The sequence below is a fragment of the Dromiciops gliroides genome, chromosome 2 (assembly GCF_019393635.1).
Source record: "Dromiciops gliroides isolate mDroGli1 chromosome 2, mDroGli1.pri, whole genome shotgun sequence".
Lineage (NCBI taxonomy): Eukaryota > Metazoa > Chordata > Mammalia > Microbiotheria > Microbiotheriidae > Dromiciops > Dromiciops gliroides.
The window spans coordinates 269200420-269344598 of NC_057862.1; the positions used below are offsets into that span (position 1 = coordinate 269200420).

At 37.9% G+C, this 144179-nt stretch overlaps 1 protein-coding gene across 2 annotated transcripts; it reads left to right on the forward strand.

Annotated features, from left to right (window-relative positions):
* Positions 1 to 2787: 2787 nt before the first annotated feature.
* On the forward strand, positions 2788 to 94635 carry BRMS1L (BRMS1 like transcriptional repressor). 2 transcript variants are annotated; one of them, XM_043989085.1, is made up of 10 exons: positions 2788 to 3140; positions 18225 to 18315; positions 50235 to 50362; positions 55595 to 55674; positions 67024 to 67120; positions 74586 to 74669; positions 87499 to 87563; positions 88620 to 88659; positions 91339 to 91486; positions 92979 to 94635. In XM_043989085.1, exons 1-10 carry the CDS (start codon positions 2999 to 3001, stop codon positions 93094 to 93096), a joined length of 993 nt encoding a protein of 330 aa, XP_043845020.1. In that variant the 5' UTR covers positions 2788 to 2998; the 3' UTR covers positions 93097 to 94635. The 2 variants fall into 2 exon arrangements, with proteins under 2 accessions (XP_043845020.1, XP_043845022.1); XM_043989087.1 differs by having other exon boundaries at positions 91360 to 91486.
* The last annotated feature ends 49544 nt before the right edge of the window (positions 94636 to 144179 follow it).

Consider the following 144179-nt stretch of genomic DNA (forward strand, 5'->3'; position numbering starts at 1 on the left):
CCCCAACCCTTCCAACATTTATTATCTTTGCCAATAGATAAACTGCATTATCCATTTATAACTTTGAGTGTAACCTCAGATTTGCTTTAGTTTGTATTTCTTTATTAGTAGTTTGGACCATTTCCCTCCCCCATATGGTTGGTGAAAGCTTGAATCTTTTGAAAATTGTCAATATTCTTTGACCATTTATCTATTGGAAATAGTTCTTGTTTAGATCAGTCTTTTTTTGGGGGGGCGGGGCAATGAGTGTTAAGTGACTTGCCCAAGGTCACACAGCTAGTAAGTATCAAGTGTCTGAGGCTGGATTTGAACTCAGGTACTCCTGAGTCCAGGGCTGGTGCTTTATCCACTGTGCCACCTAGCTGCCTCCTAGATCTGTCTATATATCTTGCTATGAGACCTTTCTCAGAGAAACTGTCTGCAAAGATTTTCTTTTTATATAATGAAAATTATCCATTTTATCTTCTGTAATCGTCTCTATTCCTTGTAATGATCTCTTTTGATCATGAACTTTCCCTATGTTTCTTTTTTTTTTCTTTCTTTTTTTTTTAGTGAGGCAATTGGGGTTAAGTGACTTGCCCAGGGTCACACAGCTAGTAAATGTTAAGTGTCTGAGGCTGGATTTGAACTCAGGTACTCCTGACTCCAGGGCCAGTGCTCTATCCACTGCACCATCTAGCTGCCCCCCCATGTTTCTTAAAGGTACATTTTTCCTTGATCCTACAATATATTTAAGATATTACCTTTTATATCTGTCATATTCCATTTGGAACTTATCTTGGTTATATGGAATGAGATGTAAGTCTATATATAATTTCTTCCACACTACATTCCAAATTTCTGAGCAGTTTTTGTCAAATAGTTCTTAACCTATTAGTTGTGGTTTTAGGATTTATCAAACACTAGGCTACTATGTTCATTCGTTTCCTGGATGTTATATACCAAATCTGTTCTACTAAATGACCTCTCTATTGTTTAATCAGTATCAATTTCCCCTAAGCTTAACTTAAAAAAAAATTTAATTATTTTATTCTGAACATAAACAACAAAGATAATTTTCATATACATAGCAGAACACAAAAAATTATATATGACATTGTGAATCTATTTCATGCCACGTGCTTTAAAAAATGTTCACACATATTTCCACAAATTATTTTTTAAATTGTCGTGTTTGTCTGTTGATACTTCTGAACTTCCTTGTGTTCTGTTCATTTAAAAATGTTTCCATGCCCCTTTTTTTGTCATTGCTCTTGCTAGCCACCCTTCCGTCCCTTCACCAATTCCCTCAATTTAAAAAACCAAGAGAACAATAACAACAATAACAACCCTTGTAATAAATAACAGTTAAGCAAAACAAATCTATACAGTGGCCATGTCAAAAAACTCACATCTGTTTCTGTACCTTGAGTCTTCTTTGTCAAGAAGTGAATATCATGTTTCATCCTATGTCCGTATTGATGAGTTCTTAAGTTTTTCAAAATTATTTTTCTTTACAATGTTATTCTCCTTATATAAATTATTCTCTTGGTTCATCACTCTTTATCATCTTGTTCATGCCAGTATTCTCTAAAATTCCCTTTCCTCATTTTATAAGGTGCAATAATATTAATTATTAACTTAATATTGCCTTGGTCTACCACAGTTTGTTTAGATATTCCCCAATTGATGAGCACCCCACCGCTTAAATTCTAGTTCTTTTTCTTTTTTAGATTCCTCTTCAGGAGCAGAAATTTTGTTTTGCTTGTGACTATTCTCTTCCCAGCATCTCGATAATCTCAGGCTTAACCTCCCTCCTCACTCTCCCCTCTTGTCTCTTTGGCCTAGAGAACAGAATTAAATTTTTTTTTTTTTTAAAAGAGGCAATGGGGGTTAAGTGACTTGCCCAGGGTCACACAACCATAAGTGTCAAGTGTCTGAGGGCAGATTTGAACTCAGGTCCTCCTGATTCCAGGTCCCGTGCTCTATCCACTGCGCCACCTAGCTGCCCCCAGAATTAAAGTTTTTAATACAGTTATTTACATAATTCTATGCATTGTATAGCACTGAGAGTGTGACTCATATAAAGTAAAATAGAAAGTATAATACGAGTTTACTACCTATAGTGGAATGAGAAAAGGGCACTGGGTTGAAACTGATAGCCATTACTTAGATCATTTAGTACAAGTCTTTCCTTTTACAGATGAAGGAACTGAGGCCAAGGAAATTGTCATTTGTTCTGGGCTACACAGAGGTTAAATACTGGTTCAAGGACAGAACAAAGTGGCAGAGGCACTCTCAAGCTCATATCCTGACTCCAAAACCAATACTTTTCCACTATGCCTCATTGATAGTGAGTTTGGGTTGTAGTCCTTGCTCTGCTACTAAATTGCTGTGTGATCTTTGTCAAATTACTTAATTTCTCTGGGTCTTCATTTTTCTTGTCTCTATATAAATTAGGGGTTGGACTGCATGAGTTTCTAAGGTCTCTTCTTGTTCTAACAATCAGTAAATTTATTACTAATAATGATGTTCTGAACCAAGGTGGAAGTAACAATTCTCTATTTCTGCTAGACTTAAATTCTCAGGCAACTGATTTGGTGGGAAAATGGAAATGGCTCTTCTGTGAGTGCAATATGAGTTTCCGTCTATGAGTGTATGTGATTGGTGCTTTATTGGGACTTGAATTCCAGTTATGCCAAGTAAGGAGAGCAGAGGCTATAAAATCTAGTCAACTTGGGTTTCCTTCCCAGAGACTACAACTCCCGATAGGCAACGGGTCTTCGAACCTTCAACGTGCCACCAAGCCCCGCCTCCCAGGCTTCATGGAAGGGGTTCTCCAATGGCAGGGCTTCCATCACGGAGCCGGCGGATTAGGCTGTGAGTTTCACACTGGGAGAAGACAATTCTGGGATAAATCGGGGTCGCTTCGGGCTAGGTTACGGACATAGCCGCTCCGGCTCACGGAAGGGGCTGTGGCCTTCGAGGAAGAGGAATAAGCGCCGGGGGCGACTGGAAAATGCCTGTCCATTCCCGTGGGGACAAGAAAGAGACGAATCATCACGATGAAATGGAGGTGGATTACGCCGAGAACGAGGGAAGCACCTCGGAGGACGAGGACACCGAGAGCTCGTCGGTCTCCGAGGATGGGGACAGCTCAGGTAGGTGGTCAGGTCGCCTGTCGCTGGGCCGGGCCTCTCCGCCCAAGCCTCGGGTCGGGGCTCCGCTCGCCCCGGAAAGTGGGGGAAGAGAGAAGGGAAGGGGCGGAGACTCCATCCCAGGCCTGTGCCCGGGATCCCGCGCTTCGTGTCCCAGCGTCCCTCCGCCCTCTGTGGAGTCGAGAAGGGGAGGAGGCGGCGGCGGAAGCAGAAGCTGCAGCTTCCCTCCGCCTACCCCCGGTCTCGGGTCCCCACAGTTCCCGGGCCTGGAGCTGTCTTGGGGACGGGGCGGAGGCTAGCGGCCTTCCCGCTGTGAGGGACGCCTTTACATTCTCAGCTGCCTCTGGCCCCAGGCCAGAAGATCGCTCCTCCCCACCAGGGCCTCGTTGTGTTTGCCCGCCCCTGCCTGCGGTTCTTCTGGCCGGGCCATCCCTCCTTGGGTGGTTGTTCCCCACCCCCATCCCCTCAGGGTTGGGAACACACTTTCCTTAGTCCTGGCCTTTCTTTCTCACCTCTACCTCCAAATCAACTTGCCCACCGGCTAACGTTTATTGAGTTATTCCTTAGAAATGCTACCTATATATATATATGTGTATATATATATATGTGTGTATATATATATATATAATATATATATATATTATATATATATATATACACATATATATACACACCCATATACTTTTAATGCCATAAAAGACAAATTTTCCTACACCGTGTAACCTTTCCTCCCTATAGCCACATTAAGGGCACTTGATCTCAAAGAGGCCATTTACATTTGTATATTGGCTGATAGGGGAATTCTAAAACTAAGTCTTTGCTAACTCTTTTTCTACCTTTGGTAATTTCATCAAGTATTAGCAATATAAATCAGGTTTGAAACTTGATGCAGAAAATTAAGGCTCTAATTAGGCATCTCCCTACAGTGATAGAGGACCAGATTCACTTATTATTTTTTTCTTGGATAGGAGCAGAAGATGAAAGAGACACAGATGAGATAATATTTATTAAAAAGCACTTAGAACAGTGCCTGTATATCTATAATCTATCTGCTTATTCCTTTCCTATACACACACGTCTGTAATATCTATTCTTCTGTTCTCCCTTTCAGAAAAACATTAATTCCTTTTAATAAATGAACAAATATTTATTGAAAGGTGACTGTAAGTCGTTGAAAGCATCAGAGATGCAATTGTACAATATTGTCTAATTAGTTAAACAGTAATAATCAACAGACTTTTTTGCTTTTTTGGGTTTTTTTTGCGGGGCAGTGAGGGTTAAGTGACTTGCCCAGGGTCACACAGCTAGTAAGTATCAAGTGTCTGAGGCCAGATTTGAACTCAGGTCCTCCTGAATTCAGGGCCAGTGCTTTATTCACTGTGCCACCTAGCCCTCAACAGGCATTTATTAAGGTTTTTATTAAGGCATTTTGTGCCAGGGTGTTAAGGATACAGTTGAAAAAATGAAACAGCTCCAGTCTTCAAGTAGTTTAACAAACAAGATGAATTTGGAGGAAGTCACTAGAGGGAGAGAGATCGAGATCACGAAAGTTTTGATGTAGAAAGAAGATAATGCTTGGTAATAATTGTTGACATTTATATAGTGCTTTAAGGTTTACAAAGGACTTTAAATATGTTATTTCATTTGATCCTTATAGTGACCTTGTTAATAGATGCTTTTATTACAGATGAGGAAACTGAAGCTGAGTTAACTTGCCCTGGATCACATGTGTCTCAGGCAGGATTCAAACTCAGGCTTTGTTGATTCCATGTCCAACATTATCCATTATGCTGCCCATTGATTAGTCTAAATCCCTCACTTTACAGATTAAAAAACTTTGTCTCAGGCTGATTTGCCCAGTGGCCATTAGGGAGTAAAATAGGGCAGAAATTTGAACCCAAATTTTCTGCCTACAAATCCCATGCCCTTTCTGTTGTACCATGCTACCCTTCTGGCTGAGCCTGGAAGGCAAATAGGGTTTTTTGAGAGGTGGAAGTGAGGAAGAACATGGTGAATAGCCAAGGCAAAAGTACAGAAAGAAGAGACCATAGTGTACTTGAAGTTGTTAAAGGTAAGTTGGGGACCAGGTTGTAAAGGGTCTTTAAAGGCCAAGAAGTAATAAATAGGAGCCACCGAAGTATTGACTAAGGGAGAGATATGGTCAGACCTGTTTTAAGATCACTTTGGCAGCAGAATGGAGCATGAATCGTGTGGGAAAAGGATTGAGGCAGGGAGACAAATTAGGAGATCATTGAAATAATCTCAATGTGAGGTGTTGAGGGCCTGAACCAAGGTGATGGCTTTGTGATGAGAGAGAAGGAGCCAGAGGTGAGAGATATGGAAGGTAGAAATAGCATGATTTGGCAACTAATTGGATATGTGGTGTGAGAGAAAGTGAAAGATTTTAAGAACCTCTGATGTTATCCACTTGAATGACTGGAAGAAATAGGGAAGTTTGGAGGAAGGAGGGTGTTTTGGAGGAAAGATAATGAGTTCTGTTTTGCACATGTTGAGATATAATCCATTTGAAAATGTCCAATAAGCAATTAGTTATGCAGGACTTGAAGCACAGGGGAGCTACAACTGGATGTATAGATATATAGATATCTCAATTAAATGGATGAGGTCCCTAAATTATTTTGTAGAAAGAACAGAAGAGTCCAGGATGGAGTCTGCAACTACAACTCACAGTTGGGGGCAATGATTAGCCAACATAGTAGAATGAGAAGGAGTAGTAGATAAAATATGTAAGAGAAGAACTAGGAGAGAATATTGTTTCAAAATACCAGTGTGGGGACATGGGAAAGAGTATCCAGGAGGAAACAGCAGTCAAGCAATATAATTTGTGGCAAAGAGGTTCAAGAAGAATGAGTGAAAAAAAGACCATTAGATTTGGCAATTTAGATACCATTGGTAGCTTTGTATAGAACAATTTCAGTTGAGTTATGAGGTTGGAAGCCAAATTGAGAATTGAGTGAGAGGAGAGGAGTTGGAGGCAATGAAGAGTTTTTTTGTGTTTGTCAGAAAAAGGAATGGTGGGTATCTTGATGGAGTTAAGATTTTTTTAAGGATGAAGGAGTCTGGGACAAATTTAGAAAGAGCCAGTATGTAAAGAGAAGTTGAAGATTAGAGAGAGAAGGGAGATAGTTGAGTTTGTACTTTGCTGGAGAAGAAGAGAAGAAATCAGAATCATAGAATATGAATGTTGAAAGGAACCTCAGCAATGTTATATACCGATGCTCATCCATCCTCTGCTTGAAGACCTCCAAGGAGGGGGATTCAGCACTTCTTGAAGCAACTTAGTTCACTTTTGGATAGCTCTCATTGTTGGGAAGTTATTCCTAACATCAAACCTAAATTGGCTTCTTTGTAATTTCTAAACGTTTTTTGTCCTCTGGGGCCGAATAGAACAAGTACAGTTTTCCACAAGAGCCCTTCAGATATTTGAACTTATCTATCAAGTTACCCTCCAAATTTTGGCTTAAACATTTATAGTTCCTTTAAGAGGTTCCTATGTATCAGGGACTTGAGGCCTTTTTACCATAGTTTGCCCTTTTCTGGTGTAAGGGGCTAAAATTCTAGCTAGTCTGTTTAAAATATCTAATGAGTAGTCGCCAATAAATTATAAGCTTTAGCAAGAGTTAGACTTTTAAGCATTTATTAAGGAGAATAAGAACTTGGTGAAGAGAGAGAGAAAGAGGCCTAGATTCAGCTGTCTATCTCAGGGGGCTACAGTTCTGCTTCCTCTCCATGAGAGTCCTGGCGAAAGAGAGCAAGAGAGCCAGAGAGCCAGCCTCGCCCCTTCTTCTTCCCACAAACAAACGAAGTGACACCAAAGAAAAGCTGCATGACTTGCCCCGAGACGCCTTCTCCTCATGGCGGAGCTTTCCTACAGTAAATTCAGCAGGTGGCATCATTTCAATCATTACAGACACATTTATCAGTTTGAAAAACCTACCTATCGTTGGAAGTAAAATATTATCTCTGTGCTGTTTCCTATTAAAAGAGTTTATTTTGCATTGTGGGGATTTAAAAAAATCAACTAGAATGCACATTTAATGTTCAGAAAGAGCAACTGTTTATGTTGGCTCTCCCTTAACTAGAAGGTAAGATCAAGAACTGTTTTGATTTTTAATTTTTATATTCCTCATGCTTGACATATGGTATTATTTAATAAATGCCATTTCATGTATTTGTTCATTTTTTTACGCTAAAGCTTTAATTAGAAGACCTGGACCCTAATTCTCTATAAATCTCATTGTCTCCATTTCTGACAATTTGCAGATTATTATTTCTCAAATATCACTTTGTACATAACCCTTGGTTTTTATTGTTAGGTTATTTTTCAATTCTTTCCAACTCTTGGCACAGACACTGGAGTAGTTTGTCATTTCCTTCTCCAGCCCATTTTACAGATGAGGAAATGGAGGCAAACAGGGTTAAGTGACTTGTCCAGGGTCATATAGCTAGTAAGTGTCTGAGGTCAGATTTGAACCCAGGAAGATGAGTCTTACTAACTCCAGGTCTAATACATTATCCACCATTGCACCTAGCTGCCCTTGGTAACTTTTAGTAATTCCTAATACCTCATGTTAAATCTAAATACTTTGGTTTGGTATATGAGGCCCTCTATATTTTGGGTCTTACTTTTTTCAACATTATCTTTTACTCCTCCAGCGAAACTTACTTATTCCTTGAACTTCTCTTTTGCTTTTTAGCCTCTGCTCCTTTACTCACACTGATTTCCCTACTTAATTATGGAATCTTGGAGTTTGAAGATATATATTCTTATCCATAGCTCCTGATAGGAAGTCATAATACATATATATACATATATATACATATATATACATATATACATATATATACACATATATATATACATATATACACATATATACACATATATACACATATATACATATATATACATATATATACATATATATAAACACCAAGCTGGTTTATTCTACTTTTGCATAACTATTTAACTTATTAAGTTAAGTAGTTATTAAGTTAAATAGTTATATAGCTTATTAAGTTCTTTCTCTCTACCTTATTCTATCCTCTGGAATAAAGCAAAATAAATCCTTTTATGCATGGCAGCTCTTCAGATATTTAAATTTAACAATTATATCTTCCTTCTTGCCTTTTCCTTTGAAGACTAAAACCCATCTTTAGCTAACTTTTGTATGGCATAGTTTTGAATCTTCTTACCATTCTGTTTACTTTCCTTTGGACAAGCTTTAGCTTGTCTATGGCTTTCCTTAAATATGGCACCCAGATTGGGATAAGATACTCAAAGGTGAGTGCCTTTTTTCTCCAAGTCTTACCCTTCTTTCAAAACCTACCGTAAGTCAGTTCTTTTTGAAAATTTTTTTTTCTAAATTTTTATTATACATGTTTATTTTTTAAATAATATTTAATTTTCCCTCCAATTACATGTAAAAACAAATTTTAAGATTCTTTTTCTTTAAGTTTTGAGATCCAAATTCTGTTTCCCTCTCTTGCCCTCACCCTTCCCTGAGACAGTAAGCAACGTGATACAGGTTTTACATGTGCAATCTTGTAAAATATTTCCATGTTAGTCATTTTGTGCAAGAAAACTCAAAGAGAAAGAAAGAAAATGAAAAATAGTATGCTTTGCTCTGTATTCTGACAACATTAGTGCTTTCTCTGGACATGGATGGCATTTTTCATCATGAGTCCTTTGGGATAGTCTTGGATCATTGTTTAAATCACACTTCTTTCCCAAATCTTTCCCAAATCAATCTACTCTTTGGTGATTTTCCATTTCTACAAACTTTTTTGCATTTTTTATCTATACCACCCATATGATGGTAATAATATATAACCTTGTATTTTAATTTCTCTTTTTGGAACTGGATTTCAAGCAAGCCCCTGAAAAGCTGGAACCATTTTTTATACTTTCAGTACTCAAGGTCCTCGTGAATCAGACATCAAGTGTTTGCTGATGATGATCATAGCCTCAGAAGAATTTCTTACTAGTTATAATCCTATATGAATCAATATTGTATTGAGTAAAATTATATGTGGTCTCCTTATTTCTGTCCCAAGTTTAGGGAACGTAGCTGGGGTTTATCATATATTTGTTACTTAGAAATTAAAGGATACTGCACCAGATTTGGGGCATTGAGCATTTATTAAAGTATATTAAATATTAGTAAAGAGAGCACACATGGCTCTGAAAGATAGGAAAGCCTCGCTAGGATACAGGGGAGGAGAGATAGTGGGGAACCATAGTGGGCTGCATCTGCTCTGCTCTCACCAAGTTCCAGGGCCAAGAGAGCGATCAGCCAGCATAAAGCTCCCTGAGGGAAGGATGAGAGGCAGCCCTTACACACTGCTTAAAGTTAATTGGCTAGCATCATTCAAATCTATTGGTTCACTGGATTTAAGGGTGGTTTGGTGCAGGTTGTGCTGATGTCAGAGCCTAGAGAACAGATTCTTTGTCGGGAACAAGGCTTTCAGGTGGGTGTGGTTTTGAGTGAGGTAACTTCCTGACTCTGGAAAAGTCAGGCCAGGCTCTCTCAGCGGGGGGCCTCTGGGAGTCCCCCAAACCCCTATTATTAATAATCTTCTCACAGTATAAAGGTCATATAAATATTATACTTGAGTCCTAATATTCATTAACACATATGAGAAACAACTCTTAACTTTGAATCAGGTTTACTTCTCATACCTATGTGAATAAAAATAAATGTTCTGGTGCCATTATTCTGGTGCTCTTTCTCATTTAAATGAGATAGTAATTTTATGAAAAAATTTGAAACTTTAATTTTATTTTAATAGGAGTTAAAATAATTTGTAAATTTGTTTTGGAATTCTTCTCCCTTCCTAATGTAATTGTACTGCATGAATCCTTTTCTGATTCTCCTTATAGTTAGTATATTTTCTATGTTAATTATTTCCAATTTATCCTTAATAAATCTTGTTTGTACATAGTTGTTTTTGTGTTATGTCCCTGACTATGATCTCATTGAGATTAAGAGCTGTGGTTCCTTCCTGTGTATCTTCAGTGCCTGGCATAGTAACTAAATGTAAAATAAATGTAACAAATATAAAAATAAATAAAGTTTATTAAATGCTTGTTGACTTGACTTTTCTGACATTTCAACCAAGAGTGAATAAATTATGAGGACATATTTATTAAGTGTTTACTATTTATAGTGGTATATAGTTAACTGCTGGGGGTGCACATAGAACACAGTCCCTGTTCTCAAGGAGCTTTGATTTCAGTAGGAGTATTGAGCTGAAAGGCAGATGGCAAGGCCTGATGATCCACAAGGTGGAGTAACAGGGCAGATGGTAAGGCCTGGTGCTTCGGCAGGCATTGCCTGTTCGGAAGGTGGATTGGTCAGACAGATGGCATGTTAACTAATTTGATTAGAGTAGAGGGGGAGATAAAGATTACATATAATCAAATCTCTAGGGTAATTTTGATAACATCATATTTGTTTTTGACATTGAACCATTTGACAGGACCAAACAAGAACTTTGGTGGTGAGAACTTTATTTTCTAAATCTTTAGTATTTGTGGCTGTTGAGGAGGTCAGCTGTTGGGGTCTAGTCTTCATTGGGATTTTTCTCTTGGACAGCAATGGCAAAGTGAGGTTGTTGGCCTAATGGTAGTGGGGTGGGTGGGTAGAGTCCCTGCTGCTGTTCATGGGGCTTTTAGACACTGGGTCCTGTCAGCTGCCTCTTGTTTCTCCTTGTAGTTGTTATTCATTGCTTTGCCTCAGGTGGCTTGCCTGCCCCACAATGGCAGTTGGTTGGTGGTGGTAATAGCAGTGCTAAGGCCTCTTTGGTTGTTGTTAGTTGTTAGGAAGTCTAAGCATTAAGTCTTATATACTTTACTAACAACATTTAGAGCCTTTAATTAAACAGACCTTTACTGAATACATCTAATGTAAGGACTATCCTAGGGTTAGTGAAATGTAATGAAAACAGCATTAATTCATTTATGTAACACTTCTTAAAGTTTGGCAGGCACTTTCCTTATGCCAACCCTGAAATAGATAGTAAAAGTATTTCTGTCTGATGAGGAAATAAGGAGCTTGTTTTGTTGTTGCAAAGTTGTCAGGCATATATTCTGACAGCTACTAAAAATAATAGATGACAGTGAGGAGGGGAGAACATAGAAAAATGATGTAGATAGAAACTTGAAAAATGACAGCTTGAAATTACTCTATTCTCTTGTTATTACTCTATTATATAGCACAGTAATGGGATATTCAGATAAAATTTTCTGTTGTTCAAAACCCTTCATAACCTGTTTCTTACCATTCCATTCTTTTTACACCCTCCCCTCCTCTCCCTTCCTTCTTGTTAAGGAATATTAAGGGGTTCCCTGAACTTGTCTTTTTGAATTGTCATATTTTCCAGAAACACTGGACCCCTCCAACCCTGAATGTGTCAAGGAAGAAGCATCCCCCTGAAGTATCATGATGTGTTGTTTGTATCCCAAACTGGACTCCCTCTGTGTCCTTGGAAGTCAAGACAGGCACCATTCAGTCTGTACTAGGTTGAGAAACTGCTTATGTAGCAGGGACCTTTGTAGATAAGCAGACTGTCATATCTTCATAGTCGTGTGGCTTTTGCCATTGCCTTGCTTCCCCCCCCTTTGAGAGGGGTTTTGTCCTTTTCCCAACTTTACTTCACCTTTTCCTTCCCATGTTACATCCCTTCAGGTGGAGATTTCTGGTACCTCCTCTTTGTTCTTCTGTTATAAAAATGAAACTTCTGTATGGATTGTGAACTCTTTGGGTTCCCCATGCATGTTGATTTCTCTTGTAATAAACCTACTTTGCATGTAAATTTTGTGAAGTTGTGATTGCCTGTTGACACTCTTCAGTCCAGTGACACTGGCACCCCCCCCCAACACTCCATTTCCAGAATCTAGATATTTTCACTAGATGTCCCCCATGTGTATTGGAATCCTCTTCTTCCTCATTGCCACATCTTGGCTTTCTTAGCTTTCTTCAAGTCCCGGCTAAAATTCTGCCATTTACAGGAAGTCTTTCCCAACCCTAATTCTAGTGCCAACCTCTGTTTATTTCCAGTTTATCCTATATTTTGCTTGTTAGTACATAGTGTACATAGTTGTTTGCATGTTGTATCCCCATTAGACTGTGAAAGCAGGGACTGTCTTTTACTTTTGTATCCCCAACACTTAGTACTGTTCCTGGAACAAAGTAGGTGCTTTAAACTTTCATTGACTATCACTTGATACTATAGTAGGCACATGATAAATAGTATTTTTAGGAAAGTTTATACTGATAATTTTTTTATTTTTGAATCAAGATAGAGTTATATTCAGGACGCCCTTTCTTAGGAAGCTGGGAATTAGGTGATATATTTTTGAAAGATTCATACAAAATAGTTTAAATTTTAAAAGTTTGTTACTTAGGACACACACACACAGACACACACATACACACATGTCTTATGCCCTGATGTTAGTGGATAAATGCTATATTACAATAGTTTGAATTCTCATTTAAAAAAACAAAATAGATCTTGTTTAGAATCCTAGCTCTACCCCCCTAACAGGTGGTGTTCTCAGTAAATATTAACAAGGCAAACTAGTGAAAACACTTAGGGCCTTGGTTTTCTTCTCTGTAAAATTGAGATGATTGCTAAAGGCCTTTTAGTTCAATTCAGCAGTGCCAGCCATGTGTGAGGTGTCTGAGGCCGGATCTGAACTCAGGTCCTCCTGAATCCAGGGCCAGTGGTCTAGCCACTGCGCCACCTAGCTGCCCCCCTCCCCCATGCTTTTAAAAAAGAAGAATGCCTTGATTCCCCAAACCATTCTGAGAAGGAATTGTCGGAACTATCCTAGAGGAAAGACAGCCTACCAGTTGGTCCTGAGCCATTTGTCCAGGGTATATGGAGCCCTTTAAAGGAGGCAGAGACCTGAAAACCAAGGTGATTCTGCCTTGGGGGAGAAACAAGAAAGGACTAGAGAGGAATCTGCTGTAACTATGCCCCCAAACAGTCTGCTCTTAAAAGGTAGGGCTTCCTGCAGACTAGATACTGGAAACCACTGGACAAAAAAGAGCCCTTTCCCTTTGATTTGTCACAGACCTGGTTTCTGGGAGGTTGGACACCTGACTTGGGCAGTCAGTATAATTGACATAACTGTTGGTTGGGGACAAGTTGAGGACCACTTGGATTAGGTGACTATTTTAATTGATATAAGGACCCTAATTGGACAGGAATACCTGGCTTCATTTTCCTTAAGGGGAATCATATGGTCCTGTGCCCAGTGCAACATGGGACTACCAAACCATGTGTCCATATGGGCAATGGATGAACTTCTCAACCTTTACTGTTCTTGTACTGGTCTAACCTATTTAATATAATATGCTAATATCAATTGTAACATGCCCCATAAACAATTGTATGCAGTGGAAAGTACTCACAAAATTTCTCAATTGATGCTAACTTCAAAAGAGAGAAAGAACTTTTTAATTATTGTCCAGTCCTTTACTCTTCAGGATCCAAAACATGTGGCTAGCCCTATAGCTACTGCTCAGGAATCTATATAGATGAACCTCTTTTTTAGCTTTATCTCTTAGGGCTTTTTTCATATGCCAAACATGCATCCTGGACCTCTGCTCACTAAGAGGACTTGCCAGGACCTTCAGCCCCAGGAGGTCCCCTATTATCCGTTATTGGCTAAAGTCCAGTTGTGTATGCCTCTCTCTTAGTTGATAGAGCCATCAGTGAAAGTGAAAGGGTGTTCCTCAGGAGTTAGGTGGTTCTTTTGAAGGGTCGAGGGAGCTTTGGGTTTGCAGAGGAGGCAGAATTCTAGGGTGTGAATTAGAGAGCTTAACAGTCTCGTATTCTGGCTACCCTTTGGTGCCTGCTCATTATGCTTAGAGATCTCCAGAAGCATGGGCTTTGCATGGTCAGAAGGGCCTCAAGGGGAGAAACTGATGACAACTTCCTTTAGATCTTCCAGGGCCACTATAGCCTTTTCTGGACCCTACTTGAAAGGAGATTTGGGGTGATTTGTTAGATGGGTGCTATCAGGATACTCAGATGGAGAACCTGAAGAGGCCTTCCTTCTTAATTTGGGAAGTCAGAAGCTAATTCTGGACTGTGGCTGTTCTGGGTTTTCACCATCTACTGTATTCCACAAAACTTGGTTGAATGGACTGAACCCTGGATATTCCTAGGGTTGAATTCTTCCCCTTTGTCTCTCACATGGGCCACTTATGGATCTAGGGTTTCTGTCACAGTGGCCTTATCTGTACTGGTCAACAGTATGTCATCACTGTAATTATGTACACCATTGAGCTCGGGAAGAGAGCCTCTTTTCAGGTTGTTACCCTGGTTATTGTTACTGTGGTAGCATGAGGGAGGTCAATAACCATATATACCATATATACTGAGCCTGAGCTAGTTGGTTTATAACATCGATAAGATTAGCAGCAAATGTACTGAAGGGCCTGACAAGTTCATTTAGCTCCCTCTAGTCCAGTAGAAGCTGGCAGGTGCCATCTGACTTCCTTGTGGGTGCCATAAGCATGTTGTAAGGGAAGCTGGTATAACAAAGTATTCCAATTTCCATCATGTTTAGAATTAGAAGAAATATCTTTCTCCTGAGAAAATTTCTTTTTCCTGAGGGGGAAAAAAATCATTCTTCTGAGACCTCTTGTTTTGTGTTAACTGCCCAGGATGACTCAGAAACTCTAAACCCTACTCAAAGATTTAGATAAATAGATAGATAGACAGACACACAGACAGACAGGCAGGCAGACAAGTTGTAGAAATGGCCCACACAGATAATGAGTTCTAAGAACCCATACCCCATTCTTTCCTTGGTCTGCCCTCTTTGGCCTCACCTAAATAATTTAAATGGGACAGGGACTTTAGAGGATACCTTAGGCTTGAGAAGGATATTGAAGGATACCCACTGTCTTGAAGTTGAATTTCCCTGTTTAATTTTTTTTTTTGCGGGGCAGTGAGGGTTAAGTGACTTGCCCAGGGTCACACAGCTAGTGTCAAGTGTCTTAGGCTGGATTTGAACTCAGGTCCTCCTGAATCCAAGGCCAGTGCTTTATCCACTGCGCCACCTAGCTGCCCCCCCTCCCTGTTTAATTTTACTTGCATCCCCATAGGCTGAGTATCTGTTAACCCCCATTGGGGAGATCCCTTCACTTTCTGTCAGCAGGTTCATTGATTGCTCTTAGGCTTTCATGGTACAGTGTTTAATAGCTAAGAACTCTGTCTCTAGTTGGTGAATGCTCTGTTCTGCTCTTTTGGTCTTATTACACTGATATCTACTGCAGGATGGTCAACCAAGAAATTCTAGATTTGGCGCTCTCTTTACCCATATAGCCACAGTGATCACTGAGCTGATCACTGTGGTTGAGCCTGCTCACTGTTCTGTTGAGAGATCTCCTCATATACTATTAGAAGGGCCTTGTATTTAGTTAGCTATCCTTCAGTCACCTTGCTCTAAATATTTGAAATGCCCTTCCTCCAACTCAGTTAATATTATGTGCTTTGCAGCAAGGGTATGCTGGAGCCAGCTCTTACCACCTCCTGAATTTTAAGTGTGAATATTTTACACTTTGGAAATTGCCAAAGCTACAGATCAAGGTTTGATTTTGTTGTTGTTGATTGCCTAGGCTTAAAGTGATGGAGAAAATGTTAATAAAGAAGATTAAACTTAAAAGTCTGTTGTATATACATTTACCAACATACCCGTTTTTCAAGGCCATCTGAACTCATCCCAATTACCAGCTATATTAAATGTTAGAGCAGAGCTTGATGCAGGTACTCCGTAACTTCTGTTTTGATGTTTGGGACTAAATGAGGCACTCTTAAATGTATGAAGTTAACAAAAGGAAGTTTACTTATCCCTAAAATAGCAACGATATATATATGGTAAGGATCCAGTAGTATTTCTTTTCTTTCTTTTTTTTGTGAGGCCCAGGGCCACACAGCTAGTAAGTGTCAAGTGTCTGATGCCGGATTTGAACTCAGGTCCTCCTGAATCCAGGGCCAGTACTTTATCCACTGCACCACCTAGCTGCCCAGTAGTATTTCTATAGAAGCAACTCTTGACATGGAAATATGCCTGTTTAGTAGGGCAAGGTATGATGAATACTAAGTTTAAAGAACTCTTTCCCCCAATCCCTCTCCATTGGGCTGGGACATTTTATGCTCCAGGTGACTAGGAAGCTTTGTCAGTACAGCCAAAGATCATCAGGAAGCTTTGTCTAGGGAGCTTGGGCCTTAGTCTACCCCAGGCCAATTAAGTCCTGGCTTTGTTGCTTTTATCTTTTTTTTAAATCATAAGAGTATTTTATTATTTTCCAGTTACATGTAAAGATAGTTTTCAACATTTGTTTTCATAAGATTTTTAGTTCCAAATTTTTCTCCCTCCCACCCTTCCCTTCCCCCTCCCTAAGACAGAGCAATCCGATATAGGTTATGTATGTACAATTACATTAAACATATTTCTGCATTAGTCATGTTGTGAAAAGAATCAGAACAAAAAAACCTTAAAAAAGAAAAAAACAAAAACAAAAGTAGAAACAGTATGGTTCAATCTGCATTCGGAATCCACAGTTCTTTTTTCTGGATGTGGAGAACGTTTTCCATCATGAGTTCTTTGGAATTGTCTTGGATCATTGCATTGCTGAGAAGATGTTGCTTTTTTCTAACCCATGTTAGGGGAGGGGATTAAGGGGGACACTTTGGTAGATATTGGTGTTATCAAATAGATAGATAACCGAAGGTGAGTAGTGTCTTGGAAGTCAAAGAAGGAGAGAGTATCTTGGAGAAAAAGGGGGTGTTTAGCAGTTTTTTAAAAAAGGACAAAAATTTTCTGTGAGTCAAGGAGGCAGAGGAAAGATTAAGAAAAGGTAATCCTATTTAGTGATTAGAAGAGTATTGGTTGGATAGAGCACCGGCCCTGGATTCAGGAGTACCTGAGTTCAAATCCGGCCTCAGGCACATAACACTTACTAGATGTGTGACACTGAGCAAGTTACTTAACCCCAATTGCCTCACTAAAAAAAAATAAAAAAATAAAAAAAATTAAAAAAAGAAGAGTATTGGTAACCTTGGAGAGAGCAGGTTCAGCTAAGTTATTGTTCGATTGCTAGGATTTGAAAGTGTGTGAGAGCAAAGGCAGTATACACCTATTTTATCTAGTAGTTTGACTCTAAATGGGAAGTGAATAGTTTGAAAGGATGCCAAAGTGAAGTTGATTCCACCATTGTGGTGGAATCTCTCTCTACTAATATATATATCAAAACCTTTCTCTGCCTGAGTATGTGATCTTTAGTAATAATTTTATCCAAAAAAATTTATCAAATGGTGATGAAACTTTTATTAGTTGTCCAGGTTTGTCCTTGAATGATGCATGTATCTTTTACAATAATCTTCTGGTCAGTCTCCCTGCTGCTCCAGTTCATTCTCTACTAAGCTGCCAAAGTGATTTCCTAAAGCAAAGTTCTTGAGGATATTGCCTGACTTCCCCCTCCACCCAGAGTAAAGTCTACTGGCTCCATATTACTTCCAGGTTCAAATATAAAATCCTTTTGGCATTTAAAGCCCTTAATAGTCCGGCCTCTTCCTATTCTTCTAATCTTCTTACAGTTTACTCCTGTCCCTCCATGTATTCTATGATCCATCGGCTTTGCTATTTCTCACATATAACACTCCATCCCCCCCAAACTCTCACTGGCTCTTTCACATTGCTGGTATATTCTTCCTTGTCTCAACTGCCTGGATTCCTTTCAGACATGGCTCAAACCACACCTGAAGGAGACCTTTCCTAGTCCTATATACAATTTTTTCCAGAAAGCATTTGTTGTAAATATTGAGAGACCCAGGTCACATTAAAGATTTATGAAGTTTTATATTTAAATTTTACATATTTGAGATTAAAATTCACAGTAGTAATTATTTTAGATAGGACAATATTTGCTTACTTTAAGACTATATGTGAGGTCTCAGCATTTGATATCATGGACTGAAACCACCTGATTAATTTTATGATATTTCAACTATAATTAGTAATGTTCATGCTTTTATTAACAGAAATGGATGATGAAGACTGTGAAAGAAGAAGAATGGAGTGCTTAGATGAAATGTCAAATCTTGAAAAACAGTTTACAGACCTCAAAGATCAGTAAGTAGTGGATCTACAGAAGTTCATTTCTACTAATTCCATACATTAGCAAAAGTGCAATTAGGATTATAGGATCTTAGATTTAAAACTGAAAAGAGACCTTATAATTAGATTATATTTGAATAAATTTTATTTTTACATATTATAGGATAGACTTTCTGCTCTGAGAAGAGACTGCTACTATTATTTTTCTCCTGAAGACCTCATTATAACTAAACTGAGGATTTTCATTTAGGGATTGTAAAACAATAGGTCTTCCGGTCATGAACATTTGGATTTTATTGATTAAAATGTTTTCCTTGAATTACTGCTACCTTGTTACCCAACCATTAAAAAAACAAACAAAACTGGAAAGCTTGTATAAACAAATGTTGAGAACTATCTTTACATATAACTGGAAAAAAATAAAATACTTTTATCAGAAAAACAAACAAACAAACCAACCCAGAAAGACAGATTTGAAATAAAGTAATTACAATTCTAGTCTACTCTGTTCACCATTCCCTTTTTAACTTTTTGAAATTTTATCTTTTTTTTTTTTTTGGTGAGGCAATTGGGGTTAAGTGACTTGCCCAGGGTCACACAGCTAGTAAGTGTTAAATGTTTGAGGCTGGATTTGAACTCAGGTCCTTCGGAATCCAGGGCCAGTGCTCTATCCACTGCACCACTTAGCTGCTCCAAATTTTATCTTATCTTTTTGATTACTTTGTTTTTTTTACATTTAAATAAATTTTTTGGGCTGGGCAACGAGGGTTAAGTGACTTGCCCAGGGTCACACAGCTAGTAAGTGTGAAGTGTCTGATGCCATATTTGAACTCAGGTCCTCCTGAATCCAGTTCCACTGCGCCACCTAGCTGCCCCCACATTTAATTAATTTTTAAATATACGCTTTCCCTTTCTCTACCCAGGAATCATCCTTAGCGACAAAGATTTTTTTTTTTTTTGGTGAGGCAATTGGGGTTAAGTGACTTGCCCAGGGTCACACAGCTAGTAAGTGTTAAGTGTCTGAGGCCGGATTTGAACTCAGGTACTCCTGAATCCAGGGCCGGTGCTTTATCCACGACAAAGATTTTTTTAAAAGAAAGAAAGAAAAAAAAAATTCAGCAAAACTAACCAACACATCAAGTGACTCTGATAGTATAATACAACTATAACCCCTTCGTCTACAATAAATGTAGGGAAATGCAGTTTCTTAGCCTTCCTTGGTGGCCAGCCTTGGCCTTTATAGGGTTCAGTTCCCTTTATTGGTAGTGTTCTTCCTATTTACATTGTTGTAATTTTGTTTATATTGTTTTCATGGTTGTGTTTCACACTGCATCAGTTCATATATATATATTTTTGAATACCTCTAAATTTTTCTTATTCATAATTTCTTCTGGGACAGTAATATTCCATTATATTCATGTACCATGATTTGTTTAGCCATTCCCCAATGGGCATCCACTCTATTTCCAGTTCTTTGCCACTACGAAAAGTACTACTATGAGTATTTTGGTGACTTTGCTTTAACCTCCTGTACACAGAACTTTAAGTGTTCACCTGCCATTTCAAGGTTTGTGAATTCTGGAAGAAACCAAAGAGTACTGTTAAAGTTTTAAAGTTATTTTTAAATTGATGTATATGTGTTAAAATTGTGTTAAAATTATTGGGAAAAGCAATTGATGGTTTTAACAAAAATAGATATAGTAGTTGTTTCCTCTGAGACAGAGGAAAGCATTGGAAGCTGGTAAATCATTAGACAGAAAAGGCCTTCTAGATTTTTTAAAATTTGTAAACTTGCCAGAAAACAGCTTGTTACAAGGAATGGTTTTGCTGAGGATTTATAAGGTTGCTTATTTTATAGAAGTAATTTCTAATGATTGATCTTTACACCAGGATAAAGTTTAAACCTGAGAAGAAGGAAAGAAAAACCAAGCAACATATGTGTGTGTCCTGGTAAATCTTTTTTGCTCATTGCAATTTCATGAGAGTAGAGGTTTGCTATTTAAGATAAAATATTTTTGGGACTGTAGTTTATATTGTTTTTTTTTTCCCATTTTTGTTTTTGTTTTTTATTTTGGTGAGGCAATTGGGGTTAAGTGACTTGCCCAGGGTCACACAGCTAGTAAGTGTTAAGTATCTGAGGTCGGATTTGAACTCAGGTACTCCTGACTCCAGGGCTTTTTAATTTTAGCCAAAGATGGGGGAGAATTCCACAAATCAATGCCACAAGAGGGAATGTGTTGCTTACAGGTGGAAGTATCTGGGAAAAAGCCGAGAGTGCAATTTTGGACTCAATCCGAGGTAGGCTCCTTCTTGCTCATTGTGTTCCTACTGAATAGGAAATGTTTCCCCACCTGGATATCCCTGAATTTGGCTAGTACTGTATGACTGGTGGTCACTTGTAACTTTTACCTGAAATCAAACAGAGCTAAGGATGTTTTATCCGGGCCTTATAATCATGTCCCTGCTTTTTCTTTTATAGCAGATTTCTATAATCAGAGCAAGTAGTCAGTAGAAGAAATGAGCACAATGCAAGTGTGTAAGGTCTTACTGTTTTCAGTTTAAATGTGTGGTCACTTTTTATGTCAAACAACAAGGTATATTAATATTCAGGTTTGTCATCGGCCTGCTAATGCTTACATGGTATAATGATAAGGTTAAATTAACTGGGTATCTTTTTGGTTTAGAAGAAAGTGAAATTCTTCCCCATTGCAGATGAGAGGGAGGATGGTAACTAGGAAACATAGTTATGCATTTTAGGTTTTATCATAAATCTGCCCAGTCAGATCTCTGTTATGTACTGCCAAGGGCACCAAGCTACCAGCTCCATAGTACAACCCTAGCCCTGGTCCCTTTGCACCCTATTGTGCCCCAAATGTATTTCCCCTTCCTAAACCAAGGAGGAGATTATAAATCTTTAGTGTTAACTACCAACTGCTTAAACCCATATGTTATCTTGGGCTATTTGGATTATAGAGTAAAAATGCTACTGCCTCTTTTTATACTAAAGTCAGAAGAGGAACCTGGGATAACTTTCTTTGGTGGGTCTGGAAGACTGCTGCCCTCACTATTCCTTTTGTTGGGTAACTTGAACATGAAGCTATACTTACAGATTTAACTTTGGTAATGGAATAAGTTTCTAATTTTACTGCATTCGGGTTTCAAGAATTGGTAGAGTGCTTTAACTCTCTGGCAAATGTAGTCCTGGACTGAGGCAGAATCTGTATGGTTCAGAACACCTCCTGAAGGTTGAGCTGCCATATAGAGATTACCTGGATGGCTGAAACTGTTCACAACTGTTTGCTTAGTCCAGTTTTTCATGGAACTCTTAGATTTATTCTGTATTAGGGTCCCTGTTGCCTCTTGGTCTGTTTGTAAATCATTTGTATTTTGTGTTGTGGTTCTTGCATTTGTAACACTAGTTCCTACATCAATTTCTGTCTTTGATGTTCTTGCATTATGTTCTTAGCAATGGGTCAAAAGGTATGGGCATTTTGTTCACTTTTTTAGCATAGTTCCAAACTGCTTTCTAGAATGGTTGGATCAATACATATGTTATGGGGAAAATGGGGTATGGGGTTTGGGTATAGGTTCTTAGGAATTCCTCTTTAAAGAATTACACCCAGGGCAGCTAGGTGGCACAGTGGATAGAGCACTGGCCCTGGAGTCAGGAGGACCTGTGTTCAAAGCCAGCTTCAGACACTTAACACTTACTAGCTGTGTGACCTTGGGCAAGTCACTTAACCCCAATTGCCTCACCAAAAAAAAAAAAAGAATTACACCCTCTTGTACACAAAAGCAGTTAGAATAAGATGGTAGTTTATTTAGGGGCAAGGGAAGGGAATGGGGGAGGGAAGAGAAAGGAAGGGAAGGGAAGGAAAACCAAAAGAAATCCTTGGATTTCTCTTGGGGAGAAGGGCACAAAGCATGTGGCTCTGAGGTACCAATCTCCTGGAGCAGGAGACTGGCAGGTACTTTTATGGGATTGATGGGGGGAGGGGTGACCATTTGACTGTGGAAAGTTCCTTTAGTGAGGGAGGACCATCCCCCACTGGTGGTAGCTGGGGGAATTGGGTGAGGGGTGGCTACGTATCTCTCAAGCCATCTCTACAAAGGCAGCAGCCACACCCAAATTTATCTCCCCAGGGGTAAGGGAGACCAGAATGAAGGGTTGAGGTCCCAAAGCTAGCTCAGTCCAAACTGGTTCCACTTATCTCTTTAGGCTTGTCTGTCCTCTGGTTTAGTTTCTCAAGGACAAGATTCCTTGGTGTGCCCCAGAGAACTTCTGGGGTGCTCTGCGCCCTCAACATTTGGACTTTTCATGGGGAGAGAGGTATGGAACAAAGCACGTGGCTCTGAGGTACCAATCTCCTCGAGTAGGAGGCTGGTAGGTAATGGGGGTGACCATCTGCCTGTAGAAAGTTCCTTTAGTGAGGGAGGACCATCCCCCACTGGTGGTGGCTGGAGAAGTTGGGTGAGGGGTGGCATGTAAATCATGATGAGTAACTAACTGTCAAGGGAGCTTTGCTTAGCTAAATCAACTGTAGGTATTCTCAATGCCTATCTTTGTGGAATATCATTTTGGCAAGAAAAGTAAATTTTTTTGGTTAACACTTTAATGTTATCTTTCAGTATCTCATAAACTACCCAGATGCTAAACTAAGTCAGTCCTATCCTTGAATAATTATTGTAGTTTAACCGAATTAGAACATAATTAGCTCTCTGAAATGCAAGGTAGAAAAGTAGGTGAGCCCAGATTAGCCTTCTAGCTTTTGGTGGTATTTTTGTTGGTGCCTTTAGAAATGGTGATTTCTTCCTGGAAGGTACTCCCCCCTGGCAGATTAGAGAATAAACTGCCTATAGCCATTCAGCTAGAAGAGAACAATGTGAATATGCTGGATTTCCTTAGTAATTAAATGTACCTTGAAGATAATTTTTTTTTTTTTGGTTATGTGGCTATGAGGGTTAAGTGACTTGCTCAGGGTCACACAGCTAATAAGTATCAAGTGTCTGAGGCCATATTTGAACTCAGGTCCTCCTGAATCCATGGCCAGTGCTTTATCCACTGTGCCACCTAGCTGCCCCCTAAGAAGATAATTTCTATAAATTGTTTTTAGGTCGTCCAGCTTTGTAGGGCCTTCCATTCTGGTAATTTAAGGCTCCTCCAAGTACTACAAGAGGTAGAGGTTCCCTTCAGAATTTGACTGAGTTTACCTTCAAAGCAACCTGGAGGGATTGAGTTGGTGGTTGGTGAGTTGGTTCCTTACTAGAAAAGGGACAAATAAAAAACTAGTATTGTCCAGTTCTTGCTGAGAATGGATGCTTTTTTTAACTGATTATTCATCACCCAATGACCTTGGGAAAGGCCTCCAGAAAAAAAAAAACCCTCTTCCAGATTTAAGGGAGTCATAATTGTGTGAACTGGTTTCCAGTGACTTTTTAGCAGCTGACCCAGCACTCCTCAGATCTGTAATTGTACATGATATAATTAACCATTGACAGGTGACATGAGGGTCGCTGATAGTGAGAATGAAAATCAAGGCACATTCCTTTTTTGGGGGGAGGTTGTCTATTAGGTAATTAACTATTTTTGTTAAATTTTTTTTTTTAAAGACACTGCAATTTTGCCACAAGGATTTTGTTGTGATTCCTTGGTGTTATGGGGAAATAGGTGGAGGGTTTGGGATAGGGGTAGGGGTTGGGGTCCTTAGGAATTCCTCTTTAAAGAATTACACCTTCTTGCATACAAATCCAATAGAATAAGATAATAGTTTATTTAGGGGCTGGGGAGGGGGAAACCAAGAGAGAAATCCTCAGACTTCTTCTCATGGGGAAAAGGCATGGCACAGAGCGTGGCTCTGAGATACCAATCTCCTCGAGCAGGAGACTGGCAGATACTTTTATAGAGGACTGATGGGGCTGATCATCTGACTGTGGAAAGTTCCCTTATGGAGGGAGGACCATCCCCCACTGGTGGTGGCTAGGGGAATTGGGTGAGGGGTGACTGCAGATCTCTCAAGCCATCTCTCTCCTCCTGCTACAAAGGCAGCAGCCACACCTAATCTTATCTCACCTGGGGTGAGGGAGATTGGAAAGAAGGGTGGTGAGCTTGCACTGTCCTGATCAGGTTCCACTTATCTCTTTAGGTGTGTCTGTCCTTCGGTTTAGTTTCTCAAGGAGAAGGTTCTTTGATGTACCTCAGAAAATTTCTGGGGTGGCCTGGGCCCATAATATACGGGGAAAGGTATTTGAAAAGACAATGCTCCTCAGGAGCTCAGAGGCATCTCTGGGATTGGGGTATGGACAGATAGGCCAGTTGCATCCCATTTTATGAGCTAAGGATGGGTAAGGATTTTCTATCAGTTTAGAAGTTTCCTTCCACTCACACCTAAACTATGAACTACAGTCCCTCTGTCCCCCCACCCCCACCCTAGTCTCTTTCTCTTCTCTTTGTTTCTCTATCTTTCTCTTTCTTTTCTTCTCCCCTCCCCCAAATCCCTTGCTCCAGGCCTCAGAAATATTTTTCCAACCCCAGTAGAAAAGTCTATTGCTTGCACAAGGGAAATAGAGCACATGTACTGGCTTGTAAGAATCTGGCTTTGTTGCCTTTCTGTGTTGCTTTCTTATCTTTTCCCCAGGCTAGGAGAGTAGGGTCAGGTCCCAGTGGCAGCAGCATCCACAGAGCTCTTACTGAGCACAGGAGGGCTGTGGCACAGCATGCCCACAGCTGCCTTCTACATGGGGGTTGGCTGAGTCATGCCCTACCAGTGCTGGTGCATTAGTTCTTAGGCCTGCAGCTAAATTCTGTCTCAGCATTTTGCAGAAGCACTCAGGCCATAGTAGTAGTACTTGTCTTGCCTTGACACAGGAAGAATAGCTGACTCTGGCATAGTGGGCAGCAAGCAGAGATGAGGACCCTAATGGCAACTGGCTCTGGGTGAGCAGACAGAGATAAAGGCCTCAGGTATTCCCTTTGATAATAGAAAAAATTCCTTTCTAGGGAAGGCTTGGAGGAGGCCATTGATGGCAAGGAGCCCCTGCAACATGAGGGAGGTATAAATGTCTGCTACTTCTCCCCCCCCCCCCCAAGGAGAAAGTGGGCAGTTCCTCAGAGGCTTCTCTTATGAGAGGCGAAAAATTTATATTCCTTCCTTTCCCAGTCAGGCTCCAAGGGAAGGCAAGGAAGCTGATGGCCCAAGGAACACTAAGTGAGTGACAATACAGAGCATATTCTCCCTGAACTGTTGATGAGGATCAGTGAATTTGTAGAAAGTATTATCTTTGCTATAGCCCAGATGTTCTTGATGAGACACCCCCAACAAACTACAAAAATTTGTCATTACCCAGCATATAGACCTGACTGTTTAGACCTGAGTCTCAGCCCTTCCTGGGACTGAGATTCAGTCACTCCTTTATTATTTTGTTCTTTGTTATGTTTCTGTTTTAGTTTTCCTCTTTTTCTTTTTGTGCTGCTTCTTGAATATTGAAGATCAGGGTAGACCAGTATCAGATCTAAAGTCAATTAAATGGTGGAAGATATTAAAGCCTTTACCATCAAGAGGTGGGGTAATATCTTAATCTGTTTCACCAATGAAGTTTTAGGCTGGGTCCTCTCTCAGAGGTTTGGCTGATAAATCATAAGTAGTGACAGCAAGGGAACTTTACTTAATTAGTGAAATCAACTCAAGGTGTCTTCAGTTTTCTATGCTTGTTGAATATCATTTTCTTGTCATGATGAAGTAAAACTCTTTTTGCTCCTGTTGAATCAGCTAAGAATGTCTCATTTTGTTCTGATGTTGAATCTGAACCATCAGGCCTGAGTCAGACCCAGTTCATAGCAGCAAATATAATATCCAGGCAGTGCCTGCTCTGGAGTTACAGGTGGAGCAAGACAACACCCTAGCGATCAAGTGTTTAGGTAGTCTGAGACCCCAGAGCCATAGCAGGAGACAAAGCCAATTTGGGACCAGGCAGTGCATCAGGCCTGCCGTTGTAGAGTCACAGAAATGGGTAGGGACTGCCCAAGTAGTCATTGTCAGAGCCACAGGAGGAGACAGGGCTAATATAGGGCCATTACAATTAATGAGATGTTTAAGACAGTTCCTTAGGATTGTAGGGGCCAAATTTTAATTAGGGAGTGTTAATTAGGTGACTCGATTCAGTATTGGGGCAAGGAAGGAGATTAACAGCCTCTTTCCAAAACAGAACAGGGGAGGGTGGCGGAGCTAAGATGGCAGACGAGAGGCTGTGACTCCTACAAGCTCCAGATAAACTGTCCACTCATGCCCAAATAATGCAGTTTAAAAAAAAACCAAAAAAAACCCCCAGAGCAGCCTAATGCACATAAGAACAGAGTGAGACTATTTCTCAGCAAAAGAGGGCAATTCCGATCACCTACTGATCAGACTGAACAGCTCAGCATGCAGTTCAGACCCAGCCAGGGACAGTGCTTCTAGCGCCCATCAAAGTCTTCAGCACCAGTAGCTTCTGAGGCTCTGATCTCATGGACTGGTGTGGAGGTTCAGTGGTAGGCCGGGGTGAAGTGGAGGCAGTCTCTGCTGGAGTTGGGGGAAAGCGCCCTGATTCTGAACCAGTGGGCTAAATTGAGTGGTGGTGGCCCAGTGGGGGAGGGGCATAGGCACGCTGAGCTTCCGACCATAGAGAATCAGAGTTCAATCAGACTAATGTTTCTGGGTCAAAGAGAAAGCGACTGTGGTTACTCACAGGCCAGGCAGGCTGAGAAGCCCAATCACCCCCTGGGCCTCACTGTACCTCGAACAGTGTGTCCTGGAAGCAGCGCTACACTTTTAAGAAGGAGTTAAAAGCCAAGAAATAGTCAGCCAGGATGAGTAGGCAGAGGAAGCAGCAGACCATCGAAAACTTCTTTGGGGGAAAGGTAGACCACAATATACCCTCAGAAGAAGAAGATAATAACAGGGTCAAAACTTCAAAATTCAAAGCTTCCAAGAAAAATATGAACTGGTCTCAGGCCATGGAAGCACTCAAAAAGGACTTTGAAGAGAAAGTAGGAGAGATAGAAAGAAGATTTAGAGAGATGGAAGAAAGAATGGAAAGAGAAATGAGAGCAATGCAGGGAAGTCATGAGAAAAAAAATCATCAGTTTTATTATTATTTTTTATTTTATCTTTTTTTTTTTTTTGCGGGGCAATGAAGGTTAAGTGACTTGCCCAGGGTCACACAGCTAGTGTCAAGTGTCTGAGGCTGGATTTGAACTCAGGTCCTTCTGAATCCAGGGCTGATGCTTTATCCACTGCGCCACCTAGCTGCCCCAAAAGTCAACTGTTTGAAAAGTCAAATGGGAAAAGAAATAGAAAAGCTCTCTCAAGAAAATAATTGCCTAAGAATTTGGATTGAACAAATAGAAGCTAGAGGCCTTATGAGAAATCAAGACACAGTAAAGCAAATCCAACTGAATAAAAAAATAGAGGGTGATATGAAATATCTCCTTGGAAAAACAGCTGACCTGGAAAATAGATCCAGGAGAGATAATTTGAAAATCATTGGACTACCTGAAAGCCATGACCAAAATAAGAACTTAGAAACCATCCTCCAAAAGATTGTCAGGGAAAATTGCCCTGATATTCTGGAAGCAGAAAGCAAAATAGAAATTGAAAGAATCCACTGATCACCTCCTGAAAGAGATACCAAAAGGAAAACCTCCAGGAATATTATAGCCAAATTCCAGAACTCCCAGGTCAAGGAGAAAATACTGCAAGCAGCTAGAAAAAAGGAATTCAAATACTGTGGAGCTCCAATAAGGCTAAACAAGTTCTAGCAATGTCTACATCAAAGAACCAGAGGTCATGGAATATGATATTCCAGAGGGCAAATGAACTGGGACTACAGCCAAGAATCATGTACCCAGCAAAACTGTGTATATTCTTTCAGAGGAAAAAGTCAACTTCAATGAAAAAGAGGACTTTCAGGCATTTCTTTTTTTGTTTTCTTTTTTTTTTTTTTTTGCAGGGCAATGAGGGTTAAGTGACTTGTCCAGGGTAACACAGCTAGTAAGTGTTAAGTGTCTGAGGCTAGATTTGAACTCAGGTCCTCCTGAATCCAGGGCCAGTGCTTTATCCACTGCTCCACCTAGCTGCCCCCTCAGGCATTTATGATGAAAAGACCTGAACTGAATAGAAAATTTAACTTTCACATACAAGACCCTGGAGAAGCATAAAAAGGTAAACAGGAAAAAGACTTCATGAGGGATATTAAAAGATCAAACTGTTTACATTCCTACATGGGAAGATAATACTTCGAACTCACAAGAACTATTTCAGTAAAGAATTCACAGAAGACACAGGTCTGAACTGAATATGAAGGGGTATCTATAAAGCATTTATGTTTTGTTCTTTGTGGGGCAGACAGGGTAGGGTGTCTTATGTCTGGGGCCAGATTTGGGCTTGGGGCCTCCTGGGTCCAGAGCTGGTGCTTGTCTACTGTGCCATGTAACTAACCCATGATAATATCTTTAAAATAGGATTGAGGTATAGGAGGAATAGACTGGGGGAGGGGGAAGGGGAGAGATGGTCTGGGGAGAGGTAGTTCACATGAAGGAAACAAGAAAAAAGCTTATGGTGGGGAGGGGAAGAGGGGGAAGGAGTTAGGGAGTGAGCGAACATTAATATCATCAGAATTGGCTCAAAGAGGGACTAACATACATACTCAAGTAGGTATAGTAATATATTTTTGCCCTGAGCGGGGGGAGGGAGATAAAGGTGGGAGGGAAGAGGGTAAGGAGGGAAGGGCAGATTGGGGGAGAGAGCAGTAAAAAGCAAAAACAGAACAGGGTTTATTAACAAGAACAAACTTAAAACACAAGTAAGATTAGTAGAATTAAGGACAAGGGAAAAAAGGGAAGGGGGAAAGGAAGATTATACAACCTGTGATCACAACACTGCCTGGGGCTCAGCAGAGCACACAGCTGTGTCCCTTCTCTCTCTAGCTCATACGCCAGAATGGCAGATCTCTTCCCTTCTCCTTCCCAGCAAACCCCGGGCTGTCTACACACACCCACAAGCTAATTGGCTGGGCCAATATGTAAGGGCCTGCCCCCTCCTCAACTGTTTCTCCCAGATTAACAAGAAACGAGATTTAAAAGCCTTTCAATTAAAGCAAAAATTCAGGGTTTATTGATTAGAATAAATTTAGAGATAAGAACAAAGAAAAATAGGACATATGAGCTGTAACCTTGGCCAGCAGACTCTACTGCTTCCTATCCCTCTGTGGGTCTCTTGCCTGTGGGTGTGGCTGGCTACTACTGCCGCCACCTGCACTTCCTCTTTTCTCCTCTCCTCCTGCATCTCCTTCACTTCTTCTATTATCTCCCTTCACTATTCCCTTCTTGCTCTTAAAAAACCCTTCTCTCTCAGGTTATTTGGGCTGACTGCCCACATACCCCAAGCTAATTCGTTGGCACCCCCAGAGGCCGCACTCAAGGCTGACTGGGGCACAGAGCTCCTGTGCAGGGCATGCCCAGAGCTCTGGGTTTTCCATGCATATCCCCAAGGGGCACCTGAGGCTTGCATGCCCAGGGGTGGAGGGAGCTGCGCGGGCTGCCCCTGAGGCTTTTTAATTTTAGCCAAAGATGGGGGTCCCCAAATCAATTCTTACATTTCCCTCTTTGCTTCAACAAGAAACACGGAGTGTTTCCTTGATGAAGCAGTAAAATAACAGAATATCATAACCTATGCTAACAAACAATATGCTAATAACTATATAGAAAAGGGAGAAAGGGAAAATTTTGTCCAGAGGGGCAATCCCTCATAGACTTGAGCTTTGACAATGTCTACAGAGGGAAGGCCTCTGTAGAAAATACATATTACAGATGGTGTATATAGTAACAGAAAGAAAAAACAAAAATGTTCATTTAAAGTCCTTGAAACCTTATCTTTGTTGAGTGTTAAGATGCCATCAGGGAATCTGGATTCTGGATTCTGGTTGTCCCTGGATACTTTAACTTCTTTAGCTGTTGAACTGCTGGATTTTCACTAATCTTTAGTGTAGCATTGTCGAAATGTTCAAATTAAACAATGAAAATTCTTCAAAATATAACTCATATAGAACAAATTTAAACTTGATACATACAGCATATTGCTTTCCCCCCTTTGGAGGATACTTATTACCCATATGCAATATAGAGTTGAGGCAGTTATAATATCAATAACACTTTTACCACTGTATGTCTGGATCAAGGCCAAATTTAGTAATGTGTCCCTGATGACACCTGAAAATGTTATGGAAGGGTTACCATACCACATCTCATGGTTCCATAGACATCCAGAAATCATGCTAGGCCTCAGGTGGATGGATTCTAACCATGCCACCAGACTGAATGAAAAAGCCAAGTTAAGTTAAACCAGGTGCATGTGCTGGAGCTTCCATGACACTATTGAACTAGACAAAATAATGGCAAAAATCATCCAGAGGTTAAAAGAATAAAAGGTCAAGGATTTTAAGGGAAATAATAAAAAGAAATGGGAACAGGATCTACCTCTTTCAGATCTCAAGCCATACTACAAAGCACTAATCATAGAAACAATTTGTTGTTGGTGAATTGTTTCAGTTATGTCTGACTTTTCCTGACCCAATTTGTGTGTGTGTGTGTGTGTTTTGGCAAAGATACTGGAGTGATTTGCTATTTCCTTCTCCAAGAAACAAATTGGTACTCTTTAAAAGACAGAAAAATCGATCATTGGAGCATATTAAGGATACACAATGATAGCTTGGTATTCAATAAAGCTAAGAAAGAACATCAACTGCTCAGGTAAAGATGCACTATTCTACAAAAACATCTGGGAAAATTGAAAAGTAGTATGGAAGGAATTAAGCTTAGAATAGCATTTCATACCACATACCACAATAAGCTTCAGATGAATATACAAACTCGAAGTAAAAGGTCTCACAAACAAATCAGAATAACAGGAAAATTACCTTCCACAACTATAGGGAAAGTTCTTGACTAGACAAGGAATAGAGAGGCTCATGGGAGATAAAACAGACCATTTTGATTACAGAAAATTGAAAAGATTTTGCACAAGCAGTATCAGTGAAGTCAGAACTAGGGAAAAATTTGTAGCTTTAAAAAAAAAATCTGGATATGCAGGAAATTGATGTATGGTAAGAGTCATTCTCTAGTCAACAAAACAGTCAAAGGATACAAACAGGTTAGGATACAAAGAAAGCTAAGCAAGCTGTCAGCAACCATATAAAAATGCTCCAAATGACCAAGAGTTAGAGAAATGAAAATTAAAGCAACCCTTGAGATTCTAACTCACAACTATGAGCTTGGAAAAGATGACAAAATGGAAAATGACAGTTGTTGGAAAATCTATGGGAAAACTAGAATGCTAATGCAGTGTTGGTAGAAGTATGAATAGATAGTACCATTCTAGAATGGAATGTGATTTGGAATTATGTTTAAAAAATCATTAAATTATTCATATTTTCTGATCCAGTGATACCCCCTACTAAGTCTATACTCAAAAGAAAATTTTAAAAACTAGGAAAATGATCTATATGTACAAAACTATTTATAGCAGCTCTTTTTATAGCAGAGAACTGCTTCAAAACTTAGGGGGTATCTATCAATTAGGAAACAAATGATTATATATGAATATAATGGAATATTATTACACTATAAAAATGATAAAAGAGAAGATTTCAGAAAAACCAGGAATGACTTGTATAAACTGATACAAAGCGAAAAGTGAGCAGAACCAGTCAATCATCCAGTTAATAAGCATTTGGTAAGTGTCTATCATGTGCCAAGCTCTCTACTAAACACTGGGGATAAAAAAAAAAAAAAGATAAAAGACAGTCTCTGCTCTCAAAGAGCTCAAAACTTAATAGAGGGGAGGAACATCATCCAAATAATTGCATGCAAACAAGCCTGTATAGGATAAATTGGAAATAATAAACTGAGTGAAGTCATTAGAATTAAGAGAGATTGCATGTATATAACAACACTGAAAAGAAAATTAACTCTGAAAGATTTAGCAAAGCTTTCATCAGTGCATAGTTCCAGAGGTCTCATAATGTAGCATGCTTCCTGTCTCCTGATAGGTGATGAATTCAAGTTCCAGAATTTACACACACACACACACACACACACACACACACACACACACACACACACACACACACACACATGTACACACATATGTACACATACATACATACATACATACATACACACACACATACATACATTTTTTGGACATGGTCAGATGTGGAAATTTGTTTTTCTTGACTATGTGTGTAGTACAAGGGCTTATTTTTCTTTTTCCTTTTCAGTTTGTAGTGAAGGGGAAGGTAAATGGGTTTAATAGAAAAAAAAAGAAAGAAAGAAAAAGAGGTTCATTGAAGATTTTTAAAAAATATACAAGCCAGAAAGAATCATTAAAAAGTAAGATAACTTTAAAAATAAGATGTTGAATTTGTTTTTTTTTTAGTGAGGCAATTGGGGTTAAGTGACTTGCCCAGGGTCACACAGCTAGTAAGTATTGTCTGAGGCCGGATTTGAACTCAGGTACTCCTGACTCCAGGGCCGGTGCTCTATCCACTGCGCCACCTAGCTGCCCCGTTATATATTTTTAAAAGGGAAGCAAGCTGTACCTAATAGGTATTCACAGTTTAAAATACAATCCTTCTTTTCCATTCTTTGTATATGGAAATGCTAATTTTAATTAGTCTTTATTAAATTCAGAATAAACATAAAAATAGCCATTTGATAAGAGATGAAAGGGTACTAACAGTCAAAATCTCAAAAAAAGAAACATGGGGTATCAACAATCATGAAAAAATGCTCCAAATCACTAATCAGCATGATCATCAAACTAAAATACTGCTGAGGTTTCATTTTACGTTATCATATTGACAGAGATGATACAGAAATAAAATGACAGTTGTTGGAGGGGTTCTGGGAGATCATGTGCACTGATGCACTGTTATTAACCTATGAAGTGGTCCAGCCATACTGGAAAGTATTTTGGAATTATTCTATAAAAATCCACAAAATCTGTGCATATCCTTTGACTGAGTGATACCAATTTTAGTCTTCTACATCAAAGACATCAAAATCAGAAAGAAGGACCTACATGTACAAAAATATTTGTAGGAGCATTTTTTGTTCTAATTATTGAACTGGAAATAAAGTAGATACCCATTAATTGGGGAGTAGATAAACAAATTATGTTATATGAATCTCATAGAGTGTTATTGACTGAAAAGTTGTATTGAAGTAGAGTGAACAGAACAAGAACTGGTTGGGTACAACATTGTAAGGACAAGTTTGAAAGACTAATGAACTCTTATCAATGCAAATACCAATTATAACTTCAGAAGTGTGCTAATCATCTCATGATAGAATGTAGGTTCAAATTGTGAGATTTTACAATAAAACAAGTATAGTGTCAATTATTATTTTTTGTTTGATTTTACTACAAGACTACAAGGGGTAGCTTTTATTTATGTAGGAGTTACTGGCAGGCAGACTGGGGACACTTGATAATGATGCAAAAAAACCCAGAAGAAAGATGTCGCTGAAAAATTTTAAAAGATACATAGAAGAAAGAAGGAATTTAATAAAGGGACATAGATAAGAAGTGCAATGATGGTACTACCATGTTAAATTTGATGTGTACTTAATAAAATTCACAGTTTTATATATCAAAGGAAATGTTCATGCTTGTTAGTAAGCTGTATCTACTTTGCATTCTCATATCTCTATTTATCCCAAGCCTATCTCTCATCCTCCTTTACCTATGTCTACCCTTGCTATATCTCCACAACCTGTTTAACCTTTCCCACTGAGTCCTTTCAGTAGTTAATAAACTTCTCTTCATTTTTGACCTCTTCATGGGCTCCTTCTATCTTCTTGCATTCATAGAGACCTGTCTTCCTCCATCTGGTACTTTATTCCTAGCCATTCTCTCTAGCAGTATCTGTACTTCTGCTCCTGTCCTCTGACATATGATCCTGGAGTGGTAGTCAGAATATTATTTGTTTCTCACTGCCACTTCAGGTTTCTCTCTTTGAGAAGACCTATCTGTACAAAAATATTTATAGCAGCTCTTTTTGTAGTGGCTAAGAATTGGAAATCGAAGGAATGCCCATCAAGTGGGGAATGGCTAATCAAGTTGTGGTATGTTATTGTGCTATAAGAAATGACAAGCAGGATGATCTCTGAAAGGATTGGAAAGATTTGTATGAACTGATGTGTAGTGAAGTGAGCACAGTGACAGCACTATTGTTTGTTGAAGAACTTTACTATTCTCAGCAATACAGTGATCCAAGACAACCAAAGGAATAAGAATGAAGCATACTATCCACCTCCAAAGAAAGAACTGATATTGATTGAATTCATCTTCTTGACTCCAGGCATAGCACTTTATCTACTTACAGTGACTCAGTTTCCTCAATTGCAAAATGGGGATAGTAATAGCACCTATTTCACAGGGTTGTTGTGAGGATCAAGTGAGGTAATATTTGTAAAGCATTTAGCACAGTGTTTGGCACATAGTAAGGTTTAATAAATGCTTGTTTGGGGTGGGGGTGGGGAATGGAGCCAAGATGGCAGAGGAAAGGCAGTGACTCACCTCATCTCTTCCCCCAAACCCCTCCAAATACCTCTAAATACTACTATTAAGACAATTCCAGGAGCAGCAAAAAGACAGGGTGAAATAATTTTCCAACCAAAGACAACTTAGAAGGTTGGCAGGAAGGATCAGTTGTACTGGGGTAAGAGTAGAACACAGTCCAGCACAGGCTGTGCCAGTGCATACTGGGCCTCCAAAACCAGGAGTAGGCCTTGGGAACCATTGAATCAGGAATGGCAGTGACTACTTCTGGAATTCTCAGCCCACAGATGGTAAGACTTGAACAACTGGTCAGAAGGAGATTACAAAGGTCTCTTTGCTAGCATTGAGGCAGGATTCTATGACTTTGCTTTGCTTTGCTTATACTCAGATCCAGGTTGCAGTCCTAGGGCAGGGAGGAGTGCTAGCACACCAGAGCTTGCTGATTCAGGGGAGCACGGACCCTAGTCACAGTTCTAGGGCAGAAAAGGGTATGGTTGCTCACAGACCAGAGCATAGGCCAGGAGAGAAGTAAACATGCCTCTCCTTAGACCATACAACCTTGGAAGAACTGAAAACTTACAGGTCCCTCGAAGTATCTCTGAAAACAGGTACACAAAACCCTTGAAGCCTGGGGACAGTGTGCCCTTCACCCTACTTTAACAAAAAATTAAAAGCCAAGAAGTAGGCTGGGAAAATGAACAAAGAACAGAAAAATTTCTGACCATAGAAAGTTACTATGCTGACAAGGAAGATCAAAACACATCCTCAGAAGAAGATAACAAAGTTAGAGCTCCTACATCCAAAGCCTCCAAGAAAAATATGAATTGGTCTTAGGCCATGGAAGGGCTCAAAATGGACTTTGAAAATAAAGTAAGAGGGGCAGCTAGATGGTGCAGTGGATAGAGCACTGGCCCTGGAGTCAGGAGGACCTGAGTTCAAATCCAGACTCAGACAGTTAACACTTACTGGTTGTGTGACCCTGGGCAAGTCACTTAACCCCAATTGCCTCACCAAAAAAAAAAAAAAAGAAAATAAAGTAAGAGAGGTAGAGGAAAAATTGGGAAAAGAAATGAGAGTGATGCAAGAAAATCATGAAAAATGAATTTTAACGGCTTGGTAAAGGAAGCACAAAAAAATCCTGAAGAAAACAGACTAGGCCAAATGGTAAAAGAGGTACAAAAAGCCAATGAGGAGAATAATGCCTTGAAAAGCAGGATTGAACAAATGGAAAAAAAGAGGCACAAAAATTGACTGAAGAAAAAATATTCCTTAAAGAGTAGAATTGGCCAAAAGGAAAAGGAGGTACAAAATCTCACTGAAGAAAATAGTTCCTTAAAAATTAGAATTGAGCAAACAGAAGCTAATGGCTTTATAAGAAATCAAGAACAATCAAAACCAAAAGAATGAAAAAAATAGAAGACAATGTGAAATATCTCATTGGAAAAACAACTGACCTGGAAAATAGATCCAGGGGAGATAATTTGAAAATTATTGGACTACTTGAAAGCCATCATGAAAAAAAGAGCCTAGATATCATCCTTCAAGGAAAATTGCCCCAATATTCTAGAAGCAGAGGGTTAAATTGAAATTGAAAGAATATCCTCATCACTGCCTGGAAGAGATCCCAAAATGAAAACTCCCAGGAATATTATAGCCAAGTTCCAGAACTCCCAGGTCAAGGAGAAAATATTGCAAGCAGCGAGAAAGAAACAATTTAAATATCTTAGAGCCATAGTCAGGATAACACAAGATTTGGCAGCTTCTACATTAAAGAATCAGAGGGCTTGGAATATGATATTCTAGAGGGCAAAGGAACTGGAATTACAACCAGGTATCACATACCGAGCAAAATTGAGTATAATTTTTTTTGGGGGGGAATGGGCATTCAATGAAAAAGAGGACTTAAAGGCATTCTTGATAAAAAGACCAGGGCTAAATAAAAAAATTTGACTTTCCAATATGACTCAAAAGAAACATAAAAAGGTAAACAGGAAAAGGAAATCATAAGGGATTTAAAAAGGTCAAACTGTTTACATTCCTACATGGGAAGATGATACTTATAAATCCTAAGAACTTTCTTATTATTAGGACAGTTGGAAAGAATATATGTAGACAGAAGCCATAGGTGTTAGTGAATATGAATTTTCTAAAAAAAATAAAATTAAGGGGTGAGAGAGGAATGCATTGAGAGAAAGGGAAGGTGAGATGTGGAATAGGGTAAATTATCAGGGAAGAGGGGGAAGATGAGAGGGAGTGAGTGAACCTAATTCTCTTCAGAATTGACTCAAAGAATAACAAGCACACTCAATTGGGTATAGAAATCTATTTTACCCTGCAGGAAAGTAGGAGGAAAAGAGAATAAAAGGGGGTGGGGTGGGTGATAGAAGGGAGGGCAGGTTGGGAGAGGGGGTAGTCAGAAACAAAACACTTTTGAGCAGGGAGGGACAGGGTAAAAGGGGAGAGAGAGAGAGAGAGAGAATAGAATAGAATAAACAGGAGGGGGATATGATGGAAGGAAATACAGTTATTGTGAAAAAAATAATTTGAAACAAATTTATCTGATAAAGGCCTTGTTTCTCAAACATATAAAGAACTGAGTCAAATTTATAAAAATAAGAGCCATTCCCCACTTGATAAATGCTCAAAAGATATGAAGTATTCAGATGAAGTAATCAAGGCTATCTATAGCCATATAAAAAAAAGTTCTAATTCACTAACAATTCTGGGGTACTACCTTATATCTATTAAATTGGCTAATAGACCAGAAGAAAAAAATGACAAATATTGTAGGGGATGTGGGGAAAATGAGACATTAATGCACTGGTGGAGTTGTGAACAGATTTAACCATTCTGTAGAGCAATTTCGAACTATGCCCAAAGGGCTATAAAACCTCTTTGACCTAACAATACCACTACTAGGTCTATATCCAAAAAGAGATAAAAAGCAAAAAGGAAAAGAACCTATAGGTACAAAAAATATACCAGCGCTTTTCTGGTGGCATAGAATTGGAAATTGAGGGGATGCCCATCGGTTGGGGGATAGCTGAACAAATTGTGTTATGTGATTATGATGGAATACTATTGTACTTTAAGAAATGATGAGCAGGATGCTCTCAGAAAAACCCGAGTGGATGCAAAGTGAAATGTACTGTGTACAAACTAACGGCAGTATTGTAAGATGATCAGGTGTGAATGACTTAGCTATTGTCAGCAATACAGTGATCCAAGACAACTCTGAGGGATTTATGATGAAAAATGCTTTGTATCCCCAGAGAAACAACTGATAATGAATGTCTGAATACAAATCGAACCATAATTTTTCTTACTTTTATTTTTCTTGAGGTTTTCTTTTGGTGTGTTTTCTTTCACAACATAATTAATATGGAAATGTTTTGCATGACTACATATGTATAACCTATATTTGCCTTCTCAAAGGTGGGAGGAGGGAAGGGAGAGAATTTGGAACTCAAAGTTTTAAAAATGGCTATTAAAAATTGTTTTTGGGGGCAGCTAGGTGGCGCAGTGGATAGAGCACCGGCCCTGGAGTTTTGGAGTTTGTTGAAGAACTTTACTATTCTCAGCAATACGGTGATCCAAGACAACCCAAAGGAATAAGGATGAAGCATACTATCCACCTCCAAAAAAAGAACTGATATTGATTGAATTCATCTTCTTGACTCCAGGCATAGCACTTTATTTACTTACAGTGACTCATTTCCTCAATTGCAAAATGGGGATAGGAATCAGGAGTACCTGAGTTCAAATCTGACCTCAGACACTTAACACTTACTAGCTGTGTGACCCTAAGCAAGTCATTTAACCCCAATTGCCTCACTTAAAAAACCAAACAAAAAAAATTGTTTTTACGTATAATTGGGGAAAATAAAATAGTAAAGAAAAAAAATATAAGTCCTTTCCCTTCTCCATTGTGCCACCTAGCTACCTCTAGGGCTTTAACATACTTTTTGATATCCCCTTAAACTCCCATACTTACTAATTTTTCAGTTTCTTCAGCTCCAATTATCAACTCCTTTACTTCACTTCAGCAAAACACAGGAATGGTCAGTCTTTTGACTTCACCTTATTCACAGATTTTTGCTTCCCTTATCAAGAAAAATATAGAGTTAATTTTTAGTGAGCTGACTCTTCTGTTTATATCTCAAAACTTCTTGGTATCATACATCATTCTCTTCTCCTTTTTTCCAATCTCTGATCAAAAGGGGACCCTTCTCACTAATGCCATCTTCTCTCTAAATGTATTACTTCCTATCATTTTTTTCAACTCTCTATGCCTTACCCATATTCCTTCGAGGACCTTCAATCCCTGACTAGTCCCCAGTATCCTTTGTTGGCTCATCATCCATATCATGTCCCTTACCTGTGGGTGTACTTCAAGACCCTGTTTAGGACGCTCTTCATCTCTCTCTGAACCAGGGATACTTAACCAGCAGTCTATGGAGCAATTTCAGAGTGTTCTGTGAACTTGGATTGGGAAAAACCTCTTTATTTCCATATAATTGATTTAAAATCATTACTCTGAGAAAGGGCTTTGTCAAATTGCTAAATTAGTTCATGTCACAAAAAAAGGTTAAGAACCCTTGTTCTACATTCCATCTGGTGACTTCATCAACTATCATGGGTTTATTATAATTTCTCTGCATAAAGACCCCTATTCTTGTATCCAGCCTTATTGTACTATTTGTGTATTTCCACCTGCCTATTGGATATTTCAACCTGTTTTCCCCATATACAACTCAAAGAAACAGAACTCATTTTTTCTTTCATATCCACCTTCTAAAATTCCCTATTTCTGTCAAGAATTACCTAGGTTCACAAGCTCACTATCACCCTTGACTCCTCACTTTTCCTTATCCCCACATATCTGTTAAGTTACCAAATCTTGTCATATCAATCAATATCCATCACATCTCTGACATTCTTCTCCTCTACTCACATAGCTACCACCTACTTCAGGTCCCCACTACTTCTCACCTGTACTTTTGCAATAGCTTCCTAATTGTTCTCCCTGCCACAATGGTCTCCTTATTCCAATTTGTCCTCTATGCAGCTGCAAAGATGATTTTACTAAAGTACAGTCTGACAGTGTCATTTTCAGATCAATAAACTCCAGTGGTTTCCTTTTCTTAGGTAAAATATAAATAAATGTTCCTGTGCTTGGCCTTTGAAGCCCTTCATAATCTCTCCCCTATTAATCTTTCCAGTCATGTTATACATTACTCTCCTTTCTGTGCTCTATGACCTACCCAAATTGTCCTTACAATTCTTCTCCTGATGAGTCTCTCATCTCAGCGTTTTGCATTGGCTCACCCCTATGCCTGGGATGCACTCTCATCTCACCACTGCTTCTTAGATTTGTTTCTTTCAAAATTATATTTTAGCAACATTTTTTAAATGAGGTCGTTCTTTTTCTTTTCTTTCCTCGCTTGCTGTTATTGCCCTTCTCTCCCCAAAAGTTACCTTATGTTTATTTTTGCTTATACTTATTTATGTACATTTTCACATTTTTTCTCCAATACAACATAAGGTCTCAAAGGCAGGGACCTTTTTTTTTTTGTCTTTTAGTTTTTGTCTTAGCACTTAGCACAAAGCAAGTGTTTGATAAATTGTTGATTGATTGAAAGTAGTTTTATATACATGATTCTTGTCACATTCTAATTGTGGTTCCTATTATGCAGAGAAAACAAAGTGATCATTTAACATATTGCTATATTTGCTTAACCAGTAGATCAGTAATTACCCCTAAGCTTAAATATCCTGTTCATTTTCCAAACCTACTGTTTTATGCAGTGGAAAAACTACCTGTACCATAATCTAACCTGTATCATAATCAAAAGAAACTTGGCTTTGGATGAATGAGATGAATTTAATGATTCGGATTGTAACAGTGAGTTTGTTATGACAATATAGGAAACAAAGAAAGTGGTTATTCCATCATTTCAAATGATTTTTCAGTGTTCAGCTTCCCAGTTTAATTTAATTTTGTTTTTGAGCTTAACTCCAGAAATCAAAATGAGCTCTATATCAAATATTTTAATACTCTAGATTAAAAAAAAAAGTTGAATCTCTTTCAAGAGAGTACCAAAATATGTTGAAAATACAACATTCTCTTGAAAAGGATTAAATATGGAAAAGTATTTTTGGCATATCTGTGGAGAATATAAAAGTGATTGTTTTTTTACAACTCTGTTTACAACTTTTCATATGTCCAATGTTTATGAATGGGGACAGTAGAAACAAACAAATAAAATAATACATTGAAAAGCTCCAGTCTCAAAGGAAAAAACTAAATCTGGGAAAGAAAAGTATGATAAGAGTAACATTTGTTAGTCCTGAAAACATTTTCTTCTTAATGTTATTGCACATTAAATTTGGTTTAATAAAATATTCTGTCCAGGTAATAGATCAAAATGGTGCAGGTTTTCTTGATCCAAAACCAAATTACTTAGAATCAATGAAGTGAAAATCAAAGGGTATATTTTCAAGTTTTCAAATATAAGAAGTCATAAAAATGAACATTTTGAAGAACAGTGGAATGAAATTGAAGTAACTATGTGAAAATAATTTTTTTTTTATTGACCAAGACCTTTTTTGGGAAACAACAAAGCAGAAAATTACCAAGAAATTGTTAATGATCTTCTCAAAAATCTCTGAAGTTATGGGATTATAATATTACTCAATATCCATTTCTTGCCATCACATTTGGACTTCTTTCCAGAAAACTTAGGTATTATAAGTATTGAGCATGGCCACAACATTTCCATTAAGAATTTTAAATATCCAGGGACAGCTAGGTGGCACAGTGGATAGAGCACTGGCCTTGGATTCAGGAGGACCTGAGTTCAAATTCGGCCTTAGATACTTCACACTTACTAGTTGTGTATCCCTGGGCAAGTCACTTAACCCTCATTACCCTGTAAAAACAAAACAAAACAAACCCCTTCTTCCCCCCCCCCCAAAAGAAAGAAATATTCAGAAAATGGTGGAAGGATATGAACAGGAAGTTTTCAGATGGAGAAAATAAAGCTATTTATAGTCATATGAAAAAATGCTCTAAATCACTATTGATTAGAGAAATGCAAATTAAAACAACTCTGAGGTACCACCTCACACCTATTAGATTGGCTAATATGACAGAAAAGGAAAATGATAATTGTTGTATAAGATGTGGGAAAATTTGGACACTAATCCAATGTTGCTGGAAAAGTGAACTGAATTAATCATTCTGGACAGCAATTTGGAGCTCTGCCTGAAGGGCCATCAAACTGTGCATACGCTTTGATCCAATAATAGCACTTCTAGGTCTGTATTCCAAAGAAAACATAAAAAGAAGAAAGGACCTACATGTACAAAAATATTTTTGTGGTGGCAAAGAATTAATAATTAAGGGAATGCCCATCAATTGGGGAATGGCTGAACAAGTTGGAGCATATGAATATAATGGAATACTATTTGTGTTGGAAAGACTTACATGAACTGATGCTGAGTGAAGTGAAATATCCACAGTAGAAGACAATCCCAGGGCAAGTGGATTCTAAGCATGCTGAGTGATTACTTTTGAACACTGAAGAAGGATGGCCCACAGGCAGAATACAACAAGAAATCATCTGTAGTTATATTTTAGGAGAGTTTATTCTTGTTTAGTCATTTTCTTCAGTTGTGTCTGATTCTTTCTGATTCTTTTTAGGGTTTTCTTGGCAGTTGTACTGGAGTGTTTACCATTTCCTTCTTCAGCTCATTTTACAGATGAGGAAACTGAGGCAAACAGGGTTACATGACTTGCCCAGGGTCACACAGGTAGTCAGTGTCTAAGGCTGGATTTGAACTCAGGTGCACACTATTCCAGGCCACCTAGCTGCCCATAAGTGAGTTAAGTGATCATAATTTTGTTTGCAAAGTTTATTTTTGAATGTATAAAATTATGATTCCAATGAAAATCGTGGGTGATGGACAAAAAATGAAATTATGTATAAAATCGGCACAAAAAAAGAAAAATAGATTCGCCTATTTTTGTTGTTTTGACAGAAGAATAATTTTTTTTGTTTGTTTTTTTGTTGGGCAGTGAGGGTTAAGTGACTTGCCCAAGCTCACACAGCTAGTAAGTGCCAAGTGGCCGAGGCCGGATTTGAACTCAGGTCCTCCTGACTCCAGGGACAGTGCTCTATCCACTGTACCACCTAGCTGCCCCCCAGAAAAATCGTTTTTTTGTCCATTGAATACCAGTATGTGATCCAAGTGAATGCAGAGGATAAAGGGTGTCATTTTGAATAGGATTATTGTCTTAGCTCTTTTTAAAATAGTCAAAGTATAATTGTGTGGTCTATATTTGGTGGGAGAATGAAAGTAGTTAAATTATTTTTTATCTGAATCTGTGATTTCATTGGTGGATGGAATGCCAGTGAGGAAACTCTCTTTACTAAGTGCAAATCAACAATTTTTCTAAGTCTTTTTTCCAAGTATAGGTCTTTAAGTCTTAGGTAAATTGCTCAGAGCTTTGTAACTTACACAAGGTTTTACAACTCTACCTGAAACAGGACTTAAACCCATCTCTTCTTGACTTAGAGGCTAGCTCTTGTAGTCCACCACATTACACTGCCTCTCTATAACTGTATTCAACAGGATTTATTCAAGCACTGATTATATTTTATGTGTTTTCTCAGTCCTTCATCCTGATTCTCTTTTGTTCCTACTGCTTGCTCTGTGGTCTTTTCCTGGCCTTTTTAGCATATTGACAATATAGATATGAAAGGGCAAAAGTTAAAACTTACTTAACTTACCTGTAGTTGATAACAAGTAAAATGTTTGATGTGGAAGGAAGTCAAAACTATTGAAACAAATGGAATGAATGTGTTTATCATTTGAATTTTATTGATTCTTATCAAGCCTTTTCTCTAACTAGATTGCATGAATTTTGAGAGTTGGATATATAGTTTACTCTCCTTGCTGGTGGGGAAAACTGGTGAAACAAGTAATATGAAAATCAGCTAATTTAAGCATTCTTTATATTTGGATTTGCAATGCATTATTCTTTTCTCTCTTCTCTCAAATCTGCATAATTTAGTCCTTATCTCTATTTTGATCTCCAGTCCTGAATCTCTTAACTACATGCTTTGATTTCCATTTGGATGTCCCATAAATGTCTCAAAACCTACATGTCAAAACAACTCATTATCTTTTCCCCAAAACCAACCTGGGCTCCTAACTATTTTTGTTGAGAGCTGTTATTGTAGTCACCAATGTTCATATCATAGGAGTTATTCTCTGCTCTTCCCTTTCTCATCCAGACAGTTGCCAGATCTTGTCAGTTCTTCCTTTACAACGTCCCTTACATCCCTCTCCTGTTCTCTACTTGTAGGGCCACCATCTTTATTCGTTCTCATTACTTCTTGTCTGTGCTAGTATATTAGCCTATTGACTTTTCACTTCTCCAAGCTGTCCTCTATAGAGGTCACTGTGATATTTCTCAAGTAAAGGTCTGACCCTTTCATTTCCCTGCTCAAGATGCTTCAGTGATTCTTTATTGCTTCTATCAAAATATAAAAACTCCTATTTTGGGTTTTCTTGTGAAAGGTTTTCATAATCTAACTCAAACCTATATTTTTATACTGATTACACAACATATCTCCCCACAAATTATATGTATATGTAATATGTGACATTTCATCTTCTGCCTCTTTGTGTTTGCACAAACACTTCCCCCATGCCTAAAATGCCTTCCTTATTCACCTATGTTTCCTGGAATCCTTATCTCCCATTAAGGCTCATCTCTAGTGCTTTCTTTTAAAATCAGCCTTTTCTTATTGTCCCAGTTGTTAGTGTTCCCCATATTCCAAAATTAGTTTGTTTTTGTTTTGTATTTATTTATCTGTATACATGTTTGTTCTCCCCCAGTATTCTGTAAGCTCTTTGAGAGCAGGGTCTGTTTAATTTTTGTATCCTAGTACATTTAGTAAGCACTTAGTAATGCTTGTTGAATTGTAATTATTTTTTCCATTTCTGAGATTACCTTGCTATTTTGTCATCGATAAGCTGATATTAAAATTAGTTTGGATTCTCTCAGTATATATTATTTATATAGTAAGGAACATACTGTATGTAGTAGGAAGAAACAAGAACTTAGTCTGGTACTGTGATTTTGCTGATGTAGGTAATTCCTGCTTAGGAAATTCTCTTCACCAATGCAGATATGCAAAATTTGCAATCTTGTCTATAGTTTGTATGTCTCAGAGCTAGGATATGAACCCAGGTTCTGGTGAGTTGCTGAAGTGAGGCCAATAGTTTAACATTGGTACCAAACATTAACTTTTCCACATACCCACCAGCCACTATAGTTTGCCAAGCATGTTCTTTGTCTTTACTTTGATGTTGGCTTCGTCTTGGTATAGATATATGCCTAGATGATTTGTGTGTGTGTGTGTGTGTGTGTGTGTTTGTGTGTACACACCTGCCTCAGTTATAATTAATACATTTTTTTTCTAGCATTTGTAAGGCACATATCATTTAAGTTCTCATAAGGGAAAAAAAAACTCTTCCTCTTATGCATTTTCAGTAATGGTAAAAACCAGATTCCCTAAATTCCATGTAAGCTTCTGAATTTTATGTCATCTCTGTCTTAAACCCAAGGGTTGTAGAAATTGATTTTTGTGGCACATGTATCTTTAAATGACTCTTGCTTACCCAGAGGAGTAATTTACTTGAAGTTGCTAATAGGTAAAGTGTTTGATAGGAAATGAACTATTGACTAAAATGAGGCAGGATTATCATCTGAATCAGGGATTCATGCCATTCTTTTCCAGTTCATAATTTGCAGTCTCAAAAATGGAGCTGAAAGGAACCTTAGAGATCATCCACAGTAGTGTAGGAATTACATGGGAAAAACATTATTTTTGATATGGTTTCATTTTGTGGCATCAGTGGTCAGGCATATGTGCTACTGCAGAAAGAAGGCTGACTCATAATGTCAGTTCTTGACCAAATGAAACCTGATTGATCTGATTTTTCCATTTTGGGTTATTTCCTTGTCACATTAGTGCTGCATGTAGTGCCATAATGTGTGTTTAATTAATATTTTTTGTTATGTTCTAACTTTGGTTTTTAAGAATGGATTTTAAGTGGAAGCTAGGTGGCGCAGGGGATAAAGCACCGGCCCTGGATTCAGGAGGACCTGAATTCAAATCCGGCCATAGACACTTAATACTTACTAGCTGTGTGACCCTGGGCTTAACCCTTATTGCCCTACCAAAAAACAAAAACAAAAACAAAGAATGGATTTTGCTTCAAGGAAAGTGCAAAAGTTGTAACAATCAAAAATACAGTTTGTTGATTATTTGAGGTATTTCAGCAGCTGTTGGTGTGTAGTAATCAAACATTTCAAGTCCTTAGTGAAACAGGATCAGTACTACTGAAGCGCTGTCAGGAATTAATTGTGATTTGAGGTTTCTATGATCCCATCTTTGGCTAAAATTAGAAACCCATGCCCGTGTGCACTGACCTTGTGCTGGACACCCGCATGCCTACACGGGCCTGGCCAAATTGTACTGTAGGGAAGCCCCGCCATGACAAGAAGCCTGATGAGAGCAAGTCAGGTGGTTTTCGGCATCCAGAAGCTAGTTGGTTTGCATTTGTAGAGCTGCCCATTAGTTCTGTCAATCGGGGCTGCCAGCCAATTAGCTTGGGGCTATGTGTGTGGACAGCCCTGTTTCCTCTGGAAGAGGGGGATTTCTGGGAGAGAGAAGGGAGGAGAGCTTTCACTTTGGGCGTGCATGCGAGAGAGGGAGAGGGATGCTGCACAGCTGGTTCTCTTTGAAACTGCTGATTCTGGGTGGTGGTGAGTTTGCGGGTTGCATTTTTTACTTCCCCTATTCCCTTTTTTATTGTCCCTAGCTTTATTAACCTCACTTGTGTTTTAAATTTGTTCCCATTCATAAATCTTGTTTTGTTTATTGAAAAGAGGCTGTTAATCTCCTTTTTTACCCCAATATTATGGTGAGCTACCCAATTAACTCTCCCCATTATTAAATTTGGCCCTTACAGCACAGAGGAAAGTGTGGTTGAAAATGAAAACACCAAGAACCAACAAACAATTGCTATAAAAAGCCTATTTAAACCTCAAGAAATAAACAAAGACCTTTAGTAGAACCAGAAAGCAAGAAAGTTATTCGCAATTCTTTTACAGTACAACATAAGCTTCTTGGAGTTGGAAGAAAACTGAGAAGACCAGTAAAAACAACAAAAACCTGTTAATGAATTAAACAAATTTATCATCGGCAAGACAATACAAAGAATGACGTGCCAAACATTGAAATCCAGGTGACCCCGTAAGCTAAGGAGACATTAGATTGTAAAACATTGATGAAAAAATGTTTTGGGATTTTATTACTTCTAATAGACTTTGAAGTTTTATCTCCATTGAGGGAATGGACTCAGCAAAAGACATTGATATTCTAGGAAGCAGAATTATTCTGGAATTATATAAATTCCCAAAAGAAAATGGAATCAGTATTGGAACATGACCATGCAACACTCATCATGAAAGGTTAAGAAATTTATCCACAAGAGAAATTTGTTTCAGTAGTCTGGGAACTTGCTGGTTTCAAATCCTGTTAAAAACTTATGGACTATAATTAAGGTAGATTTAATATATCTAGTGTGATGAGAGTATGATTTTGTGAAGAATTAAAGAGTGTGGCAATTTTATTAACTCAATGCCAAATCATGTAAAACAAATGACTGTAGCGGGGGGCAGCTAGGTGGCGCAGTGGATAAAGCACAGGCCCTGGATTCAGGAGTACCTGAGTTCAAATCCGGCCTCAGACACTTGACACTTACTAGCTGTGTGACCCTGGGCAAGTCACTTAACCCCCACTGCCCTGCCAAAAAAAACAAAACAAACAAAAAAAAACCCAAAAAAACAAAATGACTGTAGCAAAAGGAGGACATAATGGATATTAAAATTATTTTTAAAGATATAAAAAGTAAGATTTATTGTCTCAGTAAATTTATTTTTGTTAGTTAATTTGTACCTCACTATAAACTAACTCCTTTATTTTGCATAATTAAAATAAGGAAATAGCTTCAAAACATTTTGTAGATTTAGCTTTTGAATGTATTGTAGGGTAAAGGTTACTTACTTTGGAGTCAGACCTGAGTTCAAATTTGATGTTTGCAAGCTATGTGACCTTGGGCAAGTCACTGAACTTCCCTAAGCCCAAATTGCTTTAATTGTAAAATGAGGAGCTTGAGTAGATGTCCCCAAGGTGCTTCTAGCTCTCTATGCAGCTGCCAAAGTTATCTTCCTAAAGCCAAGTCTGACCATATAATCTCCCTCTTCCCCCATCACATTAAATTGTTATAAGGTTTGCCAAGCTCTTTACAAATATGTTATTTTATCCTGAGAGGCAGGTATTACTATTCCATTTTCAAATGAGGAAACCAGGCTGAGAGAGCTTAAGTGACTTGTCTCAGGTCACACTAATGAGTGTGTGAGGCTGAATTTGAACTCATCTTCCCAACTCCAGGTCCAGCACTCTACCCAATGTGTCAGCAAAGGACACAAAATACCATTCCATTGTGTTCTGATTACTTTGTCATTGTGTTTTAAATCATCAATTCCTGACAGCCTGTGTTTTTTCTTTTGTACAACAGTATTCCTAAGAGTAATTGGTCAGTTCTGAATTTACCATCTTTAATAGTCATTCTTTTTTTTTTTTTTAAAGCAGTTGGGGTTAAGTGACTTGCCCAGGGTCACACAGCTAGTAAGTGTTAAGTGTCTGAGACCTGATTTGAACTCAGGTTCTCCTGAATCCAGGGCTGGTGCTCTAATCACTGCGCCACCTAGCTGCCCCACTTCATTCTTTTCTTAATAAACATTTATGTTTATTACTGTCTATGTGAATAGACACTGGGACACTTTTTCCCCTCTAGGAGCTTACAATCTAGTAGGAGTCATTAGATATGTGTATATATAGAAATAAAGATGTAATTGTACCAAGTGCCAAGAAGTCAGATCAAAGAGAGATCATCTCTCTTTGAGGGGGATCAGAGGAGGTGGAATTTTAACTAAGTATTGAAAAATAGGTAGGATTTCAACAGACAAAAATGCAGGGAAAATGTTCTAGATGTAGAAAATAATATGAGGATACAGAAGACTTTGGGAGAATATGTTCTGTGATCAGTGAATAATTTGGTTGACAGAGACAGGGGGAAGAGAAGAGAGGGAGGAATAAAATAAGATTACAAAAGTCAAATTGGAGGGTTTTGAATGGCAGTCTAAGGAATTTGGACGTTTATTAATTAATTGTCAGTAAGAAATCATTGAAGGATTTCATACAGTGAAATTATGTAGTAGTTGGCATAATGGAGTAGTTTAAGTGGACATGTTAATTGGATAAACTTCAGTAGGTGATTTTTCAACCTCTCATAATTTGTTAAATCGCAACCCATAAGCTGGGAATGCCAAATTGTTAATGCCTTCTTGTTGATTTAAAAAAAAAAAAAAAACTAGATAGTCAGATAGACTTGTTCAGGAGATGATAGTAGGAGAAAAATTCAGGATTTGTTTAAAAAGCACACAAAAAATGCTAGTGTTTACATACTTGTGTTTTTTGCTAGTTTCTTTTTAAACTTTCTTTTCTAGATGATCTTTTCTCTTATAATCTTAGTTCTCATAGTCTTGGTAAACTTATAAAACTTTACTAGTTTTACTGGTTTATGTAGCAACCCTTACTAAGCATATCTTACTAAGATACAGTTTCTGACATTAAAACTTACACTAAGTTAAAACTATTTTAAAAAGTTGAATTTAGATATTTTTAAAAGAACTGCTTTCCCTTCCTTCCTTCCTTCCTTCCTTCCTTCCTTCCTTCCTTCCTTCCTTTCTTCCTTCCTTCCTTCCTTCCTTCCTTCCCTCCTTCCTTTCCAGGGCAATGATGGTTAAGTGACTTGCCCAAGGTAACATAACTAGTAAGTGTCAAGTGTCTGAGGCTATATTTGAACTCATCCTCTTGAATCCAGGGCTGGTGCTTTAGCCACTGTGCTACCTAGCTGCTCCACTGCTTTATTTTTTTTACAGGGATCCAGAGGATAATTACTTTAATTGTAATTGTTCCTGAAAAAAATAGACATTTGAATTTGGTAGTGAATAATATATCCATGAAAGCAAGTAAAATAACTGGGTTTCACATTTAAGATGAAGTTAAAATAGAATGAATTTGGTTGGTTGAATGCATGTGAGATTAGACAAAGATAATATAGAAACTCACCTGTTTTATTGAACTGATATTGGTCTTATTAATATACTTAATATTTTTTTGCTATGTTAAGGCTTTATAAAGAACGATTAAGTCAAGTGGATGCAAAGCTACAAGAAGTAATAGCTGGGAAGGCACCAGAATATTTGGAACCACTGGCAACTTTGCAAGAAAATATGCAAATCCGAACAAAGGTAGCAGGTAGGAATGTGAAAAATTTATTTCTATTTAATTTTCACCTAAAGGATACTTATGAAATGAATGTATTTTATTTTTAGTAATGTTACTGAAAAATTGAACACATCTTTACTTTGACCATAACATATTCTTTTGATTGTTAATAAACATTACTTTATTTAGCACCTGCAATGTGTTCACATTCTACAAGTGCTGATGTAAATATGTATAAGGGAGTTCATGATCTTGGAAGGAGAAGATTTATATACATGAAAAAGATTTAAGAACAAAACACTTTATGTAATGGGACTTAAGGTTACATGGCAGGTGTCCTTCCACTTTCTGTTAGACAAATCACAAAGTCAAGTGAATATCCAAATTGAATTCAACAAATATTTATTAAATATCTACTATGTGTAAGGCTTCATGCCATTCACCCAATATTTTATCGCCTACGTTATATCTTGCAATCTTCAGTGGTAGAAAGACTATATACACTAAAGAAAAAACAGAGGGGTAGTAGGTGGCATAGTAGATGAAGCATTGGCCCTGGATTCAGGAGGACCTGAGTTCAAATCCGGCCTCAGACTCTTGACACTTATTAGCTATGTGACCCTGGGCAAGTCACTTAACCCTCATTGTCCCACAAAAAACAAAACCAAACCCAAAACCCAGATCCTTGGTATATTGACATTGTGTCTTTGTATGCTTCTTATAGTAGCATTTCCCTAAAACATCAGTAAAAATGGATTTTTATAGTAATAATGGCTGCTGCTTTGATTATTGATCAATATATGATCAAAACATCAAGTAGGGGGCAGCTAGGTGGTGCAGTAGATAAAGCACCGGCCCTGAATTCAAGAGGACCTGAATTCAAACCCAGCCTCAGACACTTGACACTTAGTAGCTATGTGATGCCGGCCAAGTCACTTAACCCTCATTGCCCAGGAAAAAGAAAAAAGAAAAAAAAAGACTCTACACATTGGGGACAGCTAGGTGGCACAGTGGATTAAGCACTGGCCCTGGATTCAGGAGGACCTGAATTCAAATCCGGCCTCAGACACTTGACACTTAGTAGCTATGTGACCCCATTACCCCGCAAAAACCCCCCAAAAAGCCACCAAAACCCCTCAAAAACCACCCATCAAGTAGGAACTTTTTTATCCTATCACCACTGCTTACGTGTTGTCAGACTCCAGCCTTGGAATATTATTTTGCTACAGAATAGAGCTAGTGAAAGTCACACAACCTTGCTGATTAGGTCTACTTCAAATCTAATCTTACCTAGGCCCTCACTGCAGCAAAGCAATCCTTTGATACCTCCCTAATTGGTTCTTTTTCCCAATCACCACAGCAACTACCTGAAACCTTCTCTCTGCTCAAGCTTCATAAGAACCATTTCCTCCAAATGCCCCCTTTTCTTCTAGCTAAGGATCATACCTCTACATTATTGGGAAAATCAAGGCTATTCACTGTAAGCTTCCTCTTCTCTTCTTACCTCACAACTCCTTGACATAATCCTTTATTTTTTTCCTGTATTCCACCTCATTTTGAAGAGCTGGCCCTCCTAACCAAAGCTATACATACCCCTCTGTCTTTTCCAGGACCTTGCTCTCATTATCACCCCCTCTCTCCTGATTATCTTTGGTCTTTCTATATCTACTTGTTCCTTCCTTGCTGCCTACACACCTGTTCAACTTTCTCCTATCCTGAAAAAGCCCTTATTAGTCTGACTATTCCTGCAACCTGTTCTCCAATGTCTCATTTCCTTAGCCAAACTCCTTTAAACAGTTATCTATGCCTATTCTCTCTACTTCCTCTCCTGTTTTCTTTTAAATCCTCTGCAATCTAGCTTCTAAGAACATCGCTCAACTGAAACTATTCTGTGAAATCAGCAATCCCTCCCCAATCTAATGACTTTTTCTCAATGAGGAAATATTTATTAAGCACATATTTTTTGCCATACACTGTGCTAGGTACTGGGGATAAAAAGACAAAAATGCAGTGTTCATGCTCTCAGGCTGACATTAAATCAATCCTCATTCTTCTTGACTTCTCTTTGGTACTGTTGACCACACTTTACTTCTGGATACTCTAATGTCCTTGGATTTTCATGACATTTATCTTTCTTGATTCTTCTCTTGCCTTTTTGACTTCCTCTCTGTCTCTTTTCCTGGATTATCATCCATGTCACATTTCCTCACTGCAGATATAGCCTAGTGACTGTCCTAAGTAGTTTTCTTTTTGTACTCTCTTACTCGGTAACCTTTTAAGATTCCAGGGCTTCCATTATCATCTCTGTGCAGATGATTTCCATATCTCTCTACCTAATCCTAATCTCCTGAGTTACAACCTTGCATCATCATCAACAGTCTGTTGGACCTTTTGAACTGGATATCTCACAGATTTATTAAACTCAACATGTTTAAAAATGGAACTCTTAGTTTTCCTCTCAAACTTTCTCCTATTCTGAACTAACCTTTTGGAACCTGGGTTTCCAACCTTGTTGTCATATCTGATTCTTCAGTCTTTTTCACATATCCAAACAGTGGCTAAATCTTATCATTTTTATATGCATAATATTTATTGAATCAGTCATATTTTTTTGGGTGGGGCAGTGGGGTTTAAGTGACTTGCCCAGGGTCACACAGCTAGTAAGTGTCAAGTATGTGAGGCTAAACTTGAACTCAGGTCCTCTTGAATCCAGAACCTCCAGAACTAAATAGAAACTCTTGTTTGGCATTTTAAAACCTTTTAAACTTGCTCTATTTTACCTTTCTAGTCTTATTGCTCAGTGTCTTTGCACTGCTTACTCCTTATGCCAGGAATGCTCCTCCTTCTCCTCCTCATCCTTCTCCTCACATTCTTAGAATCCCTTGGTTTCCTTTAAGACTCAACTCAGGGGGCAGCTAGGTGGTGCAGTGGATAGAGCACCGGTCCTGGAGTCAGGAGTACCTGAGTTCAAATCCGGCCTCAGACACTTAACACTTACTAGCTGTGTGACCCTGGGCAAGTCACTTAACCACGATTGCCTCACTAAAAAAAAAAAAAAAAGACTCAACTCAGGTGCCATCTTCTACATGAAACCTTTATCGTTCCAAGATGAACTTTTCTCTGCCTATATGCAGGGACTGTCTCACTTTTGTCTTTGTGTCTCTAGCACCTGGCACAGTGCCCAACACCCAAATCTTAATAAATGCTTATTAACTGATAAGTACATTTAGCACATTGATTAGGACTCTCTTCTAAAACTAATCTTTTCTTCAAATAAACTTTCTTGTATTGTTCAGTTATTTATGCCAATAAGTAAATGATAGTGTATTTGATTTTTAATAAATATATTTAAATTTCAGGTTTACATTTGTAATAAGATCCAACCTCAGTCAGTATTTTAATAATAATAAATCTCCACAAGATCTCTTGCAGCTTTTACCTTCTCTCCAAGCACAAGTCTGACCCTTTTTCAGTAAATTTCAGTTGTTCCCTATTATATCTTGGATCAAATACAAACTCCTTCATTTTGTGTTTATAGTCTTCACAACCTGGCTTCAACTTATCTTAAACCTTATTATATAATATCACACCCTTTCACTCATTATGGTCCCCCCCAAACTGGTCTTGGTCTCATCATGACATTTCAACTCCCCATCTCTTTGAATAAACTTTCCTCCAAGCTTCAAATACACTTGGTCCTGGTTTCTTTGAAAACTCAGCCCAAAAGCCATGAGGCCTTTCCTAATTCTTCTATCTGATAGTGCCTTCCTCACCAAAATAATTTGTATTTATTTTATATATTCTTATTCAGGATATCCCAAAAGTCTTTTTTTTTTTATTCTAAAAGTCTCAATGCAGTTTTAAACTTTTGTAGCTTCTCTATGTACTGGTTTACTTTAATGGAATTCCTTAAGGGCAGGGTTGTTTTGTTTTAGTTTTAGTTTTAGTACTCCCATTGTTTGCCATAGTATTTATCTCAAGGTAGGTGCATAATACATTCTTATTAATTGATTGATTATTATGCCACATACTTATAATCAAAGCTTTTTGATTATAGCATTTCTTATAGGACTTTAAGGAAAGAGTTGATTGCTTTTTTAGATTTTTAGGATTTCAAAGTTGGAAGAAGCCCTACCTGAACAGTAGAGTTTCCTAAGGCTACCATCTTTAACTTCTTTGATAAGTGGTTACTCACCCTTGACTTGTAGACACACTACCCCCTTGAGGCTTCCCAAGTATAGTGCCTTTCCTTATCTTTATTAAATTTTATCTTTTTAAATTTGGTTCCTCATTCTAAGCCTTTCACAACTTTTTTTAATCTTAACTCTGTTATCCACTATAATATTCTGTAGTTTATTTTATTTTTTATTTCTTATTGATTGATTGATTGCAGGACAATGAGGGTTAAGTGACTTGCCCAGGGTCACACAGTTAGTAAGTGTCAAGTGTCTGAGGCCGGATTTGAACTCAGGTACTCCTGAATCCAGGGCTAGTACTTTATCCACTGCACCACCTAGTTGCCCTCTATTCTGTCGTTTAAAGATTACACGCTGTTTTCTTTTTATAAAACTGGAAACAGCAGAATCTTTGAAGTATATTATTTCAAGTGGATTGTGAGCATTTTAAAAAGGAAGTGTTTGGAACACTACCCCTAAACTGCATGGCTTCATCAAGAAGAGAGCATTGTCATAGAACACACAGCAAAACAAAAAGATTATGTTATATGAGACTTAAAATCTACATTTCACATTGCTTGCTTTTTAAAATAAATCTATATGATAAATTCTATATATTCCTTTCAAAACTGATCTACTTGCTTTCCTTGTTCTGTTCAACTTCACTTTGAGTCAGTTCATATTTCAGTCTTTTCTGAAATTATCTTTTCACATTTCTTATGGTGCAATAATATTAAGTGTCTACCTATGTGTCTTTGTTTTCTATTTTAGTTCTTGGTGTTTTTTTTTTGTGTGTGTGTGTGTAGGGGGGCAAAGAGGGTTAAGTGACTTGCCCAGGGTCACACAGCTAGTAAGTGTCAAGCACCTGAGGTCATATTTGAACTCAGGCCTCCTGTATCCAGGGCCAGTGCTTTATCCACTGTGCCACCTAGCTGCCCCCTTGGTATTTTTTAATGGAAAAGTAAAATCAGCCATTAGGCTCTTCCAAGTTTATCTTGTATAAATTTCTGAAAGGAAGAATCTTTAAGGAAATGAGCACAAAATAAGCTATTGCTTTAATAACCATAGAACTTTTGTTTGATTGTAGGAATCTATAGAGAACTCTGCCTAGAATCTGTAAAGAACAAATATGAATGTGAAATCCAAGCTTCTCGCCAGCACTGTGAGGTAATGGAAATTTGTTTAATGTTAAGCTACTTTTATCCAGCCTAATCTTAATTCATTGGTTTCGAAGGTCTATGAAACAAATTATATAGTACTTTGACACATCACTTTGACACGTAATAGAACTATAAAAAGTGGGGTGAATGAAGTTTAAAAAGTAAGGACTATAGAAACAAGTAAAGAATCATAATTTTAGAATTTGCATGCCATGATTATTTATAAAAGATTGCATTAAATTATTCAATATCACTGAAAATCTTAGTTTAATTTATGTAAAGATTGAGTCATAGAAAGTTCTTATCTGGGAGCATAGAGTATATTGAACTTTCTCACACCTACTTTGTATTTGGCTCTATGCATATGTGTAGTCACTATAATTATCCATCTGATTAAATAAAATAATCTGTACTTCCTAGCCTGTTATTTTGTCCTGTTATACCCAGTTATTTTCACTTACTATATACTTGGATGTACTTGGATGGATCAGTGTTCACTACTGGAGGAAGTCATCACATCAATGACATGACTGGAACCCATCAATGCTTTCTGACATCCCATACAACTTTTGTCCACTATAAATCCTCCATAGGAGGATCCACCAAACTTTCTAGGAGCCTGCCTCTAGATAAGACATTGTGTGGGTATCATCAGAGTAGAAAAGTTATTCACAGTTTATCAAGCCTTGCTCTTATTACACGAATAGACCACTTTATTTCAGTTGAACTTGTCTGTTATCTTTTATGTCCCTTTCTCTTACATTTAGTCTTTGGTAATATGTTGTAGCTTTGTGAGTATAAGTTTATATTTTCTGTGTGCTGGCCACTTGACTGGAATTCTCTTGTCATCACAACCCATAAAGCAAAGAAAATCTCCTGGTGACTGGATAAGTTTCCATTTCTCTATGAGTGACCTCTAACTTTACTCATTTGAAAATTTTGCTGTCCTATGATTCTTTATCATACAGTGTTGCTGGAAAAGTTTTGATGTTAAGAAGATGGGCCTTTGTTTTTAGGGAGAAGCATAAATTCATGAAAAGTACAGAGAAATTTCCCACAGACAATCCAGCCTAGTTACCTGCTGTACCCAGCTCCTTCCCCATTTGAAGTGTCCAAGGAATATATGCTATTGGCCAGTCTCTGTAGATTGTACATACAACTGTGTATCAGAGTTTGGAGAAAAAATAAATGAATGAATGAATGAATGAATGAATGAATGAATGAATGAGCATTTGTTAAATCCTTGTGTGCCAGGTGCTGTGCAAAGTAAGCACTGGGGATACACATACAAAAAGAAAGATACTCTCTGCCCACAAGAAAGATAACAGATAGAAAGAAGTGGTGGTTTGGAGGAAGCTTTTAGATTAGGAAATTATTAGGATTAGGGATAGAGTCATGTGTTGACATGATCCTTCCAAAAATGGTAATGGTAACTTGATTAATGTTCCCAAAGGTAGAAGTGGAAAGAGGGGAAGGTTGGTGGTGTAAGCACTTTGGCCTGAAAATGGCCTGGGAGTAGCATAAGGGAGCTGGATCTGGCTAGTTTTTGTTGAACTCTTATAAATCAGAGTGTAATCTGCCAAGTTGGAGGATGGTGCCATGGAAGGAAGATGTATGGGGAAACATACCTAATATATATGATAATATGGCATTCTTCAGTCACTTGTTTTTCCTTTGTAGATAGGCTGAACTCTTGAGGGTCTCTAGATCTCATTTAGGAGGCTCAGCAATGTTGTAGGGCTTGATGCTATTTGTAAAATGGTGTCTGCAAGCAGGAATATCTATCTGCAAGACCTCACAGTATTTAAGGAATCTCTCTCCCATATGGAATCTGTATGAGCCTTCCTTTGTGACATTGACAAACACCTTTGGTAAACATCCATCTTCTTATTTTACATTTGCATTGTGATTTATAATCAGAGAAGTATTGAGAAAGTTATATTTGTTTCATCTTTCAGAAAATCTTGTATGATTTTAGCATATACATTGGAGGTACTTAGTGGGAGAACCTGAAAAGTAGCGTTTTGTTCTGTTTGATTGTATGCTTTCTTTTAGGCAGCAACTACGCCATTGATTTTTAAACTTATGTAGTGGCTTTTCCCCTTTTCATTGCCCCTCCCTTTTCATTATAGTAATATGCAAAAATAATTTTCTTATCTTATATTTCTTCAAATAACCTTTAGAAGTTATAATTTTTGTAGCAAAAAATAAATTTTAAACACAGTAAGAATGCGAAAATATTTATTGATAATTTATAATTATCATGTTTATGACTTATAAAAAGTAATAACCATAGTCAAATCAAGTCAATAAACATTTATTAAGTATCTTCTGTGTGTCAGATACTATGTTAAATGCTGTCATTAATAATATTGTTACTTAAAATTTCTAACCACTAATAGAGATCAGTACTTTTTATTTATAACAACTGCATCACAAAGCTACAGATTAATAGTAAAAATTCATTATTAATTTAAGAAAATGATTGAGATCAGTCCTTGGGGGTGAGAGGAGGCCAACTCCACCTCCCCAACCCCCTCCCACACCAGAAAGTCCTGTTCTTCTAGATTTTGTTTGGGATAAACCCAAAGAAACAAAAGAAATGGAGATTGATTCTTTTGTCTAGCTCAGTGAAGATAATGGACTTTGCTTTAAGCAACTTGAGTGGGTCTTCTCCCTATGTCATCTATAGAGTTAATTTTAATTTAGACCACCCTCAAGTCACGTCAACTAATGGAATTGAATGATGCTAACCAATTTTGATCAATGTAATCAAAACCACCTCTATTGAAAGAGGATAAAAACTCTTGGAAAAGGCCACTAGCTCTCTTGGCTCTCACTCCTCTCTCTCTGGACACACTTTCTACTCTTGGTTCTCCCTATTAGGGCAGTGTAGGTTTTGTAGGTCCAGGCTTCTTCAACAAATTGCCCCCATTATCATTCCCACTCTCTCTCAAATCTTTAATGTTTTTCTCTTCTGCAAGCTAAATCATTCAAACAATCTTCATATGTCATGAATTTAGGTCCCTTTATTATCAGGGTTTTCCCCTTCTACCTTCTGCCTTCATCAAGGTAGATGAAGAAAATGTTTTTATCCTTCATTTTTTTTTTTAAGGCAACTGGGGTTAAGTGACTTGCCCGGGGTCACACAGCTAGTGTCAAGTATCTGAGGCTGGATTTGAACTCAGGTTCTCCTGATGCCAGGGCTGGTGCTCTATCCACTGCACCACCCAGCTGTCCCCCTTTATCCTTCATTCTTGAAGAGGACCATGACATTGGGGTGATGTCATGACTTGCAGAGAATTGGATTTAAGTGAGGGAGGGCTGTCACCAACCTTACTCTCTCCTCCAGAGTCATCTGGGTCCAATGGCAATATATCAGGACTAGAAATGACCCTGGATATTTAAAGCAATTAGGGTTAGGTGACTTGCCCAGGGTCACACAGCTAGTAAGTGTCTGAGGTCACATTTGAACTCAGATCCTCCCAACTTCAGGGTTAGTGCTGTATCCACTGTACCACTTAGCCATCCCAAATGAAGAAAATAGAATTAGATCATCATTACTAAAATGGAGTGTCCAGAATTGAACACAATACTCTGGATGTGATCTGTCCAGAGATATTAATGTTTAATTTTGTTTTTGATTGACTTTTGCATTCGTCTGCCCTGGATCTGGTCCCATGGCGTCCATCATCATTCTGTGCGGATGATTTCAACATCAATATATCTACCCCTGTCTCTACCCTACATTCTAGTCCTGTTTAGCCAAATGTTTTTGGACATTTCCAATTGGATGTCCCATAGGTATTTCAAACTCAACATTTTGAAAAGAGAATTTATTATCTTTTTCAAGACCCTCCCCTCTTCCAAACTTCCTTATTACTGTTGAGTATATCATCATCCTGCCCAGATGTCACAAATTCATTGTCATCCATTTATCCCACATATCCAATACACTACCAAATGTTGTTAGTTCTAAACTTAGTCCATCTCCCTGTAAATCTTCTCTTCACTCACATAGACACCAGCCTGCTTCAAGCCCTCATAACATCTCACTAGAACTATTGCAAGCATCTTTTGTTTTATCTCAAGGCCCTTAAGTCCCTTCCCACACCATCCTTCTCACTCTACTGCCAAAGTGATTTTCCTAAAGAACAGATCTATTCTGTGATTCCCTGTTACCTTCATGATCATATATAAAGTTCTTTAGAATGTAAACTCTTCATAAGCTGGCCTCTTCCTGCTTTTCCAGTCTTATGCTTTAGCTGCCTTCACACTCATTCTATAACCCAGCTCTACTGGCCTACCTGCTGTTCCTCATACACTCAGCTCCACTTCCCATCTCTGTGCCTTTGCACTGGTTGGACTGCATGCTTAGAACTCTCTTTCCTCACCTTTGCTCTTAGTTTCCCTGACACTTTAAGTATCAGATCACATCACACATTTTTTTTTAAATTTTTTTTAATTTTTAGTGAGGCAATTGGGGTTAAGTGACTTGCCCAGGATCACACAGCTAGACACATCACACATTTTAAGAGTAACTTTCTCCTCTGCAATTACTTCCCATCTGCTCAGTATGCATCTTTTTTTGTGTCTAGTTATTTTCATGGAATCTCCCTGAATTAAAATATAAGCTATTTTAGGGCACAGACTGTTTTTTATTTTTTCACACAAAGTGCTTAGCATGGCAAGTGGCACATAGTAAGCACTTGATAAATGCTTCTTAACTGACTGGAAACTCAGACAAAAGATTCTCATTACCTTTTATCTAGATTATCTCTGTACCCTTTGAATTAGTCTCCCTATCCCCAGTCTATTCTCTGCAGAACTGCCAAAATAATATTCCTAAACCACAGATTGGATCAGATTACCCTCCCCCCCAACTCAGAAGCCTTCAGTGCCTTCTAGATAAATATAATTTCCTCAAACTAGTCTTTGAGACACATTCCAACCTATTATTCTGACTTAATTCATAGACTTTAGAGTCTTTTGGGTGGTGGGGCGGGCAGGGCAATGAAGGTTAAGCAGGGTCACACAGTAAGTGTCAAGTGTCTGAGGTGGGATTTGAACTCAGGTGCTCCTGAATCCAGGCCCAGTGTTTTATCCACTGTGCCATCCAGCTGCCCCCAATTCATAGACTTTAAATAATCTAAATCCCAGCCAAATGTAGCTATTTTGTGTTGCCCAAATTTCCTGACTTCATGCATTTATACAAGCTACTGTCATGCTTAGATCACTTTTTCCTCATCTTTGGCTCTTAAAATCCTTCTCTTTCTCCAGAGTTCAGGTCAGGTGTCTTTTAGGAAGCTATCCCTCATCCTTTTTATTAGTGTCTTTACAACTTCAAAGGAAGAAAAATATATTACCTAGTATTTACTTCTAAGTGACTTGTCATCAAGTAGTGTAACCTGTTCATTTTACATGTGTAGAAACTGAAGCCCAAAAGACTAAGTAACTTTCCATTGGTCATACAAGGAAGATGTAAAGTGTTTGGGATAAAGTAATTTGGGGGAAGGAAGAAAAAAGGGTTGAAATTTATATTCCCAGGGCCTATATAAATGTGTATCATCCTTCTCCATAAGATTTTTTTTTTTTTTGATGAGGCAATTGGGGTTAAGTGACTTGCCCAGGGTCACACAGCTAGTAAGTGTTAAGTGTCTGAGGTCAGATTTGAACTCAGGTCTTCCTGACTCCAGGGCCGGTGCTCCATCCACTGCACCACTTAGCTGCCCCTCTCCATAAGATTTTAACCATTAGTCTTTTTTTTCTTGTGGGGTTCAGGTCCTCCTGAATCCAGGGCTGGTGCTTTATCCACTGCACCACCTAACTGCCCCCCCCCCCATAAGATTTTCCAAAGAGTTTTTTGGGGGGAGGCGGGGCAATGAGGGTTAAGTGACTTGCCCAGGGTCACACAGCTAGTGTCAAGTGTCTGAGGCTGGATTTGAACTCAGGTCCTCCTGAATTCAGGGCCAGTGCTTTATCCATTGTACCACCTATCTGCCCCCATGAGTTTGTATTTTAACCCGTGTTAGCCATAGCTACTATATTCCTCCAACTTGCAAAAGATAAGAAATTTGCAGGCTGAAGAGATATCTATGTTCTTTTGGTCTTCTTGGTAAGAAAATTCACTCACACAGGTTAAATATCCTTTGAAAATGTTGATTCTTTGTCTTGATATCTGTTCTTTTATCCATTTACCTTCTGGAGGGATATCAAAAGCAAGAAGCAGTGCAGAGAAAAACAAGACTAATTAGTCATCCTAGTTGAACTTAAATTTAGAACTTGAAGGACTTTGGAATAGCATGGGAGATGCTGGCAAAGGACAACCCAGCATGATTTGCTTGCATTAAAGAAGGTACTGTGCTCTATGACCAAAGCAGAATTGCAATAGCTCAAAAGAGATGTGAGATTGACAAATTTGGAGGCATCTCTACTCTAAATGTTCATATGGACTATACTATTTGTGCCTGAACTGTGGTAAAGCATTCCAAGCTCCTATTAGTCTGATCAGCCATAGTCAGACACATTATAATAAAAGAGACCATGAGAGTGTTCCTGTGTCACTTCTTCTGACCACCATGTGAGTGCTTGCCCTGTGTGAGTTCTCCATAAAATAATCTTTTGGCAAGCATACATTTGTCATTTGAACAACGTGGCTAGCCCATTGGAGTTTCAGTGTTTGCGGTAGTGTTTGAATGCTTGGCAGTTTAGCTTGAGAAAGGACATCAGTGTCTAATACCCTATCCTGGCAGGTGATCTTAAGAATCTTCCTAAGACAATTCAAATGTAAGCAATTCAGTTTCCTGGCATGGTGTTGGTATACTGGCTGGGTTTCACAGGTATACAATGAGGTCAGCACAATGGCTCTGTAAACCTTCAGTTTGGTGATCAGTCTAATACCTCTTCTCACCTACACTTCCCTTTTGATCCTCCCAAATGCTGAGCTAGCTTTGACAATGCATGCATCAACCTCATTATCAATGTGTACATCCCTGGGAAGTGTACTTCTAAGGTAAGTGAACTTATCCACAGTATTCAGAACTTCTCCATTTGCTGTTGATGTTTGATAGTTTCATGTATGGATGGTATGGTACTGGCTGGTAGAGAACTTGCGTGTTTTGGTGTTGATTGTTAGGTCAAAATTAGTGTAAGCAGCAGAGAATCAATCTATATTTTGTTACATTATAGCCTCAGAGGCTGCATTGAGTGCACAGTCATCTGTGAACAAAAACATCATATACCAACTCTCCCTCCTCTTTAGTCTTGCCTTACAACTTTTTCTTTGACCTCATCAGAGTTTGTCATGGTGGGAGCCTAGGCACTGATGATGGTGGCATGGTACTTTCCAGCAAGTGGCAATGGCACTGTCATGAGCCTGGCATTCACTCTTTTTGGTAGGCATATAAGCTTGTGGACTAGATTAGATTTGATTGTAAAAACCTATGCTAGCTTCATGGCACTCCCCTTCACAGCAGCCACTCCAGAAAAATGTGTATCCATCTCCAATTTTAGTAAGCTGGCCTTCCTTTGCCCACCTTGTTTCACTGAGAGCTGCTATTTGGATGTGATACCTGATAAGTTCTCTTGCAACAGGAGCTTTTTATCTTTCAGGTCTACTGTATTTCATGTTGTCCATAAGTGTGCACATATTCCATGTATTGATAGCGAGTAGAATCATTGTAGAAGTTTTTGTACATTTTTTGTCTTTCAGCCACAGGGTAGGATTCCCTAACTGCTGTGGTAAACAGGCCAGAATTGGGTAAGCAGACAATTTTTAGGGTACATTTTCTAGCTCCTTCCTCACACCAGGAGGTGAGCAGTTTGGTCCTTAAAAGGCTGCTCAGACTTTCATGCTTCCAGTGTAATGGTGACCCTATGGCCTGGGCTGCCTGTGTGCAGGGTTGTGACTACAGTTCTCATTGTATCTGCACTTGCTTTTTTGTCACTTGTCAAAGGACTCTGAGATAGGTAAAAATGGTAAAATGGTATGGGTGATATCTTTTGACTCGCACATAAATTGGATTTAAGTGAGATGGAGTTGCAGGAAGTCATTGGCTTCACTCTTTCCAGAATTATCACAGTCCAGTGGCAGGACAGAATCAAGGCTGCTAGTGATGACTCAGGAGGCACTGGATGACCTTGGTGTCTTTGATGTCTGATCAAGCTCCAAGTGCTCCTCAGTGCCTGTTAAAGCTGCCTTCATGGCCATTGGAACAAATTGTTCTCATCTGCCCATTCCATCAAGGGAGGTTTTCACAGGCTTTGGGTAGATACCCTTCTAACTCACTGAAGGGTTTGATACCCCTTGGTTACCCTCAGCCTGGGTTAGCCAGTCTGTTGAAATGGTTTAGGGGTGTGGTCACTATGTGAGCTACAGTTTCTTGGAACTTTCTTGGAATTCATTGGTTGAATCAGGTAGACATCAAAGGTGGAAAGCAGTCCTGAAGAGGGCTCAGCAGCCCTCACACCACAACTACTAGTCTTTCCTGAACATTTCCTATATTCATCAGAGACTAGAAGGACTGAAAAAATGATCCTTGGTTTGGGCCAATTAGCAGGTGATTGGTGAACTTTAAGGAATTGCTTGCCATAGAGTTAGGTAGTTGTGGAACTCTGATTATGAGTATTTGGCAAGTGTGTAATGAAGTGATACAGGGGTATAGAATTTAAGAAATATTTTTTAAAGTTTAATTAGTGCCTTTTTGTTTTTAATCAGTCATTTCTGAGTATAACATATCCTCCTGCTGTCCCTCCAGATTGAACCATCCTTTACACCAAAGAGAAGCAGTTAAGCAAAACCAACCAATATAGTGACCATAAGGAGACAGCTTTTAAAAGAAATGCACCACTTAAAGAGTGGAGAAGGAAATGGCAAACTACTGTCTTTGCTAGGAAACCCCAAATGGGGTCACAAAGAGTTGGACATGACTGAAACGACTGAACGACAACAACAGATTATAATATCTGTGAGCATTTGATGATTTTCCCTGAACATCTGGTAGTGCTCTGGTTCTAATGGCATTATTTTATTAGGAGGGGTTCTCTGCACTCAGAGACAAAGCACCCTTATAAATAATATGTGTTCATATCAACCCTTCCCCATCCCTCAATTAAACACTCCTTAGTTTCTGAGGTAGGGAGGAGAGGTTTGGGGTCCATATGTTCACAAATTCTGTAACATTTCCACTTTAATCATCATTACAGTTTGGAAGTCCACATTCAAAAAGATTATTCCTGACAAAAATTAGGCCTCTCTCTCTCTCCCTTTTATCTGTTATCTACTTTCTCCACTGGAAGTTGGCTAGAATTGAAATAGATAGATATAAGTACATATCTTTTGGAAGCTTAGAAACTTTGTGCTGAAAAACTCCTACTCATTTTCTCCCTATTTCTTCTTGGAAGGAGAAATCACCCTCTTTTCTTTTATTGAATGGATATAAGAGGGGGAAAGGAATTCTGTCCAGATAAATAAGACAAATGCAAACAGTGGACTTTATATTTTTTCTTATAGGTGATAGAGGGCCATAGGAACTCATTGACTATAGGAGTGACATGGTCAGACTTGTACTTTGGCAGTTGTGTGTAGGGTAGATTGGAGTAGGGAAGAGACCAGTTAGGAAGCTGTTGCAGTAGGCCAGGTACTATGGGATGAGGTCTGAGTTAGGGTGGTGGCTGTGTGAGTGGAAAGAAGGGGATGTGTGGGAGAGATGTTATCATGGTAAAAGCTACAAGATTTGGCAAGACAGTAACTGGAGAAATTCAAGTGCCCACATTGAAATAACGAATTTCAGAAGAGGGGAGGGTTTTGGGGGAAAAGATAATGAGTTCTGCTTTATATATGTTGAATTTGAGGTGCTTATAGGACAATATTTGACAAGTAATTGGTGAAGTGAGATGGACTAGGGCCAGATATATAGCCCTGGAAATTCTCTATATAAAACAAGGATTTTTAACCTGGGATTTGTGATTTTTTTTTCAATAACTATATTTCAATATATTTGATTTCCTTTGTAATCCTATTTTAATAGGTGAGTTTAAAAACATTATTCTGAGAAAGGATTCATTAGACTACTACCAAAGGAATCTATGACATAAAAAAGTGTAACCTCCAGCATATAGGATAATTAAAACCCTGGAAGCTGATGAGTTCTCCAATTGAGGGAGAATGGGGAGTAAAACCTTGTGTAGTTCTTATAACATAATAATGAATTTTGTTGATTGATAGATTGATGTATGCTATACATATACTTCATTGGGACCATATAAATGTATAGAGTATATTGAGCCTTATATTGGGAATAAGACCTTGGTTTAGTCTCAGCTCACATGCAAACTAGTGACATAATCTTGAATAATTTGTTTTTACCCTTTTGGGCCTCAGTGTCTGTGTCTGTGAAATGAGTGTTGTGGCTAGTGGGGAAAAAAATTATAGGATTTTAGAGCTGGAAGACAGCTTAGAGAAAATTTATTGTAATCCTTACATTTTATTGATGAGGAAACTGAGGTGTAAGTGGAGTAATGTGCCCAAGTATACACAGCTACTATATGTTAGATGTATTAATTTGAATCCGTGTCTTCTAATTGGAAGGCTGATGCTTTTTCATTATATTACACTAAAGTCTTGTCCAGACCTAAAATCTACGATTCTTTTACTGTGATCTTGTTCAAAGAGAAAAATATGATCTGATTTGACCACAGTCAAAGCTGGGAACTACTGTATTTTAAAATAGACCCAAAGGATTCTTAAGAGGAGTTCTTTTGTAAAGTCATTAGTCCTTTATTTGGGTAAATTTGGATTTTCAAATATTGTGCACTAATTATCTGAAGGTTCAGTTTTCACATTTGTCCCCTCGGTCTTTGTTGATAGCATTCTACTAAAATTTGTCAGATAGTGTTTCCTTTGGTATTTATATATATATTTAAGGTAGAATCTTTTAATTTATTTCTTTTTTTCCTTTTTTTTTTTTGCGAGGCAATGGGGGTTAAGTGACTTGCCCAGGGTCACACAGCTAGTAAGTGTCAAGTGTCTGAGGCCAGATTTGAACTCAGGTCTTCCTGACTCCAGGGCCACTGCGCCACCTAGCTGCCCTTGGTATTTATATTTTTAAAAACTCCGAATGTAATAATATTGTTATTTCAAGGAACTTTCTGGGATCAGGTGAATATAGTTTTTGGTCCTGCTTTCTGTAGCATTACATGGCATTTGATAACATTCTGCACTAATACAGTATGCTGTATCTTGTTTAAGAACAGTCAGTACAAAATTCAGACCCATTCATTCATCCATTGAGCCATTTTCTTATTTGTTTTGTTACTTATATGCAACCTGGTTTGTTTGTATTTTGGTTTGTTTCAGAGTGAAAAGCTCTTGTTATATGATACTGTACAGAGTGAACTAGAAGAGAAAATTAGAAGGCTTGAAGAAGATAGGCACAGCATTGACATTACCTCAGGTAAAGTGAATTTAAGATTTTACCGTTTGTAAAATTCCTACCAATTAAATAATTGGTTTTTGAAAAACTGGATTGTCACTGGCCTTAGTATTTTCTAAGTCTTTTAAAATGACTGAATTTATTACTGAAATTATTTTTTCCATTGAGGAAAAAAAAGGAGAGTCAACTAAATAAACCAGGGTAACTGCATAAGGAATTTTTTAACAAACTTATAGGACATATAGAGTAGGTAGAAGCAGAGTTACAACTACAGAAGGATGCATAAACCTAAAAGAGTAGTGTCAGGATGGCTGAAATGTCAGAATGAGCTGCATCTTGCAAAAAATACTAAAGACAATAAAAAGATCTTGCTAAGTTATATTTGGAAAAAGAATAGTGAGGAATATAGAGGCCCACTCCTTGAAAAAGAGCGTATAATATTATAGAGAGAAAGGGAGTCACCAGTTTTCCATTTTGTTTCTTCTCCCTCAAGGAGAATTTTGCTTAAAGTGGAAAAATTAATATTAAGAGGGAATGAAAATATAATAAAAAGCATATATGTAATACAAAGCACATATGTAATAATGTTACATATAAAATATATACTATTGCTTTATATATGTGTGTATATAGCCAAAAGGAGCATTATTGAAAATTTCCCAATAAATAAAGGAATAAATGAGATATAGATCTCCTCCTCTATTATTAACATACTTCTAAAAATGCTAGCAGCAGAAGTGGGACAAGAAGGAAATTAAAGGCATAAATATTGGCAAAGTGAAGACAAAATGATCCTGCTTTGCAGGCAGAAAATCAGCGAAAGAAATCAGTTGAAACAGTTGATAACTACAGTAAAGTATCAATATACAAAATAAATACACAAAATTGTTAGTATTTATAGATAGTTTTAACACATCTAGGAGAAAAAATAGAAAAGGATGTATATTTCAAAATAACTACAAAGTGCATAAAATATTAGAGGGTTAGTATACAAAGATAAACTCAAGACATTTAAGTAACATTACAAAATAATCCTTTAAAACATTTTAAAATGACTTAAATAATTGGAGGGGGTAATCACTGCATGGGGTTGGACCATACCAAGATAATAAAGATCACGAAGTTACTTTTACACACTTATCAAGGGGATACTACATAGAGCTAGACAAAAATAAAATTAATCTTGACCCAAAAAAATAATGGTAAAAAGCCAAAAAAAAGGAGGAATAGCTTTTCCAGACCTCAGACAATTTTACAGTCATTAATCACTAAAATTATTTGGTACTGGTTAAAAAATAGAAAATCAGGTCAGTAGAACAGGCTAGACAAGCAAAAATCAGATACAGTTGAACTCAGTAATTCAGTTTACCATAAGCTTGAGCACATAAACTACTTGGAGAAGAACTCACTGTTCAAATCAAGTCAGTAAGCATTTATTTATTTTTTTAAGTGCTTGCTATGTGCCAAGCACTATGCTAAGTGGAGAAGGGTAAAAATTAGTCCCTCCTCTCAAAGGGCTCACAGTATAATGAAAGAAACAACATGCAAAAAGTTAAGTAAAAACAAATTATAGTCAGGATAAACTGATGATAATCTTGGAAGGAAAATATTATAAGCATTAGAGTTGTTTTGAAAGTTGTAAAGCAGTTTGGCAGAAGTTAGGTTCAGGTCATTGTGGTAGAGTCCCTAGCTCTAGACTAGTGTGGCCATTCAGAGTAGATCAAGTCCTATCTCTGGCTCACACTAACCTCCCTTGTTCTCATTCCTCAAATATAAAATGATGAGGGTTTGACTAGGTGGCCTTTGAGGTGTAGTAAGCCTACAATGAATATGTGGCCTCAGTATAGAAGGATGGAAACCAAACATGTAAATTTTATTGGTTTATGGAACTCCTAGAGGAGGAAATTCCATCTACCATTGCAGGTTTTAATCTTCTTTGCAACTTTTATTCTTAGAGAATTGCCCAGAGAACTAGGAAGTTTAATGACTTACCATGGTCATATATAGCCAGGATGTATCAGAGATAGAAATTGAACCCAGGTCTCTCTGGTTCTGAGACTCCCTCATTATCTACTATGTCAATAATGCCTTTCATTACACTATTAAAATAATTAGAAGAGAATAGTTAATAATTCTTTACTAAATAAGGAATAAATGCGATAACAAAGTAGAAAATATATTTGATGACATGAAATAGAAAATATTTATAAAAACAATCATCAAATGAGAAAAAAATCATTGCATCAAACATGCACACTCTGATAAGGGTTTATTACCTAAGATAGATGGAGAATTAGCATAAATTAATAAGACCTAGAGCCGTTTTTCAAACAGTAAGTGGTTACAAAGAGTCTCCCCTCCCCCAAAAAGAATCGCATACTGTTAAGAATCATCTGAAAATAGGTACTCAGTATTTAAATAATTTTGAGGTTTTACCTCACTCATTTGTTGGTAAAGATGACAATGGATGGGAATATTCATTATGGTCTGGGTTGTGGGAACATAGCTGTGTCTGTGATTTGGTCCAACTCTTCTGGAAAGTAATTTGGAATTACGTTAGAAAACTGATTAAATTGTTCATAGTCTTGACCCTGAGATCCCATTACTGAGCACATAATCCAAAGAGGTTAAAGACAGAAAAAAAGGTTCCATATAACAAAATACAAGGGCAGTTAGGTGGCTCAGTGAATAGGATGCCAGGCCTGGAATAAGGAAGATTCATTTTTGTAAGTTCAAATCTGGCCTCAGCCACTAGCTGTGTGATTCTGGGCAGGTCACTTAACCCTGTTTGCCTCAGTTTCCTCATCTGTAAAATGAACTAGAGAAGGAAATGGCAAACCACTCCTTTATTTTTGCCAAGAAAACTCCAAATGAGGTCATGAAGAGTTGTACATAACTGAAATGACTGGCTAACGAATACCAAAATATTCATAGCAACACCTTTTGTGCTGACAAAGAAATAAAAACAAAGTAGAAGACCATCAATTGGAGAATAGGTAAATGTTAAGTTATATCAAGATAATGAAATATAGCTGCTTCATAAAAACCAAATATGAAGAATTCAAAACAACTGATGTAATGTGAAGTAAACAGGACTAGGTGAACAGTATGCACAGTGCCTATATATATATAAAGAAAATATCTATATAATGAAAAAAACAAAAAAATGAAATTAAACATTACCTAATTATAAAGACCTAACTTTGCCCTGTAGAAGAGCTGAGAAATCATAATTTTGATTATGGGAATTTGAGAATATTTGTAAAAATAAAATCCCTTTACTGCAGAAGAGGGTGATTATGGATATAAAATATTGCACATAAGTGTTAAAATACATTCACTTTGTTGGTTCTGATGAACTTTTTTTCTTTTTTTATATTTGTTACAATAAATAACTTTCTGGGTAGATGAAGGTGCAGGAGTATATTTGGAAACATGCTAAGTAAAAATAAAATAAATGAAAAATAAGAGAAATTTTAAAAAATTATTCTTAAAGGAAATTGAAGTTCAGGATAACCGAGGAAATTGTTAGGAAATTGTTAACTCCTTTAAATGACTTCAGTTCTCCTGCAAGGAGAAGGTACTTGAAAGAACTTTCATATGTTATTATGAAACTCTAACAATTATCTTTGAGAAATCATGGAGAATGGAAAAGGTGCTAGAGGATCAGAGATGATCAGTTGTGCCTTGATTTTTTTTTTTTAAGGGAGCTAAGTCCAGTTCTGAAAACTATAGACCATTGCTTTTCTCATAAAGTCACTAGCTTCCATTTGTTCAGTCCTAATTCTTAGGCAATTATTTTCATCAGAGAGCTTTTGTACCTCCTTTTCCATTTGGCCAATTTGACTTTTCAAGCTATTGACTTTTTTCTCATGTCTTTCCTGCATCACCCTCATTTCTCTTTCCATTTTTTCCTCTACCTCTCTAACTTTATCTTCAAAGTCTTTTTTGAACACCTCTATGGCCTGAGACCAATTCATATTTTTCTTGGAAGCTTTAGATATAGGGGCCCTGACGTTGGCATTTTCCTCTGAGGGTGCACCTCGATCTTCCTTGTCACTGAAGAAACCTTTTATGGTCCTCACCTTTCTCTGTCTGCTTATCTTGCCTTTCTTTTACTTGACTTTTAGCTCCTTAAAGTGGGGCACTGTTTCCAGGCTGCAGTATCCCAAGCTTCAGAAGTCCCAGGTGGTATGATTTAAGGTGGATCAGGTTCTTCACTCACCCAGCCTGTTCCCTGGTCCAGAGATGACCCCAGACCAACTTGCTAATCAACAAGCTTTGTGTGTTGTGGTTGTCAGCTCCAATGAGCCTGTACCCCTCCCCAACTTGGGCCACTGCTACTCAAGCCTACCTCCTGGTTCCCAGCAGGGGTGAAAAACCCAAGTTCTGCCTCAGCACCAGCATAGACCCCTGTAGATTCTCCCCTGCCAAGGGCTCAAACCTTTCACCAGACTGTGAGCTTAGTTCTAGATGACACTGGCGCTTCAGCTGATTCAGAGGCTCTGGGGGTCTCCTTCTCTGGTTAGGCCTTCCTGGGACTGGATTTGTGTCAGGGTGACTGTGGGGTTGGGCTCCACTACTGTCTCAGCACAGCAGCTCCCTCCTTCTGACCTTCCAAGCTGTTCTTGGTTAGAAGATGATTTCAGCACATTCTTCTGTGGGTTTTGCTGCTCCAGGCATTGTCCTATGGTATTATTTGGCTGTTTTTTGGAGCGATCATGTCATGAGTTCGAGAGCTCACTGCCTTTCCTCCACCATCTTGACTCTGCCCCAGAAGTTGACCATTGCTTTTCAGAAAAATTCTAGGATAGATTATTAAACAGATGGTTTATGAGTACTTAGAAAAAAGTCATGAGCCAAGTAAGAATACTTTATGTCAAACAGAATTTCCTCGATAAGATCTTTAGCTTTTTGGATCAAGGGAATTCCATGGTTATAATGTTCCTTTATTTTAGCAAGGCATTTGAAAAAGTATATTATGATTCTTATGGATGAGACCTAAAAATGTTGTATTGGGCTAGTAAGTTTCATGACTGGGTTTTCTTTGTTTTTTTTGGTGGGGCGATGGGGGTTAAGTGACTTGCCCAGGGTCACACAGCTAGTAAGTGTCAAGTGTCTGAGGCCGGATTTGAACTCAGGTCCTCCTGAATCCAGGGCTGGTGCTTTATCTACTGTGCCACTTAGCTGTCCTATGACTGGTTTTTTATACCCAAAGTGAATTAATTGCTGGATTGACATAAATCTGGTATTAATATCTTGGGGTCTGAACTGTGGGTTCTTTTTTTTTTTTTTTAAAGTGAGGCAATTGGGGTTAAGTGACTTGCCCAGGGTCACACAGCTAGTAAGTATTAAGTGTCTGAGGCCGGATTTGAACTCAGGTACTCCTGACTCCAGGGCAGGTCCTCTATCCACTGTGCCACCTAGCTGCCACACGGCTGTACATCAAAAAAAGGATCATACTAGACCCTACATTGAGGCCACATCTTATTCCTTATTCAGCTTTTTCTTTGTTTATTCACTATTATAGCCAAATCAGATTACTCTCATGGTTTTTCTCATCCTGTCCTCTCCTCTATTTGTGACTTTACTCTTGCAGTTCCTCATCCTTGAAATAGTCTTCTTTCTCTACCCTATCTCTCCTTCTCTTTCATCCTTCAATTCTTCTATGAAACCTTCTTTAACATTAACTCCACCAAACTCCCCCTCCCTAGTCTCCACCATGAAGTGATATGTATCAAAGTATTTTGCCTGAATACCTCTCATTCTCCCTTGTATCATAGTTATTTCTTCATGTGTTCTTCATGGATATGAAAGCAGAAGCTATTTCTTCCTAACCTTATATCTTCCCCTAAAATGCATCTAGTACTTATTATTGAATGAATTTTCAGCACTTAATAGAGTGCCTTGCAAGCAGTAGGAAATTAATGAATGTTTATTGTTTTTGAATCAAATAAACACATTTATATTTATGTCAGATTTTGTGGCTAAGATGCAGCTGATATATGACAGAATCAAAATTAAGAGTGTTCTTGGAATTGTAGCCCAGTTAGTCAGTCAATAATTACTTACTAAGCACCTGCTATATGTCAGGTATTGTGCTAGGTACTGCAGATACAAAGACAAAAATTAAAAAATCACTGCTCTCAAGGAACTTATATTCTCTCAGAAGAGATAGCATATACATATATAAGTATATACAAAATAAATACAAGGTAATTTTTAGAGGAAGACATTGTAATAGCTGGGGGATCAGGAAAGATTTCATGTAGAAGATGACATTTCTGCACAATTTTGAAGGAAACATTCAAAGAGACATAGATGAAGAAGAGTATATGCATTCCAGGCATGGAGAGCAATAAGTGAAAAGGAATGGTGATAACAAATGTTAGAGGGAATGCGGATAAATTGAGACACTAATGCACTGTTGGTGGAGTTATGAACTAATTCAACCACTCTGTAGAACTAGCCCAACTACCTACTCTTTGACCCACCAGTACTGCTACTACATCTGTATCCCAAAGAGATAAAAAACAAAAAGGAAAAGGACTTATATGTAAAAAAAAAAAACAATTTGTGATGGCAAAGAATTGGAAATTAAGAGGATACCCATCAGTTGGGGGTTGGCTGACGAAAGTGTATATTACTGTGATGGGATACAATTTTGCCATAAATGACAAGCAGGATGCTTTTAGAAAAACTTAGAAAGACTTATATGAACTGATGCAAAGTGAAGTGAGCAGAATCAGAACAATCTAAATAGTAAAAGCTATATTGCATGATAATCAGTTGTGAATCAGCAATATAACTATCCAAGGCATGATATCCAGGGCTACTATCCCTCACCAGAGGAAGAACTGACGAAGTCTGAATGCAGATTGAAGCATCTTAATAAAGCAAGTTTGAACCAGTTCAGGAAACTCCAGTGTTCCCTATTCTCTCTAGGATTTAAAAGAGGGTTTCATTATTGGGCAGGATATTGGATTAGGTTATTTTGTTTGTTTGTTTGTTTGTTTTTTTGCGAGGCAATGGGAGTTAAGTGACTTGCCCAGGGTCACACAGCCAGTAAGTGTCAAGTGTCTGAGGCCGGATTTGAACTCAGGAACTCCTGAATCCAGGGCCGGTGCTTTATCCACTGCACCACCTAGCCGCCCGGATTAGGTTATTTTTAAGGTCTTTTTCTAATTTTAAGAATTTGTAATTCTGTGATGATTTCATCATAACTATTTTGTATATTTGCTATAATGTTCATTTTAATTCAGGTTTTAAAAGTGGCTCAAATTTAACATAAATTTTGTTAAATGTTTTATTTAAATTAATGTATTTTCCTTTTAAAGTTGTCACCTACTTTAAATCGATTTTGTGGGCATTTCAGTAGTTATAATAATGACAGAACTAAATGTACAAGGACATTCTCTAAAAATGTGTGCAATATTTATTCTTAAACTCAAAGATAAATTAGTATTTATTCTTGTTTACTTTTCAGAGCTGTGGAACGACGAACTTCAGTCAAGGAAAAAAAGAAAGGATCCCTTCAGTCCAGACAAAAAGAAGCCTGTTGTTGTATCAGATATCCTTTTCCTAATTTCTTGACTTTGAAGTGTTATTTGCAATTTTTAATAACTTTTCTTAGTGCATATTGACATTGGGTATAATAAATTCTCTGACAATGGATTATTCATAATGTTTTTTAAAGGTTGAGAGATATCTGCTAAGCAGGGTGCTATAATTCAGTTATGTAACCTCAATTCTGAAAATCCACATGGATTTCTAACATGTTTGTTTCTTTCTACACTAATCCTGTTGAGCCTTTGTGATTCAGTTTTTCTTCTGGATTTGACCCATAATTTTATTGGTATAGGGAATTCCTGGTATACAGTTCACATCAACGTGGCCTACCTTTTCAACATCTCAATAGGCATCTCAAATTCAATGTGTCCAAAATAGAACTCGTAATTTTTCCCTCCAAAATTTCCCCTCTTCCAAACCTCCCTAGTACTCTTTTTTTGGGTGATTTATTTTTAATTTTAATTTTTCTCAATTACGTTTAAAGATATTTTTTGAGTTCCAAATTTTTCTCCCACCCTCCCTTCCTCCTAAGGCCAGTAAGCAATTTGATAAAGGTTATACATTACTATCCATTTAAACATGACATAGGGCATGGGTTTAATTGATCAAATTGATCATGAGACATCCCAAAGAATTACAAGACTCGGTGACTCAGTTTCCTAAGTTTTATTAGAATACTGTGATGACCACAGGGAGAAGCACCCAAAAGTGTCTTGAATAGGGAGATGAAAATGTTTATATTCATAGTGAGAAAAGTAGGTTATCTCCTCATTATCTTAATCTCCTCCTTAAGGAAGTACATGAGAAGTTCACATCCTATTTTGGACTTCCTGGGGTCCTAAGACATCCTCCAAGGCAGGTACCTTTCTCACTAGGGGTGTGTTTTGGGGGTTTAAACGTCATAAGGTGAACATAAGGACACATTTGGTTTTTTCTGTTCATGTTCATAAGGGCATGTTTAGACTTGTCAGAGCTAGAGGGTCTGTCTGTTTATGGTATCTTTTTACTTTAAGATCTGGTTTCTAGGTATCCTGTCATCTAGGAATATTAATGGCTATTAATGGTTAATGGTCCCTGGTTACTGTCTAAGTTTCTGTTGATAGTATTGATTGGTAAGGACTCAAACCCTCTTGGTTACCATGAGAACACAAACCTAAGTTTTTCTGTTAACCCTTTTAGCTACTGTTGATCAAGTCTTAAGTTATCAACCCTTTTTTAGCTACTGTTGATAAGTTATCTGTTAACCCTTTTAGCCTCCTCCATCAAACATATTTCCACATTAATCAGAACAAAAGGAAAAAAACCCATAATATAGACAAGAACAATAACAAAAAAGGAACAACAAAAGTGAAAATAGTATGTTTGAGTCTGCATTCAGACTCCATAGTTCTTTTTCTGAATGTGAAGAGCGTTTTCCACCATAAATCATTTGGCATTGTCTTGGATCATTGTATTGCTGAGAAGAGTTAAATCTATCACAGTTAATCATCCCAAAATGTTGTTGATACTATGTTCTGCTCATTTCGCTCAGCATCAATTTATGTAAGTCTTTCCAGGTTTTTCTAAAATCCATCTACTTATCATTTCTTACAGCACAGTAGTATTCCATTACATTCATATACCATTCACAAATTGATGGGCATCCCCTCAATTTCCAATTCTTTGCTACCACAAAAAGAACAGCCATAAATATTTTTGTACATGTGGTTCCTTTTCCCTTTTTTTATGATCTCTTTGGGATATAGGCCTAGTAGTGGTATTATTGATGGGTCATAGGGTATATACACAGTTTTTTTTTTTGTTGTTGTTGTTTGTTTTTTGTTTTGTTTTGTTTTGTTTTGGGTGAGGCAATTGGGGTTAGGTGACTTGCCCAGGGTCACACAGCTAGTTAAGTGTTAAGTGTCTGAGGCTGGATTTGAACTCAGGTCCTCCTGAATCCAGCGTGGGTGCTCTATCCACTGCACTACCTAGCTACCCCGGGTATGCACAGTTTTAAAGCCTTTTGGGCATGATTATAAATTGATTTCCAGAATGGTTGGATCAGTTCACAGCTCCACCAGCATTGCATTAGTGTTCCAATTTTCCTACAACTTCTCCTACATTTATCATTTTCCTTTTTTGTCATATTAACTAATTGAATAGGTGTGAGGTGGTGCCTCAAAATAGTTTTAATTTGCATTCCTCTAATCAGTAGTGATTGAGAAACATTTTTTCATATGGCTGTAGGTAGTTTTAATTTCATCATCTGAAAATCACCTGTTTATATCCTTTGACCTCAATTCTGATTTGCCTATGGTATCACCCTATATGTCTAGATCTTGTACCTATTTTGACTTTACTTTGGTGTATGGTGTAAGATGTCTATGCCTAGTTTCTGCCATACTATTTTCCAGTTTTCCCAGCAATTTTTGTCATGTAGTGAGTTCTTATCCTATAGGCTAGAGTCTTTGGGTTTATCAAATAGGAGATTGCTATATTCATTTACTAATGTTTTTTGTGTTCCTAACCTATTACACTGATCTTCACCTCTATTTTTTAGCCAGGACCAAGTAATTTTGATAATTGCTGCTTTATAATATAGTTTTACATCTGGTACAGCTAGGCTACCTTCCTTTGCTTTTTTTTTTTGTATATGATTTTATTTGGATAATTTATATTTTTCCATTTATATATGATTTCATTTTAGTAAAAAGTGTTTTGTAATTATGTTCATATAGTTCCTGGGTTTGCCTTGGCAAGTAGACTCCCAAGTATTTTATATTGTCTATAGTTATTTTAAATGGTGTTTTACTTTCTATCTCTTGCTGATGGACTTTGTTGGTTATATATAGAAATGCTGATGATTTATGTAGGTTTATTTTATATCCTACAACTTTGCTAAAGTTTTAATTGTTTCAAGTAGTTTTTAGTTGATTCTTTAGTATTCTCTAAGTATACCATCATATCATCTACAAAGAATGATAGTTTCGTTTCTGCCTTGCCTATTCAAATTCCTTCAGTATCTTTTTCTTCTCTTATTGCTTAGGCTAACATTTGTAGTACAAAATGGACATCCTTGTTTCACCCTTGATCTTATTAGGAATGCCTCTTAACTTATCCCCATTGCATATAATGCTTGCTGATGGTTCAAAATAGATACTATTTATCATTTTAAGGAAAGCTCCATTTATTCCTATGCTCTCTAGTGTTTTAAATAGGAATGGGTGCTATATTTTGTCAAAAGCTTTCTCTGCTTCTATTGAGATAATTAAATGATTTTGGTTAGTTCTGTTATTCATGTGGCTGATTATATCGATAGTTTTCCTGATATTGAACCAGGCCTGCATTCCTGGTATAAATCCTACCTGGTCACAGTGTGTTATCCTGGTGATAAATTGCTGTAATCTCTTTGCTAATAGACTATTTTTGCATCAATATTCATTAGGGAGATTGGTCTATAATTTTCTTTCTCTGTTTTTGTTCTTCTTCGTTTAGGTATCAGCACTATATTTGTCTTATAGAAGGAATTTGGTAGGATTCCTTCACCTATTTCTCCAAATAGTTTGTATTGTATTGGAATTAATTGTTCTTTAAATGTTGGGTAGAAATCGCTTGTAAACCCATCTGGCACTAGATTTTTTCTTAGGGAATTCATTGATGGCTTGTTTAATTTCTTTTTCTAAAATGAGCTTATTTAAGGATATCATTTCCTATTCTGTTAATTTGGGCAGTTTACTTTTGTAAATCCATTTTATTTAGATTGTCATATAGTTCGGCAAAAGAGCTTCTAATTATTGCTTTAATTTCCCTTTCATTGGTGGTGAGTTCACCCTTTTCATATAGTTTTTTTTTTTTTTTTGCAGGCAATAGGGGGTTAAGTGACTTGCCCAGGGTCACACAGCTAGTAAGTGTCAAGTGTCTGAGGCCGGATTTGAACTCAGGTACTCCTGAATCCAGGGCCGGTGCTTTAACCACTGCGCCATCTAGCTGCCCCCCTCACCCTTTTCATTTTTAATGCTGGTAGTTTGGTTTTCTTCTTTCCTTTTTTTAATCAAATTAACCAAAGGTTTATCTATTTTATTGTTTTTTCGTAGAACCAACTCTTAGTTTTATTTATTACTTCTATAGTTTTCTTACTTTCAATTTTATTAATCTCTCCCTTTCCAATTTGGTATTTAATTGGGGATTTTTAATTTGTTCTTTTTCTAGCTTTTTTAGTTGCACGCCCAATTCATTGATCTCCTCTTTCTCTATTTTATTCATGTAGGCATTTAGAGATAGAAAGTTTCCCTTAGAAGGGAATAGGATGGAAGGGAAACAGTTAACAATAGTAATCATGAAAAAGAGAAAAGGGGGGGAAATTGTACAAAAAATATTTTTAGCAACTCTTGGTAGAGGCTAAGAATTGAGAATCAAGGGAATGTCCATCAATTGAGGAATGATGGAAAAAGCTGTGCTATATGATTGTAGTGGAATGGTCTTGTGCTACAGAAAATAACAAACAGGATGATCCCCCTAAAACCTGGAAAGACTAATGAACATTGATGTATAGTGAAGTGAGCAGAGCTGGGAGGACATTGTGCATAGTGACAGCAGTATTGTTCAATGTGCAATTGTGAATGACTTAACTACTCTCAGCAGTGCAATGATCCAAGACAATCCCAAGGAACTAATGAGGAAGCTTACTATGCACCCCTATAGAAAGAACTGATAAAAAGAACACTTGTGGATTGTACATATATAACCTGGTTGTGATCTTGTGGAGGGGGGAGGAAAGGGAGGGAGGGAGGGAGGGAGAAAAATTTGGAACTCTAAATCTTATGAAAGTGAATGTTGAAAACTACCCTTAAATGTAACTGGAAAAAATAAAATAAATGTTTGTTGCTTTAAAAAAAAAGAAAGAAAGGAAGAAAGAAAGAAAGAAAGAAAGAAAGAAAGAAAGAAAGAAAGAAAGAAAGAAAGAAAGAAAGAAAATTTCCCCTAAGAAATGTTTTGGCTTCATCACATACGTTTTGATATGTTTTCTCATTATTGTCATTCTTTTGGATGAAGTTATTGATTGCTTTTATGATTTGTTGTCATTCTTTAGGATGACATTATTATTTAATTTCCAGTTCATTTTTTTTTAATATGTATTTTTATTTTATTTATTTATTTTTTTGGTGAGGCAATTGGGGTTAAGTGACTTGCTCAGGGTCACACAGCTAGTAAGTGTTAAGTGTCTGAGGCCGGATTTGAACTCAGGTCCTCCTGAATCCAGGGCTGGTGCTCTAACCACTGCGCAACCTAGCTGCCCCTCAGTTCATTTTTTGTCTGTCTTTCCATGGCCCTTTATTACACATAATTTTTAGTGCATCATAATCTGAAAAGGATGCATTTACTATTTCTGCCTTTCTGCATTTGACTGTGAGGTTTTTATGTCTTAATACATGGTCAGTTTTTGTGTGCCATGTACCACTCAGAAAAAGGCATATTCTTTTCTATCTCCATTCAGTTTTCTCCAGAGGTATATCATTTTTAATTTTTCTAAAATTATATTCATCTCCTTAACTTCTTTCTTATTAATTTTGTGGTTAGATTTATCTAATTCTGAGAGGAGGAGGTTGAGGACCTCCACTAATGTAATTTTGCTATCTATTTCTTCCTGTAACTCACTTAACTTCTCTAAGAAATTGGATGCTATGCTACTTGGTCCATACATGTTTAGTAATAATATTACTTCTTTGTCTATAGTTCCTTTAAACAAGTTGTAGTTTCCTTCCTTATCTCTTTTAGTTAGGTCAATTTTTGCTTTTGCCTTGAAGCATAATATATTCTGCTCATGCCTTTTACCTTTTCTCTGTGTGTATTTCTCTGCTTCAAATGTGTTTCTTGTAAACAACATATTGTAGGATTATGGTTTTTAATCTACTCTGCTATCTACTTTAGTTTTATAGGAGAGTTCCTCCCATTCACACTCACTTATGATTACTAGATATGTATTTCCCTGCCTCCTATTTTTTCCCTTGTTTGTATTTTTCTCTTACCTTTTCCCCTGTCCCTTCTCACTAGTGTTTTGTTTCTGGTCACCTTAGTCTACCCTCCCTTCTATCAGCCCCACCTCCTTTTTTTCCTTATCCCCTTTCCCCTCCTAGTTTTACCCTCTCTTCTATCAGCACCCCACCCTTTTCTTTCCCCGATCCCCTTTTACTTCACTATGGGGTAAGATAGAGTTCTATACCCAATTGAGTGTGTATGTCATTTCCTCTTTGAGTAAAATCAGATGAGACTAAGGTCAAAAGAGTCCTCCCCCCTCTCTTCTTTCCCTCTGTTGTAATAGGTCTTTTGTGCCTCTTCATGTGATATGATTTACCCCATTCTGCTTTCCCTTTCCTCTTTCTCCCAGAAAGAGGAACCAACTTATACCCACACCTTGTCTGTATGTACTCCTCCTGTCTGCCTTAATAAAGATACAGTTCTCAAGAGTTACAAATATCTTCTTCCCATGTAGGTATGCACACTTTTTTTTTTTTTTTGGTGAGGCAATTGGGGTTGACTTGCCCAGGGTCACACAGCTAGTAAGTGTTAAGTGCCTGAGGTCGGATTTGAACTCAGGTACCCCTGAATCCAGGGCTGGTGCTCTATCCACTGCGCCATCTAGCTGCCCCCGGTATGCAAACATTTTAACCTTATTGAATAACATAGTTTTTTCCCCCTTTTTACCTTTTCATGTGTCTCTTGAGTCCTGTATTTGTAGATTAAATTTTCTGTTCGGTTCTGGGCTTTTCATTAGGAAAGTTTAAAAGTCTCCTATTTCATTGAATGTCTATCTTTTCCCCCGAAAGATTATGATTAATTTTGCTGTGTAGTACATTCTTGATTGTTCCTTTGCCTTCCAGAATATCATACTCCAAACCCTCTGATCCTTTAATGTGAAGCTGCCAGGTCCTGTGTAGTTCTTTTTTTTTTTTTTTTGAAGCAGTTGGGGTTAAGTGACTTGCCCAGGGTCACACAGCTAGTAAGTGTTAAGTGTCTGAGGGTGCATTTGAACTCAGGTCCTCCTGACTCCAGGGCCGGTGCTCTATCCACTGCTCCACCTAGCTGCCCCCTGTGTAATTCTTACTATTGTTCCTTGATATTTAAATTGTTTCTTCCTAGTTGCTTGTAATATTTTCTCCTTTACTTGATAGTTCTGGAATTTAGCTATGATATTCCTTGGGGTTTTCTTTTGGGGGTCTCTTTCAGGAGGTGATTGGTAGATTCTTTTCATGACTACTTCTTCTTCTGGTTGTAAGACATTGGGGCACTTCTCCTTAATAATATCATGAAATATACTGTCTAGGCTCTTTTTTGGTCATGGTTCTCAGACAGTCTGATTATTCTTATATTGTCCATTTTGGATCTATTTTCTAAGTCTGTTGTTTTTCTGAAGAGGCATTTTGTGTTTTCTTTTACTTTTATATTATTTTGATTCTACTTCACTTCTTCCTGTTGTCTCACTGAGTCATTAGCTTCCATCTGCTCAATTCTGGTTCCTAGGGAATTATTCTCCTTTTACAATTTTCCAGTTTTCTTTTTTAAGGCGTTATTTTCTTTTTCAAAGCTATTGACTTTCTCTTGCACAACTCTTATTTTGTTTCCCAATTTTTCCTCTACTTGTTGGTTTATAAAATCCTTTCTGAGCTCTTCAAGGAGGACTTTTTAGTTTCATGACCAATTCTTCTTCCCCTTTAAGGCTTCATATGTAGGAGTTTTATCATTGTTGTATTCCTCTGAATTTATGTTTTGATCCTCCCTGTCACCATAGTAACCGTCAATGGTGAGGGGTTCTTCTTTGTTTCTTATTCATATTTTTGTTTTTATTTTAGCCTTTTTTTGTGCTAAAAGATTGAGTTCTGCTCCTGGGGTACAGCATGCACTATCTGGAGCTTTTTTTGCTGGGGGCCAGGGGCTGAATCACCAGTTTTTTGCTCTGAGGCGGCAGCAGCTTGCAGCTTCTTTCAGCTTCTTGGTGTACTGGAGTGGCCCAGCTTAGTTGGACTTGTTGGGTAGCTTGCAGATTGACTTCTGTGTTGGGGCTGGAGGCCTGACAACTAGCCTGCTGTACCAGTAGCTTGCTGTCAAGGACCGTGGGTCCTCAGCTGCTGATCTGTGCTATGACTAAGAGCCTTTTGCTGGCTTGCCCAGGCACCCTCTGCATTGAGCTGTGCTCCCCTTATGCCCAGATGAAACAGACCTTTCCTGAAGATCTTCTTGGTTATCTTAAGTGGGAATATTGTTTCACTCCAGTTTTTTTTTTTTGCAGGTTTTACAGCTCCATAATCTGTTGAGAGGCTTAATTTAACATTATGAGGGAAATTTGGGAGAGCTCAGGCAGCTTCCTGGTTTCACGCTGCCATCTTGACTCCACCTCTGGAACTTGGAATTAAGAGACCATTTCCCTATTACTCTCTCTCTCTCTCTCTTTTTTTTTTGGTGAGGCAATTGGGGTTTAGTGACTTGTCCAGTGTCACACAGCTATTAAGTGTCAAGTGTTTGAGGCTGGATTTGAACTCAAGTCTTCCTGGATTCAGGGCTGGGACTTTATCCACTGTGCCATCTAGCTGCCCCTCCCTATTACTCTTGAGGGGATCATCATCCTCCCATTCAGTCAGGCTCACAATCTCAGTGTTCTTGTCTACTTCCTCTCACTAATAACACATATCTATTTTATTGTGACATCTTGTGTCTGCCATCACAAGTTTCCTATCTACCCTTCTGTCTACTCACACAGCCATTATTCTCAGTGAAGCATTACCCCCTCTCTTGGACCATTGTTCTTTGCATGTCAATCCTACAATAAGAATTACACAGGACCTTGCAGCTTCAACATTTAAAGGATCAGAGGGGTTGGAATATGATATTCTGGAAGGCAAAGGAACAAGCAAGAATGTACTATGTAGCAAAATTACAGAGCTGCCAACATGATTTTCCTAAAGCATATGTCTGCCCATGCCATCTTCTACTCAGTAAACTATTACCTTTGGAGCAAATGTAAAGTCAACCTGGCCTTTTCTTCTCTGAGATTGTTGTTGTTTTTTGTTGTTTCAGTAATGTCTGACTGTATGACCCTTTTGGGGGTTTTCTTGGCTAGAGTGATTTGCTATTTCCTCCTTTAGCTCATTTTACAGATGAGGAAACTGAGTCAAACAATTAAGTGACTTGTCTAGGATCATACAGCTAGTGTCTGAGGCTGGATTTTAACTCAGGAAAATGAGTCTTCTTGACTCCAGGCCTGACACTCTATCCACTGAGCCACTAAGCTGTCCTCTGAGATCAACTCTCACCTACTTTGTGTATATCTTATATGTAACCTAGTTATCCTAGGTATCTACATGTTTTCCCATTTAGACTGTGGGGTCCTCAAAAGCAGGAACAGTTTTTACCTTTCTTTGTAGATCCAGTGCTCAGTTCAGTGCTGAGCATAGTAAGCAATACTTTTTGAGCAGTTGAGCAACTACCTCTACTACTGTTGGTTGGCACCTTTTCTACAAGATACAAGATACAAGACCTGTATGGGGCATCGAGAGGTTAAAGATACTTACTAGGGTCAGTTTATGTGTGAGAGAGCTTTCAGATGCTGAGGACAGCATTTATTTACTAAATCATGTTACCTCTTGATGTGGTATCATTTCCTAAAATGGAATGAATGGTTTTCTTCTCATAGTCTACCCAAGACATGATATTGTTGAACAGCAGTGGCTTTAAGAAGTACTTTGATGAAATAGGAGGAAAAAACACAGGAAATAAAGACTTGCCTATTAACTACTAAGAAAAGAAAATTCCTAAAACTGATCAAAGCAAAACTAGAGACTAACACCCTGGAAGATCAAGGTTTGAATCCCCACTCTGCAAGTCCTAGCTATGTGGCCTTGGAGAAGTTACGCCAACAGTCAGTTCCCATTTGTTAAGGCTGATATAGGAGATGATTCCTTTTTGAGTACAGGTTGGATTTGATGACTTTCAAAGTCTTTCCCAACTCTTGAGATTTTAAAATAGGAGAAATAATACTTGCACCACTTACCTTACAGGATTATTGTGAAGATCAAATCAAATAGGATAATTTGTATGAAGTGCTTCGTAATCTATAAAGCACTTTATGAATGTCAAATATTTGCATTTATCTAATCAGTAGTGATTTAGAACATTTTTTCATATGTCTATGGATAGTTTTAATTTCTTCATCTGAAAATTGCCTGTTCCTATCCTTTGACCATTTATCAATTGGGGAGTGACTTGTATTCTTAAAAATTTGACTCAGTTCTCTATATACTTGAGAAAGGAAGACTTTATCAGAAACACTGGCTGTAAAAATTGTTTCTCAGCTTTCTGTTTTCCTTCTAATCTTTATTGCATTGGTTTTGTTTGTGTAAAAACTCCTTAATTTAATGTAATCAAAATCATATTTTCATGTTCTCTATATCTTCCCTTCTCCACAGATCTGATGTGTAAACTATTTCTTGCTCTCCTAATTTACTTACATCACCATTTATGTTTAAATCATGTACCTACTTTGACCTTATCTTGCTATATACAGTGTGAGAAACTATGCCTAGTTTAGCCATACTTTTTTTCCAGTGTTCCCAGCAGTGCACATGATACTTCTAAGTAATACTTTATCCCTGAAAGGCAGTTATTTGTGTGTTCTTAATGATGTATGTAATGAACAGATGCATATGAATCCTTAGAAATTCCATTTTAACTGATTATTAACATTCTTTAGATTTTGTTGTTGTTCAGTCATTTTCAGTCATGTCTGACTGTAACTCTGTTTAGGGAAAGAAAAAATTTTTATTTTAAGATAGATAAAATTTTTTTTTTGTCCTATCAGTATTAATTTTCTTTCAAAAATTGATAGAATTCTCTTGTGAATCCATTAGAAATTTTTTTTTTTTGCTATTTCTCTTGACAGCTAGTTCTCTTTTTTAAAAATGAAATTACATTATTTAAGATCTCTATTTGGTGGTGTTTTATTTTGGATATTTTATATTTGCATAGGTGATCCTGTATTTGTTCTCTGTTCTTAGTTTTGATGGCATATAACTGTTCATAATAAGTTCTGGTCATTGTTTTGATTTCTTCTGATTTTGCTGTTATTTCACATTTATTGTCATTCACTTTTTATTTTGTTAATTTTTTCTGTTCTCTTTTCAGTCAGGTTGACTAAAGGCTTATAAATTTTGTCTTTTCAGAGAACTAGTTTTTAATTTTATCAGTTTTATTAATTTCAGCTATTTCTCCTCTAACTTTCAAAATTTTCTCCTTTGTGCTTATTTTGGGTTTGTTTTTTTGTTGACTTTCTATTTTTAAAAAATGTATAGTCAGTTTAGTTAATTCTCCCTTTTTCTATTTTTAAATGTATGTTTATAGAAATACATTTTTTTCTTTGAGGCTTGCTTTAGTTGCATTCCAGAAATTTTGGTACATTTTCATATCATTATTTCTTTTTACTTAATTATTGTTTCTATGATTTGTTCTTTGACCTACTCATTATCTCTCTCTCTCTCTCTTTCTCTCACCATGTATATGGAGTTCATGTTTTTGAATTTTTCATATTCTTCCTGGGTCCTCAGGTTGCCTCTATGCCTCCTTTTCTCTTCAAGATCAACAGCTTTTGCTTTCATAGATATTATGTGTTCTTTTAACTTTATTAGTTTCTTTCAGAGTATCTGTCATACCTATATGTTTTTATTAAAAATTCGCCATTCTGTCTTTGGCTATTTTGGAGATACTTGCCATTGTGGATTCAACTTTCTGGTCTGATAATTTTTTCTGCTGTAAGAGCCATAAATTCTGAGATTTGTACCATTATAATTTCTTCTCTTAAGATTATTAGTTCTCTTTTGAACTTTTATAGAATATCCTGCTACTATTCCATGCTCTTTTGGGAATTCAAAGAGTTTTTTGTTTCATCTGATGTTGGTTCAGTTTCCTTTGTCTTATATCGATGTACTGAGGTTTGCAGTTTTTTTTTTTTGCATGTTTTAGTACTTCTCTTCTAATTTTAGAATATATAGTTGGTTTATTTATCTGTGTTCTAGGTTTTTAATTGATTTTTTTCCCCTCTTGTAATCTGGTGGATTTAGCCTTTTCCCTTTATATTTTCTTGTTGCTTATGTTCTGACTTCTCTCTGTTTGATGGTGCACTTACCCCTTGTGTTGGACCCTAACACTCTTTAAAGCTCATTAGCAAACTTGTTTTTTATTTAACCTCAGTCTCTGTCCCAAGTAGTTTCTGGGGGGTAAGACTGGCCTCAACTGGATTTATAGTACCCTTTGCTTTAGGTTCAGTGCAGCAAAACATGCTGTCCCCTATCCTAGTTTCTTCTACTTTTTAAGTTCCCTTGATAGGCTTAATCAACATCTGCCATTTTCCGGGGTTTGGAGTAGGAAGGGTATTCTGGTCAGAGTCTTTGCAGCCATGGGAATGCTCTAATTTGCTATCTAGTTTACTTGACCCTATGCACTGGGTTAGGCAGGCCCCTTTCCTATTACTCTTAAATTTCTGTCTGATTTTTTGGTTCAGATCTAGAAGGGGCATAAAATCAGTAACTGTAGTTCATTGGATTTCTTGATCCTTTTTTGGGTCTCAATTGATTGTTTAAATTTTCACTGGAGTAAGTATGAGGAAGCTATCTGCCTGCCTTTATTAAAGCAGCTACCTTACCTGGAAGTCCCACAGTACCATTTTTGAAGAATATTTAAAAGTTAGAAATCTATATGCTGAAACATCATACCCATAAATCACAATTTAAATTTCTGGGGAAAAAAGTGAATATGATTAATATGTTTTTATTCTCACTTAATAGCAAAATTATCCTTAACTTTTCAACGCCCCTATATAGTTTATATGTTACAAGACCTAGATATTCTTGAAGATTGGACAACAATTAGAAAGGTAAGATTTTCATTAATATAACCTATTATGAATATTATAATATTTCTTTGCTTTTGTAATATTACTTTCAGTCATATAAGAGTAACTAAAAATTGTGAACTAGAAGGACATTGTAGGACATGAACATATCATTAATCCCATTATGGTTCTTATCATACCATAGGAGGCTACTAAATCATTTACTTGCACAGCTTTTAAATGAATTTTTCATACTAATAGGGATAGAAGCATGGCAGAGTGTTCAAGCCTAAAATAAATAAAGCTAAATACACAATCTGAAATTGTAGGCGTTTTTATATTTAAAATGATGGGCTCCTTCCACTTTTACTTTTATGTTTTGTTTTTGTGGGGCAATGGGGGTTAAGTGACTTGCCCAGGGTCACACAGCTAGTAAGTGTCAAGTGTCTGAGGCCGGATTTGAACTCAGGTACTCCTGAATCCAGGGCCGGTGCTTTATCCACTGTGCCACCTAGCCGCCCCTTCCACTTTTGCTTTTAAAGCAAAACATGTCTATTATACTTAGAACATTCTGAGAATGAGATATTACTCATTAAACATTGTGAGTGTTACAGATTACTCATTGGGCAGCTAGGTGGCGCAGTGGGTAAAGCACCGGCCCTGGATTCAGGAGTACCTGAATTCAAATCCTGCCTCAGACACTTGACACTTAATAGCTGTGTGACCCTGGGCAAGTCACTTAACCCCCATAGTCCCACAAAAACAAACAAAACAAAACAGAAATTACTCATTAATTTTGGGTTTTCTTTTTCCTCGCAAAGAGAAGTATGTAATGCCAAATCATATATCTTTTTATAAAAGAATATCTTATTAGAAACTGAACAACCATTTGAGCAGCTTGATGGAATCTTTCATTCTGTTTTGTTATTTAACTTTTAATTGTTGCTGAGTATTTAGTATCATAAATAAATGCATTTAATAGGTGAAAGGAAAAACATCCCACATCAGTAAAACTCTGAAGCAAGCTTACATTCAGTTTTTTAGAAATGACTTTAAAATTGTTTTCAGATAACTAAATTTCTCTTTCCTCTCTTTAAGGCAATGGCTACACTTGGTCCACATAGAGTAAAACCAGAACGTAAGTCACTCCATTTCTCTTCTGTTACTACAAAGATCTCCTCCATCAGAATTGATAGAATCATTAGTACACTAAGAATTTCTCTACAACTGGGCCTTGTTCATTCGGTAGAACAATACCAGTGAGATATATTTCTTTCCCCAGTATGTTCTGTATGCATGTAAAATGTCAAGATTCTAGATATAATGTAAAGGAGAAACAGTCTTGGTTTTACTTCTTTATATCTTCATCATTATCCATTGTAGCAGTCATTCAAAAAAAAACCTCTAAGAGAATTAAGCAGCTTCATGAACTCTAAGATATTGTAAGCACAGAACTCTACAAATTCTTCATATGATATACAAATTTGAGGGGAATAGAAATTGTGTTACAGATAGGTAACACGTAGAATTGAATGACTTAGGAGTATTTTTGCATATATGGCCAGAAATTCATCTTAAAATAAACTTTTTCAATAATTGAATGGATGGATCTGTGAGCTCATCCATGTGAGTATTTCTTCTATTGACATAGGTTTTTATTCACCCACTCCCTCTTGCCAGATGTAATACTTATCTATGTTCTCTCTTGGATTATCCACAGAGGATTTCATCTCCATCCTTTTACATTTTGTGTACCAGTGTACATAGGGGCTGTCCATCCATTATCTTTCTTGCTATAAAGTTGGTTCTTCTACTTTTTCAACCATACATTTATGAAGAGATACTCCTTTTGCCTTTTATTATGATCATAAATTGATAGATTTAGAGCTTACAGGGATGTTAGAAATCATATCTACCCTTCTCATTTTACAGTTAAGGAAACTGAGGCTTAGATAATTTAAGTGACTTTCTCAGAAGTGCAGAAGTAGTCATTGCCAGGATTTGAACTTTGGTCTGTCGACTCAAAGTTTAGTGTTATTTCAGCTGTACCATACTACTGGAGTATAGGTCATCCCTGGAAATATGTTTCAGCCTACTCACATCCATCATACATTTTTCCATTGCTTGTTACATTATTGTAATGTTGATTCTTTGGAGATTATATTGTTCCCAATTTGAACCCAGATAACATCACAGGGAGATATGTTTATGTTAAAAAGATGAGTTTGGGCTAAAGAACAGCATGGGATCATTGAAACTACAGTTCCCCATATGCAATATGATTTTTTTGTCTTCTTCATCTTCAATTTCCTGTTCAGTCTCCTCTGAGAAAATAATAAAAATAAAATTTAAAGAAGGCCTAATGGAAAAGGAAAGGATAATTATCTTAAATAATACAGTCTCCCCTCCACCAAAATCTTATTATAATGCCTTGCTGTGGTTTAGAGGTGACTCTGTATTCTCCATTGCTGTGCCAGCACAGCATAAACTCTGGTATTCTTTTTTTTTTTTTTTTTGGCATGGCAATGAGGGTTAAGTGACTTGCCCAGGGTCACACAGCTAGTAAGTGTCAACTGTTTGAGGTCAGATTTGAAGTCAGGTCCTCCTGAATCCAAGGCCAGTGCTCTATTCACTGTGCCACCAAGCTGCCCTCTGGTAGATTCTTTAGAGCTAGAAAGGACCAACAACAGACTTAGGTCTGATATCCAAGAACCAGCTTAATTAAGTTTAGAGATGCTTAACATCAGAAAGTTAACCCTGAGGTTGGGAATTTTTTCACCACCACTCATGAAGACTGTCAATATCAAAGTGAAAAAGAGGTTTTAATCTATATCCATGGACTTATCATCCATACTAATAAGGCCATTGGTGTTTGTAATAAAAGTAGTGCTGTATATATACCATTACTTCGTTTAGACTTTTTTTAGAACAGTTTACCCAATAGCTACAGTTTGATATGATATTAGAATTAGGTCAACCTGACAAATATTTATTTGTTCATATACCCAGAATGTGTAATTATGCCTCAGTGTTGAGTTTTTTGTGATTGTCTGTGCCACAGCATGTCCATAATAATTCAACAGGATTATCAAAGAGTCTCTTTAAGGTTTATTGCCAGACCATGTTCTGGATTTTGGAAATGGAAACCCCCATAATAACATCCTGTTTTTCTGAACCAGAGCCTTTTGTTCTAAATACCACTCCTTGAAGTTCCAGAGGCATTCATTATATATGGTAAAATGGTAGCATAGTAGGAATTATATAACATGTCTGTTTTTACAGTTTGAGGAAAAAGGAATGTGATTTCCAGTGATGACAACCACAGTTTTTGAATCTTGCTTTTTAATTTGCATTTATAATTAGGGAAAATCTCTTTTGTTTTCTTTCTTTTATTTTTGGCACATGCTTGGTTTTATCTTTTTAAAAAATCGTTCAGGGTAGCTAGGTGGCACAGTGGATAGAGCACCGGCCCTGGAGTCAGGAGGACCTGAGTTCAAATCCGGCCTCAGACACTTAACACTTAACTAGCTGTGTGACCCTAGGCAAAGTCACTTAACCCCAATTGCCTCACCTCCCCCCCCCCTAAAAAGAATTGTTAATTGTTAAAACTAAATTAATTGGTTCTATACAATATTAAAAAAAATTTCCTAGGTATCCATGCAGTAAAGAATTGTAGAAATAGCTATAGAAAATATAAATGAATATTCTAACATGTGTTTATACAGGGATAAACAAATTAATGCACATAGTGTTTGAAAATGAAAACTTAATGTTCTGACACTTTTATTATTCTGACAATATTTTATTAATATAACAGTTTTTCAACTGATCCCTTTAGCACCTGTGAAATTGGAAAAACACCTGCACAGTGCTAAGTCTGAAGAGGGAAGATTGTATTATGATGGTGAATGGTATATACGTGGACAGACAATATGTATTGATAAGAAAGATGAATGCCCTACAAGGTAAAAAACGTTTTTTCTTATTTTTCATTTCACCTTAAATTCAATCAGTAATCCTGTAGACATTAAAATATTATAATTTATGTCATTTCTCATAACATATTTGAATACCCGCAAATGTATGTATATTACTGAATTATCAGTTTTTTCATAAAGCTTAAATTTAGCTCCTTCTCTGTCCTACTGTAAAAAAAAAATTGATCAGCAGTTAAAAATAAGTTAACATTGCAGGCAGCTAGGTGGTGCAGTGGATAAAAGCACTGGCCTTGGATTCAGGAGGACCTGAGTTCAAATCCAGCCTCAGACACTTGACACTTAACTAGCTGTGTGACCCTGGGCAAGTCACTTAACTCTCACTGCCCTGCCTCCGCCCCCCCAAAATAAGTTAACATTAATACCTATATTAAATATTCTGTAGACACTAATTAAATATCAATGTACATGAGTAAGTGCTGTCATTGCATGGACTGGTAAGTGATCCTGTTGACTAATTTTTGGAAAATTTTGTTTTTCTGCTTTAGTATAATATTAGCTAAACTTGACCCATCAAAGATTTCTGCTGACTTGCCACCATTACCCTATCGGCAATTCTGGACTTCTGTTTTAGGAAATTTTGGGACATTTATAGTCAATAACTAATAAAGTAATAAAATCTTGTTTCTTAGTTCTGTGTGCTTCATAGCATCACCATGAAAAGAACATACATTTAAAAAAAGAGGCACAATCAGTTTCTTTTTCTATTCCTTTGAAGATGCTGCAAAGTCAGCAAGGAGTAATAAAGTCAGCAACATGTAGTATATAGAGTTTTGGACATGGAGTCAGGAAACCTGAGTTCAAATTCCTATTCGATACCTTCTAATTATGTAGAAATGGGCAGATCTCTTTACATCTGTGAGCTCCATTAACTTTCTTAAGGCCTAAAGTTCTAGATGAATTATGATATACTTGTTGGTAGGAGAAATCATAGATCGTTGACACATAAAAATGTCAGTAGTTACTATCAGAATACTTGAGGAAGTCTATGATAAGACATATCACATCATATGAATACCATAGTAAAGTTAACTTTGACTTTTCTGCCTATAAAATGTGATCTAGGTCTGAATTGACATGGGAAATTTAGGCTAATGTGAGGAACATCATCCATATACAGTGACCTTATAAGCAGAATGGATAATACCTTTTTGGTAACACCCAATTTCTTTCTATCTTTTATTGCAACCCATTTATACCTTATGTAAAGTAAATTTAATAATTAAAAGAAGGCCATACTCTATCTCTGCATCTGTTGATCTATCTGGTATTTTGGACAGTCCTTGTATTTGAATATGAATCAATCTGATTTGGTAGTTAAGTTGGTCAGTTAACTCTGTTCTATTTCTGTTAATTTCATTTTTGAGGAGAGTGAAAACCTTAGTAAAGTAATTTCTTTTGCAAATACTCTAATAGTGCGGTCAGTTCCAAGGTTAACTCTTTCCTTTTCTTTTTCTTTTAGTGCCATAATTACAACAATTAACCATGATGAAGTTTGGTTTAAGAGGTCTGATGGAAGCAAATCTAAGCTTTATATTTCCCAGCTACAGAAAGGAAAATATTCAATAAAACATTCATAATCACTATCAGTTGTTAACTAAACCTACCCGTATTAGTGTTATCAAGTGTGGTGTGCCATGGGAGTAAAATGTATTTAATAATTTTTACATTCTCGTAACATTATGAGAGTATTCATATTTTTAGGTAGTATTATATGTACACTTCATATTCATATATATTTTTTTCTTTTTTAATGATGAGAAAAACATAAATCATGATGACCAAGATATTTTACCTTTCAGTTGGGTCCAACACCTAGTATATGAAAAATGGCCTTCCAAAATATGGCAGATGTTTTATGACTAAACCTTTTTGTTTGGTTAAAAATTATGCAAATTTGACTTTTCTTCAGTGTACTGTGTGGGGTTGTAAAACTGCTACAGTTTTTTCTTGCAATTTATTTAGTTTTTCATGTCCATGTAACTCATTGAGTATTTGTAAATAAGCCTGATAAAACATGTAGATGGTTTGTAATAGGATTGTATATTGTTAAATCAGAATTGAAACTATAAACACATAAGTGTGTACACACACTTTTTGGGGGAGAGGGGAGCCCAAATAGCTAATTTTGCATCAATGGCCTTACTTTAGTATTTATTTTCCTTAAATTAAGCTATTGGGTTAAAATTCCTAAAAGGAACACTTGCCTAAACTACCAGCACTCCTCCCCCTTAGTAGTGTAGCAGAGAAATTTTTCCCCAGATTATACTTGATGTTAATTAGAAAAAATTAGTGTCAAGGAATAAAAACATTGCTTCTACCTGTACTATTTATGGCCTGTGGAGGTCCTGAATTCCTGGTATTTATGCTGCAGTATATAAGTGATAATCAATAACTGACAGTATTGTGGCATATGCTGTACTTGTCTGTTCTATTGCCTTTTTTGAAAGAGATTCTCAGTAAACTTTTTCAGAGGTAAAAATATGCCTTTATGCTAATTCTGTGCTTAGTACAAAACAAAGACAGTGAAATTTGTTCAAGTCCATTTTCTCAAAAGAATAGTTTTTCCTTTAGAATTTATATGCTTTAAGTCCATTTTATGTGATTTAGAAAGTGTTGGTTTCCTTCCCTTCAGTCATTTGCAGAATTTAACTTTCAAAGCCCCAGGAACAATGAACAGAGTCAGAACCCTAAATAAGACAGCACAATTTCTGTGGCTGTAGTATAGATGATGTGACCAAAATTAGTATTCTTGTTTCTGTGCACTTTACTTTTTATTATAATGAGACTTGAGGGTATGGGGAAAAACATAGTTATTGAAACTTATGGCAAAAATAGAATCTGCATATTCAATTTATCATATTCTTTACCTCTCAGAATGTTTTTTGTGCAGATTACTACTTGACAGTTGCCAAATTTTAAAATATTTGACCTTTGAAGTTCATTATTAACAAAATTATCACTCTGTATTGTGTCTCATAAATGTTAGCCAAATGTATATAATGTTATAAACCAATGGTCAGTCTTTGACAGTACTTAAGTACACTGTTGTTTGATAAACATTTTTGTAATAAGATATTTGTATTTTTTAATTTAGTATATAATAAAAATGATCTGTGCTAGAGTACAATTTTTCTTTTTTTTCTTTTTTGTAATCATAAAAGTATTATTTTCCAGTTACATGTAAAGATAGTTTTCAACATTTGTTTTCATAAGATTTTCAGTTCCAAATTTTTCTCTCTTCCTCCCTTCCCTCTCCTCTCCCCATGACAGAAAGCAATCTGCTATGAATTATATGTGTACAATCACATTAAACATATTTCTGTGTTAGTCATGTTGTGAAAGAAGAATCAGAATACAAGGGAAAAACGTCAAAAAAGAAAAAAAGCAAAAGTAGAAACAGTATGGTTCAATCTGCATTCAGAATCCACAGTTCTTTTTTCCGGATGTGGAGAACATTTTCCATTATGAGTTCTTTGGAATTGTCTTGGATCACTGCACTGCTGAGAAGAGCCAAGTCTATCATAGTTGATCATCACACAATGTTGCTGTTACCGTGTACAATGTTCTCCTGGTTCTGCTCACTTCACTCAGTATCACTCCACTTAAGTCTTTCCAAGTTTTTCTGAAATCTGCTTGCTCATCATTTCTTATAGCACAATAGTATTCCATTACATTCATATACCACAACTTGTTTAGCCATTCCCCAGTTGATGGGCATGATAATAATAATAGCTTACATTTGTATAGTTCTTAACAGTTTATCAAGTACTTAAATACATCATATCATTCATTTATCCCTCACAATGACCTCTTAAAATAAATTAGAACTGTCATTCTTGTTAACAAATGGGGCTCTGAGATTTGCAATTGTGGGGACCAATTTTTAATTGGGGAGTGTTAGCTAAGCGGCTCACCGCAATATTGGGGCAAGGAAGGAGACCGGCAGCCTCCCTCAAAATAGAGCAGGATTTGTTTCAACAAGAAGGAACTTAAAAAAAACCCACAAACACAAACAGGATCAGTAGGATCAAGGGAAAGGAAATAAAATGGGGAAAGGGAAATTATACAACCTGAAAAAACATCACCGCCCAGGAATCACCTAAGAATACACAGCAGCACTCCTGTCACCTTCCAGCTTCCAGCCAGAATTGGGGGGGGGGAACGGGACATGACACACCTCCCTTCCTCCCCGCACACCCCACACAGCCCCCAGCCAATTGGCTGGCTGCTCCAACAGTCACATGACTGTCCCCACTAGGCTTTCAATCATAATTTTGCCAGGCCCATGTAGGCATCTGTGAGTGGTGATGACGTGAGGTGTCAGTGCCATGGCAACGGCTACAACCAGTGGGTGGAGCACTGTGTGGTTTGCAGAGCCCCAGGCCAGTGCATGCTGAGGTTTTTCTTTCCATGTTTGTAGCCAAAAGATGGGGTCATAAAAACCTCAAATAACAATTAATTCTTTACACAATCATTTGCCCAAGTTTTCGTAGCTATTTAAGTGCCAGAGCCATAACTCAAGCCCAAGTCATTCTACCATGCTTCCTAGAGCTGTGCTGCCCTGGTGTGAGAATTAGGTTCAGAAAAACAAAGCATTCTTCTGGGCTTGAAAAAACGTTTAGATATATTTTGCTATTGGCAGCTTTCTGTTTGCCTGAAGGTCACATGATATAACTAAAAAGCTGTTGCTAATAAGTTTCATGATGGTCCTATCTTAGGTTCCTCCTTCCTCATCTGGTTGATAAGGTGCTTATCAGTAGGAAATACTTAGAAAGGACCTATTGCATGCATGAAATTTGAAAAAAACATTGCATCTCCTTTCTCCTGTGTTCTTTTAGAAAGCAATGAATATGGAATGATACAATTCACCTTGCTGAAAACAGTTCTGACATTTTAGTGTCAGTCTAATCTCCCTCTGCAGAGGGACAAAATAGCAACCAAAAAGGTCACCATGGATATTCACACTTAAAATTCAGTTATAGATTAACTCCGACCCAGTACAAAAGTTACTAAAATGTTATACAAAAAAACTAGGGCTAGAAGGATACTTGGAGAGCTAATTCAACCTTTGGCTCAATAGAAAGAGCACTGACTCTCGAGTGAGAGGATCTAGAATCAAATCCTAGTAAAGATGCTTACTACCCATATCACTTTGGGCAAGTTATTTAACCTCCCTTTGTCTCAGTTTCCATGTTCGTAAAATGACAGGTATGAGATGGCCCCTGAGGTCCTTAGGACAAATGTCTTCATCATTCTGGACCTTGGTTTCTTTGTCTATAAAGCAAAAGTTTTAGGTTAGGTAATAGTTATTTTGTTATTTTGGGGGTGGGGAACCTGAGAATGTCATTTATCTAGGTCAGATAAATTGTGTAACGATTAGAATGACGCCACTTGCTGGAGACTTACTGTAGCAAAGCTCCGCCATGAGGAGAAGGCGTCTGAGGGCAAGATATCTGGCTCTTTGGCATCAGGAAATGACGTTTTTTTGTGGGAGGAAGAGGGGGCAAGGCTGGTGCTCTCAGTCTTTTTCGTCAGGACTCTGTGGAGAGTGGAGCTAAAGAAGCGCTCTCCCTTTAATAGATAGATGAATCTAGGTCTTTCTCTCTTCACCAAATTCTTATTCTCCTTAATAAATGCTTAAAAGTCTAACTCTTACTAAAACTTATAATTTATTGGCGACCACTCATTAGATATTTTAGACAGACTAGCTAGAATTTTAGCCCCTTACAATTGAAATCATCAAAAACAGCTTGGGGTTCTTAGTATCCCTCTATTTGTCTTAGGTTTCAACTCCCTGTTTCTAACCCTTCAGCACCGAATTCTTTAATCCTATTCTTTGTTTCACAGATGAGGCCCAAAGAGGGCATGTCCAGAGAAACACAACTGATAGATGAGCCAAGACCAGAACTTAAGTCTCTTGACTTTTCTGTTTAATGCTTTTTCCTTTGATCACAGAATTTGTGAATTGGAAGGAACTTTAGAGATCATCTAGTCCAATCCATCTTTAAAAGGAATCTCCAGTGGAACACACCTGACACAAGCAATCATTCAGTCTCTGCCTGAAGACCTCTAAGGAGGGGGAGACTTCACTTTCTCTCAAGGCAACCAAAACCACTTTTTAAAATTTTTTTATTTTTTAAAGTGAGGCAATTGGGGTTAAGTGACTTGCCCAGGGTCACACAGCTAGTAAGTGTTAAGTGTCTGAGGCTGGATTTGAACTCAGGTACTCCTGAATCCAGGGCCAGTGCTTTATCCACTGGGCCACCTAGCCGCCCCCCAAAACCACTTTTTAAAGTTCTAATCGTTAGGAAATTTTTTCCTGGCGCCTAGCTTAAATTTGCCTCCTTACAACTTCCACTCACTGTTTCTGATTCTGCTCTCAGGGGCCAAACAGAAGCAGTCTACTTCTCCTTTGACATCATAACCTTTCACATACTTGCAGACATCCAAATCTTCTCAGTTTCTTCAACTAATCCTTATATGGAATAGACTCAAGGCCCTTCATGATCCTGTTTGCCCTCATCAGTTTATCATTTTTCTTCCAAACTAAACATGATGCTCTAGATGAGGCCCAAGAAAAGCAGAGTATGGTGAGACTATCATTCCCTATTCCTGGAAGTTAGGCCCCTCATTACTGCAGCCTAAAATCACTTGAACCATTTTAGCTGTCCCTTCACTCTGCTGATTGATTTGGAGCTTGTATTCTACTAGATCCCAGACCTTTATCATAACAATTGCTATCCATCCCAGCATTGTTTATATTCAGGAAGTATTTTACATTTACCCCCATGGAATTTAATCTCATTAGGTTCAGCCCTTGTCAATATCCCTGTCAATATCCTTTTGGATCATGGGTTAGCTATCCTATCCCAGCTTTATGTCGTCTATATGTTGATGAGTATACCATCTATTCCTTTGTCCAAATCACTAAAAAGTTATACAACAGAGGACTGATCACAGATGCTTAGGTTATTCTGCTGAAGACCCGCTTCTTTGAACCATTAAGAACACCTGGGCCAAGGTGTGTGACTCTTTGCTTCCCATTCTAGATGTTTGTCAGCCAATGATCCATTGAATGATCCATTCTAACGTTTTCTTATGAATTGAAGTGAAGCTCACAGGACTTTTTTGAAAATTGGGACAAAATTTTTCTCCCAATCTTGTTTTCAGTGACTCTGCAAGTATCACAGACCTTGGCCCAGGAATCACATCTGACAGTTTTGGGGCGGGGGAGGAGAGGGATATGTCATTTAGTGCATGTCATTCATTTAGGTCAGGCAACTTAAATTAATCAAAAGCACTATGTCTTTTTTTGTCTTGGGTTTCATTTCCCTTTTCTGTTATTATCTTCTGTTCCTGAGTAAAACTCATCTTTCTTTGCAGTTGAAGAAAGTAAGAATGAAACAGATGTCAGTTTTCATTGTCTCATCCACCTCAGGCAAAGGTTAGGACTTTTCTTTTCCCTATCTTTTCTTTGATTCTTTTTATCTTACTGTAAGTAGGAGTCCTTTTTGTTGTCAACTTACCTTTTCTCCCCAACCCTAGCTCATATTGTATTTTAGCATTCCTGACACTTTTTTTTTTAGTACCTTTTCATCTTGTTACCTTGTTCTCCTATTCATTTAAAAAACAAATTTAAATTGGTTGGTGAATTCCTTGTGCATCTACATTGATCTCTAGATAAATTCCATTTTTCCTCATTGCATTTGTTTTCTGTTTGCCTTCAGAAGTATTTTTAAGTATCTTTTATTTATTTTTAAGTATCATTCTTAAGTATCTTTTACCCTCTTAGGCCGACTTCCCTGACACACTTGGCCACATTGGATCACTACCTATCTTTCTACTCCATTCTTGGAAATCCACTTACCCCAGGGTTCCATCATTTCCCTGGTAGGACAAAATTATCACTAAGGCAAACCAAGGCTGTTCTGCTTTTGACAGAAAGAGAGCTCCAACAGATATATGGACAATTCAAGTCCCAAAGCACTACTATATCCTGTTGCTATCCTTGGGTTGTGATGTTTCCCAGACTCCTTATCTGTTACGTCTTTCTGTATTTCAGTGTTTTTCAATTAATCAGCAAGTAAAGAATAAAGAATTTTAAGTACTTACACTATGCCAAACACTTGAGTATTACAAGGAAAAATAACATTAGTCTCTAATCTCAAGAAGCTCACATTTAGAAGGGTGAAAACATCCAAATAACTAGGTAAATGCAAGATATATATATATAGCATAGATGAAATGTCATCTCAAAGGGGAAGTCACTAACTACTGGAGAGACCAGGAGGGGCTTCCTATAGAAGGTGAGATTTGAAGGAAGCCAGGGAAACATTGATGTGAAGAGGGAGAGCATTCCAGGCATGAGAAACAGCTGGTGAAAAGGCATGGAAACGAGAAGGAATATGAGGAACAACAGAAATAGTGTAAGACACCTAGAAAGATGGGAAGCGGCCAAATTATATGTTTTAAATGCCAAATAGAAGACTTTGTATTTTATCCAAGAGGTATTAGGGAGCCACTGGATTTTACTGAGTAAAAGGGGGACATGGACAGACACATTTTAGGAAAATCACTTTGGCATAGGATTGGAGGGTGACTTTGTATTTGGAGAGATGAGACAAGAAGATTGATGAGGAGACTTGCAATAGTCTAAATGAAAGGTGATGAGGGTCTAATCTATATTGGTGGATGAATGAATAGAGAGAAAAGGATGTAAAGCAGAGATGCTGTGAAGCTCAGAACAAATCAGGCAAATCATTTTTGTTTCTCCTTCCACCTTCCCCCAAATACCCTTGCCATTTTTATCTCCTAGGGTCCCTGAATTTCAACACATGAGTATACATTCTTAATATACAGTGCTAGCCCATTTTACCTCTTTTGAATAAGGTACATTCATCCAGAACCATCGTCCGGTCATGTTTCATCTTACCAAGTTTCAGTGACACCTATGAAGCCAGATTTACCTTTTTTTTTTTTAGTGAGGCAATTGGGGTTAAGTGACTTGCCCAGGGTCACACAGCTAGTAAGTGTTAAGTGTCTGAGGCTGGATTTGAACTCAGGTACTCCTGACTCCAGGGCTGGTGCTCTATCCACTGCACCACCTAGCTGCCCCCAGATTTACTTTCTTATTTAAGAAAGGTTATCAAAGGTTACCTCTTTTTTTGTTGCCTGAACTTTGTGCATTTGTATATAGATATTTCAGGCCATAGATTTTACTTTCTTGGATTTTGTGTTTTGTGAATTTCCAAGTGTCTTGGGTTAAGTTCTTTCTGGTAACTTTCTATAGTATCTTATTTGGAATTTATACAAAGACAGTCTTCTCAATCCCCTCCCTTTCTTCTTAGTTTACAGCTCTTTTGATTAGTTTTGTAACACACCTGTGAAACATGTTCTGTCCATATTAGAATGAATAGATTTTTTCTTTGGGTGGGGAAATGAGGGTTAAGTGACTTGCTCAGGGTCACACAGCTAGTATGTGTCAAGTATCTGAGGCCAGATTTGAATTCAGGTCCTCCTGAATCCAGGGCTGGTGCTTTATCCACTGCACCACCTAGTTGCCCCCAATAGATTTTTTCTTTTTTTTTTTTTTTAATAGATTTTTAGAAGAAAAAAAATGGAAACACAGAAGAGAGGGTGCTAAGAGAAGTATAAATGAAAAATGTTTTCATGGGAACTAAATATTTTTTCAGTTCTTGTTTGTTTGAATCTTAAAAGTATTTTATTTTTCCAGTTACATGTAAAGATAATTTTCAATATTTGTTTTTATAAGATTTTGAGTTGCAAATTTTTCTTCCTCTCCCCTTTCCTTCCCCTGCCCCCAAGAAAGAAAGCAATCTGATATAGGTTATATATGTACAATCACATTAAACACATTTCTGCATTAGTCATGTTGTGAAAGAAGAATCAGAATAAAAGGGGAAAACCTCAAAAAGGAAAAAAAAAACAAAAAAAAAAGTAGAAACAGTATGGTTCAATCTGCATTCAGATTCCACAGTTCTTTTTTTCTGGTTGTGTAGAACATTTTCCATCATGAGACCTTTGGAATTGTCTTGCTGAGAAGAATCATGTCTATCACAGTTTATCATTACACAATGTTGCTGTTTACTGTGTACAATGTTCTCCTGGTTCTGCTCATTTCACTCAGCATCACTCTTTCCAGGTTTTTCTGAAATCTGCCTGCTCATCATTTCTTACAGCATAATAGTATTCCATTACATTCACATAGTACAACTTGTTCAGCCATTCCCCAATTGATGGGCATCCCCTTGATTTCCAAATCTTTGCTACCACAAAGAAAGCTGCTATAAATATTTTTGTACATGTGGGTCCTTTTACCTTTTCTATGATTTCTTTGGGATACAGACCTAGCAGTGGTATTGCTGGATCAAAGGGTATGCACAGTCCCATAGCCCTTTGGGCACAGTTCCAAATTGCTCTCCAGAATGGTTGGATCAGTTCACAACTCCACCAACAGTGCATTAGTGTTCCAATTTCTCCACAGCTTCTCCAACATTTGTTATTTTCCTTTTTTTGTCATATTAGCCAATCTGATAGGTGTGAGGTGCTACCTCAGAGTTGTTTTAATTTGCATTTTTCTAATCAGTAGTGATTTAGAGCATTTTTTCATATGGCAATAGATAGCTTTGATTTCTTCATCTGAGAACTGCCTGTTCATATCCTTTTACTATTTCTCAGTTGGGAAATGACCCGCATTCTTATAAATTTGATTTTTTTCAGTTCTTGATGATGCTAAGTAAAAATTTTACTTGTTAGCTGAATTTAACTATTAGTTGCTCTTAGAAGAAAAATTAACCTAAAATAAAAAGAAACTGAACAGGAATGTTGAAAAATAATTATGTCTTCTGTAGGGAAAAGCAAGTGGATTAGTTTGCCTAGAATATATTATGTGGAGGAAAGTAATGTATAAGTCAAGAAAGCTAGGCTGGCACTAGATTGAGTAGAACTTGAAATGCCAAAGTGGTTTTCCTAAAGCACAAGTCTCACTGTGTCACCCTACCCCAACTCAATAAACTCCAATAGCTCCATATTACTAGGATCAGTCAGCCAGTAAATAAACATTTATTAAGCACATACCTTATACCAGGCACTGAGTTAAGCTTTGGGGATGCAAAGAAAGACAAAAGAGTTCCTGCATAAGGGAAGGGAATAAAAATTTATATAGTGCCTCTTAAGTGCTAAGCACTTTTACTAATATTTCATTTTATCATCACAACACCCCTGGGAAGAAGCTACTATTATCTTCATTTTGCAATTAAAGAAACTGATGCAAACAAAGGTTTAGTGACTTGCCCAAGGTCACAGAAGTATTAAATGCCCAAAGCCAGATTCAACCCAGGTCTTCCTGGCTCCAGGCTGAATGCTATATCTAATGAACCATAAGCAGCCTACTTCCAGCAAATGAGGAAGGAGAGGGATAAAATGCAAATAACTATGTATAAACAATCTATATACAGCAAAAGAAGAGGGCATTAGAATCAAGAGAAATTGGGAAAGCCTTCCTGTAGAAGGTGGGATTTTAGCTGGGATTGGAAAGAAGCCAGGAGGCAGAGATGAAGAGGGAGAGCATTTCAGTCAGAGAAAATGCTCAGCCTCAAGGACTGTCTTGTTCAAGGATCAGCTAGGAGGCCAATGCCAATGGATTGAAGAGTATGTAGGTGTTGGGGGGAGATGTTAGGTAATAAGAAGGCTTGAATTGTGGTAAGGAGAGGCTAGGTTATGAAGGGATTTGAACACCAGAGGATTTTTTTTTGTTTTTGTTTTTTTTTAGTGAGGCAATGGGGGTTAAGTGACTTGCCCAGGGTCACACAGCTAGTAAGTGTTAAGTGTCTGAGGCCGGATTCGAACCCAGGTACTCCTGACTCTAGGGCCGGTGCTCTATCCACTGTACCACCTAGCTGCCCCACACCAGAGGATTTTATATTTGATTCTAGAGGAGATAGGGAGCCACTGGCATTTATTGAATAAGGGGGTAACAGGGTCAGATCTGCACTTTAGGAAAATCACTTTAGTTGTTCAATGGAGAATGGATTGGAATGGCAAAAGATGTGAGGCAAGCTGACAAACCAGCAGGCTACTGTAATAATCCAAGTATAAGGAGAAAAGGGGGTGAATTTGAGAGATACTGCAAAGGTAAAATTGACAGGCCTTGGCAACAGATTGGATATAGGGGGTTATACAATGAGCACTTTAGGATAATACCTTGGTTGCAAACCTGGGGACTGGGAGGATGATGATGCTCTTGACAGTAATAGGAAAGTTTGGAAGGGAGAGAGTTTTTTGGGAAAAATAATGTTTTGAGCATGTTGAATACAAAATACCTGTGGGACATCTATTTTGGGATGGATTGAAAGTTCTGGAAATGTAACACTGGAGGTCAATGGAAAGGTTAGAGAATAATAAGTAGATTTGGGAATCATCATAGGAATGATCATTGAATGCATGGGAACTGATGAGATCACCAAGAGAATATAGAAGCAGAAGAGGGCCAAGGACAGAGAATCCTGTGGGATACCCAGGGTTGGTGAGCATGACCTAAATGAAGATCCAGAAAAGTAGACTGAGAAGGAATGGTCAGATAGGTAAAAGGAACAGGAGATAGTAGTGTCCCAAAGACCTAGATAGAAGAGAGTATCAAGAATAGGGTGATTGACAGTGCCAAAGTCTGCAGAGAGGTCAAGAAGGACAAGGACAAGGAGACCATTGGGTTGGGCAATTTAGAGATCATTGGTAACTTTAGAGTAAACAATTTTGATTCATTGATGAGCTTGGACTTCAGGGTTACATAAGCAACAAAGATGGAAGACTAGACATTTTCTCTGCTTTTCACTAGCTGTTAAACTCCAAACCAGAAATTCTATGCCAAAAATAAAGCAATTTCAGCTATCTTCATGGTCTAGGACACCAGAAACTTAAAAGAAAGTAAAACTCCCATGTACTAACACCTAAGTTAAGCTCACTCAGCACCCGTTTCACTCCAAGCAGCAAGAGTTAGTGAACCACCTTGACCCATAGGCTTGCAACAAAGTGCAACCCTAAACCCTGATCCCCACCTCCCTTTTTCCAGTGACTAGAGATCCAAACTCCAAACTCTAGAAATTTGCTGAGGCTACACAGCCCGTGGCAAGGCAGTGTTCTGTACTGAAAGATCTCTGTAGGGGAGTGGAGGAACAGAAGGAATGGGGCAGAACACCTGTCTGGGCTTGAAATAAGGATCGGGGGCAGCTAGGTGGCGCAATGGATAAGGCACTAGCCTTGGATTCAGGAGGACCTGAGTTCAAACCCAGCCTCAGACACTTACTAGCTGCATGACCCTGGGCAAGTCACTTAAAACCCCATTGCCCTGCAAAAAAAAAAAAAAAAAAGAAATAAGGATCAACCTCATACCCTAATCCTTCTCCCCTCCCCATTTTCTGCCAGAGCCTCAGAGATCCAAATTCCAATGACAGGAATCTGCCTAGTCTGTAGTAGCACCAGTATAGCAGTGCTATATCCCACACTGGGCTAGAGAACTGAGGAATAGAGGAAATGGTCAGGACACCATGTATCTGTGTGGTACTCCACTAAGTCTTAGGGAAAGAGCTTAGCATCCATCTGGGGTCAATTCTTTCTTCCCAAAAGTCATTTGGGGCAGAGACCTAGGCTACTGAACCATGAATTGCCCAGCTTGGGAGAAGGTTGATATGTTTTGGGATCTGGGCCTCAGGGAAACTACCATCAAAGGAGAGGGAGTCAAAATGAGCTAGGGGAAAATAGGTGAAAAAATACTGAAATCACCAAATATTTCAGGAGGAAGAAAACAAAAGCCTTGAGAATAAACATATAAACCAGCTGGGGAAAACTAACAGTAGAAGGAAATATGCCCTCTAGATCAACTATATATAGTTCCTGAACACCTACGAATAAATACTATAAAACAAAGGAAAATTGTTCAATACATAATTAGGCAGAGGACCATGGTGATTGAGTTGAACATAGAAGCACAACACAATATTGCTGAGTTGTTTAATAGAGAACTAAGAACTGTGAGAGTGGGATTTGTGGAATGCATAGCAGAAATAATTGTCAGAATAGAAAAACTGAAACCTGCAATGACAAGTCTCACCAAAGAAATAAAAGAGGACAATTGATTGGGAATGCAAAAATACTGAAGTAAAGGACAATCTGGAAGAAGAGAAGCAAAAAGCAAAAACATTAAAAAGAAAACATGCTCTCTATTCAAGCAAAATATATTGTTAGAAGATAAAGTAGTGTGATAAAATAATGGGTTTTGGGGGTCCTAGAGGCCCCCCACTCCAGGGACCAACCCTGGAGCCTTGCCTGACCTCTTTTAAGGCCAGCCCAGAGTCAGTAAAGTTGGACCTTGGACTCTGAATAGAGACAATAGAGATTCAAACCATACCTACCTAGGGCAGCTAGGTGGCACAGTGGATAAAGCACTGGCCCTGGATTCAGGAAGACCTGAGTTCAAATCTGGCCTCAGACACTTGACACTTACTAGCTGTGTGACCCTGGGCAAGTCACTTAAGCCCCATTGCCCTGCAAAAAAACAAAACCAAAACCAAAACAAAACAAAAAATCATACCTACCTGAAAGCCTTTCCCCTCTGAGGGTTTGTCCTCTGGACTGTGGCCTCAGCACATACTGCTCATTTTAATACGGACCACCCTTAAGTCCAGTAAACCAATAGATTTGAATGATGCTAGCCAATTAGCTTTGAACAGCCTGTAAAGGCTGCTTCTCCTTCTGACCACAGCGGGCTTATGCTCTTTCACCCACTCTCTTGGCCTGGGACATTGGAGGAGGCAGCCACATGGCTCTCTCTTCTTTATCTATATAGGTATGTAAGGTTTCTGAACTCTATGGAATGTGTTCTCTCTTTACTAACATTTAATATGCTTTAATAAATGCTTATTGCCCAAAACTGGTACAGTAGACTCTATTTTATAAGTAGTTCTAGGGGCAGCTAGGTGGCTAAGCGGATAGAGCACTGGCCCTGGAGTCAGGAGTACCTGAGTTCAAATCCGGCCTCAGACACTTAACACTTACTAGCTGTGTGACTCTGGGCAAGTCACTTAACCCCAATTGCCTCACTTAAAATAAAAAAAAAAAGTAGTTCTATATTAGAAACCCCAGCTAAGTTCCAAGGAACCTAGAGCATAGATAGGCACCCCCATATAATTTCTTTTTTTTTTTTAAACTTGGTGGTCAGTTTTATTTATCACAGTATTTCTTTTTTTCTGTTTAGAATTTTATTTTCCAAATTACATGTAAAAACAAATTTTGCCATCAATTTTTAAAAAAAACTTTGTGTTCCAACTTCTCTTCCTCCCTACCTTCCCATCCCCCATCCCCAAGAACTCAAGCAATTCAATATAAGTTATACATGAATAGTCAGGGAAAACATCTCCATATTAGCTAGGTTGTGAGAGAAAACAGATAAAAATAAAAATTCAGATTAAAGAACTATCAAAAAAATTATGCTTCAATCTGTTTTCAGATACCATCAGTTCTTTCTCTGTAGATGGATTGCAATTTTCATAAGTCCTTCAGAGTTATATTGGATCATTGCATTGCTGAAAATAACCACGTGCTTCCCAGCAGATCATTTTACACTATTGCTATTATTTTGTATATAGTATATTTCACTCTGCTTCAGTTCATGTAGGTCTTTCCAGGTTTTTCTGATAGTATCCTGTTCATCATAACTTTTATATAGTACCTTAAACTTGACAAAGAATTTTCTTCACAATAGCCCAGCAAAGTAGGTACCATACATTTTGCCATTATAGTCAATCATCATAACTATTTCCCTCCATCCTATTCCCTTCATCGGTCTCATTTCTCTTTTCATTCCTCCACCTCTCTAAATCTTCCTTCTATCCTCCTAATTCCTCTTCAAAGTCCCTTTTGAGCACTTCCATGGACTGAGACAAATTCATATTTTACTTGGAAGCTTTGGATATAGGGGCCCTGAGGTTGTTATTCCTTTCTGAAAGTGCACCTCGATCTTCCTTGTCATTAAAGAAACTTTCTATAGTTCTCAACTTTCTTTGCTTGCACCCCCATATAATTTCAAATGACATAGTAGAGACAGAAAATGTAAGGATTATATGTCTACCAAGAGACACATGGAAAGTAAAAAAATCTGAATATCACAATGCAAGAAATAACTGCCCAGAATTTTTGAATACAGAAAAACAAAGTGCAAGTTGAGAGAATTCATAGATCACCACCAGAAAAAAAAGAAAAGCTAAAAACTTCAAAATACAGTGATAAAATTTAACAGTTCAATGCAGAAACAACAAATTCTGCAAAGTGACTAGGAGAAAAATCTTAAAATACAAAGGAAGATAAATTTGAACAATACAAAACTATCCCATACATACCAAAAACACAAGGGAAAATGAAATGTGTTCCAAAGAGCAATAAATCTCAGGATGCAACCCAGAGTAACCTGCCCTACAAGTCTGAGCTTAACCATAAATGAAAAAAGATGAATGTTTAATAATAAAGTGGCATTGAAACATTCTTAAAAAGAAAACCAGGGATAAAGAGATTATTTTCTTCTCAAATACCCCAGAAATATAGGAGGGGTGAACAAAAACATTAGGCAAGGATAGCAACAGCAACAGCAGAGAGATGAGTAATGGAATTCTTTCTAAAGACAGAGGTGAAGGCAAAAGTCAGGTAGAGGTGATGGTGGAGAGGTGAGTCTGAGGCATTATGGACAAAATCTTATGATACCCTATCTACAGATAAATCAGTGTTGTTGGCTATACATTACACACTACAATACATTACACAATGAGATGGTGCATGGAAGAAGGAAGGGGAAGCAGGGGAAAGAGGTGAATGTATGATGTACCCTGTGCAAGTTAAGGGCTAGCAATGAAAGGAAAGTAACTCGTGTGGTCTCTCGTGAAGAGAAAAGTCTTTAGAGGAATGAGTGAGAAAGTAGGGGAGAGACTGAAAAGGGGGAAGGAGAGAGAAGCTTTGGTGGGGGGTGGTCTGGTGGTGTAGTGGATAAAATGACCGGCCTGGAGTCAAGAAGACTCAGCTTCCTAAATTCAAATTTGGCCTCAGACATTAGCTACATGACCTTGGGCAAATCATTTAACCCTGTTTGCCTCCGTTTCCTCATCTGTAAAATGAGCTAGAGAAGTATCTTTGTCAGGACCCTAAATGAGATCATGAAGAGTTGGACGTGACTGAACAATGAAGGGATGTCACCAAAGAATGCTCTGATGTGTTGAGAGATGTTTTGTGCTATGTGTTATCTGCAGGGATTTGGCGCTTGAAGAGACCACTCCTCCTCCCTGGGGGGGTGGGGGGGTGGGAAAGGTGGAGTTGGAGCTCCTCAGAGTACCTGGAGAAATGAAAGGACAGGGACCCAGGAAGGAGATTTTTAGGCAAATGTAGAAGGAAGATCATAAGGTAGAATTTATAAATTAGTGGTGGGCTACATAATCAGTGTTGTCGTGTGTGTGTGTGTGTGTGTGTGTGTGTGTGTGTGTGTGTGTGTGTATAACCTGACATGGGGTAGCATCTTCTCTGTCATTTACAGGTTTTTGCAGTGGGACAATGAGAATCAGCACAAAGGGAAATGAAGCACAATGGAAAAGGGAGGAGTGCAAGCTCTAGAAGGAGGTGACAGAAACTGCTTAGAGGAGAGAGCCCAGAATGGATATCCTAGAAGTTTTGATTCCATAAGGAATATAGAGAATAGAGAGGAACTATATAAGTTTTGAAGCTATGAACCAGACAATGAGGGTAAAGAGTAGACATAAAAGATGAATAGTGAATTGAATGAGGGAGAGAAATCCTCTCTAGAAAGAGGAATCAAAAAATGAAAATTTAAAAACAAATGAATAGAAATAGTTGAAGGGGAAGATAGGAAAGGGGAATCTATTTGACTAATTGAACAAAAAAAAGGTGAAGAATTAAATAACCAGATGAAATCAAGGGGAAAATGAACTAATAAGCAAAACTACAAGAACTCTCAATGAATGGTCTCATTTAAAAAAAACAAACAAACGGTGGCATGATTCTCAGCTAGAACCTGGCCCATATGGAAAGTCAATAGATTGTGATAAAATGAAGGAATTTCACAGTTCATGACTATGAAGGTGGGACATTTGTGGGTAATGGAAAAATCAAGGGTATGACCTGATGGTCAGATTATGCAAACACCTTGTGTCTTACATCTCCTGCTGAGTGCAGCATGTCTCCTGAAGGAAGGCTGCGAGGGGATACACAGAAGCAATGACTTCCATCTGGGCCAGTACAAAGCAACCTCCCCCTCCTACTGCCATCCTAATCTCCCAACTGGGAAGTGGAAAACCTCTGGAGAAAAAAAAAAGCTACTTCCCCTTTGACTTCAGGCCTTCTATCTGCTACTACACTTGTTCTTTGAGGGAAATGGAAGAGGAAAGCTTGCAGGGAATGGGACTTCTTTCTCCTGCTATGAAGGCACCACTTCCATCTTCAGTTGTGCCTTTTTCCTGCCTAATTTCCACCCTTTGGAGGAGTAAGCAGGGCCTCCCATCTGACCATCTGATCATGTGCTTCCCATCTCATATGGAAGCCCTATCTCCAACCTCTGTTGGGAGTGGTGCCCTCCATTTAATGATGAACATTCTCATACCTGGTCATATCCTTCATATCCCAGTGACTGGATTCCTATAGATCATCAACCAAACCTGATTCGTGAACCCCCCCTCCCCATCTGATCTCTCAATTACATCTTCCTCAACCTTCCACCTCAAAGTTTCAACAAAACACCACCCAGTCCTTCCACTGTGCCCTCTGGAATGTTTTTTCCATGGCAACAAACTTCCTTTCATCTTAACTTTTTTCCTTTCCCACTCCTTCCATCCATTAGCTATTACTGAAACCTGTTTCCTCCCTAATGACATAGCCTCCCAGACCACCCAGACCAATGACTGTACCTTTACTTCTTCTCCTACTCATTGCCATTTCCACTCACTCAGTAACTTCTCTTTCCTTGAGGTTCATGGTGGTCATGTCTACCACCCAATCAAAATTCTGATAGTTATTGTCTACCGACCCCCCCAGGTCACTCCCCTTCCTTCTTCACCAAGTTCAGTATGTGGCTCATAGTTTTTCTCTCCTCCTTAACTCTTGCTCTCATATTAGGAATCTTTGACATACATATTGACTCTCCCTCAAACACCCTAACCACTCAGTTCTTCAGACTAACTCACTCTTCCTGAGTCACTCCTCCACCCTATCTTAGTCAAGATGGTCATACCCTTGATCTTGCCATCACCCACAAATGTACCATCTTTTTGTTCAAGAATTCTGAAGTTCCCTTATCTACTGATTTTTCACCTAACCTACTCTTTGTCCACACTGTGACCTCCAATCTCTTGACTCCTTAATTTTCTGCTAGGCCATCTCTCCTGCACTAACCACTCTCTTCTCTTCCTTAACTTGATCATTTGGTGAACCAATTCAACTATACATTGCTCATTTTTTTTTTTTATTCCCTAGCTCCGTCATATATTGTCAATTATACCCAGGTAAAACTCAGCCTTGCTTCACTGTCACCATATACCCACTTTGCTTCTATACATATACTGCTGAACAAAAATGAAGAAAATCTTGCAGCTATTCTGACTGGGTTCACAAGCTTGATTGGGCCCTCATTGCTGCTAGTCAATCCTTCTATATCTCCTTTATCAACTCACTATCACACTCTCCACAGCAGCTCTTCTAAACCCTTTCATCTATCCCCATATAGCTCCCCTACCTCCCACCCCAAAACTTGCCTCGTATTTTACGGAAAAAAACTGAGGCCATTCACTATGAACTTCCTTTTCTCCTCTCTTCCTCAGTAAGTTAGAGGGATGTCTATTCCAAGCATATGAAGACCCTAGTGAAATGGATGGGTGAGAACAGTTTCTTCCAATGGCCATGAAGGTGGCTGAAGCAAATGCCATGGAGCACTTAGAGCTTGGTCAGACATCAAAGACATCAAAGTCATCCACTGGATCCTGAACCATTGCTAGTCATGGATTTCAATGACTCTGGAAGAGAAAGTAAGGCTGATGATTTTGTATAACGGCCTTACTTAAATACAATTCACCCATTATGTCACTGGTCTTCAAAAATGAAGGATGAACAAACAACAATCATTCCTTTTCATTCAGATGACTATCTCATCTTTCACTCCTATTTAAAATTAAGTAGCCTTACTCCTTACCAAGGCTAGCCCCTCTACTTGTTCCAGTGATCCCATTCCATCCCACATCCTCCAAAAGATTTCCTCCCACTGACTGCCCCACTCTTTCACTTTTTTTTTTTTTGGTGAGGCAATTGGGGCCAAGTGACTTGCCTAGGGTCACACAGCCAGCATGTGTTAAGTGTCTGAGGCTGGATTTGAACCCAGGTCCTCCTGACTCCAGGGCCAGTGCTCTATCCACTGCACCACCTAGCTGCCCCTCTTTCACTTTTTTAATCTCTCCCTATCTATTGGCTGATTTCCTACTGACTACAAGCATACCGATGTCTCCCCATCCTAGAAAAAAAAAAAACCCTCACATAATCTTTCCATCATCTGCTAAGTATCATTCCATGTTTCTTCTGCCCTTTGTTGCTAAACTCCTTGAAAAGGCTATCTACAATAGGTACCCCTACTTTATCTTCTCCCACTCTCTTCTTAACCAACCCATTACAATCTGGGTCTACTGATGTGTATCAATGGAGGCGACATAGCACTCTGACACATGACTTTTGTCTTTTTAAGATTAATGGTTAGGCCAAAGTCTGTGCAAGCTTGGGAGAAGCAATCCATCAAGGTCTGCAATTCATGCTCTGAGTGACAGGCAAGTGCAGCATCATCGGCAAAAGCAGGTCTCTAAGGGTGCTACCTCTCACTCTGGTTTTGGATCTCAGATGTGAAACGTTGAACAGGCCTCCATCCAACCAGGAATGCAGATAGATGCCATCAGTTGATGAACCAAAAGCATGACGTAACAGCATGGAGAAGAAAATTCCAAATAGCGTGGAAGTAAGCATGCATCTTTGCTTGACCCCTCTGTTTGTGCTGAATGCTTCAGGGGTGTTGCCTTCGAACTGTAAGACACCCTGCATGTTGCAATGAAAGGAGCGAATGAAGTTATGGGGTTTAGGAGGGCAACCAATTCTTGAGAGAATTTCAAAAAGACCTTCTCTGTTAACGATATCAAACACTTTGGTCAGGTCTATGAAGGCAATGAAGAGGGGTTTTCTTTGTTCTCTGCACTTTTCTTGCAGTTGGCGAACCGAGAAAATCATATCGATAGTTGACCTCCCTGCTCGAAAGCCACATTGCGATTCGGGTAAACACGGTTGGCAAGTTTATGCAGTCTAAGCAAGATGACCTTGGCAAACATTTTCCCAACAACACTGAGAAGTGAAATTCCTCTGTAGTTGTTACAGTCATTCCTGTTTCTACTGTTCTTATAAAGAGTAACTATATGGGCATCACGCATATCCAGTGGCACTTCACCTTCTTTCCAACATAAGCACAACAATTCATGCAGGGAGCTACCAGTTGGATGTCGTAAGCCAAATCTCGTATCTCGTATCTTGGCTCTGTTGTCAGTGACAATTTGTCACTTGATTCTGAGATCAATCAGAGGATCGGGAAAGCTACTTCAACCATGGCTAAGCTTGCCAAGCGTGTCTGGGCAAATAGTAAACTGACAAGATGAACCAAATTTGCTGTCTATAGAGCATGTGTCCTGAGTACCTTACTGTATGGCAGTGAAACATGGACTATGTATACTAGACAAGAGAAGAAGCTTAACAGCTTCCACATGTGCTGCCTTCAGTGCATCCTTGGCATATCTTGGTCAGATAGGATCGCCAACACAGAAGTGCTCCAACGCGCACAACTTCTGAGCATCTACACGCTACTGAAACAAAGAAGGCTGCACTGGCTCAGTCATGTGCACCGCATGCAAGACAGGTGCATTCCTAAAGACCTACTCTATGTCAAGTTAGCCTCAGGCCAAAGACCTGCTGGACACCCCCAGCTTCACTACAGAGATGTATGCAAGTGAGACTTGAGGGCTCTGGGAATAGACATCGGCCGCTGGGAGGAGATGACCAAGGACCGCACCCAGTGGACTTCAGTACTCAGGAGAAGCTTGGGCACAGCTGAGATGGGCCTTCAAGCTCTGGAGAAAGAAAAACGAATGAGACTCAGGAACCGATGGGCAACAGAGAGTGCAGTTTTCCGATGTCCTCGTTGTGGTAGGAGCTGTGGCTCCCATATTGGATTGCACAGCCACACTTTGGCCTGTGGCTCTTCAAGGCACTGATCCATGGTCATCCGTGACTGGTGGAAGCCTACTACTACTACAATCTGGGTCCTGACCTTTCATTCCACTTCTACAAAATTATTAATGATCTCTTAGTTGCCAATTTAGCACTCATTCTCCTTAATCTCTCCATAGCCTTTTTTTTTTTGTTTTTTTGGCAGGGCAATGGGGGTTAAGTGACTTGCCCAGGGTCACATGGCTAGTAAGTGTCAAGTGTCTGAGGCCGGATTTGAACTCAGGTACTACTGAATCCAGGGCCGGTGCTTTATCCACTGTGCCACCTAGCTGCCCCTCTCCATAGCCTTTTTCAAAATTGATCACTCTCCTCCTTAATAATCTCCTCTCCAGGTTTTGAACACTACTGTTTTCCTGGTTTTCCTTCTACCTATCTGACCACTCTTCCTCTGTTTTCTTTTCTGGATCCTCTTTCAGACCATACCTTCTAATCGTATGTATCCCACAGGGTTCTGTCCCGGGCCTTATTCTCTTCTCCCTCTATGCTATTTCACTTTGTGATCTCATCAGCTCCCATGGATTTAACTACCATCTTTAGGCTGATGACTCTCAAATTTATCTATCTTGCCTCATACTCTTTGCTGGCCTCCAATCTTACATCTCCAACTGCCTTTTAGACACATTGAACTTGATTTCAGTTGTTATTTGTGTTGTTCAGTTGTATCTGACTCTTTGTGACCTCACTGGGTATTTTCTTGGTAAATATTCTAAAGTGGCTTGCCATTTCTTTTTCCTGCTCATTTTATAGATTAGGAATTGAGTCAAACAGGGTTAAGTGACTTGCCTAAGGTCACAGTCTGAGGCCAGATTTGAACTCATGAAGCTGAGTCTTCCTGATTCCAAGCCTAGTGCTCTATTTCCCTCCCCTAAACCCTTCTCCCCTTTCCTCCCACCTTCCATATTAGAGAGGAACATCATCCTCCCGGTTCTTCAGCCTTGCAACCTAGGAGTTATCCTGTACTCTTCACTATCTCTTACCCCTCATATTCAATCTGTTGCCAAGGCCTGTCAATTTCATCTTTACAACATCTCTTGAATATGCCCCTTTCTCTCCTCTGACATCACCATTACTCTAGTTCAGGCTCTAATTACCTCATGCCTGGATTATTGTAATAGTGTGCTGGTTGGTCTGTTTGCCTCAAGTCTCTTCCTACTCCAACCCACCCTTCATTTAGTCATCGAAGTGTTTTTCCTAAAACAGAAGTTCACCCATGTCCCCTATCCCCCACTCAATACACTCCAGTGGCTCCTTATTGCCTCTAGCAGCAAATAAAAGAAAGCTTTGTTTGGCATTCAAAGCTGTTCATAACCTAACTCCCTCCTACCTTTCTAGTCTTTTTTACCTTACTTCCCAACACCTACTCTTTGATTCAAAGACATTGGTCTGCTGGTTGTTCTATGAAGATGGCACTCTATCTCTTTCCTCTGGTGCTTCCTTGTTCCTGGAAGATTCTTCCTCCTCATCTCTGCCTACTAACTTCCCTTATTTCCTTTAAGTCCCAACTAAAATCTCTTCCTTTACCAGAAGGCTTCCCTAACTCCTCTTAATTTTAGTTCCTTCCCTCTTATTTCCTATTTATTGTGTATATAGCTTGCTCTGTATATATTTGTTTGCATGTTGTCTCCCCCATCAGACTGTAAACTCCCTGAGGGCAGGGACTGTCTTTTGCCTCTTTTTATATCCTTAGTAATTAGCATAGCATCTGGCACATAATAGGTACTTAATAGTTGTTTATTGATTGATTGATCTTTGTGTATGGCTGAGGTGGGATAGAGGAATAAATGAGTAGGTTGATGAACTAGAATGTTAGGGTGTTTGAAGGAATATAAATTTGTGTGTTGAAGTTCCTAGTATGAGTACAGGAGTTGGAAAAGAAAAAGATCATGAGCCAGTACTGAACTTATCACATTCTGGAGATTTATAGACATTAGCTATTAGGATTTTGATTGAGTGGTAGATAAGTATTTCTTGAACCTCAAAGGAGAAGTTACTGAATAATAGTGATAAGGGTAGAACCTAGAAGTGACAATGAGGACCAAAGAGGGTTCCAACTTCCATAACTCAATCATTGAGTGGAAGGGACTGAGTGAAAGTGCTGCCAGTACTGGAAAGGGTGGATCAAATATAAACTCCTCTTCCAGACATTTGAAAATCCACCCCTTTCCCACCTTTTCAGGCATCTTGCACTTTATTCCAACAAACTTTACAATCCAATTACACTAACCTCCTGGTACCTTGAACACTCAATTCCATTTCCTGTGTCTATGCTTTTGCACTGGCTGTCCCTCATGCTTGGAGTACTTTCCTCACCTTTGACACTTCTAATTCCTTGTTTCCTTAAGATTCAGTTCAAGTGTCACCTCTGTTAGGCCTTTCCTGGTCCCCCATATCTGCTAGTACCTTTTCCTCTAATGTTGTTTCCCACCTACTTTGTATTAACTTGTATGCACTAATATATATGTATGTTGTCTCTTCATTAGAATATCAGCACCTTGAGGACAGGGGCTATTTAAATTTTTTCTTGGTATCTCCATTGCTTGAGTGCTATGTCTGGCTCATAGTGAGTGATTAATAAATACTTTATTAACAAATTGTTTGACTCATTTTATTCTAGAGGCAATAGGGAACTACTGGAGCTTTTGAGAGGGAGAGTGACATGCCAGTCATCCAATAATTGTTTAGTAAGTTGTGTGTGTATGTGCTAGGCACTGTGCTAAGCACTGGGGAAAGAAAAAAAGGTAAAATACAGTCCCTACTCTCAAGGAACTCACAGTTTAATGGTGGAGAAAACAAGCAAAGAAATATGTACAAATGATGTGCAGGATAAATGAAAAATTATTAAGAGAAATTAGGAAAGGCTTTCTATAGAATATGGGATTTTAGTTGGAACTTGAAAGAAGCCAGGGAAGCCAGTAGGCAGAGAAAATGAGGGAAAGCATAACAAGCTTAGGGGAAATTACAAGCCAGAGAAAATGACCAGAGCCAAGAAATAGAGTGTCCTGTTTGAGGAACAGCCTGGGGGCCAGTGTCACTGAATTGAGGTGAAGGGGTAATAAGACTGGAAAGGTAGTAGCACACAAGGTTATGAAGGGCCTCAAACTCCAACAGGTCATTTTGTATTTGATTCTAGAGACAATAGAGAGGCAATGGAATTTATTGAGTACAGGGTGATATATTTGAATCTGTATTTTATGAAAATCAGTTTGGTAGCTGAACAGAGGATTGGATTAGAGTGGGGAGGGACTTGAGGCAGGCAGACCCACCAAGGGTGAGGTGATAAGGGCCTGTACTAGACTGGTGGCAATATCAGAGGTGAGAAAGAGGAGAGGAAAAGAGGGAAAGAAGAGCAGTGGTGAGATGTTGCAAAGGTGAAATTGACAGTCCTTGGCAATAGAATGAATATGGTGTATATCCCATAATTAGTCAAGAGAGATAGTGAGGAATTGAGGATGACTCCCAGGTTGGGGGCCCAAATCCTAATCCCAAAATGCCAAGATGAGTCAGGCTAAGGAAGAAAATAGATTTGAACTATACATGGATCGTATTTTAAAAATCTTTTCTGGGGCAGTGAGGTGGAGCAGTGGATAAAGCACTGGCCATGGATTCAGGAGTACCTGAGTTCAAATCTGGCCTCAGACACTTGATACTTACTAGCTGTGTGACCCTGGGCAAGTCACTTAACCCCCATTGCCCCGCAAAACAAAACAAAAAAACAAACAAAAAAAATCTTTTCTACCTACATAAAGCAAAGAGTAAAGCAGAAATTAAAAAAAAAAACCCTGGAATATTCTATTAACATTTTTTCAGGAACTAAGAGAAAAGTGTAAAGTTCCCAGTATAGGGTTATTAATATCTGGTGAGACACATTGAACTCTATTTTGCTTTATAACTCAGCAAAAAAGAATAGCTTCTTTTAAATTTGCCATTCACTACCTAGTATGCTGTAATCATGAAGGGCAAGAAGATTATAAGAGCTTTATGAAAGGCATGAATTTTTCAATTTGTTGCAGTTTTAACATAGGACATACAAGTATTTCTTTTTTTACTTGGTAGTATTTTAGTTTTTCCCAATTAAATGTAAAGATAGTTTTCAACATTCATTTTTGTAAGGTTTGAGTTCCAAATTTTCCTCTCTCCCTTATTTCCCTTCCCCTCTTCCCCAAGACAGCAAGCAATCTGATATACATATACAATCATGTTAAACATATTTCCACATTAGTCATGTTGTGAAAGAAGAATCAGAACAAAAGGCAAAAACTATGAGAAAAAACCCCCAGAAAACAAAAAGAAAAGTGTATGCCTTGTTCTGCATTCAGACTCCATAGTTTTTTCTCTGGATATGGATATCATTTTCCATCATGAATCTTTTGGAATTGTTCTGGATCATTGTATTGCTGAGAATACCTAAGTCTATCTATCATAGTTGATCATTATACAATGTTGCTATTACTGTGTATAATGTTTTCTTGGTTCTGCTCACTTCACTCAGCATGAGATCATCTAACTCTTTCCAGGTTGTTCTGAAATCAGCCTGCTTATCATTTCTTATATTCCATTAAATTCATATACCACAACTCATGTAAGTATTTTGTAAAACAGAGAATACTTCTTTCTATTTGACAGAGAATCCGAATTGGGAAGCTATTTAAAATTTCCCCCAAAGTATGAAAGCTATAGTAAGAAGATATTTTGATTACAGCCTGAAGGTGGCAGTAAACTCCTGCAGGATTTAGGTCATAATTTTAAAATTCAATGCTTGGTGTATAGTAGTTGTGCTTTTCTTCCCTATTATTTAGACTCTTATAGTTGAGTTGAACTACAATTGGATTTAATCCCATTGCATACTAATTATAGGATATTCAGGAAGAAGAGAGAATTCTAAAGAAGTAATACATTTTTGCTACTGTGTACTAACTGAAAAGAAATCACTGTGTAAGGACTTAGGAACACTGAAACTGATTATATGCTTTAGAGTTACTATAGAAACAAAGACTGTAATTAAACAAAAGGAAACATTACAACTCTTTCACATCTGAAAATACTCTGAAGAAATCTGATAATGAATGAGTAGTTTATATTTGGATATTAAACCAATAATAATAGCTCACATTTCCATAGTGCTCTAAGGTTTACAAAGTATTTTCCTCACAACCATATTAATGGCTTCTACTTTTCCCTCTGATTTTATCCTATGAACTTTGGGATGCTAAAATAGGTTTATTAATAAAAAATAATTATAAAGCTACTTTAATCAGAAATATCTGATGGAGAATTCACTTTAGATACCATGGAAATTGATAATATGAATGAAAATGGAATTCTTATTGAATAACAGATTATTTCAATGATATTTTGCATAATTATCTAAATTGGATTTATGAACTTATGAAATTACCATTTCATTAGGCACATATGTAAATCTCCAGAAAATTCTGGAAAATTTGATTGCATGACATTTTATATTTGGAAGAGCAAAATACTATCTTTGACTAATGTCCTTTTTTGATGCTGCAATGTGAAGTTGAGGTAACCCTGGGGTCTTTAAAACTATAGACAAAGTGCAAGATTGGTGAAAATAGGTGGAGTCCAGTGAGTAATGCAGATAAATTCCCAGAAGCTGGACATTAGATGACTTTTGGGGGTAGAGGGGAGAAGATGGACAGCTTATCAGCAGCTCATGAAATTTTCTACTATGGTATGGAGCTATTGTGATCCACATTGATGGAGGGAATGCCTACATGAATGAAATGAGACATTTGTCATTAATGAAATGAAAACTAACATGCCATTTCTAAAGCAATGATGAAGTAAGTACTGCAAACAAGAGAACACTTTTAGTACATGAAATGTAACAAACTAGATTAATTTGTTAAAAAATAATTAGGGCTAGGGCAGCTAGGTGGCGCAGTGGATAAAGCACAGGCTCTGGTTTCAGGAGGACCAGAGTTCAAATTTGACCTCAGACACTTGACACTTACTAGCTGTGTGACCCTGGGTCACTTAACCCTCATTGCCCCACCAAAAAAAAAAAAAAAAGGCCATGGATGAAAAAAAAAATTAGTGCTAACTGCATCACCATCTTTATATGTCCAGCTCTATTCAGTAACCGTTACATAATTGTTAAGAAGATATGACTTGGGGGCAGCTAGGTAGCACAGTGGATAAAGCACCAGCCCTGGAGTCAGGAGTACCTGAGTTCACTTCCAGCCTCAGACACTTGACATTTACTAGTTGTGTGACCCTGGGCAAGTCATTTAACCTTCATTGCCCTGCAAAAAAAAAAATGACTTGTTTGGGATCATATGCAGTTAGATTAAAGATCATAATTAACACCAAATTGGAAGAAAGGACAAAGATTAAACCATAATTACAACTCTATCCTTTCCTACTGCCAAAAAAAATGAGATATGGATAAAAGAAAAGCTGTATTACTGGAAAAGCTGATATGCAAGCAGGATTTAAAGGTTTGAAAACTGCTTTATATACATTACCTAATTTGACCTTCAGATGGAACACTAGAACTCTGTGGAACAAGTATAGCTATTATTATCCCTGTTTTGCAGATGGAGATATAGACAAGCAAGGGGTTTCTGTGACCCAGGGCTTAACATCTTCAGCTATCAAGACCATTCCACTTTCCCTCAAGTGCTTCACCCCTTTTCTTCACATTTCCCAGAGTATTTTCTATTCAGTAACATGATTCATTCAATTTCTTGTTTATTCTTTACTCTACTTGCTGCCCTTTCCTTCCCTTTTCAACATTCTATCAGTCTGCACAAATGATCATTATCTTAATAAGTAGTATTAGATAAAAATGTAAAACATTCAAGTGACATTGATTCCACATTCCATTTAGAGCCTAGATACAGCCCCTACCAAAGGCAAAAAAGTCCTACGAAAGAAACAACTATAAAAATTTTTATACATGTATGTCCTTCCTTTTTCTCTATCTTTTTTGTGAATAGGCCTAGTACTGGTATTGCTGGGTCAAAGGATATGCCTGCTAACCAACTTTCCGGAATAGTTCCAAATTGCTTTCTAGAATGATTAGACCAATTCATTTTTCCACCAATAGTGTGTTAATTGTGCCTATTTCCCCTCAGCCCCTCCAACAATTGTCACTCTTTTTTTGATCAACTTTGCCAATTTGGTTGGTGTGAGTTGGAATCACAGAATTGCCTTAATTTGCAATTAATTTGTAAACCACTCTAGCATCTTTGCCAAGAAAACTCCAAATGGGGTCACAAAGAGTTGGACATGACTGAAACAATTAAACAATAACAAGAAGTGCCTAAGTCAACAGCTTGAAAAGTCAAATTGGCCAAATGGAAAAGGAGGTACAAAAGCTCTCTGATGAAAATAATTGCCTAAGAATTAGGATTGAACAAATGGAAGCTAGTGACTTTATGAGAAACCAAGATACAATAAAGCAAATCCAAATGAGTGAAAAAGTAGAGGGCAATGTGAAATATCTTCTGGGAAAAACTGATGACCTGGAAAATAAGTCTAGGAGAGATAATTTGAAAATTATTGGTCTACCTGAAAACCATGATCAAGGAAAGAGATTAGATACCATCTTCCAAGATATTCTCAGGGAAAATTGCCCTGAAATTCTAGAAGAAGAAGCTAAAATAGAAATTGAAAGAATCTACCAATCACCTCCAGAAAGAGATCCCCAAAGGAAAACTCCTAGGAATGTTATAGCCAAATTCCAGAGATCTTAGGTTAAGGAGAAAATATTGCAAGCTGCCAAAAAGAAAGAATTCAAGTACTGTGGAGTTGCAGTCAGGATAGCACAAAATCTAGCAGCTTCTACATTAAAGGACCAGAGGGCATGGAATATGATAATCCAGAGGGCAAAGGAAATGGGATTACAACCAAGAATCACCTACCCAGCAAAACTCAGCATAATCTTTCAGTGGAAAAAAATGGGACTTTAATGAAAAAGAAGACTTTCAGATATATGTGATGAAAAGACCTGAACTGAATGGCAAATTTGACTTTCAAATACAAGACCCTAGAGAACCATAAAAAATTGGAGCTGAGGGACATACCTGGGTTCGTACAGTGGGCTGAGGCCAGGTTTTGGCTGGGATCCCCCTGGGTCCAGGGGTGATGATTTGTCCACTGTGTCACTTAGCTAAGTGATAACATCTTTAGGGTTAAATTGAGGGGTGAAGGGAATTCACTTGGGGAGGGGGAAGGGCAGAGGTGAAATCCTACATGAAAGAAACAGGAAAAGACTTATGGAGTGGGGGAAGAGATGGGAGAGGAGCAGGGCAGTAAATGAATTTTACACTCATCAGAAAAGGCTCAAAGACCTTAAACTCATCAGAGCTACCTCAAGGAGGGACTAACAGACACACCCAACTGGGTGGAGTAATCTATTTAATCTGGGCAGTAAATGAGCCTAACACTCATCAGAATTGGCTCAAAGACCTCAATCTCATTGGAATTGGCTCAAGGAAGGAATAATGTACACACTCACTTGGGTGGAATAATCTCTCTAACCCTGCAGGAAAATAGGAGGGGAAGGGGATAAAGAGAGAGGGGTAAAAGAAGGAAGGGCAGAGTGGGGGAGGGGACAGACAGAAGCAAATTCCTTTTGAAGAGTGATAGGGTGAAAGAAGATGGATAATATAATAAATATCATGGGGAAGGGAATAGGATGTAAGGGAAACAGTTAACAATAGTAATCATGAAAAAGAGAAAAGGGGGAAAATTGTATAAAAAATATTTATAGCAACTTTTGGTGGAGGCTAAGAATTGAGAATCAAGGGAATGTCCATCAATTGAGGAATGATGGAAAAAGCTGTGTTATATGATTGTAGTGGAATGGTCTTGTGCTACAGGAAATGACAAACAGGATGATCCCTGAAAAACCTGGAAAGACTAATGAACATCAATGTATAGTGAAGCGAGCAGAGCTGGGAGGACATTGTGCATAGTGACAGCAGTATTGCTCAATGAGCAAAGTGAATGACTTTTCTCTCAGCAGTGCAATGATCCAAGACAATCCCAAGGAACTAATGAGGAAGCTTACTATGCACCCCTATAGAAAGAACTGATAAGAGGAACACTTGTGGATTGTACATATATAACCTGATTGTGATCTTGTGGAGGGGGGAAGAAAGGGAGGGAGGGAAGGAGAAAAATTTGGAACTCTAAATCTTATGAAAATGAATGTTGAACACTACCCTTACATGTAACTGGAAAATAAAATAAATGTTTGTTGCTGAAAAAAATAATAAAAAATAAATAAAATAAGATTGGTGGAACCAGGAAAAAAAATTTGCATGTCCCTAATTAGTAGTCATTTGGGTTGGATTTCTTCCTTTGAAAATTGCCTGTTCATATACATTGAGCATTTATCAATTGGGAATGGCTCTTGTTTTTATACATTTGAATTAATTCCTTAAATAGTTTGGAAATGAGATCCTAATCAGAGAAACTTATCTCCAAGTATTTTTTTTCCTTCTTAACGACTTTCTTTTTAATTTTAACTGCCTTAATTTTGTGTTAAAACTTTTGAATTTTGTATAATCAAAATTGACCATTGTATCTTCTGTGATCCTCTCTATCTCTTGTTAGGTCATGAACCATTCTCATCCTTAGATCTGAAAGGTAATTTCTTCCTTGTTCTTCTAATTTGTTTTGGGTATTTCCTTTTATATCCAAGTCATGTATCTATTTGGAGTTTATTTTGATATATGGTGTTTGCTATGATATATGATGTCTGTACCTAGCTTTTATCAAACTGTTTTCCAGTTTCCCCAGCAGTTCCCCCTGCCAATAATGGATACTTACCTCAGTATTAACTGCCTTTGGATTTATGAAACATTTTAGTATTCTATTCACTTCCACTTGCATATTGTGTGGCTAATCTAGTATAGTTAGATGATACAGTTTGTAGATTTCCAAAACTGGAAGACCTGAGTTTAAATTCAGCCTTGGACACTTGCTGTGTTACCCAACCCTATTTGACTCCATTTTCTCATTTGTAAAATGAGCTAGAGAAGAAAATGGCAAACCACTCCAGTATTTTTGCCAAGAAAACCCCAAATGGGGTCACAAAGAGTTGGACATGACTGAAACAATTAAACAATAACAAGAAGTGCCTAATCTATTCCACTGATTGATCATTCTGGTTTTTAAATTTTCTCTCCAGCTGGAGCTTTCTGACCATCCCGGACCTCTCTCAGGGGAGTCCTGTATTGTGGCTGCCTCCAGGCACAAGGCCTTCCTTGTAGACTACATTTATACCATCTCTGGCTATGGTGGTGCTTACCTTGTGGAGATAAGGAGAGGATTGAGGGACGTTCCTATTGCCAATAAGCCATAGGCTGTCTTTTTGCACAATTCTAGTATGGAAGATGCCACTTACTACATTTTCTTATTGGATCTCTTGTTTATTATCTGATCTGGTGAGAACATCAGGGTTTTGTGGGAGTAGGCATGTAGGAGCTGGGCAGCCTGCCTCCCATTTAGTTAAGCCATTTGGGTCAGAAGTCCTCTAGTTCCCTTACTAGATCTTTGTTGGAGTTATACATGAAAGAATTGGACTATATTGCTTCTTCCTACTCCTCCATTTTTGCTCATCTTTGAACCATGTTAATGACAATTCCAAATAGATTAATTTGCAAAATCAGTGTCATAATAATAAAAATATGAGAAATTAAATCTGAAAGAACAAGATCAAGCATCTTAAGAAAATGATAAAACAAAGTGGGAAGGAAGGGATCCTAGAAGTACCAGACCTCAAAGTTTGTTGAAAACCATAATCTTTAATACAATTTAATACTGGCTAAAAGTCCAGAAAAGTTAAACATCCTTTGGGATTGTCTTGGATCATTGTATTGCTGAGAATAGTTAAGTCATTCACAGTTCTTCATCAAACAATATTGCTGTCACTGTGCACATTGTTCTCCTGGTTCTGCTCACTTTCCTATACATAAGTTCGTACAAGTTTTTTCAGTCCTTTCTTAAATTGTCCTGATTGTCATTTCTTATAGCACAACGATATTCCATCACCATCATATACCATAGCTTGTTTAGGCATTCCCCAATTGGTGGGCATTCCTTTGATTTCCAATTCTTAGGCACAAAAAGAGCTGCTATAAATATTTTTGGACAAATAGGTCTTTTTCTCTTTTGGGGGATGTCTTTGGGATAGAAACTTAGCAGTAGTATTGCTGGATCAAAGGGTATGCATAGTTCTATAGCCCTTTGGTCATAGTTCCAATTGCTCTCCAGCATGGTTGGATCTGTTCATAACTCCACTTTCTCATATCCTCTCCAACACCCAACATTTTCCTTTTTTGTTATATCTGCCACTCTGATAGGTGTGAGGTGGTACCTCAGAGTTGTTTTAATTTGCATTTCTCTGATTAATAGTGATTTAAAGCATTTTTTCATATGACTATAGATAGCTTTAATTTCTTTGTCTGAAAATTGCCTGTTCAGATTCTTTGATCATTTATCAATTGGGGAATGACTTGTATTTTTACAAATTTGACTCAATTTAATTTGAGAAATGACGTCTTTATCAGAGATACTTTTGCAAAAAAATCTTTCCCAGTTTTCTGCTTTCCTTATAATTTTGGTTACATTGGTTTTGTTTGTGCAAAAGCTTTCTAATTTCATAGAATCAAAATGACCTATTTTATATTTTGTAATGCTCCTTATATCTTCTTTGGTCCTAAGCTCTTCCCCTTTCCATAAATTTGACAGATAAACTATTCCATGCTCTCTTAATTTGATTATGGCATCTTCCTTTATGTGTAAATTATGTACCCATTTTGACCTTATTTTGATATATGGTGTGAGATGCTGGTCTATACTTAGTTTCTGCCATACTGTTTTCAAGTTTTTCCAGCAGTTTTTGTCAAATAATGAGTTTTTGTTTCAAAATCTTGGATCTCTGTGTTTATTATATACTAGATTACTGTAGTCATTTACTATAGTGTAATTCATCCCTATTCTATTCCACTAATCCATTACTCTATTTCTTAGCCAGTACCAGATTGTTTTGATAATTACCACTTTTTAATACAGCTTGAGATCTGGTACTACTAGACCACCTTCTTTTGCACATTTTTTTATTGATTACCTTGATATCCTTGAGCTTTTGTTTTTCCTTGTAAATTTTGTTAATATTTTTTCTAGCTCTGTAAAATATTTTTGATAGTTTGATTGGTATGGCACATTTGTTTTTAAAAGAAATGTTATTGATAGATTATTTTTTATATAACCAGGATTCTTCCTCCTACCCATCCTTTTCCTCCTTTCTGTGAGATATACAAAGAACATTTTTAGAGAAAAGAAAAAGAGGAAAAAAGAGAAAATCATCAGCAAAATTGATCAATACATTGAAAAAGCCTGAAAATATATGCAGTGTATCATATATGTGGACTTTCCACCTCTGTAAAGGAGTAGGGTGAGGATGTCGTGTCATCTCTCTTCTTTGGAGACATACTTGTTCTTTGTAATTTTGCAACATTAACTTTTGATTGTTTTGTGTTTGTTAAACTTTCCATTTGCATTGTAGTTATTGTATTGTTTTCTTGGCTCTACTTACATATTCTGCACAAAATTATATTAAATCCTTCCATGTTCATTGGTATTTATCATATTTGTTGTTTCTAACAGTACAGCATAATTCCATTACATTCATGTGTCATAATTTGTTTTGCCATTTCTCAATATATAAGCATCTACTTTGTTTCCAATTATTTGTTACCAAAAGTGTTGCAGTAAAATTTTTGGTGTATATGAGAACTTCCTTCTATCAGTGATTTCCTTGAAGTGTAAATCCAGTAGTGGAACCTCTGGTCCAGTGTATGGATACTTTAGTCACTTTATTTGCATAATTCCAACGTGCTTTCTAGAATGGTTACAATGATTCACATATAACTCCATCAACAAAAGTATGTCTTTCTTTCCACAACCACTCCAATATTGACTATTCCCATCTTTAGGTATCTTTGTCAATTTAGCTGGGTTTGAGATGAAACTTCAGGGTTGTTTTGATTTGCATTTCTCTTATTAGTGATTTGGAATATTCTTTCATATTGTTAAAAGTTTGCAGTTCCATTTAAGGACTATTTGTTTATATTGTTCAACCTATTATCTTTTAGGGAGTGGTTATTGGTTTTCTATAGATCTTACATACCAAAGCTTTATCTCATAAATTTTGTACAAAGTCCCCCCCCCATTTAATCACTTCCTTTTAAAAAGAAACCTAGATGTATAAATTTTGTTTGTATAAAAACTTTTCATTTTTATATTATCAAAGTTATCTACTTTATCTTCTTTAATGGTCTTTATCTCATGTTTAGTTAAGAATACTTCTCATATGATTAGATGCGAAAGATATGATGTAGTGCTCTTTAATTATTTTATGATATGATCTTTAATATTAAGGTCACATAATAATTTTGCATTTACTATTGAATAAAGTGTTGATCTAAGCCTAAATTCTGTCAGACTAATTTCTAGTTTTCCCAGCTATTTTTATCAAATAGGAAATGCTTTCATTTGTGGTTTCTGGTTTATCAAATACCAGATCTATGAATTCTATTGTCCTGATTCTCTCTAATCTTGTGTATTCCATTGATATATTTTAACAAATAGCAAATGGTTTTGGTGACTGCATTTTACACAAAAGTTTGATGTATAGAGGTGATGTTCCCCAGTGTTCCGTATCTTTTTTCATTATTTCCCTTGACATTCTAGATAATTTGTTTCTCCAAATGAATTTTGGTATCATTTTATCAAATTCTGTAAAATATTGCTTTGATAATATAATTTGTATAACATTAAAATTCTAAGTTGTCATAGTTATCATATTAGCGCAGCCCAGGTGTGAGTGCTAAATATTTCTTAAGCTATTTGTTTTTCTTTAATTCTTCTAGAAGCATTTGCTAATTGAATATACATAAGTATTTGGTGTGCTTTGTTTATTTTATTTCCTCCCCTCCCCAATATTTTTGCATTTGTATTTCTTTTAAATGGAAGTTTCTTTTCTATTATTGCCACTTGCATTTTATTATTGTAGAGAAAATTTATTGTGAGTTTATTTTGTGGCCTAAAACATTGCTTAAACTACAAATTATCAAAATTAGTATCTTTGCTGATTCCCTAGGATTTTCTAAGCAAACCATCATGTCATCAGCAAAGGAGATAGTTTTATCTCCCTTTTGCCTTTTGTCTATATTTATGCCTGTCATTTCTTTCTTTCATCTTATTGCTCTTTCTAGCATTTGCAGGAGGCAGCTAGGTGGCTTAGTGGATAAAGTGCTGGGCCTGAAGTCAGGAAGACTCAATGTCCTGAGTTCAAATCAGATTATATTTCTTTATATATGACATATAGGCTTTCTTTTATGGTTATATCATTCAGATAGTCTGATGATTCTTAAATTATTTCTTCTTGATCCATTTTGTGCATGCTTTACTTTTGATTGGAGATAGCTTACATTTTCTAATTTCTTTTAGTCTTTCATATTGTTCTAGTATTTCTTACTATTTCATGATATTGTGGATTTCTGTTTATTCCAATCTAATCTTCAGGGATCTTTTACTTCAGTAAGGATTTGTATCTCATGTATTAAGATGTTTATTCTCTTTACAATTCCTTCCTCTAGAGTTTTCATTTCCTACTTTTTGTTTTAGAGCTCTCATTTCTTTTATATTGTCATTTATAAAGTTTTCTTTCATTTCTTACATGAATTCTAACAGAGTTATTTATGTTTTTGTTTGAGGCTTTGCTTATAGATATTGTAGAGTTTTTCCCCCCTAATTTATGTCTGGAGCATCCCTGGCTCTATAATATTTCTTCATCATTGTTTTTCTTTTCTTTTGTTTACTCATTTTCTATTTTGGGGCAGCTAGGAGGACCTGGGTTCAAATCTTACCTTAGACACTTACTAGCTGTGTGACCCCAATTAACCCCGATTGCCTAAAACATCTGGGGCCATCTCCAGTCATCCTGATCTTGCTACTGAACCCAGATGGCTCTGGAGGAGAGAATGAGGTTGGTCACCTTGCACAGCCCTCTCCACTTAAGTCTAATTCAGTGCAAGTCATGATATCACCCTGATGTCATGGTCTTCTTCAAGAATGAAGGGCAAACAACAACTCATTTTTAAACCTTACTTCTTGAAGTGGGACATTGTATTGAGGACAAGTTTTTTGCGCTTCTGGAAGGAATAGTGAGGCCTTGTTTGGTCCTTATTTTTGTCTGGGCTTCTGCCACTGCTTCTTCTATATTCTTTTTTTTTCTTTTTGCCGGGCAATGAGGGTTAAGTGACTTGCCCAGGGTCACACAGCTAGTAAGTGTCAAGTGCCCAAGGTTGGATTTGAACTCAGGTCTTTCTGAATCCAGGGCCAGTGCTTTATCCACTGCACTACCTGGCTGCCTTCTTCTATATTCTTAAACACTTCTAGGATAGTTCAGGCCAGCACAATGCTGCTGTCTTCGTTTGATCCAATGTATATTCTGATCACTGGCTCCCATGCTACTCTGTCTTGAGTCAGTGACATAGCTTTTACTCCAGATATCCCTGGTTCACCTCTAGTCCTGCTTATGCCTTCCTATCCCTTGGAATAAAACTTCAGGTTCCAGATTTCCCTATTTCACCCCTGATGTGTGTGGTCAAAGGCTTTTCTGCACTACAGAGCCAGAATTCTATACACTACATAACCTCCCCCAAACCAGGCTTTTCTGATTATACTCTCTATATTACATAGAGAGTATATTACATATAGTAGCTTCTCTATTGCTCCTAGGCTTTTGTTTGTCTCTATGTGTAGAACTGGTCTAGCAAAATGCATTCAGTTATTTATCTTTGTATTTTTTGATCATTACTCTAGTGCTCTCTTTTTATCTTTGATAGACCATGTGTGGAGGAGAGCTGGGTTCTTTTGCTCTATTCACTCTGTTATAGAGTTCCTGAGAAAGTGCTTGTGTTGTGTGTGTGTAGCATTCCCTTGTGCAATTACCTCTCCCCTTTGGAGCATGTTTAATTGTAATTCCAGTCAGCTCTGTGGAAAAGTCACCTCTGCTTCTTGTTGGTCATGATGACTCAGCTGACTGTTGAGCCCAAAATTGCATATATGCTAACTAGAAAGCTTTACCCCTCAGATCTCTTCTTCCTGTTGGTTCTATATGCACAGATAACTTTCTGAGTATTGAAGGATCAATGGACAGATGCCCTTTCCTCCTACTAGGCAAACCATGAACTCACATCCTCCCAGGTAAGCCTATGCCTGGGATGAGACTGCCTCCTGTTGAGTTTTTCTTCCTTTGGTGAACAGCCTGGTATGATCTCAAAATGAAACTGATGTTTTCTCTTTCCTGGGTAGTTGAACAGGAGGATATTGGCTACTATGGTCATTGCAGTGGAAATAGTGGCAGAGGTAGACTGACTGAGAGGGAGAGAATCATTCATAGAGAGAGAATACATGAAAGAAAGAGCTCACTTGACATTGTTTAGGTCCTCTTCAGTAGAGGTTAAATATGAGGTTTACTTACCTAATACTAGCCTCTCAACTGATTGTAATCATTCTATAAAGCTTTATTGCTTACTATTCCTTTTTCTGTGTTGGATTAAAACTGTTCCAATTTTTATTCATGCTTGAACTATGGGTACCTTTTTATTTCCTCCCCCATTGATGGGGAAGACCAAAGCGAAAAGTATTGTTCTTCACAAATCTGAGGTAGGGGTAGAATTGAAATGCTGGAATCCTAGCTTTCCTCATGTTCTTAGATAAGGAGCCCCAGAATAGTGTGACCAGGGCACCCTAGCAGGTCCTGAATTGCCATTGTGCTAGATGTAAAACAAAACAAAACAAAACAAATGTTATTTAATTTTTTCCTCTCCTTTACTAAGATGCTGCTATATTTTTCCTGAAGCGAATACAAATTTGTTTTTTTTAATTGCTTTCATATTAGCATCATTCCTGGGAATGAGTTGGGGATATGTTTATGGCATGCAACAGTAAAGATGCTATGGTAATTACTTGTCCTTGTTTAAACAGCAATGGGCTATAATTGAGATGAAAACCTCAGAATTGGTTATTTTGGAGCTAATTTTTATATGTAAACTGTTTGTTTGGGGGCAAAGGAGGGCATGAAACCATTTTCTCAACAAGTCCCATTGAAAGAAATGCTGCAGTATTACTGTGCAATTATCTCTTGGTTATTATCTGTGGAGTGTTTGCAGAGTGTTCTAGACCAATGACAAATTTCAAAATCTTTTTTACCCCCAGTGTTATATAGTGACAAACATTTTCCAACATTCACTTTGACAGCATTTGAAGACACCTGAAATTGGCTCATTATCTGCTGGCATCTCTCCTTTCAGACCCTCTACTGACAGTGTGTGTGTTTTTAGAATTCTAAAAAGTGAATGAACAAATGCAGTACTGTCAAGGTTTGTTTGGACCCTGGAAATCTCATGAAGTTTTCACACATACACAAAATAAGTGTTTGGAAAGGAACTGTAGGTTTGTTTCCACTAAAACTGCTAGCAACACTTCTTGTCTCTTGATGTAAAAAGGAATGTCAATTTTCTGAAGCCCAGCATGCAAAACATATTTCTTGAAAAGAGAATGTGTTTAGAGATTTCCCTGGATATCATAAGGTTACCCCCCCCCCCAACATGAAGTTTCACTTGAACAGATGTGATTTTATGACTGAAGGATGAGTTAGGCTATTTCCTTGAGGGAAAGATGATTAGTCTGTAAAATAAAGACTGTACTTACCCAAGCAGAGCAGCCCCTTGGGCAAGGGTTGGGGGTGAAAATTCTGTAATCTCAGGCTCTGCTGCCCCAAGGACAGTCAAATGAGGGAGGATGGAGCACAGTAATGCAAAAGACAGTCAGACAATCTCAGACATGCAAGGAGGATGCAGGCCTCTGCCTACAAGAAGACTGTGAATAGTGGGAACTGTGGTCACTTTGGGAAGGAAGCATGGAAGCGTTCTTGAAGGGGGATGAAATGTAACACCCTCATCCCTGTTGATCTCCTGGGATAAAGCCCTGTTCATCACTTGTTAGCTTTGCTCTCTACCCATAGTTCCCACAGATTTCTCAACCAGAATGAGGACTCAGCTTCTGTTCTCATTCAGCTCATGGTTGAATGTTCCCGATTTTAGCTAATGATATAGTAGCTGACATACTAGCTAATGTATTTAGATTTTCAACTTGGCTTCATTTAAAGAATGTGTGTATCAGAAAGGTTATGAAAAGTGAAACAGGGTAACAGATGAATACGAGTTATCAAACATAACCTTTCTTCCATTTTCCCTTATAATGACTTGTGTGCATTTACTACTGGTACTAAATAGAAAAACGTGATGTTCTTAGCTAGAGTCAATTTTAGCAGATGCTTTGCTAACTTTCCAAGACGACTATTGTGGACATGAGCTCTGCAATTACTGTATGTTAGAGCTTCCCTTCTTCCCAGGGGAGTAGGACAATGGAGTTACACAACTAGCCAATTAGAAGGATTTCTGAGGCCCAGAGCTGCTTGACATCCTTTGCAAAGTGAACTCTTGGTGAACTTGGATATGGCTGCAGAGGCCAGACCAACCTTCAACAGCACAAGGCAGGCTTGAGCAGCAGTTACAGACTTGGGACTTTCTAAAAACCTTACCATATCTATCTATATATAAGATTATCTATCTATCTATCTATTGATATTACCTAGCTATATGTGTGTGTAAACACACACACATACAAATACTTTATATATGTATATATACATATACATATACATATATATATATATATACACACACACACATATGTATTATCATACCTACAGATGTTTTCTCCCTTAATCCCCTTCTCCCTTCTCTGAAAGCCTCTAGAAACTCACCCCTTTTCTCTACCCTTTGATTAGCTGAAGAGCTCTACCTCTCTGCTTCCTTGTAGGATCTTCTTTCCCCTATAAATCAATAAATACAGCCAATAAATACATTTAATTGGTGTATTGGATTCTGTTTCATTTCATGTCTCTTCATGGGCCTAGGGGTTATTTGTTAACACCAATATATAACCACATTTTTGTTCTAACTGTAATGAATGCTCTTGATATCTCTGAGCTAAGTTTTAAAGTGTCAGCTAATATCTCTAATTTGTTCTGTTTACCATTTAATCCAGAATTGAATCTCATGTAAATTAATGTGCTTATCTGCCTCTCATTTAATTCTTTTGCTTTTGAAAAGAATACTTGCTTTTGTTTACCAAGTGGTTACACATTTTTGAAAAGTAACTGTTATAATAACCACTCAGTGTACAGTAAGAAGAAAATGTAAGTCAGCATTTACCAGGCATTTTCCCCCATGATCCTATCAGTTATAAACTATGACTTTTTGTATTTTTGTGTATGTGAACAGTATCAGTTAAGAATAAACTGTAACTATAAATTCATTAGATGGGGTATTGTTTTGTATGGTTTGTAGAATATACTTTTTTTTAGGGGTAGCTAGGTGGCAGAGTGAATAGAGTGACCTGGAATTAGAAAGATTCATCTTTGTGAGTTCAAATCAGGCCTCAGCTGTGTGACCCTGGTCAAGTCATTTACCCTAGTTTGCCTTAGTTTCTTAATCTGTAAAATGATCTGGAAAAGGAAATAGCAAACCATTCTAGTATCTTTCCCAAGAAAATCCCAAATGGGGTCACAAAGAGTCAGACACAACTGAAAAAATGACTAATTGATTTTTTTTAGTCATGTCTACCTATAATTAAAATATATTTAACACTGCTTTCTTGTGGATCAGAAAACTTTAAAATATTAATTTTAAAGAGAACACAACTATGGTAGGGGGAATTTCTGTTATACTGAGTAGGTTAATTTTTTCTTCAAAAGTATTTAAACAATCCTTGAAACTTAATTGGACAAACAGAAGCAATGCAGCCAAAATTAGAAGGGAGGCAGAAAGCTGGGAAACAATTTTTACAGCCAGTATTTCTGATAAAGGCCTCATTTCTAAAATATATAGGGAACTAAATCAAATTTATAAGAATTCAAGTCATTCCCCAATTGAGAAATGGTCAAAGGATATGAAGAGGTAGTTTCCTTCCTTCCTTCCTTCCTTCCTTCCTTCCTTCCTTCCTTCCTTCCTTCCTTCCTTCCTTCCTTCCTTCCTTCCTTCCTTCCTTCCTTCCTTCCTTCCTTTCTTTCTTTCTTTCTTTCTTTCTTTCTTTCTTTCTTTCTTTCTTTCTACTTTTTATAACACCAGAGTCTAGCACAATGCCTGGCACACAGTAGGTAATTTTTTAAAATTAAATTTTACTTTATTTTTCAAATGAAAATCCACTTTGTCTTTCTCCCACTTCCACCCCACCCTTAATTTGGAAAGCAAGACTCCCATTACAAACATGTATAATCTAGCAAAACAAATTTCCATATTGATCTTGTCTCAATCTACACTTTGAATCTCAATGGTGATTGATTGATTATGAGAAAACTGTGACACTTCATGGAAGTATGTGCATTCTAAAAGTGGACTTCTGGGAACAGGGAGAATGAGGTGCAACACAGAAAAGTTTTTAAGACCCTAAGGAATGAAGCTCTAATGGTAGGGTTTCAGAATCTTTTATTATAAGTTTGTTGGTGGCTATCTACTTGACTTCTTTTGAATCCTTGCCACATCTAATTGATCTGTGGACCTGAAGGATGGAAAGTATTCAGTGATATATGTAAAATGAAGGAATAAACACTCCTTATTTCCTATAGGATAACAAATGAATTTTTTGGTCTAGCATTCAAGTCCCTCCTAGGCTTACTCCAATCCAGCTTTCTTTACATTATTCTCTTTTGTGCACTATATACTCTTCTGGCATAGGCACCATTCCTCAATGTTTTCCTGAACTCTGTTCTTTCTGGGTATTCACACAGGCCATCTCTCCCATGTCTCTAAATTACTCCCTCATCATTTATGCTTTTGAAATTCTTCCTGGAAAACTCAGCTCAGTTATCATCTCTTTCATTTTGCTTTCTGTTCCTTACTTTACCTTCTCCCTCAGCTAGAAGTAGTCTCTTCCATCTCAGATTTTCTCATAGTGCTTGGTCTATATCTCACATGTCCCTACTATGCCTGCCTTTGTATCATTCTTTTTTCCTTTCCTTTCTTTTCTTTTTTTTTAGTTTTCAACATTTGTTTTTATAAGATTTCTAGTTTCAAATTTTTCTCCCTCTCTCCACCCCTCCCCAAGACAGCAATCTGATATAGATTATATATGTACAATCACATTAAACATATTTCTGCATTAGTCATGCTGTGAAAGAAGAATCAGAGCAAAAGGGAAAAACCTCAAAAAAGGAAAACAAAAAAAGTAGAAATAGTATGGCTCAATCTGCATCTAGATTCCACAGTTCTTTTTTTGTTGTTATTCTTTTTCTGGATTTGGATAGCATTTTCCATCATGAGTCCTTTGGAACTATCTTAGACCAATGTATTGCTGAGAAGAGTCAAGTCTATCACAGTTGATCAACACACAATGTTGTTAATACTGTGTACAATGTTCTCCTGGTTCTGGCATCTCACTCAGCATCAGTTCATGTAAATCCTTCCAGGTGTCTCTGAAATCTGCCTGCTAATTGTTTCTTCAAAATGATTTTTAAAAACTTTGTATTTTAAATTTTCTTCCTCCATCCCACCTCACCCCTCCCTATGGGATCATGTAATTCAATATAAGACATTCATGTGCAGTTATGCCAAACATCTTCACATTAGTCAAGTTGTGAGAGAAAATAGACAAAATAACTTTAGAAAGAGGAACTAACAAATAAAATTATACTTCAATCTGTATTCAAATACCATCAGTTCTTCCTCTGTTGATGGTTTGCATTTTTCATAATTCCTTGTGATAGCATCTTGCTCATCAATTCTTTCACAGTTACTATTGCTAACTGTATTACCCTCCATCCTATTCCTTCCCCTTGATATTTACTCTATTTTCTATCTTCTTTCACCTTATCCCTCCTCAAAAGTGTTTTGCTTTTTACTGCCCCCTCCCCCAATCTGCCCTCCCTTTCTTCACCTCTCCCCCCATTTCCCCTTCTCCCACTTTCCCTCAGGGCAAAATACATTACTATACCCATTTGATTATTTATGTTATTCCCTCTTTGAGCCAATTCTGTTGAAAGTAAGGCTCACTCACTCCCCCCTCCTTCCTTATTTCCCCTCCACTCCATAAGCTTTTTCTTGTTTCTTTTATGTGAGCTACTTTATACCCTTCCACCTCTCCCCTTCCCTTTCTTCCAGTGCATTCCTCTTACCCCTTAACTTTATTTTAAAGATGTCATCATGGGTCAGCTAGGTGACACAGTGGACAAAGCACCAACCCTGGACCTAGGAGGCCCCAAGCCCAAATCCAGCCCCAGACACAAGCCATCCCACCCTGCCTGCCCCACAAAAAACAAGGATAAATGTTTTACAGATATCATCCCTTCAAATTCATTTCACACCTGTGCCCTCTAAGTATATTCCTTTCAGCTTCCCTAATACTGAGAAAGTTCTTATGAGTTGGAAGTATTATCTTCTCATGTAAGAATGTAAACAGTTTATCCTTTTAATGTCCCTCATGATTTCTTTTTCCTGTTTACCTTTTTATGCTTTTTTTTAAAATTTTTTTTTTTTTTTAGAGAGGCAATTGGGGTTAAGTGACTTGCCCAGAGTCACACAGCTAGTAAGTGTTAAGTGTCTGAGGCTGGATTTGAACTCAGGTACTCCCAACTCCAAGGCCAGTGCTCTACCCACTGCGCCACCTAGCTGCCCCTCTTTTTATGCTTTTTTAGGGTCTTGTATTTGAAAGTCAAATTTTCTATTCAGTTCAAGTCTTTTCATCACATATATCTGAAAGTCCTCTTTTTCATTGAAGTCCCACTTTTCCCCTGAAAGATTATACTCAGTTTTTCTGGGTATGTGATTTTAGGTTGTAGTACCAGTTCCTTTGCCCTCTGGAATATCAGATTCCATGCCCTCTGGTCCTTTAATGTAGAAGCTGCTAGATCTTGTGTTATCCTGATTGCACCCCCACAGTATTTGAATTCCTTTCTAGCTGCTTACAATATTTTCTCCTTGAACTGGGAGCTCTGAAATTTGGCTATAATATTCCTGGAAGTTTTCCTTTTTGGGATCTCCTTCAGGAGGTGATTGGTGGATTCTTTCAATTTCTATTTTACCTCCTGCTTCTAGAATATAAGAGCAATTTTCCCTGAAAAATTCTTGGAAGATGATGTCTAGACTGATTTTGGTCATGGTTTTCAGGTCATCCAGTGATTTTCACATTATCTCTCCTGGATCTATTTTCCATGTGAGCTGTTTTTCCAAGGAGACATTTAATATTCCTCTCTTTTTTTATTCATTTGGATTTGCTTTATTGTGTCTTGGTTTCTCATAAAGTCATTAGCTTCCATTTGTTCAATCCTAATTCTTAGTCAATTATTTTCTTCAGAGAGCTTTTGTATCTCCTTTTCCATTTGGTTTTTCAAGCTGTTGACTTTTTCCTCATGACTCTCCTGCATCTCTCTCATTTCCCTTTCCATTCTTCCCTCCACCTCTCTACATCTTCCTTCTATCTCTCCTACTTTCTCTTCAATGTCCTTTTTGATAACTTCTATGTCCTGAGACCAATTCATTTTTTGGGAAACTTTGGATGCAGGAGCTTTCACTTTGTTATTATCTTCTTCTTCTGAGGGTGTGTTTTGGTCTACCTTACCCCCAAAGAAGTTTTCAATCATCTGCTGTTTTCTCTTCTTCCTCATCATGACCACCTATTTCTTGGCTTTTAACTCCTTCTTAAAGTGTAGTGCTGCTTCCAGGACACACTGTTCAGGGCTACAGCTCGGCCCTGGGGGTGATTGGGAACAATCTCAGCCTGCCTGTTCTGTGAGCAACCATAGCCCACTTTCTCTTTGACCTGGAAACAGAACTCTGAAATCTGATTCTCTATGGTCAGAAGCTTGGTGTGTCTGTGCCCCTCCCCCACTGTGTGGCTGTCCCTAGAATTTGCTTGCTTGTCCAGAACGTGGGTGCCCTGCCCCAGTTCTAGCAGAGACTGCAGCTATTCCACCCAACTGCTGGACCCCCTCACCAGTCCATGAGCTGAGCTTCAAAAGAAACAGTTGAAGATTCAGAGGCTCTGGAGGCACTGCCTGCTCAAGGCTGGTCCTGCTTTGGACGTTGCACTCCTCTTTCAGCCCGAACAGTGGGTGATCCCAGTCACCTAATTAAACTGTCTTTGGCTGGAAAAGAGTCTCACTCTGTTCTTATGTGGGTTATGCTCCTCCAAGAGTTGGCTTATAGCATTATTTTTGGAAGTATGTGGACAGGTTTTCAGGAGCTGGGAGAGTCACAGCCTTTCTTCCACCATCTTGGCTCTGCCCCAACAGGCAGTTTTCTTTTCTTTTCTTTTTCTTTTAAAAATTTTATTCATTTATTTATTTCAGTTTTCAACATTTGTTTAGATAAGATTTCCAATTTAAAATTTTTCTCCCTCCCTCCCCTCCCTCCCCCTCCCCTAGACAGCAGGTAATCTGATATAGGTTATATATATATAACATTAAATATATTTCTGCATTAGTCATGTTATAGGAGAAGAATCAGAGCAAAAAGGAAAAACTTCAAAAAAGAAAAACAGCAGCACCAAAAACAAATGAAATAGTATGGTTCAATCAGCATCTGTATTCCACAGTTCTTTTTCTTTTTTTGGATTTGGAGAGCCTTTTCCATCATGAGTCTTTGGGACTTTCTTGTACCATTGTATTGGTGAGAAGAATCTAGTCTATCACAGTTGATCAAGACATAATGTTGATGATACTGTGTATAATGTTCTTCTGGTTCTGCTCATCTCACTTATCATCAGTTCATGCAAGTCCTTCCAAGTTTCTCTGAACTCCTCCTGCTCATCGTTTCTTATAGCACAATAGAATTCTATTACATTCATATACCACAACTTGTTCAGCCATTCCCCAATTGATGGGCAACCCCTCAATTTCCAATTCCTTGCCACCGCAAAAAGAGCAGCTATAAATATTTTTGTACATGTGGGTCCTTTCCCCTTTTTTATGATCTCTTTGGGAAAAAGACCCAAAAGTGGTATTGCTGGGTCAAAGGGTATGCACAGCTTTATAGTCCTTTGGGCATAATTCCAAGTTGCTCTCCAGAATGGTTGGATCAGTTCCCAGCTCCACCAACAATGCATTAGTGTTCCAATTTTCCACAGCTTCTCCAACATTTATTATTTTCATTTTTTTGTCATATTAGCCAATCTTATAGGTGTCAGGTGGTACCTCAGAGTTGTTTTAATTTGCATCTCTCTAATCAATAAGGATTTAGAACAGGCAGTTTTCTGATGAAGAAATCAAAACTATCTATTGCCATATGAAAAAATGCTCTAAATCACTACTGATTAGAAAAATGCAAATTAAAACAACTCTGAGGTAGCACCTCACACCTATCAGATTGGCTAACATGACAAAAAAGGAAAATAATAAATGTTGAAGAAGCTGTGGAAAATTGGAACACTAATGCATTGTTGGTGGAGCTGGGAACTGATCCAACCATTCTGGAGAGCAATTTGGAACTATGCCCAAAGAGCTATAAAACTGTGCATACCCTTTGACCCAGCAATACCACTATTAGGTCTTTTCCCCAAAGAGATCATAAAAAAGGGGAAAGGACCTACATGTACAAAAATATTTATAGCAGCTCTCTTTGTGATTACAAAGAATTGGAAATTAAGGGAATGGCCATCAATTGGGGAATGGCTGAACAAGTTGTGGTATATGAATGTAATGGAACACTATTGTGCTATAAGAAACAATGAGCAGGAGGAGTTCAGAGAAACCTGAAAGGACTTACATGAACTGATGCTGAATAAGAGAAGCAGAACAAGGAAAACATTGTACACAGTAACAGCAACATTGTGTGGTGAACAGTGGTGATAGACTTAATGCTTCTCAGTAGTGCAATGATCCAAAACCATTTCAAATAACTCATGATAGAAAATATTCTCAACATCAAGAAAAAAGATCTGTGGATTATGAATGCTGATTGAACCATACTGTTTCTACTTTGGGGCTGTTTTTTCCCCCTCTTTTTTGAGGTTTTTCCCTTGTGCTCTGATTCTTCTTTCACATGATGACTAATGCAGAAATTAGTTTAATGTGATTGCATATTTGTAACCTATATCAGATTGTTTTCAGTCTTGGGGAGGAGGGAGGGAAGGAAGGGTGGGAGAAAAATTTGGAACTAAAAATTGTATGAAAACAAATGTTGAAAACTATCCTTATATGTAACTGGAAAATAATAAAATACTTTTTTTTTTTAAAGAAACTTAATTGGATAAAAGGATAAAGGCTTGGGGTTGATATTGATTCTTGGTGGCTCAAGTGCAAAAACCAAGTCATGAGAAGTTGGAGTGGTTCTCTCTCAATTTTGATTGGTGTATATATGAACTAATATGACAGATACAGAGGCAGGGAAGCTATATTCAATGATATCAATGCTATATCCTTGCTGTGTATCCTAGGGCTAAGTAAACCCCCTTTTACTAACTTTTAGATGGTCTATAGGTTTATAATTTCATTTTAGTTCCAAAACTGAAGTGCCAGACTGGCTTGAATCAGTCCTTGACTGCTGTATTTGGCATGATCTTAGATGAGAATGGCCTTGTTGGATTTCGAGAAGGATGATGAAGAGTAAGGTGGGCCTCACATGGCTGCTGTCCTTTTGGCAGTGCTAGGAATTTACCATGAAGTGTTTCCTAATGCCCTAGCATGATTAGAAATTAAATTGTGGGGGCAGCTAGGTGGCGCAGTGGATAGAGCATCAGCCCTGGAGTCAGGAGTAGCTGAGTTCAAATCTGGCCTCAGACACTTAACACTTACTAGCTGTGTGACCCTGGGCAAGTCACTTAACCCCAATTGCCTCACTAAAAAAAAAAAAATAAAAAAAAGAAACAAAAAAAAAGAAATTAAATTGTGAGCTTTCAGCAAATAGATATAAATTTGAATGTCTACTGTTTCTTTAAGAGCTGTTTCTTACTGATGAGAAATACTATCAACAAGTATTTGTCAAATCTACATAATTTTTGTATTTGGAAGTTGTTGTGGGCCAGATTACTCATGAGAATGACTGTGATTCTTACAAGCACTAGGACTTGTGAGCAAGAAAGCAGTGGTACAGACTTGGGGCAGTTGGAGGTAGCTTTGCCTCCAGGTGGATTGATTGATCTAGGATTCAGGTGTGAGCCCTTTAGGCAAGAAGGGAATAAAGGACGTTTTTAGAACTTTGTCATGTAGTTCCTGAGGTTCCCAGGGAACTTCCTTCCTTGTCACTTTTATCTTTCTGGACTACTTTTCAATCTCCTTGTGAATTGCTTTTACTAGGGGAACTGGAATGTGTTTTTGGTAGACGGATTGTGTTTATTTGAACATTTGGGCTTTGAGGGACCCATTGTATCAGATGTAAAATAGTAATGAGGTAGGGCCTTCATAAAGGCTGCAATTTAGGGCTTGTCTAAAAACTAAACTGAAGGAAATGCTTGGGACCTTTTATATGACATTTCAGAGGACACTGGAAAATGTGACTCCTGGACTTCGTTGAGATTGTTTGCATAGGCAAGGGGATAGATACCAGAAAGGACAATTCTTCACCCTCTCCACGAGCTCAGAGACCTTCCTAAACCTGGAGATATAGACAAATGTGCCTTATTTGATTAGCTGAGGATGAGGGAGAAGTGAATGGGTAGATGCATTAGTTTAAAGAGTTTGTAAAGGAAAGGCAACTTCCTCTCTCACTTTTGTGAATTGTAACCCTCTCTATGGAACTCCCAGGGAAGGGTAGGAAAGGGGTAGTTGACCCTTGTGCAGGTTCCTGCATACGTAGGGCAGTGCTTATTTGGGTCTAGGCGGCAGCGTTGGACATTAGTGTGGTGGGGCAGCGCTCAGGACCTAGCAGTGGCAGTGCTGGGCCTGGCATAGGGCTCAGGCAAGGGGGGATAGTCCAAGCAGTGATAGTACCTGTGGAAAAATGAACCTATGGCAGCATATGGGCCCTATAGGAGGGAGAAAGTGCTTGACTCTGGAACAACTTGAATAGTACTCCATTCCTGGCATGGGGGGCAGTATTTGACTGTGGCACAGTGGGCATTGCTAGTCATTTTTATAGGGAGAAATGCTTGGCCCTAATAGTGTGCAATGGGAGTCTCCAGCAGCAATGGGTAAAAGAATGGGCACAGGTATAGGTTCTAACAGCAATGGGCAGCACAGGCACAAGCAGAAACAGAAAGAATAGGCAGTGGTGCAAGCCCCAATGGAGAAAGATGTGGCTCAGGTCATAGGAGCAGCGGGAAAGGGAATAGACCCAAGTAGTACCAGGGAGTAGTGCAGAACATAGTGGTGTTGGGCAATAGACAGAGCAGGAGCACAGGCCTCCATGGCAACAGCTTTACAAGCTAGAATGAGTATAGAGAGCAGGTCTTTTTGTTTACTGGAATCTGAAACTTATAAAAGCCTTTCATATTGTTACTGGAATAGTGCTTCATGGTCATTAGAAAACTCCTTCCTGGGGTAGCTTTTGGAGAACCAAGAGGTAATGTTGTTGGGAGGTGACTTGCATGGTAAGGTACTTTAGTAAGGTGGGTGGGGGAAGATGAAAACATCTCTCCAGATCCTATGGAAAAAGGTGGGGTAAACCTTCAGCAGAGAGCTTTTAAAGAACAGTGATTTGGTATTCTCCCTTCCCTACTTTCTTCCTCTCCTCCTGCCAGGGAAGAGGTCCTGGCTGAAGTCTTAGCTAAAGGGCCTAGGAACAATGAGTAGGTCATATTGCCATTCAGTCATTGGTACTGAACCTGACACTTGGACACAATAGGGCTCTAGATGATGATCTAACCTGAGATGAGTATCAGTGACTGTGCCAGAATTGTTATCACATGGGCTGTGCTCCCGATATTTTTTTGTGCTACTACTGATCCTCATCACCACTTTACATTGGAAAACCCCCTATGACCTGCAAAAATTTGACATTGTCTACTATGGGAACCAAATTGTTAAGATCTAGGACTCAGTCCTCCCAAAGTGGGGAAAAGAAGCCTTTGCTTTTTGGTCTTCATTCTCCATATTCTGTCTTTCCTTCAGGGTTTGCTTTTCTTTTCCTCCTTTACTGCTGCCTCTTGGATCCTAGGGTTTTCTAGTTATGACACTAAAGACATATAAGTGGTAGAAGATCCTCTAAAAGACTGTTAGGACCTCGTCACCAAGGAAAGTGTGTAGGAGGAAAAACTAGCTGACATTTAGGCTAGACTATTTTTTCCTTAAAAGGTATTGAAATCATTCTTGAGTCTTCACTGATTGAGGGGAGTAATAGCCAGGCTGATAGAACTTCCTGATGTCCTGACTGCAAAAGCAAGTCTATGGAGAGGTGTAATGACTCTTCCTCAGGCTGGGCAGAAGCAGTAAGTTCAACACAGAGGATTAACTGAAGCAATTCTTAGTTGATTATCCTTTGCATATTATGAGTATTTCGTTGATTCTAATACTCTAACTTGCTTGAAGTAGGCCTGGCATTTCCCCCTTTTACAGGCAGAAAACTTAAAATTCTGTGTGTGTGTGTGTGTGTGTGTGTGTGTGTGCGTGTGTGTGTGTGTGTGCTCGAGCTCGAATGCACAGCAAGTCAGATTATCTACATAGCATCTTAAGCCATTCTCTTGACATCTCCAGGTCTCTTCCTCTGATGCCAAAGGAAATTTATCTTGATTTATAGGGAAGGGGACAGACAAATGTTTGACTCTTCTAGTCCATGGTTACTCCTATGAACAGTTAATAGAATATTGGTTTAGGAAGTAATGATGATGATGATGATAACTGACACTTATAATGTGCTTTAAGATTTGCTAAACATTTTATATACATTTCCTTGATAATGTTCATAATTTTACCTTTTGTTCTATTGTTACCTTAGATAAAACCTTGATCTCAAGGTTTCAGTACTTAGACTTGTTAAACAGAGAATGTACTACTCTCTCAAAATTTCCTGGGGATGTTGTGAAGATTAATGGATCACTATTATACAATTGATAAAGTTGAAATTATGTATGTATACTTTAGCTTCTATTTGTACCTATTTTAATATAAAAATTATATGATTCCCTGACCAGAATGTGTATAAGAAATTTACCAATACTCTTTATAATTCTTTTTTAAATATAATAAAATTCTACAGAGAAAACTCTACTTCATGGAAGAGATATTGAGAGGCTTGTTCTCATAAAGCTT

Coding starts and splice junctions, on each gene's coding strand:
- BRMS1L (XM_043989085.1), top strand. CDS start 2,999: ATGCCTGTCCATTCCCGTGGGGACAAGAAAGAGACGAATCATCACGAT. Junction 18,316..50,234: donor TTTACAGACCTCAAAGATCA/GTAAGTAGTGGA, acceptor TGCTATGTTAAG/GCTTTATAAAGAACGATTAA. Junction 74,670..87,498: donor GAAGCCTGTTGTTGTATCAG/ATATCCTTTTCC, acceptor TAACTTTTCAAC/GCCCCTATATAGTTTATATG.